This window comes from Labeo rohita, chromosome 4, assembly GCF_022985175.1.
Source record: "Labeo rohita strain BAU-BD-2019 chromosome 4, IGBB_LRoh.1.0, whole genome shotgun sequence".
NCBI classification, from domain to species: Eukaryota; Metazoa; Chordata; class Actinopteri; order Cypriniformes; family Cyprinidae; genus Labeo; species Labeo rohita.
In genome coordinates, this window is record NC_066872.1 from 44,786,542 (window position 1) to 44,926,300 (window position 139,759).

At 34.0% G+C, this 139,759-nt stretch overlaps 4 protein-coding genes across 6 annotated transcripts in view; 2 read left to right on the top strand and 2 right to left on the bottom strand.

Moving 5' to 3' along the window:
* LOC127163865 (cytidine monophosphate-N-acetylneuraminic acid hydroxylase-like) overlaps positions 1-2,505 on the bottom strand; it is an 8,552-nt gene extending 6,047 nt beyond the window's left edge. The window contains exons 1-2 of one of the 2 annotated variants that reach the window (XM_051107337.1): positions 2,335-2,505; positions 1,866-2,100 (exon numbers count right to left, since the gene is read on the bottom strand). In XM_051107337.1, the coding sequence (XP_050963294.1) occupies positions 1,866-2,071 (206 nt within the window). In that variant the 5' untranslated portion in view covers positions 2,072-2,100; positions 2,335-2,505. The remainder of the gene's footprint in view (positions 1-1,865; positions 2,101-2,334) is intronic. The other variant, XM_051107336.1, reaches the window with a different exon arrangement.
* Positions 2,506-5,467: 2,962 nt separating this feature from the next.
* On the bottom strand, positions 5,468-32,731 carry LOC127163864 (cytidine monophosphate-N-acetylneuraminic acid hydroxylase). The gene is made up of 15 exons (XM_051107334.1): positions 32,601-32,731; positions 32,129-32,346; positions 18,177-18,268; positions 17,654-17,766; positions 16,928-17,118; positions 16,762-16,842; positions 15,997-16,063; positions 15,842-15,923; positions 15,041-15,178; positions 14,779-14,914; positions 14,230-14,373; positions 12,996-13,170; positions 12,761-12,877; positions 12,573-12,688; positions 5,468-11,298 (listed from the first exon to the last, which is right to left on the bottom strand). Exons 2-15 carry the CDS (start codon positions 32,332-32,334, stop codon positions 11,178-11,180), a joined length of 1,779 nt encoding a protein of 592 aa, XP_050963291.1. The 5' UTR covers positions 32,335-32,346; positions 32,601-32,731; the 3' UTR covers positions 5,468-11,177.
* A 7,535-nt stretch (positions 32,732-40,266) lies between these two features.
* On the top strand, positions 40,267-49,813 carry ccdc107 (coiled-coil domain containing 107). Its single transcript, XM_051108584.1, has 6 exons — positions 40,267-40,485; positions 42,041-42,273; positions 43,196-43,268; positions 46,659-46,749; positions 46,971-47,080; positions 48,746-49,813. The coding sequence occupies exons 1-6, from the start codon at positions 40,350-40,352 to the stop codon at positions 49,081-49,083; spliced, it is 981 nt and encodes a 326-aa protein (XP_050964541.1). The 5' UTR covers positions 40,267-40,349; the 3' UTR covers positions 49,084-49,813.
* Positions 49,814-58,805: 8,992 nt separating this feature from the next.
* Positions 58,806-103,549, top strand: kcnc2 (potassium voltage-gated channel, Shaw-related subfamily, member 2). 2 transcript variants are annotated; one of them, XM_051108550.1, is made up of 5 exons: positions 58,806-59,762; positions 92,563-93,493; positions 96,590-96,760; positions 100,330-100,419; positions 102,857-102,970. In XM_051108550.1, the coding sequence occupies exons 1-4, from the start codon at positions 59,208-59,210 to the stop codon at positions 100,389-100,391; spliced, it is 1,719 nt and encodes a 572-aa protein (XP_050964507.1). In that variant the 5' UTR covers positions 58,806-59,207; the 3' UTR covers positions 100,392-100,419; positions 102,857-102,970. The 2 variants fall into 2 exon arrangements, with proteins under 2 accessions (XP_050964507.1, XP_050964506.1); XM_051108549.1 differs by lacking the exon at positions 100,330-100,419 and having other exon boundaries at positions 58,807-59,762; positions 102,857-103,549.
* Positions 103,550-139,759: the final 36,210 nt, after the last annotated feature.

Here is a 139,759-nt window from a genome sequence, read left to right on the forward strand (position 1 = left end):
GGTTTTGGAGGGCCCGACCCCAGAGGTCCCAATCTGGTGGTCCTGGAGGACCGAACTCCAGTAGTCCTGAATCCACTGGTCCTGGAGAAATTGATTTCAGTGGACCCAAGTCTGGTGGTGCTGGACGACTCGACTCCAGTGGTCCTGGAGGACCCAAGTGCAGTGATTTCAGGTCCGGTGGTCCTGGAGGAATTGACCCCAGTGGTTTCAAGGCTGGTGGTCCTGGGGGACCCAAAGGTGCCTGTTCTGCCTATCATGGCCACGGAGACCATTGCAAACCCTGAGCAGTTGTTTTCCCCCTATGGCGCTGTTCTTGCAACATGCTAGAAACATGCTAAAACATGTTAGTAACACTTAGCTAAGTGCTAAAGTATGCTATTAATGCAATGAAACAGGAAGTTACTCAGGCATGCAATTTCCAATCTGCCCCAAACTTAACATGTTTAATAAGAGTCCTGGCCTGAGCACATGCCTATGCCAATATTCAGTTACAGTCATAGCGCCACCTGCTGGCAACAGGAAGTGACATATTTAATACTGTTATGGATGCCTAGCAACATATTAAAAAGTATAAACAAGTGTTAAATAGGGTAGTAACATGCTAGAAACATGCTCAGACATGCTAGCATTACTTACTAAGTGCTAAAGCATGTCGTTAAAGCCATGAAAGAGGAAGTTGTTGTAATTCATGCAAACAATGTCCAATCTGCCCCAAACTTCACTTGTTCGATAAGAGTCCTGACCTGAACACATGTAACAGCCAATATTCTGTTACAATCATAGCGCCACCTGCTGGCAACAGGAAATGACTTGTTTTACACTAACTTAAACGTGCAATGTCCGATCTGCCCCAAACTTCACGTTCTGGCCTGAACATGTCTTAAGGCTAATATTCAGTTTCAATCATAGTGCCAACTGCTGGCAAAAGGATGTAACTTGTTCTACATTTAACATGTTTACATGTTTTACATTTACTTTAATGACTGACATATTCTTCCTATATTTACTATATTAAAAGCATACTGCCCACCGTTCTCTGTTTTCCTAAAGCCACCGGTCGGCGGTGAGCCCAGGTGACAGGGCCCTTTTATCGCGTCTCGCAGCTTTAATTTGTTTATGTTTTCTTTTATCATTTAATAAAGCCCATTGAACTTTGCATTTGAGTTCTCGCTCATTTCTTACCACAAAACCTGACACTTTTTTTTTTCCCTTACAACAAAACCTGACACACTTATTTTTTACTTGACCTTAATTGCAATAAGCAGCATAACTGTTTTCAACATAATTATCAGAAGTGTTTCTTCAGCAGCAAATCAGTATATTGATTAAGTAGAATAATTTCTGTTTGCATCATGTGACACTTAAGACTGGAGTATAAGAGATTTAATGAAGTTTAAAAGACTTCCTTCAAAAACATTAAAAAATCTATATGAAGAGTTCAGATACAAAACCAGCTAAAAGCCACCTTGGTCAAAATGAGATAATGATGCAGAGTGAATGTTTTTGAAGCATATTATACGTCCATCAAATACTTTTTCTTCAGACGCACTAAAATACCAGCCTTAGCTCAGTTAGAAGTGCCGGAACTTTGATAGAAACCTATTTGTAGGAGCCTGATAAAAATGCTTATTTTAAAGAAAAATGTCAGATGGATTTAGAGGCTTTTGCATCTGAACTCTTCATATAATCTATCATTTCATTAAACATTTACAAAGTCATAAAAAAAAAAAAAAAAAAAAAAAAGAGAAGTGAAATTCAGGGGTTATTTTATCATCAGAATCATCTGATAAACAACTCAAATTCAAATATTTTATTATCAGCGTTCTCTTGTTCTTTTCTGCTCATATGAATTTTGATTCACCCACCTGCCGTCCAAGTCCTCAATGTCTTTAATGAAAAGTCCTCCCTGGTGTTTGCACTGGTTCACACACGCTCGTATTTTGTCTTTGTCTTTGTAAATGATGTAACATTTGCCATCCTCCGGGTTTTTCTTAAAATTAATTCCATCTTTCAGTGCCTGGACGTCTTCAGCCTCCAGTCGCAGGACAGTCTTCGAGACTTGAGATGTCATTGTGCTTCAGATCTAGAGACGAGCAACTCCTAAGTTCATTCAGCACAGTCAGATCTTATGAAGTTCTTAGTTTCAGTTTAAAAGAACATTGTTCTATTTGCAGTCACAATTACAGCATTACAATGCATTGTTGATAGACAGGTGCAGCCAGAAATGTATTAAAAATGACTGGTAATTAAATAATCTTCAAATTATTACAAATAATTCTTAAATAACATGATTTCCTAATAATTTCACAGTTTAAAAGTAGAAAGTGGCATTACCGTTTTTGTGGCTGATTTTGGTTTTAAATGTGAGCAGGAAGAAGCTCATAGGAGTTTAGAGAATGTGTGTGAGCTGAAACACTTGTGAAGCCTGTGAACCCAGTGAAGATCTGCTGTTGTGATCAAGCGCTTTAAGATGAACCTGCAGGGCGTAGTCATTATTTCACACTGAAGAATGCAGCTTTTTGATTTTACTCTAGATTTTAAGGCAAAGTGGCTACACACATCTCAATTTTATATTAGCTTAAATGTATTGAGTATACTGTAAAGTAAAAGATTACTGAAGCATGCTTTACAAGAAAAAAGACTGCTTACTTGCTGTTTCTTTGTAGTTCATTTAAAATTTTAAAATAGTTTCTATAGATTCCAATATATTCAAGTCTTTGTTTTTGACTAAATGGTGTTAGTGTTTAAAGTTTATTTATTTTGCACATCTAAAATATCAGAAGCACAGGTAGGTAATTACTTGTCACCATGTAGTTTATATTAAATTTGCTCACAATACCTGTAGTCAACCACAACTCACAAAAACTGTTACTGGGGCAGTACCTTTACTGTAATGTACACTACTAAAACCTGTTACATTTAAGGTGCCTATATGGACCCTAAAGATGCATGTTGAATAGTTTCCGCCAAGTGACATTTTTCATAACTTTTTTCCGATAGTCTGAGTGCTACTCCACAGCACAAAGGAAACGACAAAAGTGTCAACACAGCAGAAACTTGATAGAATTATAAATATGTATAGAAGCCTGCTGAGAAAAAGTCACAATTGCGAGGTGTAAACGTGCAGCTCGACATCATCCACAGCCAGTTGATGTAAAGTGATGGATAAATAGATGGGGTGGAAGAAATGTTCAGTTTAATCACAAAATAATTTGATCATAAATACAGTAATGACTATCACTTCTTTTCTTTCAGCAGGCTTAAAGCTGTTAGGGAACAGAAATGTCTTAGTTTTGAATATGAACAAGATGTCTAAAAATACTAACAAAAAACATGGTTTGGAAACAAGCTGAGGTAATCAGTAACAGGCCAGATGAGGGAACTTGTACTGTGCTGAGACTATAAAACTTATTGTGCCGATGGAGAACAAGAAAAACCTTAGTTAAGAACATGAACAAGATTTCTACCACCATCTTTCGTAAGCTGAATTCAAATAGTAAGATAAGAGACGAGAAGATAAGATAAACCTTTATTGGTCCCATAATTGAGAAATTTCTGTGTTAAAGTCGACATATGTATTTTAACAGCAGTGATAGCGGTATCTTCTGCTTATGATAAGGCAAGATGTGAACCTTATTATTAGGATGGGCTTCTAATACACAGCTGATCAATACTCTGGCTTGTGTTTTTGGATGAACTGGTCTGTTAAGTTGTTGGGCTGTTTTGCTTCCGTAACATGTCTTCTTTCAGACTTGTGGAGAATAGACTGCTTTCTTAATTACACGTTATCTATTTGTCTGTACATTTCAGTTGCAGTACAAAGGGCGCTTAAATAAGAGGCACTTACGTGCAGTGAACTTTATAGATTTATTGCTTTCTATATTCTGAAGGTGTTTACAGAAGGGTTTGTTCATATGTAATTCTAGGAACTGCAAAAAAATCCAAATTTTATTTTATTTTGTTATCCTGTGGCTGAAACAAGCTTCCATACCAAAGACAAAATTAGTTACAATTATAACGTTCTCAAAATTCTGAGTTTATTGCATTTTTTTTTCCTGCCATGGAAACGTGACTTTTTCCCAGAGGTTTATATTGTACAATTCTGTGTTACAATTGCAAGAAATAAATATTAACTGTAAGAAGAAAACAAACTAACAAACAGGAAATGTTAGCTTTACATTTCTGGTTAGTCATTCCTGGTGAAGTTGGTTTTGTAGATGTGCATTAAACATCTGGTGTAGATCATAAAAATGTTTGATAAGAATGTTTTTTTTTTTTAATATATACTTTAACACATCATATCCGGGAAGCTGTTACAGTGTTCTGAAGTTTTAAGTAAATATCTTTATTAGTATCTTATCTTATCGTATCTTTTAATAAGGGTGCTTCTGCATACCTGTTGGACATTTGTAAATAGTAATGGGTCTGGAGGAAGAATAACAGGAAAATGTCAGGCAAAACGTCCTCATCTGTTTTTACTTTGGGCAACGTTCTTATTATCAGTGAGTGTCATAGTGTCAAGAATTTGCATTGTGCATATTTTTACACATTTATTTTACACAAATGCATTCACAGTAAATGCGTTTTAAGATCAACACACAACATTATGTCAGACATATTTCTGCAATGACAAAGGCAAGAGATTCACATTCACTACCAGTCTCTTCTGCTCACCAAGCCTGTTTATTTGATCCAAAGCATAGCAAAAACAGTACAATTCTGAAATATTTGTACTATTTAATAGAACTGTTTTCTATTTGAATATATTTTAAAATGTAATTTATTCCTGTGATTTCAAAGCTGAATTTTTAGCATCATTACTCCAGTCACAGTCCTTCAGAAATCATTCTAATATTCTGATTTGCTGCTCAAAAAATAGAATAGAGTAGAATTTTTCCAGGTTTCCATAGAAAGTTCAGGAGAACAGCATTTATCTATAATATAAATCTTCTGTAACATTATAAATGTCTTTGTCGTTTACTTTTGATCAATTTAAACTATCCTTGCTAATTATATATATAATATATAATATATATATATATATTATTTCAGATAAATGTTCATCTTTGGATCTTTCTATTCATTAAATAATCATTAAAACTGTTTTAAATATAGATAATAATAATAATAAATGTTTCTTCAGCAAATTAGCATAATTAGAATGATTTCTGAATGATCATGTGACACTGAGGACTGGATTAATGATGCTGAAAATTCAGATTTGATCACAGTAATAACATTTTATAATATATTCAAATACAAAGCAGTTATTTTAAATAGTAAAAATATTTCACAATATTACTGCTTTTGCTGTATTCAAATAAGAGACTTGTTTCAAAAACAAATTTTAATCTCAAAAAGTTTCCTTCTTTCACTGTTTCTTGGCAGCCTTTATCTATGTTGCTTCCTTCAATTCTTTATTCTTTTCTGTTTGTATAATGTATTGTTTAAATAAAAATTCCATTGCTCCATCTGTATGAGTGTGTTTATTTTGGAGATTGCAGAAACATTTCCTTCTAATGTTACCAAGCTAACAAGGCAAGGCCAGGAAAGGCAAGTTTGTTTATATAGCACATTTCATACACAAAGTGCTTTACGTAAAAGGAAGTAGAATAATCACAAAAACAATAATAAAAACAACAATCACAAAAAAAGTAGAATAATCATTTAAACAAGGAACATTCTTAAAGGGGTCATTGGATGCTAAGTTCACTTTTACATGTTGTTTGAACATTAATGTGTGTTGGCAGTGTATGTACAAATCTACCCTATAATGATAAAAATACATGGAGTGGTTTTTAATTAATCTGTAAAAATAATATCCCCTTTTTCAAATCGAGCCATTCTCAAATGCCTGTCGTTGTGCCGTCACACCCACAGAGGCCACTCTCACCATAGTTGATTGACATGAGCGTCTTAGCTCAGATCAGTTGTAACAGTCAGACCTCTTTGTTTCAATGCCGGAGCAGTGATGTAAGTTAGACATGAATATCTCTGATTGAGCGATTGAGGTGTTGTGTTGCTGGATGTAATAATGAACATAGCGGTCGTCATTTACTCCCGACATCTGAGCCGCTGAAGATGCAGTGGATTATGTTTGTTTGTGAAGGGAATGCGCCTCCCGATCTACATCAGTGCGTCTATGTTCGCACGAATCATTCATGATCCAGCTTCACTTACAGCAGAAGTGAGTATAAGGGTTTTTTTATGAATCTTTGTGATCGTCTTTACTAATAATGTGCTAGTTAGCAAGTTTAGCGGCTAAATGCGGCTAAAGTAAACAGGCTCGTCGCTCCACAGAGAGAAGAGAGGGGGCGGGGCGAGCAAAGCTCATTTGCATTTAAAGCAGCCTCGACCAGAATGGGATGATTTTTGCAGAGCTGATTTTGGCACGTAAAAAGGGTGTTGTTTTACACTACCATTGAGAATTTTTTTTTAACCAAAGTACATTTCATTAAGACCCTAAAGAATCATATCAACTTGTGGAAAATGGGCATCCGATGACCCCTTTAAAGGTATGAACTGTAACATTAATGGAATGTTCATTCAGAGTTATCTATAATGTTCTTAAAACGTTTGCACAAACATTATTTATACATTGTTTATGGATTGTTTTTCGCCTGAAATTTTATACTCTGTATAACGCGTCTCTGGTGACACCCCAACACCTTACAACACCAGCCTTGTTTTAAACGGCATACAAATGTCATCCTGTTTAGCTCATTTCTTCACCCTCTCATTATGCCTATATGAGCACGAGTCCAAATCAGTTGAATCTCACTACGTTTTTTCTTCACTCTTGCGTATGTTGTCAATATTGCATACACTACAGCGATCAAAAGTACAGAATCTCTCATAACTCCTAAACCATAGGTTGTAGAGACCTGAAACTTTGAGGGATGGTAGTACTCACACACCAACAACAACGTCACCAATGCTCATGCCAATCGTCCTGACGGGGGCGCTACAGCGATCAAAAGTACAAAATCTCTCGGAACTCCTAAACCGTAGGTTGTAGAGACTTGAAACTTGGAGGGATGGTAGTACTCACACCACCTACAACATCACCAAGGCTTGTGCCAATCGTCCTGACGGGGGCGCTACTGCGATCAAAAGTACAAAATACCAAATCAGTGCAGGAAGATTTTCTGGAGAGTGAATATCAATAATTATCAAAAAAATGAACTTTCGACCCTCCTCAAAGGGACACTAAAGCGTTCAAAAGGGGCAGGGACGCCTTTACTAAAACGGCTATAACTTTTGAACGGAATAGGATATCTCTGCCAAACTCACAACACGTATGTAAGAGCTGAATCTAAGGAAAAATAACAAAAAGGTGCAGATGTTGGCCACTTGGTGGCGCTATAAGAGGGAAAAACCAAAAATATGCATAACTATGCAACCGTTTGTCCTATCAACATGAAAATGGCTTGGTCTTGGTCTAATAAACAAGGTGAACCCTAAAGGTCTGTAAGAAATTTGAAAGAAATCAGCCACTGGAGGGCGATAATGCATTTTTCAAGGACGTAAACTATTTTATATTGTGTGTTTTTTCACACACATGCACGATCATTCGTATTATACGATAGCACTCATTTCAAACAACTTTGCGTCTAGAACAGCTGCTGTCAATCAAACCGTTTGTTAAATGTAAAAAATCCGAACTAGTCCTAGGTTTTTCACTCAGTCTGGAAAAAAAAGCACTGCAGTGCAATTCTCTGGACTCTCTAGGTCAATAGTTATCAAAAACAATTGAAATTTACCCCTTGGGAAGCTATTATGGGGTCTTTTAGAAATGGTGCCTGTCCATTTATACCCAAAAGCCTATAAAGCCTAAATAAAACTCAAAACTTCACGAAACCTGGCGAGCGCATGCGACGGTGATCCTAAACAAGCATGCAAAGTTTTAAGGAGATCGGAGCACAGGCGGCACTATAACAGTCATAAACGTGTAAAAAATCGTATTTCTATGGCACATTACCTGTATTTACCAAAAAATAGCTGCTATATTTTCAGTTTTTGATTGCTATTTTACACTCATCATCCCACCATGGTACTCCTTTTCTCTTTATATTAGCTTGACTTTTCGGAGTGGATACTAACGCTGCTGTTATTATTATTTTAAAATTTATTTTCTTGCCCATTTGCAATCAGACCCCTTGCATTCCATTGAAGGAGTAGCATTACTAAAATGAATAAAACCCACACATGCTGTCTGTTGACACTGAGTTTATCCTATTTTTAGCAGATGTATTGCTGCTTTAACAATAATCTGAATTCTTTCTACTGGAGCCTTTATCATGCCTACTATAAATGTCATCACTGTTTCCTCTTGTTGGTCTTCTCTTGGTCCCTTTTTTTATTTAGTCTCTTTTCTAAACCTCCTTTTCCCTTTCAGATCTTTTACCAGCTTCAAAATAAGAAATCTAATGTAGTTTTACTTCTTTTTTCATTGTGTCACATCCCCAAAAGGGCACTTTGGCCTCGCTTCAACCTTTCAAACTTCCCTTGTCACGTTTACAGCACTTTTAACTGAACGGTTTCGTGCCCTCAGGTTCTTCACTAGTTCTTGTATGTTCACAATAAGTAGAATTTCATACATCGTTCTCTAACTACACTGTAAAAAATAAAAAACACAATTTGTTGAGTCAGCTTAAAATAATTTGTTACCCTGCTGCCTTAAAATTTTAAGTTCAGTCAGCTAAAATAAGTTTATTCAACCTGAAATGTTAAGTTGTACTTAGTAACAACTTATATATTTGTGTTTGCTAAACTTAACAGATGGGTAAGTAACTCAGCTGCCTTAAAATTTTAAGTTGATTCAACTCAAATATCTAAGTTGTCACTTAGTATAATTTAACATTTCAAGTTGAATAAACTTTTTTGGAGTTGACTGAACTTAAAATTTTAAGGCAGCCAGGTTACAAATTATTTTAAGTTGATTCAACAAATTGTTTTTTACAGTGTACCAGTGCCGGCCCGTCCAACAGGCGGTACAGGCAGTCGCCTAGGGCCCCCCCTAAGGGCAGGTAAAATGTCAATTAAATTTTTAGGTGTGTTCTGCTTGACATCAAAGTACTGAGAGGGTCAGAGGCATAGCGTGATTACAATATATATATATATATACATATATAGACCATTTCGCTAGATGTAAACAACACTGGTCCAGAAGCACTTCCTGTTTCTTTGGGTTTTTTTTGTTTTTTTTTCACATACAAATACATCTTAAAGGTGCTAATGTAACATTTTCATCCAGTCAAATGTTATGTTGGTTGTATTTTTTTGTGATGTTTGTGTAAAGTTAAAAAAAAAAGAAACAGGAAATGTATCGGGACCAGTATGTTTACATCTGACGAAATGGTCTATACACATATACATATATATATATATATATATATATATATATATATATGTATATGTGTGTGTGTTTGTGTGTTTGTGTGTGTGCATTTGTTATATTGCTGCCGTAGAACTGTGGCATTTTTTTAAAACTATGTGCAAATGCTGCACGGCCAAGTAAAATAATAATTAATTTAAAAAAAAAACAGTGAGGTTGATAGCTAGTTGAAAAGACTGTATCACAACTGTATCAATTCTAACTTCAGCGCAAAACCTGCAGTGTTTTAATGTTTTAAACTGTTTTAATTCTTTCATTTGAATTTTCTTTTATCGAAAGACTATCAAAAGTAGCCATTCTTTCACTGAGAATACACGAAGCCTTAAATTAAACACCAAGGACATTGTGGATGAATCTGCCGACAGAAAGACCTGGAGAATTAGATTAAATTAAATTAATTACAACTTAAATGAGTGAGTGAGCATTTTTGCCAGTATTTTTAGAATAAAGTCAAAATGACGAGATTAAAGTTGTGCTGCTGCCCGCGATCACGTCAAGGATCAGACAAATTTGCACGTGTGTCCTGAAAAGCAAATGTTTTGGAAAGTGTTACTCTGCTTTTTCTGCCATCTAGTGGTTTAGAGGAAAATAATATCAAAGGCACCTTTTTTCCCTGGGCCACCTTTAGCCCTGTTGTACCCTTCATTTATTTTGATAAATATTCTATTAACAAGACAACAAAGGCCAAGAATGCTGCACTGGATATTTGGAGGTGAATATCAGCAGAAAAGATTAAATACTCCAAGGCACTCGTGTAGAAAAAAAGCCTTTAATTGACTGGGCCAAATCATTTAAACAATTGTTTAATTGTTTTAATGATTTAGCCCAGTCAATTAAAGGCTGTTTTTTCTACACGAGTATTTCATCTTTTCAGCTATTAAATAAATTCTGTTGTAGTACATTTATATACGATTTTATTGTCCAGTGGAGTTGAAAATCTAAAACTAAATGTGAAAATCCTTTTTGTCAACGAAAATGAGTTTTTTCCCATTACAAATCATATTATAATAAATTTGAGTGAAAATATGAGTACAACTCTGAAATCTTTTTCTTATTTATTTTTTAAACAACAGATTTTTAATGTGGTCCCAGACTTGTGACTCTCTTGATATTTTATTTTGATTGAAAAGTACACCATTTGTAAAAGCATTTATTTGCAAAAACAATTTTACACAATTTTTTTATGATTCAAGTAGTTGATTATAAAGTGATCAGTATTTCATTCCACTGTTTAATGACTCCCAAATACCAACAATCAAATAAATAAATAAATAATTATATTAATCCCAAACACATTTCATAAATAAGAAATTAACTACAGAAAATCAGATTGCAGGGAAAACAAACAATCATACTGTTTAGCCTCATTATAAAAAAAACACAGAATCAATTATTCCAGAGAAAGGTTCTATCACATCCCTGGACTATTTGAATTGGTTTTTCCCTCATGTGCCCATATATGGTTGTTCCTGTTCCTGTCCTCATTGTGTCATTATTAGTTAATCACCGTCACCTGTCTGTGTATCATTAGCCACCTTTTATAAGTTGTTTGAGTTCTGTGCTTTGTGTCTGGCCTTTCATCGCACGTGTTGTGACACATTCATAATCATGATTTATAACCTTTAGCTGTGCTCACAGAGTTCATGTAGTGTTTTTCTTTGTTAATAAATTATTAAAGCAGAAGAGCAGCACCAGATTCAAACCCCTTAGACTCTCAAAACCATGCAAATAGTGTTGTGTCCCAGAAAACAGCCGTGATATTTGTGTGCGTGTGTGTGTGTTAAGGCAGAGCGCAGCCGTTACTGGTCTCGATTGGCACGTCCGTTTCACGAGCAATCTGAAGGAAACAGTCCCAGTCTGGCGCTGACAGAGGCAGCTCTGTCTGAAAGTGATTCCAAAACCTGCCAGATATAACAGACCGAATACACACAAGTGTGACATCAATCTGCAAACAACAATTAAATATAATGGTAAATGGATAAAATGTGTTTTTCTCAGACCAGAAATGTTTGTCATCATGATGTTATCGTTAATTAAAACTATTACAAATATTTTGGGTTTATTAAAATAAAACTGAATTTAAATAAAAGGTCCCACATTTTATTAGGTGGCCTTATTGTGTACATACTAGTGTTGCACGATATACCGGTACTTAAAAAGTATCGCGATACCCTGCTTTTAAAAACTGTATGATTCCACATTTTAGTAGTACTGGTACTTTACTGTAGCTTGCGCTCCCGTGTCGTCTGCCGTTGCTAAGCAACCATGACCTGCACTCTCAATGAAGACGCAGAAGTTTCATCAAAGGACAAACGGATTTCCAGCACTAAAAATCACTTGCTGTAGCTCTGCTACTAAATTTTTTTTAAAAATGTACAGCTATGATCAGCTGTTTCTCCATCTTGGCTGAGCTTTCAATGTTGTTACTGGAAAGGATGGAGGTAATTGGTTGAATCTTGTCACATGACCCCGCGGTGCGCTTGCGGCATTCTGAAAAGTTGAGATGTTTTTATCTCGACCGCGTCGCTTCCGTACATTTGAAATAACGAACTTGAGCGCGCAAAAGACGCGATATGTGAACGGCCCCTAAGAATGCATTTTAATAAGAGCCGTATTTCTGCGTGTCTGCGTGCATGGGGATGAAATGCTTTGTTTTAATAGGTCAAATAACTATGATCTCCATTTGGATCATCTATTATCTATTATTCAGTTACTTTACCTGTTGTTTTATGTTATTTTCAGAGTATCGGTTCAGTAGTAGTGTTGTGATATTTTAGTCAGGTATCGTATCAAGATCATTTTGAAGATCATCCTACATCGCTGCAGAAGCACAGACACAGTCTTTGCAAAGTGAACATGCAAAGAAGATCAAACACCCTTAACAAAAAAGGATGATTTTGAAGTTGAGGTAGAACATGAGATGGGAGTTTCTCGACATACCCTGTCAAAGGAAAAGGAAAAGGAAAGGACATGACGTGTGGCCAAGTATGGTGACCCATTCTCGGAATTTGTGCTCTCCATTTGACCCGGAGCAGTGGGAAGCCATATTGCTATTGTTGGGTGAGTTGATCTAGAATAGTTTATGTATACCACTGTTAATGGTAAACTTTAGTTTATTTTAATTTTGTGTGTATTTTTGCATTTCATATTGTGAAGTTGTTCGTGTGTATTTTACTTGTGGTGGTAAACATCGGGATCTCGACTCATTCTGTTATTGAAGCCGATGTACAGGTCGTCCCACAGCCCGCCGTTCAAAACCACGTGTCTCATCACATTAACTCGGTTCTTGATCTGAAACACAAACGTTTCACTTATAAGTTTGTATTGGACTTCAAGATCTCATCTTGCTCAGTCTGTATGTACCTCCTCGTACGCGTGATCTCTCTCCGGACGCACGTCTGGGAAAGAAAGATCCAGAAAGTCCACCAGATACTCATAACCTCCTTTCAAAGGTTTAAAGTCATCATCCGTCTCAATGACCTGACAGGAAAACACTCGGTGTTAGAGTTTATTGCATCTGTTTATGGTTGTGTTCGTGCATGAAGCTGCTGTATGTGTGAAATCCACCAGCAGTTTGGCTGTAAAATATATGATTTACCCGAATGACCAGATTGTAGCCTTTAAATCCTGCCCAGTTATAATAGTACTGGATCCAGCTTTTGTATTTAAAGATTTCAGCTGAAACAGAAGCATTCAGTTCATCCAAATACAAGTCAAAGTCCCAGCTGTCCTTTAAGATCTTTGTGTCGTTGGGCGGTTCAGTGATGGCACTCCTATGGTTATGATAAACCAGAAAAGAAAATGATGTTGATGGAAATAATTCAACATAATTCTCACATGCAAAATGGTAATGAGCATGCTAATGTGAAATGAAAATTGAACAGATGCATGCTTAAACATACAAAATGCAAAAGGCTAAAAACAATGCAGAATATATATTTAAAAATGGCATAATTACGTCTTTCTTAATAAAATCAGAAATAAAACAATAAAAAAAACATTAAATGAAAGTAGTTTTAAAATGTAAACATTTTTTAGATGTTAAAAATGATTCATGAAAGTTATCATTAATAATAATTATACAGTTTTAAAAATCTTCATATTAATTATTGAATAATAACATTAACATTTTTATGTTTAATAAATAATAGTTAAATTACACTAATTTAAGTGTCAGGGTCGTGTGCGGGAAGGAGTAGCAGGGACGAGGAAATAATACAAACGTGCTTTAATATAAATAATCTAAACAGGGAACAGGAACAAGCAGAAACAGCAGGGAAAACACACACCAACACAACGAAAACTAACATAATATGACATTAAGAAAGGACAAAAACCACTGAACTGAAACAACTTTATATAGGGAAGTGTACCAATACAAAGACAGGTGTGGGAAATTAACCATGAACACTTAACAAGAAACGGAACAGGAAAGACCAAATAAGGACACAGGAGGGCAAAACCAACAAAACAGTCCACAGGGGTGTGACAATAAGAAGTTAAACTTCCAAGGCAACGTTTCTAATCTTCATTTAGTTTAATGAGAAGTACTAGAAAACTAAAACAAATAAAAATTATGTACAAATTACATAAACTTTAATAAAATTAAAATTAGAACAGAAAAAAAAAACATGCCAGTGATGCACTGATGTCATGTTAGTGTTTTTGGCATATGCTGTTCATGCAAATATTATTGCATTGCAGTGTTTTATTTTGTGTTTTAAATGCTTCTTTCTTTCTTTTTTTTCTTTTGTGCAAAGCCAGTTGAGAACATTTTAAACCTTTTAAATGCTTCATACTTATGGTAATGTAATAAAGCCGTATGAACATACCCATTGGATGGGTTTTTTAGCGCCAGGGCCAAATCCAGGACTGAACCGGGTAGAGGAGTCCAGGTTAGGATGTTGGGACAGCTCCTCCTTATCGATTTGTTCAGATCTGCTGCGCTGTTCTTGATGTTTGTCTCCTTTATGTACCTGTTAGTCATGTTCAAGTGTTCCTGTCATACATTTCATACTTTGATGGCCGTTATATACAGTACACTACAGTCAAGAAGAAGAAGAATTGAGATTTTTGGTTTAATTTATTTGATGAAAAATCATGTAATATTGTAAAGTGTAATTTATTTCTGTGATCAAAGCTGAATTTTCAGCAACATTATTTTCGTCTTCACTGTCACAGGATCCTTCAGAAATCTTTCTAATATGCTGATTTGCTGCTCAAGAAACATTTCTGATTATTATCAATTATGAAAGCAGTTGTGCTGCTTTATATTTTTGTGGAAATTGTGATATATTTTATTTTTCAGTATATATAGTAGTTAAATGTTGACTGGCTATGTGTTTCTGTGATAAGGCGATTATCGAAAGATGTGTGTTCACCTGTCAGAGGGATGAGCTTCGGTAAAATATCCAGCAAACGGGCAGTAGATCTTGGGCTGGAGTGATTTCACCAGCTGCGTCTTATAGTGTAGCAGCTTCTTCCTCTCAGTCTTGATGAAATCTGCCTTCCAGCTTTCTATCAGTTAAAAAAACATTGTTTGCATTATAGAATGCATTTTTCTGTCATTGTGCTGCTTCTCCTGCCTGTCCTGAATGATCGCCGGTCCCATAATGCACCTGTTTAAAGCAATGTGCGACTCACCGGTGTATTTGCCGTCGTGGAAGGCCATGGGGAAGCCGGAGGCGCCGCCGGCGAAGTCGCTCATCATCAAATCAACGCCGTGAGGAAGACGTCCATTGTTTGGTCTGGTGCAGTCCACCGTATTCAGGATCATGTGACCTTGGAAGGGTTTTTTTCATACAAACTTTTTAGTAATAATGAGAAATGTTTTTTGAGCAGCTAATCATCTGTTTTAAACTGTAATAATATTTCACAATTTACTGGTTTTTTTTACTGTATTACTGTATTTTTTATATTTAACACTGATTCAATAGTACGCAGCATTGTGAACGCGCATCCCAGAGCCTGTGCTACACGAGCTTTTGTGCTGAAAAAGTATACAAATGTTTATTTTCAGAAAAAAATTGCTAGATAAGACCCTTCTTCCTCGGCTCGGATCGTTTAGAGCCCTTTGAAGCTGCATTTAAACTATTTTTTGGAAATTCAAACCAATCAAGTCCATTATATGGAGAAAAATCCTGAAATGTTTTCCTCAAAAACCATAATTTCTTTACGACTGAAGACAGAAAGACATCTTGGATGACAAGGGGGGAGAGTAAATTATTTGTAAATTGTTGTTCTGGAAGTGGACTTCTCCTTTAATCATATGTTTGTAGCTAAAGGCAGAAAAATGCAACCAAACCGCTTTCTTTTTCCCGCTCTTATCATCTTATATTGTAATTGAACTAGTTGTTTGCACATTAACCTGTTTGTCCTTTTACAAACAGAGGCTGAACAGCAAAATGTCACGCAACACATCAGTCTACATGAGGAGCAAAATACCTTTATACTCCACGATCAAGCAGGTGTCCATTTCAGGATGAACTCCATCCATCAGAATCATAAATCGCAGATGCTCATCAACCTTTCAAATAGAAAAGCCAAAATCAAGAAAAATATAACACAAGAATAAGAGCGAAAGAAAAGAAAAAACATACATTCTGCCACACGCCGAACGGCACCACGTTAATGTTTGTTAAATTCACTCCACTTTTCTCAAGATACCTGCAACAAATGAAAACACAGACTGTAAATCTGAAAGTCAGATGCCATTTTTCACTATAAAGAAATTCCAAGGATGTTAAAGATTCTTCACAGAACCACAGATGACAACAAAGAAACTTTTAAGAGTGCACTGTTTTGATGAACCTCGTGAACCCTTCTTTGTGTTAGAGTTTAGGGTTCTTTATTGCCCCCTTTTTGTGTTTTAAATCTGTAACTGTCAAAGTTTCTTCATTATAGTTAATAGTGAGGTGACACTGCCAATGTTTCCCACCTTTTTGTCGTTCAAACCTGTAACTGGCAAAGTCACCTAATTTTAGTTATTAGTGAGGTGGCTTTGGCAGTTACAGATTTAAAAAACCAAAAAGCAATAATACTGAACCCTAAATTCTGGAGTTCAGCCATCCAACTGACCGTTGGATATGCCAGTTATGTAACTGACATACTACATGTTTTTCTATAACCATAATAACCATGATCCCAGAATAAGATTTAAATGACTGATTTTCTTGGAATTTACTAAATTTGAGGTATTATTAATTAATACTAATTAATTGGTCAGATTAACTAAAGAATAAATTGGAACTAAAATAGTTAGAAAGGATGATCAGTGCACTATTTAAGGTTTAATTCTGATTAATTGTACATCCTCATTTGTTCATTTTTAATGTTGTAAAATCTCCTCTAGACTTCAGTCTTACCAAAACACCGGCCGTGAGGTGTCTCCAACATAAATGGGAATATCTGGACGCCTCTTTGAAAGATGTTTCAACGTTGGGTAGCTAATAGGAAAAAAGTGCAAAGTTGAATTTAAAAAGTACGGTTTTGTGGCATAATGCAATACAATATGGCGGATCAGACACTAACCTCAGGTGATCTGAATGCATATGGCTGATGTAAATGAGATCGGCCTGACTGAGTCTGTCCATGGCGTCAGACGGAGGTTCGTGAAGGAGCCACCAGCCCCTCGCAAACGCTGGTCCCGTGAGCCACGGGTCAAACATCATCCGCTTGTTCCCCGCTTTCAGCTCCATACATGCGTGCGTGAGGTATGTCAACTGAAACCATGTAATTTGAAATAGAAATCTCACGTAAATCATATATGTCTCTTCTGACAATCTTTGCTGAATAAAAGTCTTACTTTCTTTCAAAGGAAAAATTTTTTCCAGGTTTCAATGTACACATTAAACAGCTGTCTTCTTATGAACAGGAAAGAAACTGTCAACAGTACCTGACACAGTGTATTCACAGGGGTGTGATTGTTTGAGAAGATATGTATAAAGTAATCATTCAACAATGCCATACATTGTTTCACGGTCCGTTCAAGCAATTTCTTAGATCAGAAACATGATAGTATATATGGTCTGTTCACCAAAAATTTAGTACATATTTAAACTAAAACAAGTCAAATAAACAAACAGCTCAAATCATTTAATCATTTAATAATGAACTTGAGTAGAAGCGCGTCATTTGTTCTGTAGATTGCTGTGTAGGAGCAATGATAGAGATATTAAGGAGATCTGATTTGGTTGAGGTGGTGGAAGCGCTATTTATTAGCAAATGACTGAATGATTTAGTCAGGGTCATTTCTACCGTAATTTCTCCGTCATGTAGCTCTTGTGCTTCTCTGGGCTCTGCGGTCCAGGGATCTGGAGGATTCAACTCCACCAGCTCTAAACTACCGTCAGTATCTGACAGCACTGCCTCTGCACACACAAACACAGTAAGACAATAACACAGCATTCGCTTCCAACAACCACATACAATTAATATCCATCTATTTTATGAATACATATTATGTATTAGCTACAATTAAAATAGCATCAAATATCCTTAAAATAAATGTTCCACAAGTTTTTTTTTTACAGTGTTGCCATACAAGAAACATTTTGTTTCCCCAAAGAAGCTTTCAGTGAATGTCTTAATTTTTTTTTTTTTTTTTTAAAGTACATTTTAGAATTCTAAAGAATCTTTTTTCACTATAACAAAACTTTTGTGCAATGGAGTTTCTTTGTTACAGGTTCTTTATAGAACCATCAGTGGCATCAACTTTTACTGTATTTTCAAGAGTGTATGAATATTTCACTGCACTTTTTTTAAATAACAGTGACATTACCGAGTTCATCTTGCATGAAGCTGTCTGGAGGGTTGACGTACTCCATAGTGGCCACGTTAAGTTTCCAGTAGTGTTTGGTGCAGCGCACTGTCCTGTTACACAAACACACAAGCTCACATATTTAATGATAAATATTTCTACAGTATTGAATTTAGATTTAATTAGATTTTTAATGTTTTGGAAATTTTCTTCTGCTTACCATTTATTTGATCAAAAATACAGTTAAAAACAGTAACATTGTTAAATGTTTTTACAATTTTAACATAGCAGTTTTCTAATCTATTTAGAATGTAAGTAATTCCTGTGAGGTAAAGCTGAATTTTCAGCTTCATTACTCCTGTCTTCAGAAATCAGTCTATGATAATTTGCTGCTCAAGAAACATTTCTGATTATCACATAAACCCTGATACATTTGTTTTGAGCATTTTTGATACATTTTGAAATAGAAATCTTTTGTAACATTATGAATGTCAAGGTTCTGTTACTTAAGTCTGGTTTATTCTTGGTTTTATGACAGTTCCCTGACATTCATGCATTTTCATCTTTTTGTGAGTCTACAATTGTGGGCAGACTCGAGCTGTGCACTCTCTAGTGTGAATGTTCCAGGTTTAGACCAGGATATATAAAAGTCCCAGAATTCGTGTTAGTTTGGTTTTTGCTTTGCTGTGAGCACGTTCACCCGCTTCCTTGTTAGCCCATAATTGATTTGTTTTCTCCACCCGTACTTCCTCATAACCCTTCTTGTTTGCTTCTTTATTTGTTCTACTTGTGTTCTCAGTCCTGTGTCGGATCATAGTTCCCTTTGTGTGTTGTCTGTGTGCCTTGTCTGTTTCCACAATGCCCTGTCCTGCCTTGTCCATATGCTGGTTGTGTTTTCCCACCATTTGGTAGTTTTTATTTGTTTATTTTTATTTATCATTAAAATAAAGTCAACTGAACTCTGTATTAGTGTTCTCGCTCATTTAAGTACAGTGTCCCCAAACCCAGTGGCTCCTGACTCCAGTGGTCTCAGATCCATCCAGTGGTCCTGGAGGACCAGAGTCTAGTGGTCCCAAGTCTTAGGGTGTTTTTTTAGACCTGTAGATCATTTGCTTTGTTCCGAAACAGGGACTTAACAGGGACTTAATCAAAGTGTGACTTCTGCATTCACTTCTGCCCAAACAAACCAAACCAAAAGGGACAATGAACTCTAGTGCGATTCAACCAAACTAAATGAGGCAGGTGTGAAATCACTCTCACGGTCCTGGGGGACCCGAATCTGGTTGTCCCAGAGGATCTGTGGAGACCATCACAAACCCTGCACAGGTCTTCCTGACAGAGTCCACTCCAGTCCAGGAACCACCAGAATATGCTGCAGTCTATGAGTCTCCAAAGTCAGTTCCAGCTCTGGAGGGCTCAGAATTCAGTCCCAAGTCCTCTTCAGCCCAGGGGCCTCCAGAGTCAGAGAATGACTGAAGTGACATGAAGTGAAGTGATGTGACATTTGGCCAAGTTTGGTGTGCTCTGCATTTTCCTATCCAAGTACACACACACTGTGGGTTTGTTGTCAGAGATGGTGTGAATTGCTTGCCACAGCAGTGTTTCTGCTGTCAATAAAATGTATTTTTTACTTTATCGCCTGATCTGAAAGCATTGTCTCAGTTTCTTAGCAGCCCAGAAACCACCTTGTGCAAGCATCAGCAAATGTTCCCTTTGTGTGTTGCATTTGAACTCACTCATGCCATAAAAAATTAAAAACATAAAACTGGACACAATTTTAATTAATTTTAATGCACCCTTGCTGAATACTGTAAATGTACTAATTTCTTACTTACCCCTTCATAATGTATTTGGCCTTGGCGGAATAGATCTGCTACGCTGCTGCAGCAGAGCAAGTACTGAGACTTGCTACTGCCAATACATCCACAACATGCCAGAACTCTGTGTTTATTTGTAAACGGTTATTCATTATTTCTGAAGCAGGCGATTAGGGATTGCCTTTTATTTTGTGAACTCTGTTTTCTCCTGTTTTTGGCCAGCTAGGGTCGAATGTAAACAGAACCACGTCCATTTGTATTATTGGTTTTATTTTGTATTTATGTTGGAACAAGGTTTTGTTTATAAAATATACTGCTTTTGTGTATATGTACAGAGGTTATGGGAAAATGTATTGTTTTGAAAAATAGTACATCCAAAGAAGCGGCGTAGTCTGGTCTATAAAAAGCGAGACCAGACTACGACATTTACCACTTGTTAACCAAGTCGAATGCGAGCCTGCAACAGTAGTGCCGTGAGCAACCCCCAGCAAAGCAAGTGAATTAAAGGTACCCTTTGTGTACATTTTGTATATATTTTTTCATCTTTATTTTCCAGTTTGTTGTTTCTTTGTCACTTTGTATTTTTTTTGTTTTGGTTAATACACTGTATATTTCTTAACACCATCATTTGTGGACTTTTGTATATATCTATGGTGCTGTATATAAACTACACGTTGCATGAGAATGCTATTGTGGGTAGAGCCATCATTTTTCACAACTTTTGTGGACATTCACACATCCCAAAGCACAGTATCACACACTCTGATGTACGTGGTTAATAGTCTACCACTTTAGCTTGATAGCAGCCTTTAGTCGTTTGTTGTAGTTCTCAACAAGTTCCAAACATGTCTCCTGAGGAGTCGCAGTCCATTCTTCCTTAGCAAATTTTTCAAGCTCCTCCAGATTTGTTGGTCTCCTGCATGGTCTTCAGTGAGCCCCACAGATTTTCTATTGGATTCAAGTCTGGGCTTTGTGCAGGCCAGTCAAGGATGTTCACTTTGCTCACTGGAGGTAGTTCTTCACCAGAAATGAGGTATGCTTTGGGTCGTTATCATGCTGGAAGACAAAACGTCAACCCAAACCAAGTTTTGTTCTTCCCGTAGTCTTCCTTTTTCATGATTCCTTTGACGCTTGGACTGAAACATCCCCACAGCATTATGTTCCCACTGCCATGTTTCACTCTGGGAACGGTGTTCCTTGGGTTGAGCACCTCTCCCTTCTTTCTCCAAACACAGGCAACATCTCTGTGGCCAAAGAACTTTACGTTTCTAGTATGCATCATTTTTCTCCAGGTTGTCCTTCAAACGTCAGTCTTGCTTGGAGGTGTCTCTTCTTCAGAAATGGAGTTTTTTTTTGGTCGGCAACCTCACAGTCCATTCCTGTGCGGGCCTTTAGTAATCGTCTTTGTTGAGACATCAGTCCCAAAACTTTCGCTTCCTGCCTCTGTTCTCCACAGTGTGGGTCTCTTCAAACTTCTTGATGATACTTCTCACGCCAATTCCTGACACTTGAAAAAGCTTAGATAAACGTTCAGCTTTTTCTGAGCGCCTACGTGAAGCGCAAGCACACACTTGTCAAACAGCGCCCGATTACTGGGCTAAGTTGTCTTCCGCGTCTGATTGATTTTGCATCTAATGGGCTGTCAAATGATTAATCGCGATTAATCGCATCCAAAATAAAAGTTTTTGTTTATATTTATTGTGTATATATAAATACACACACATACAGTAAATAATATTTATATATATTTACATGTATATGTTTATATTCATATAATTGATATTATATATGAATATTTTTCTTATATAAACAACATTTTTCTTAAATATACAGTAGTCAGCTTTTGAAGTGGATCAATACTTTTCATTAAAGTAATACCCGTTCTTGTCTTAGGACAACTTTGATGAACTTTTTTAAACCACTTCAAATGTTGACTACTGTATACATGCGTGTGTGTATATGTATATATACATAATAAATATACTCAGTATGCACATATAAAATTTTGTAAACAAAAACTTCTATTTTTGATGCAATTAACCTTCTGGTTGTGTTCAGATTCCTGTCACACTTATGGTATATTATCACCAAATATTGGATTCATTTTTTTTTTTTTGTAAGCTTGTTTTCTTTAATTTAGGACTGGTTTTGTGTTTCTATTTGCATCTATTTGCATCATAGGCCTAATTTATCCGAGAGTAGGTACCTCATTTTTTGAGTGAAAAAAATTTGTATGAATAATTTTCACAATATGAGATAAAAAAATGATAAAACTTTTCACGGTTTCTCACACTAGTGTGCTTCAGTGTTTAATCAGGAAGTTTGCTTTTAAATGCTTTTATTTCGTACAAAATTACAAAAAGTCACACTTGTGGTGTTCCCGGTCAAAAATGACCGGACTCCAAACAATTGCTTATAGATCTCTCATTATGGTATATTATCACCAAATATTGGATTCAATCTTTTTGTCAACTTGTTTTCTTTCATTTAGGACTGGTTTAGTGTTTCTATTTGCATCGGATTAATCGTAGGCCTCATTTTTCCGAAAGCAGGCAAAAGGCAAGTCACACTTGTCAAAAATGTCTGCCCATTGAAAGTGAATGGGGAAGAATGAAAGTAAGAGAAACAGCTAGTGTTCAGGAGCATGTTGTGCTTGCAGACATAAAGGCCTTGGACCAGTGCGTGTATGGATGCATGTATACTCACGCTATCTTACACACACACCAGTGGCGGCTACTGGTCTGTCAAATAGGGGAAGCTCATTTTCGGCCTACATCATAAAATTGTCTATTTATTTATTCACAAGAATGTGCCTTATTGTCATAAGTAAGTCACAATGCAAACAATCGTAAAAAAAAAAGCTTTAGTTTTATTATGCAAAATATGATGTATTTTTTCTTTTAGTCAGATGCTACTATATAGTATAAATATTTTGCAATTTAAATAAAGGTTATTATGGAGATTTATTTATTTATTTATTTCTAAAGTATTTTAATAGAAATATAAGGTTTCATTATGTTATGTTAAAATTTTTCAAGATTACTATATATATATATATATATATATATATATATATATATATTTATAGTCATCCTCCATGTTAATATTTAATGTAGTAATCTATATATATATATTCATTACTACATTAAATATTAACATGAATGAATGAATGAACGATCTAAAAAAAATATTAAACTCTGTAAAAGTGAAACAAGGAATGTGGTGTATAATTGTGTGAAATGTATGATGAAAATCAAGCAATTTCGCCAAGCAAATATAAAGAAATAGGTTGCAGCAGTTTTATTTCGATTGAACTTGAGAAATCCGCGATGGGACTGAGCGCGAATAGCTTCAGCGATTCCTTATAGTACAAAATCGCTGTCAGTCAAAAGGAGATGCAATCTTTCGACAGACCCTCCAATCATCACGCAGAAGCTCGGAGTCCAGGCCAGCCCACTCCTCATTTGCTCCTCATTCACCCCCAGAGACGCTGAGCGTCCGTGGGCGGGACATAATCGCAGCGTTTATCCAATGACCGTCTAGTTTCAAAGCACTGAAAAAAAACGTTCAAAGCAGCCGCATTGAAGTCAATGGACGCTGGGCTTCAACGGGGAAATGCACTGTGACGCTACGGGAATGTATGAGAAGAAAATCAAGTCAGCCGACCTGCTATATCTAACTGATTCTGAACGAACTCGTCTTTGAGATGAACGTTTTCTAACGCATTTTTAGTCAATAAAATGTTAATACAATAGTACATAATTTGACCATTAATTTTGTGACATTATAGGGGGAAGCTGAGCTTCCCTTGCAGTCTTAAAGAAATCGCCACTGACACACACACAAACTATTATGAGTATTACACCTATTTCATCCTACCCTGAACTACATGCAATATGCTTTTATGATAACTCTCTCTGTGATAAACCTCTCACACACTCACACACTCAAACTGCCTTGTTTTTAGCCTAAGTTTTGAGGCTTTCATGTTCAAATAAATGCTTTAGCACAGAGAGAGCTTCAGCTTTTTGTTCCATGATATTGTCTCTGTTTGACAGTGATATATTTAACTGAAATATAACAGTTTTGGTATGTTGTTCCATGAAATGTTATAATGTAAGTAATCTTAATGTGTTCTTTCTTGCATGTCACGATGGTCAGATTTAACAGGAACAGCATAACTGTTACTTTGTGCCCCTTTTCAGAAAATAAACTCGTTTCAAAATAAAGATGTTTTTTTATCTTCCCCATTCATTTTCAAGTGTGACTTTGTGCAATTTTGTACAAAATAAAAGCATTTGAAAGCAAACTTTCTGATTAAACATTAAAGCACACTAGTGTGAGAAACAGTGCAAATTTTAATACATTTTTATCTCATATTGTGAAAATTATTCATGAATGCTTTTTTCACTCAAAAAAATTAGGTGCCTACTTTCAGATAAATGAGGCTTACAATTAATCTGATGCAAATAGAAACACAAAACCAGTCCTAAATGAAAGAAAACAAGTTGACAAAAAGATTGAACTTGACAGTGAGTAAATGACGGTGTAAAAATAAAACACTATGACAGAATTGACAGACAGATGACAGAATTTTCAGTTTTGGGTGAACTTTTCTTTTAAAGTTAATAAAACAATAAAACAGAGAAAAATCACTCACTGCTCATGACTGATGAACTTTAATACAGTTGCTTTAAAAATATATAATTGATGTATATACTGTAGTGTATGCAACACATTCTCACTCCCAACTCGTCGCATATTGATGCTTGGTCAGAACCCTTTGGCATCACTTTTTGACGCACAGGGTCCTTCATTGCTTTAAATAAGAAAATCTTGGGGTCATGATGCTGATGCAAAAGGCACTGGGAATTTTATGGTCATGATTAAATTATATGTTGGGTAATAATATTGCCATTATTTTATATATGTTGGGGTGTGACTTTTCAATGCAAACAGCCACAACGGTGTTATTTGCATTACATTATTTACACATTTAGGTGCACATAACCCAACTCCTGCCCATAAACCTACCGTTTGTCAATAAAACACAAGCTGTAACAGGCAGATACAGTATTAAAAGTATTAATATTCCAAGTCTTCCAAGGCAAAACAACTGATTTGAGAGAGGAATAGACACGATCGCGGTTAAGCCTAGAAGGAATACAGCTCTAGCTACTCTAAATGTAACGTTATTTGTCACACTGTACAACAATAAAACTGTTTTTTTATTATAGGGCGAGTTATAAGTGTTTTTTGACGCAAATAACCCGAGTTTGCGTCCTCCTATTGCCGAAATTGTTCTTGAAGGGTGGCAACACCAAAGCAAGCCCCCATGCATAGTTTTAGGGGATTTATAGTCTGAGATACACAGCTGTGTTCACAACTATCGCATTGCCATTAGGTAATCATCTATACTGTTTAAAATGAAAAAAATAAAAAATAAAAATCAAGTCAATACACAACATAAAAAGCTTCAACAGGTTTTAAATATTTCTGAGCTTGTAAAACTAAAGAAGACATGAAGTTCTATTAAAATTACATAGGCTACTTAGATGGTATAAATCCCGCTTTAGTTCAAGTTTAAGAGCAGAAAAAACGTTTTACTTTCCTAACATTAGAAAGAAATACAATAATATCAAAGCACTGAAACAATGTTTGATTTTCTATTATTAACAGTGGTGGAAATGTCTGTAATCACCCAGAACACACTATTAACCATGTACTCTAGCAACACCCCAGCAACTGCATAGCAAGAGCCTAGCAACCACCCAGAATATCCTAGCAACCCTTTAGCAAACCTAGAACATCTGACCAAACAAGTTATATTTTTAAACAAGACTTTAAGACAAGCCAGCATACATTTGTCTTTCAAACTTTTCAATCTAGTTATCACATGTGTTCTTAAACGCTTACACACAATTCAAATACACAGTTGACTTTTCTGCCAGCGAACACTGGTGAGAACAATAACACTATAACAAAAAACAGATACAGATGTATAAGTCAGCAATTAACTTTTGGGAAAAAAATGATTTTCATTTTACTACTGTAAAGTAATCTTGCAGTAGATAAAAAGCACTAGTTCAAATAACAAAGAATTGTATATGTACTTGGTATGCCACAATACCACAATACAGTCCAGAAAAAAAAATACACTCCTGACACAATACTATATCTACTATACCTTGCCGCTGTCGCCTCTGGCTTGCTTAGTTGGGGACACTTTCTCTTAACACAATATTGCATTTTACTTTATTGTTTTTGATTAACTACCTTTACCTATAATGTGAGTGTTTAATGTTGCCTTTGGCATTGTTGATGTACTGTTTCCTATTTAATACTGTACAGCCGCCTTGTCACAATTCTGTATTGTTAAAGGCGGTATATAAATAAAGGTGACTTGACTTGACTTGACTATATCTCTAGGCAGTCATTTCTCAGTTCTGAAAAAATGCAGTACACATACTGTAAAAAAAATTTGACAGTCACATGTGAAGCTGTACAACATGTGCTAGTTTAGAGTAGTGAAATTTCCATAATCTGATGTACTGGTACTGTATACTGTAAATGTACTGTATGTGTAACTTATTTTAGCTGGCGCATTTTCCCCAAACCATTTATTCAGTTCTTAAAACAAAGACACATTTCTCAGAAAGTTTAACAGTGAGTTAAACTATGTTAAACATTAGCAAAACTGATGACACACCAATCAGAACCTCTGCATCCTTACAACGGAGAGAGCAGAGAGCTGAACGAATCAACATGGGAATTTATAAACTGCAATACGACTAGATTCTTACCTAACTCTGCTATCAGTTTCTGTGATCGGCATCTTCTTATTGATTTCACGTTATTGTTTCGTCAGATTTGGCAAAAAAGGCCCATATCCATGATCAGTGTTGGGGAGTAACTAGTTACATGTAACAGAATTACGTAATTTAATTACAAAATAAATGTAACTGTAATTAGTTACAGTTACTGAGAAAAAATGTGTAATTAAATTACAGTTACATTTGAAAATGTTAATGATTACAAAGGGGGTTACTTTTTTTTCACACACACCCACATACAGATTTAATTGACTTCTTTCCAAAATTGCATTGACTGCTCTAAAATGAGACCAATGTTTCAAGAGTTTAGGACACAGAATAGGACACATGGTTATTCTCAACTGATTTATTTCCTATTTGGGTTTATGCATATACTTTATTTTTTAAGATTATTTGTTTTTTTTCCAAGGCATTGTTAGATGCCAGTTTTTCCTGTCATAATTATGCAAACATTTTATTTCAAAACCAGTATTACAGCTATTAAACTATTTCTTGTTATGATTTCAAATCTATATTTGACCTCAGTATGATAGTAAATAAGTATTAGTTTACAGTATGAAGTAAATAAGAGGTGTTAAGTCTGAATTTGTGTGGTTCATTAACGAATTGTTTTTACATTCGTTCGTAAATCAGATAATAACTACTGCTTCTCGGCTAACCCGTCCTTCGAGAAATCTAATTCCGTCCGGATATGTCTGAGATTCATTGTGATCGAATTCTCCGACCACTCGCTCCACTTTCATCATGGACAGTGTTGGGAAGGTTACTTTGGAACTGTAATAGGTTACATATTACAAGTTACTCTATTTAAAATGTAATAAGTAGTGTAACTTTTCAGTTACTTTATTAAAGTAATGTAACTTATTACTTTTGATTACTTTTTGATTACTTTTCTAAGTTTCTAATATTTGCAACTGTAAATCATCTAAAAACATTAAACCAGGCAGAGTTAACCTTACAGTAGCACTCAACACTGATTACTGTCAGACTTTATCACTTTAATCTTATAATTAAGACTATAATAAGTAAGGAATAATATACATCTTTATTTTGCAATAACAACTGGCTGGATGTACCTTATCCCACTTATTACACAGCTGCTTGCCATAAAAGTAAATAATTAGACACAAAAGACTGATCTGAGTTGAAATATTTGAACACAAAACTTCCATGAAGAAATCAGTTGCTAGCAAGTGGCAGGTTGAATTAAGAGAATTAAGAAATTGGACACATAATATTGAATTGAGCTTTAATACTTTATTAGCTAAAAAAACGCAAAGCTTCCACCAAGAAAAACCATCATGCATATAGCGCCGGCTTATGACTGACCAATCAGAATCAAGCATTCCACAGAGCTGTGTAATACTTTAATTTAAAGCACAGCCGCACAAATTCAGACTTAACACCTCTTATTTACTTCATACTGTAAACTAATACTTATTTACTATCATACTGAGGTCAAATATAGATTTGAAATCAATTTCGTGTTTTTGACTCAAAAAGAACCGAATCTAATTTGTTAATGAAACCAACTACACTGGGCGCACTGCGTGCACGCGCAACTGTCGTGAACTGTTTACTGAAAGACGTGTTTTTGCCATTATTTTGCCTTAAACTGTCAGCGCAGCTGCTGAAAAGTAGCACATGAAACACTGCTTACATTTATATTTTATTCTGTGATAATTCAATTGCCACCCCGGTAGATCCGCCCCCTGCTTTTCACATCTTATTTTACATCGGAAAGGCATTTGTTTTCAATAAAAATAAAAAATGAAGGAAATAATCAAAAAGTTTGAATAAAGTATCGGGTGGGGTTAGGTGTATCTGAGCAGCAGATACGCTCAGATGCTTTACTTTGCTGTGTTTCGGGAGTGCAGCACCTGCGAATAACTAGTGAAAACACAAAATAGAGTTTAATTAACATGCAGTGGTGTAATGCAGGTTTACCCAAGTATACTGCGTATACGCACTTCTTTATCAGTCGGCTTTGCTTAGCCTACACCCACTTCTAACTCCCCTGTGATGCGCATCATACAGTAGTATCCTGTATTATTTGGCGTTATTTTAATGACAAATGTCCAGAGCGCGTTACTGTAGCGCGAAAGTAGATGAATACAATGCGGATTTTCTTTGCTCTTTGCACAAAACCGGACGCGCGCTCTCACATTCACGCTACTCTCGCCAAGAGAGATTGCGCGCACTTAAAACGTGTCTCTCCTATCTCTCAAAGTGTGTGTGCGCGCTCAAACTGTGTCCTATGCATTTGCAAATCTCTCCGTGCTCATTCGGTATAAAATAATTCTTTTTGCAACTTGAATAAACGTTTTTCAATCGTTATCATTATGCACTTAAAAAAAATATATATCAAAACAGATTTTTAGGGCCTTTCCTTTATGTTTTTTATTGTTATACTCTTGTTTTACACTGGTTATTGTACTTGGTTTACTACTTTATCTCTTTATGCATGTACAACAGTGATGCGCGGGTCAATGTATAAACAACCCGAACCCGACCGACGTTTTCAACTAACCCGCCCGCAACTCGGACCGCAAAAAAAAAAAAAGAAAATATTGTAGCCGACCCGCTTCCTGACCCGCATTTTTTTCAAATGGTGAGCTCGCTGACGTGGTGCGCTCAGAGGTGCGGCGGCGAGAGCAGGCAGTTCTTGAGGCGACCCATCATTTTCCATTTCAGCTGTCTAGATACTGATGAATGCCAGTTTTGTGGCTATCAAATGTGTAAATAGCATCACAAGAAGTACACATGACAAAGCCAGCACTTTGGTCATCATCTTTCATTATTTCGGCAAATGTCTCCCACACTTTGCTCTTTCTATTTGTGTATTTGCGGAGCTTCCACTCCCCAGTCTTCACCTTTTCTCTTGCCGCCTCCATCTCTACATGCAGACTGAGCTTGTGCGTCATCTTCGCGCCAGTAATTTAGCCAATAAAGTGTAGGCCTATGTATTTCATAGAAAATTGTGTCTGGTATTATATAAATTAAAAAGGTTTAATTGGCATCTTTATTTCAAACGACCCGACCGACCGCGACCCGAATATCATTAAAAATATTTTTGGATGACTCGTAATCACCGTAATCATTTTGGATCAACCCGCGCATCACTGATGTACAATCAAAGATGGATCTTTAATTCATTTCTAGTTTAATAATATTTAGCAATGTTAATCGAATGACCATTAGAAATTGGGTGCTTTGATGATGCTTACATATAAATAACCTCTGTCCAGCCGGTTGGTCAAACCCCTCTGAGCGATTTATCTAAAAAATCTCAGATTTATGAAAATAATTGCAATACATTCTCAGTTGGTATGCTGGCAATAATAAGTAACAATTCCTATATCAACATCAAATGCAACAATAGACGTAAATTATGAAAGATATCATCATAACACACTCTTTGGACATTTGTTGGTATTTTTTTTTAATCCAGTGTTTGTTTTCAGTTCTGATTTTAGCTTTTTTTTTCATGAAAACTCACTAAACTCTTCTTTAAAACAGTGAATATACAGTTATATGACAGTTAAAGGTAATTGCATTGTATGCAAATGCATTAAACCTACCTATAGAATATACTGTAGTGATGTTATGACAAATATGAGAATTTCATTAGTGTTATATTTGGTCTCCACATCTTAAGTATTTAGGAAATAGGTCATCTGACCCGTATAGAGTTTTTATCTCTCAGTCGTAGAAAAATCTGTTTGGTTGATAACTTCTGACAACGTTTAAAATAATTATTTTCTAGCGCATGAGCACGGAGTGATTTCCGAGTGCACAGGACACTTTGAGAGAGAGGAGAGACACGTTTTAAGTGCGCGCAATCTCTCTTGGCTATAGAGCAGCTTAAATCTAAAAGAGCGCGCGTCCGGTTTTGTGCGACAGCAAAGAAAATCCGGCACCACACTACAGAACATGGCATATACTCCAGTCATTTTTGGGGGGAGGAGGACCCACATTTATTTTCCTTCCGACCCCGATGGTGTCTTGTGACCGATTGCTTATGCTAATGTTTAGGACTATCTTTTGAATGAGATGTGAACGGAACGGGATCATTTTCAGCGATTAAACCTTTTGTTTAACTCTCTGCTTCACATAAAGATATCGTATGGCTTTAGGAGACTCGGAATGCAACACAGCTTGTTTGTAATGCTTTTATACTGCTTGTTTATGGTCGTTTTCTGCAATAAATGCCTGTGACTGTACTCATATTTGCCTGTTACGCGTTTTATATTGTTCAGATGTGGGTAAGTATATAAATAAGTATGTATAAGTAAATATAAGATTAAATAAAACTATTTATATATATTTTTTTTTTACAAATGCATGCGAACCATCAAATTAACGCAAGCAACTGAAATCAATATAGGACCCTGCGCGTCCAAAGGGTCCTGACCAAGCGTCAATATGTGACGAGTTGGGAGTGAGAAATTGTTGCTTATTTTAATATTTCTTCATTCAATTTCTTTAATGTTTGTCTACTGCTAAATACTGTACCTAAAAAATAAAGCACTGTTTGTTTTATTTGTATATTATGTGTAATTTTAATGTGTATCTTTGTTTTCATTTTCTAATAACGCATTTAAAAAATGACAAAGATTTTTTTATCTTCACCCACTTTGCCCTAAATGTCTGCCATTCCTTTTTATTTTATATTGTGTTATCTTGAAAGGCTTTTTTTCCAGTGGGAAAATTAGTAGTAAATAGTAAAGCCAGCATGACAAAGAATCATGATAAAATATAACTTGTGCTACAACTGTTTGGCCTGTGCTGCAAAACTTTTAACCTCTGTAGCACCAGTGCTATGTGCAATGTCATGGTGACCACACCATGGTGACCATTATTTCACTAGTTGTTTGCAAGGTATTAATCGTCATCTTACATTGCAATTTTATAGCTTAAATTAATATTTTGGTGAATTAGGTAAGTTAGGTTAGTTAGGTAAGTCATTGGACGATGACATATCGTTTCTTAAGGGGACTAATAATATTGACCTTAGCAGTTTTTTTGTTTTTTTTTAATTCTTTTATTGCAGACAAATTGAAATAAATAAGGCTTTCTCCATATGGAAAATATAATGAGAAATACTGTGTTAAAACTCCCTTGCTCTGTTAAACATCACTTGGGATAAAAAATAATACTGTAAATAATTTTGTCCTCAACTGTATCTGTGGCAGGAATATTTGCATGTGTACATTTGCCCTTTTCCCAAGTGAACTTGAGCTAGTTTTATTAACAGTGTCATTTGGTGAACAAACAGTTTTCATTTGTTATTTTTCCCTTATGTTAGATTAGATTCACCCACCTGCCGTCCAAGTCCTCAATGTCTTTAATGAAAAGTCCTCCCTGGTGTTTGCACTGGTTCACACACGCTCGTATTTTGTCTTCGCTTTTGTAAATGATGTAACATTTTCCATCCTCTTTGTTCTTCTTAAAATTAATTCCATCTTTCAATGCCTGGACGTCTTCAGCCTCCAGTCGCAGGACAGTCTTTGAGACTTGAGATGTCATTGTGCTTCAGATCTAGAGACAAATGACTCTTCAGTGTGGTCAGATCTTCAAATTTCTTAGAGAAGTGTTGTTCTATTTGCAATCTTAATTATACACTATTATAATAATGCATTGTTGAAAGAGAGGTGCAGCTAGAAATGTGGTTTAGAACTAGGTTCTTTATTCAAGAATAAATAAATTTGAAAATGGATACTAGAAACCCATTTTTTTCTGTCAAATAATCTTTAAATTATTCAATATTCAATATAATGTAATATAGACATTACCTTTATTATTATGAGCTGGTTTCTGAAGTAAATGTGAGCAGGAAGAGACTCCTGCTCCTGTATGAGTTTAGAGAGTGTGTGTGAGCAGCCCTCATGTGAAGCGTTATCAAATGCTTTCAGATGACCCTCACCCGACGGGGCGTAGCCATCACTTCACAATGAAAAGTCCTTACATACATCCTTATAAGAAACAAATGTTAGTTTTGTCATAGCTGCTCAGGTGAAGTACTTGTAAAAGCTTGACGTTTAAAACAGTTGAACTAAAAATGAACTATGGCCTTGTAACGGAGACAGTGAGAAGCGGATCCAAGTGCTAGCTTTATTGATAAACGTAGTCAAACAGGCAAGGTCAGCGACGGCAAACAGGAGCATAAAAGGTAATCCAAACACGGTAATCCAATAAACAAGAGAAGTGGTCAGTGCAGGCGGCAAGGTTCAAGAAACACAGTGACAGTCCAGGGTCGAAAACACACGAAGGCAAGGCTTGGAAATAAACAAGGAAACACAATGGAAATAACAGGCTAAACAACAATCAGCACACAGAGGGGTGAGTGGGAGCCTTAAATACTAAACATGAGGGAACACATGACCAAAACCAACCAATGGAAAGGGGACACATAGAACAGGGGAACCAATGAGAACATGACACATACAAACAAGAGTAAAGCATGGTGGGTTGAGTGAACACAGAGTCTGGACTGGAGTGCCCTTGAACTCCTGTAGAGGGCACTCCAGCTGGTGATTGTAACATAGCCCCCCCCCTAAGGAGCGGCTTCCAGACGCTCCAACAGCAAAACAGTCCTGGGGAGCGGTGGGAGGGCCAGGAGACTGAGGCAGAATCGGTAGGGAGGAAGCCTTCCAGGGCAGAGCAGGAGGCGGAGGAGGCGCAGGAGCCCTCCAGGGCGGAGCCGGAGGTGGAGCAGGAGGCGCAGGAGCCCTCCAGGGTGGAGCAGGAGGTGCCGGGGCCCTCCAGGGCAGAACAGGAGGCAGAACAGGAGGCGCCGGGGCCCTCCAGGGCTGAGCAGGAACCCGCATCATGAATTGGGACCTAGGAAGAACAGGGACAGAGGAGGCAGACAGAATAAAGGGAGAAGCAGAGAGTTTAAAGGGTAACGCCCCCTCCATAAGAGGTTCCACAGTTGGCGCGGACACCTCTGGAGGCATTGGCGCGGCTTCACCGACAGGGAAGGCCTCGAGCAGATTTGGGACCAGACGGGACCTCCGGGGCAGACTTGAGACCAGACGGGTCCTCCGGGGCAGACTTGAGACCAGACGGGAGCTCTGGAGCAGGCCTGAGATCAGACGGAAGCTCTGGAGCAGGCTTGAGACCAGACGTGGTCTCAGGGGCGGACTTGTGAACAGATTCATGGACTGACGAGGCCTCTGGAGCAGACTCGTGGACAGACAAGGCCTCTGGAGCAGACTCGTGGACAGGGGAGGCCTCTGGAGCAGACTCGTGGACAGACTCATGGACAGACGAGGCCTCTGGGATGCAGTGTGCAGCCCACACACTCAAAATGGCGATTGCAATCACAGGGAGCGCAGTAGGCAATGGGATGCCCACCGGGCTGGAAGGTGTGAAGTTTGGGAGCGTCAGCTCTGCGTGGCTTGGAAGCGAAGGCTCTGCGTGGCTCGGGAGCGTCGGCTCTGCGTGGCTCGGGAGCGTCGGCTCTGCGTCCTGTACTGACATCAGAGGAGTGTCTATCACACTGGCGATCAAGACATGCCGTGGCTCTGGTAGATCAGACGAGGCATGGCGTGGCTCTGGCAGATCAGACGAGACGTGACTTGGCTCTGGATGCTTGGGCGAGACGTGACTTGGCTCTGGGCGCTCGGGCGAGACGTGACTTGGCTCTGGGCGCTCGGGCGAGACGTGACTTGGCTCTGGGCGCTCGGGCGAGACGTGACCTGGCTCTGGGCGCTCGGGCGAGACGTGACCTGGGTTTAGTGGAACAGCTGTGACTTGACTTGGCCTTAGTGGAACAGCGGTAGCCTGACTTGGCTTGGCTGGAACAACTGTGACTTGACTTGGCTTTGAGGGAGCAGCTGTGACTTGACTTGACCTTGAGGGAACAGCGGTGACTTGACTTGACCTTGAGGGAACAGCTGTGGTTTGACTTGGCTTGTGGGGATCGGCTGTGACTTGACTTGATTCGTGAAGATCAGTAGTGAACTGCTTTGACTCATGGAGATCAGCGGTGACTTGATCTGACAAGTGAAGACCAGCGGTGACTGGAACTGACTTGTGAAGATCATTGATTTTACTTGACTCAGGAACTACGGCTGTTACCGAAGCTTGACTGGACTTGGAAGCTTGACTGGACTTGGAAGCTTGACTGGACTTGGAAGCTTGACTGGACTTGGAAGCTTGACTGGACTTGGAAGCTTGACTGGACTTGGAAGCTTGACTGGACTTGGAAGCTTGACTGGACTCTGGAGCAGCAGCTGAAGCTTGACTTGACTCTAGAATAACAGCAGCAACTTGACTTGGCTCATGAGGATCTGCTGTAGCCTGGCTTGGCTCATGGAGATCCGCTGTAACGGGACGTGACTCCTGAACAACAGCCGTAACGTGACCTGACTCGTGGAGAACAACAGCTGTGTCTTGACTTGACTTGAAAGCCTGACTTGACCCCAGGGTAGCTGCCACGGCGTGAAGGAGTGCCACTTTAGCTGCCCATACCGTCATTAAGGGTGGATCCAGCACGTGGGCCATCATGACCACAGGCGGCGTCCAAGTGCTGGCCGGGGGTTCTAGGATGGCAGCCCTCTTGTGGTACGGCTGGGAGACAGCGGCCATCTTGTGGACAGGCTCTGCCGTGACGGCCATCTTGTGCAGTGGCTCTGGTGTGACGGCCATCTTGCGCAGTGGCTCTGGCGTGACGGCCATCTTGCGCAGTGGCTCTGGCGTGACGGCCATCTTGCGCAGTGGCTCTGGCGTGGCGGCCATCTTGCGCAGTGGCTCTGGCGTGGCGGCCATCTTGCGCAGTGGCTCTGGCGTGGCGGCCATCTTGTGAGCAGACCCTGAAAGGGCGGCCATCTTGTGAGCAGACCCAGGAAGGGCGGCCATCTTGTGAGCAGACCCAGGAAGGGCGGCCATCTTGTGAGCTGGCTTGGAGATAGCAGCCATCTTGTGAGCTGGTTGTGGTGTGGCAGCCATCTTGACTGTACTTGGTTCAGGAAAGATGGTTGTAACTTGACTTGAGACAGGAACAACAGTTCTGGCTTGACTTGACACAGGAAACACAGCTTTAACTTGACTTGCCTTAGGAAGAGCAGCTCTGACTTGACTTGATGCAAGAAACACAGCTCCGGGTTGACTTGACACAGGAACAGCAGCTGTAGATTGACTTGACACAGGAACAGCAGCTGTAGATTGACTTGACACTGGAACAGCAGCTGTAGCTTGGCTTGACTCTGGGGTGGCAGCTGTGACTTTACTTGACTCAGGAAACACAGCTGCAACTTGACTGGACTCAGAAACTTGACTTAACTCAGGAAACACAGCTGCGACTTTATATGGCTCTTGTATGGCAGCTGTGACGTGACGGAGCTCTATTTTCGCCGCCATTTTATGAACGGGCTCCGCCGTCACCGCCATCTTGTGAGTGAGCACCGACGTGGCCGCCATTTTGCGAACGGGGTCAGTTGTAGCCGCCAATACACGGGCGGGTTGCACGGCCGGCGTTACCGCGATGACGCGTTGCTCCTCCGCGACACCCACAGTAAACGATGAGCCACTAATTTGCAGTGCAATGTCTATGTAATGTTCCAAAGTCCAATGAGGTTCATGAAGTGGCATTGAGAAGCGGAAAGGTTCAGAAAGCCCTCCACGGAAAAATATCATCAGACATAGATCGTCCATTGAAGTCTGATTAGCTAATTCAACAAAGTCCATAATGTACTCCTCAATTGACCGCTCACCTTGTTTGAGACGCATGATCTGTACTGCTGAATTCATACTGGAACCGGATGACTCCAGAATAGCTGCTGGATCCTTGTAGTGGCTGATTGTTCTGTAACGGAGACAGTGAGAAGCGGATCCAAGTGCTAGCTTTATTGATAAACGTAGTCAAACAGGCAAGGTCAGCGACGGCAAACAGGAGCATAAAAGGTAATCCAAACACGGTAATCCAATAAACAAGAGAAGTGGTCAGTGCAGGCGGCAAGGTTCAAGAAACACAGTGACAGTCCAGGGTCGAAAACACACGAAGGCAAGGCTTGGAAATAAACAAGGAAACACAATGGAAATAACAGGCTAAACAACAATCAGCACACAGAGGGGTGAGTGGGAGCCTTAAATACTAAACATGAGGGAACACATGACCAAAACCAACCAATGGAAAGGGGACACATAGAACAGGGGAACCAATGAGAACATGACACATACAAACAAGAGTAAAGCATGGTGGGTTGAGTGAACACAGAGTCTGGACTGGAGTGCCCTTGAACTCCTGTAGAGGGCACTCCAGCTGGTGATTGTAACAGGCCTTTAGAATAAGTATTTATTTTATTGCCATAACAACCTGGTTGTTTGGAATTTGCTCGGTGAGCTCGTCAACAATAATAACATATATCAAGAAAATACATACATAAATACATACACATACACCAATTCAACGATACATATAAATCCCATCAATTATTTAAGTGAAAAACAAATAAAGGTGGAATTTATAAAATGAGAAAACGTTCTCCTTCGATTCAGATAAGGATAAGACAAAGTCTACAGTCCACCTGCCCATTCATGTGAATAATATTTAATAACAGTGATAGCGGTGTCTTCTGCTTTAGATAAGGCAAGATGTGAGTTTTATTACGGCTGACCTTCAAATAATATAGAATGGATGTAGAAACGTGACATTGCAGGCAAAGCCGGTGTTTCCGCATGAACCGGTGTGTTTTTTTAATTACACATTATCTATTTGTCTGTATCACACAGAAAAAAAATGGTGCTTCAGCGGTTCTTCAGCGGTTCTTTGGTGTGATTGTGGTGCTATATAGCACCGTTAGTGTATAAAGAACCGGTCAAGCCCCTGTCTGGTTCTTCAGTGGTTCTTTGGGGTCGTTAAGGTGCTATATAGCACCACTGCCATACATACATAGAACCATTTGACAAAGGTGCCATATAGCACCTTTTAAAATAGGTGCTATATAGCACTAAAAGTGGTTCCCCTATGATTACGAGCCAAAGAAACCACTTTTAGTGCTATATAGCATCATTTGTTTTTAGAGTGTTCAGTTACTGTTTAATCTTTAAAGGGCGTTTAAATAAGCAGCACTGACTTACACCAGACTTAACAGTTTTATTGCTATCTGTATTCTGAAGGTTTTTACAGAAGGGTTTGTTCATATATCATTGTGAGAATTGCGACGGTACAAACCTAAATTACGAGAGAAAAATTCTTAATTAACTTTAAAAAATAAATATATATATATATATATATATATATATATATATATATTTTTTTTTTTTTAACCTGTGTATATAACAATGTAAATTATTTATTATTAACTTTTAATAAACTTTTAATTATTAACTTAATACATCCTTCCTTGGTGAATAAAAGTATTAATTTCTTAAAAAAAAAAAAAAAAAAAAAGAAACAATAAAAATGTACTGACCCCAAACTTTTGAACGGTACTGTATATAGATAGATGGATGGATGATAGTTATTATAAAACTAAAATAAAATAAAAGTAATTGAAATGCTGACTTTTTTTCTATGCAATTCTGAGGCATAAACTCAAAATGGTAAGAAAAAGAGTCTGAAATAAAATTATAACTTACTCACAATTCTCAGTTTGTCCTGCAATTTTTTTTTCCTGCCACAAAATAAAAAAATAAAAAAGGTAACTGTCACTATATCTCATAATTCTGAGTCAGAATTCCAATTAAAAAAAAAGTCTGAATTGTGAGATGCAAAGGATATTAAAGCACAGATGTGAATTTTTATTTTTGTTTTAGATCTGTGCTGTAGATCCTAAATACTTGTTTCTATGATCGACATATGCTTTGAATGATTTGGGAGGTGTTTCCTGTGCTCATGCCAAAAAAAGCATTATCATTTATGTTGTTGAATTGAGTAAATTCCTTAGATAACCCATCTGTTCTGGGAAGCTTGGCCTTCTGGGAGGGTGTTCCGATTTTTTAGGTACAGTAGATTGCTTATCACACACAAGATTTTTAAAGTGCATTTCTGCTTGCCTGACATTTGGAAATAGAAATGCACCTAGAGAAAGAATAACAGGAAAACAGCAGGCAAAAACGATTTTCTGTTATTGTTTTAAAGGGGTCATCGGATGCCCATTTTCCACAAGTTGATATGATTTTTTAGAGTCTTAATGAAAAGTCTATAATATACTTTGGTTAAAAATTCTCAGTGGTTGTGTAAAACAACACCCTTTTTACCTTGACAAAAGCTGGATCACGAACATAGACGCATTTATGTAGATCGGGAGGTGCATTCCCTTCACAAACAAATGTAATCCACTGCATCTTCAGCGGCTCAGATGTCGGGAGGAAATGACGACCACTACATACATTATTACATCCAGCAACACAACACCTCAATCGCTCAATCCGAGATATTCTTGTCTAACTCACATCCCTGCTCTGGCATCGAAACAAAGAGGTTGGACTGAAAATCTGGAATCTGAGGGTGCAAGAAAATCAAAATACTGAGAAAATTGCTTTTTTTTAGCAATGCATATTGCTAATCAAAAATTACGTTTTGATATATTTAAGGTAGGAAATTTACAAAAATATCTTCAAGAAACATGATCTTAATATCCTAATGATTTTTTGCATAAAAGAAAAATTGATCATTTTGACCCTTGCAATGTATTTTTGGCTATTTCTACAAATATACCTGTGCTACTTAAGACTGGTTTTGTGCTTCAGGGTCAAGGTTTCCCAAACTGGTGTTTGTGAAGGAACTGCAAGGTTTTTTGCAGTTAAATCATTTTAAGCTCACTCAAAATAAAAAACTTACTAAAAAAATAAGTATTTTATTTGTTTACCTGCATGTCATGTGGCCATAAACCAGCGTCAGAGAGCCAATGAAAATACAAATGCGATGCTTAAGGATTAAAATACTTATTTTAAAATCTCAGGGAAGCTTCATGTAAATATATTAAGTGAAAGAGGATCAGAAGACAACTTGAAGACTGTTTAGAAAGGACCATTTAAAAGATAAAAAAGAGGAATTAGGGAGAATGAATAAATAATGAATAATTTATTGCTATTGCGTAAATAATATCATGTAATCCATAAAAAAAAGTAGATTAAATGTAATTTAATCGAATTACAAGTACGTAATTTTTGTAATCTGATTCATAATTCTGCTCTCACTGAGCATATTTATTTATGTAGCATATTTAGCTTTATTTTAAAACAAATAGAAACAATGCTTAATTTATAAAGTTTTATTTTGAAACGTAAGTCAATAACAATTGACTGAAGCCAGAGCCAATGGTGAAAGTCTTTGCGTGACGAGACCCCGCCCCATTTCGGAGGTTCTGCCCACTTTTGGAGACCCCGCCCCCATTTGGAGATCTCCGGTCTGCAGTTATACATACTTGCATGAAAGGGATAAAACAAATAGCCGCGAGAAGTAATTCCACGCCAGTCCTGTAGAGGTCAGTGATGGCGCTCTCGCGAGATTTCTGTCGCACACGTAAACCGAAGAAGGCATTTTGTCAACAGTGGGGCTGATTGTCCTCATGTATTAATATCCTCGATCGGAGATGGTGCTGTCCTCCTCGCAGCAGCTTGTTATGGCGTTCACCGCGGTGCTGCTGGTGTTCGTGCTCTTTCCGCGGTTGTTCGGCGGCGGCAGCAGCAGAGACGGTCAACCGTTCGACCCGCGGCTCAGCAAGAGAGGTGCGGACTCGAGCGGACCAGCCTCGGCTGTGTTTGTTTGCTTACTTCTCTGTATATTATAGCGTGTTAATAGTGCTTATCATGTTTTTTAAGTTGATTGTGGGTCTTCAGTGGGTCTGTATGGGTTTTTGCTTGATTTCACCACGTCTCGGGTCTGTTGAGTTTACTCCAGTCATGTTTTGGTCATTGTTTGTCACGATATTTAACATTATTATATTCAAAATTATTTTAGAAGAAGTGCAGAAGCTGTCGTTGCTTTTATTCAGTAATGTGTAGTATAAACCAGCCTCTCTGGAGCCGTAACGTCTCTAAAATATCTTAAAAAGGTCTCAAATACACTACTAGTCAAAAGTATTTGAACCGTAAGATTTTTAATGCTCTTTAAAGAAGTCTCTTCTGCTCACTAAGTCTGCATTTATTTGATCTAAAGTGCAGCGAAAGCAGTAAAATTTTGAAATATTTTTGCTGTTTAAAATAACTGCTTTCCATTTTAATATATTTAAAAATGTTATTTATTCCTGTGATTTCAAACCTACATTTTTAGCATCATTACTCCAGTCACATGATCTTTCAGAAATCATTCTAATATTGATTTGCTGCTCAAAAACATTATTATTATTATTATTATTATTATTATTATCATGTTGAAATAACATTATCATGTTTTTGTAACATTGTAAATGTCTTTATCATCACTTTTGATCAATTTAAAGCATATTTGCTAAATGAAAGTATTCATTTCTATAATAATTATATAAATAATCTCTTAAAAAAAAATTATACTGACTACAACCTTTTGAATGGTATAGCATATAATGTTATAAAAGGTTTTTATTTCAGATAAATACTGATCTTTGAATCTTTCTATTCATTAAAGGATCCTGAAAAAATGTACTCAACTGTTGATAGTAATAATGATAAAAATAATTTGTTTCTTGAGCAAATCAACATGTTAGAATAATTTCTGAAGAATCTTGTGGCACTGAAGACTGGAGTAATGATGCTAAAAATTCAGCTTTGAAATCACAGGAATAAATTACATTTTAAAATATATTCAAAAACAAAAGTTGTTTTAAATACTACAAATATTTTTATAGTTTTGCTGTGCTTTGGATCAAATAAATGCAGGATTGGAGAGGAGAAGAGACTCTTTTTACATTAAAAAACATTAAAAATCTTAGTGTTCAAAAATGTTTGACTGGTAGTGTCAGCGCAAAAAGATTTACATTCATATTCATGATATTAAATTATGTATGCACTGCAAAAAATGAATATTTTCCTTTGCTTTTTGTCTTATTCTCCAATTCAAATATCTAAACTAAATCTAGAAAGATTTACTTGAGATGCAAAATGAAGATTTGAAGTCTTGTTTCACAAGAACATGAAGTAATGTAGATCTTTTGAACATGTGGACAACATATCGACATACCTATTCCTCATCTTTTCTTTACTTAATCTTTGAAAAGGTCTTAAAGTCTTAAATTTACCTTCATTAAATCTCTTTAGGAACCCTAGATGTGTATTTGAAGGATAATGGGTCTGTGTGGTTCTGCAGGTCCTGGTCCCGGTCTTGGTTCTGGCAGCGTGAAAAGTCAGCAGCAGTTCCACAGGAACGCGGGGCCTCAGATGTCCCAGAGTGTGGAGAACATGCAGCAGATGAAGAAACTCATGGAGCAGGAGCTGAAGAGTGACAAATACAAATCCAACAACAATAAGGGCTACGTCTTTACCCTCATGCCCATCTACGCCATTGGTGTCGGGCTCTTCGCTGCCTATAAGTTTCTAAAGGTGCTGACGTTTGTTATACCTTGGAAAAAGTTTTATGTAGCAATTACAAAAAAAGTTACAAAGAAATGGCAAGTAAAATATAAGTACCTGAAATAGTATTTTCTTGTAAAATGAACTAAGTAGAAGTAGATTGTTTTATTCTTAATTCTTAATATTAATTTTTACAGTTTAAAAACTTTTTTTTTTCTTTAGAATAAGCATATTAAAATGGTAGAGAAAGTAAAAAGTAAATGCTGAGAAATTAAAAAATGAGAAAGGTTGAGATTTTATATATCTATATCTATATCTATATATATATATATATATATATATATATAATCCAAAATATAGTGTAATGTATAATAAAATAAATAGAATTCAAAAATCTATTTTGTTTACAATTTTATTTTTTTTTTTTTTCTTACAATGTACATAAAAATCAAGTGAAATAGTATGTAATATGCAATGATAAATGTTTAAAACCATATTAAAAATAAAAGTAAAATTTGCTAGAAAATTTCACAAATAATTACAAAGAAATGGCTTTTAATTAAACACTTTTAATTAAACGTGAAGTTTTGAAGAAAGACTGAAATAGTATTTTCTTGTAAAATAATCTTTTTGTTTGCACCTTTAATTTTTACAGTTTACAGTGATATATATATATATATATATACACATATTTTTTTGTGATTGTGATTAAAAATAAAGGCACAATTCATAAAAAAAAAAAAGTGAATGGGCATAAAAATACACTTCATTATACAGTGTGAAAATTGATTTTTCATAGTTGTAAATAAATAATTAGACTATGTTTTTCAAAAAAAATACTATTATAATTATTTGTGAAATGAAAACCAAAGCCAATTTTTATCAGGACAAAAACACCTTCCGCTCTTCTGGTTTGCTGTGTTGAGTTGCTAATGTCTTTTTGTGTTCGCAGATAAAATCGGCAAGCGATTCTGAAGCTCAAAAAGCCAAAACAGCTCGAGGAGTGAAGAAATCAGAGGAGACAGGTGTGTGTTACTTGATTATATTGTGACCTCGAATTTAGGTTAGAATGACAATTATTATTGATCGTTTATTGGATAATTTGATATTCTAATGGTCCGTGTTGTGACATCATTGCATGTGGAAAACAAATGTTGTAGTCCAAAGGAGCCGTTCGTTGTAGATCTTGAAAAGGGATTTTTTAAAAACGAAATTTTGGAGTGGACTTTGAGATTTGTAACTTTGTAGATCTTTTTTATGCCCAAAGATACACACCACACACTGACTAAAATTCAAAAAGTGAAGAAGCGTAATAGCACCCTTTTAAAAGTAACTTTCCCCAATGCTGAATGAGCTCTAAAACATCAGTCGTTGTGCTCCTCTGCTATATCTAAGCTGCATTTTAGTTCTTTACTAACCTGAGCGTAGATTTGCTGTTATGGATTTAACGTAATCTATGAGTCAATAATCTCAAAGTAAGTAATTATGAGTCCGGTTAAGATGTATTATGCCAATTACATAGTCAAATCAGAGATATCAAATCAATACAAGACATCAAATTCTCAAATGTAAATCTAAGAGTAAAAGATGCATACCTGACTTTAGAAAAATGCTTAGTACAAGGTGTATGGACACTCTCCACACTACTCATCTGATTATAGAAGCGCCCTGATCTTCTTGCAGCATGTCCTTATTGAAGTACTCAGACCAAGACAATCTTTCTCCAAATGGAGACAGGAACTAACAATTGGAATTTGCATCGATCAAGTCCTAGGCGTGAGGGTTTACACTTTTTTTGTGCAGATGGTAATTTGCATGAAAGACACTGGAAAAATGGCACACCCTCTGCACTGAGCAAAATATCTCTAAACTCTTAGGATCTGGATTACCTTTTTGTTTACTTGTAAGATTGAGACCACTGTACCAGACGCACAGAGATGATTCAAATGATACCAAACATGACTGTAAAAATCACATGCGTCCATGTATATTAGAAAATGTCATTAAAGGAGAATCCACTTCCAGAACAGAAGTTCACATATATATACTCACCCCCTTGTCATCCAAGATGTTCATGTCTTTCTTTCTTCAGCTGTAAAGAAATTGTTTTTTGAAGAAAACATTTCAGGATTTTTCTCCATATAAAGGACTGATATGGTGCCCCGAGTTTGAACTTCCAAAATGCAGTTTAAATGCAGCTTCAAACGATCACAAATGTTGTAAACAATCCCAGCCGAGGAAGAAGGGCCTTATCTAGCGAAACAATTGGTTATTTTCATAAATATAATACAATTTAAATACTTTTTATTCTCAAACGCTCGTCTTGTCTTTCTCTCCTTGAACTCTGTGTATTCTGACTCAAGACAGTTAGGGTATGTCGAAAAACTCCAGTCGTATTTTCTCCCTCAACTTCAAAAATCATCCTACATCGCTGCAGAAGTACCGACGCAGTGTTTACAAAGTGAACATGCAAAGATCAAACACCCTTAACAAAAAAGGTAAAACAGTGATATGGGATGATTTTGGAGTTGAGGGAGAACATGAGATGGGAGTTTTTCGACATACACTAACTGTCATGAACCAGAACAAAAACAGTTCAGGCAGAGCGAGAGGTGTATATATATGTGTGTGTGTGTATATATATATATATATGTATATATATATATATATATGTGTGTGTGTATATATGTATATATATGTGTGTGTATATATGTATGTATGTATGTATCAGTGGCGATTTCTTTAAGACTGCAAGGGAAGCTCAGCTTCCCCTATAATGTCACAAAATTAATGGTCAAATTATGTACTATTGTATTAACATTTTATTGACTAAAAATGCGTTAGAAAACGTTCATCTCAAAGACGAGTTCGTTCAGAATCAGTTAGATATAGCAGGTCTGCTGACTTGCTATATCTAACTATCTAACTTCTCATACATTCCCGTAGCGTCACAGTGCATTTCCCCGTTGAAGCCCAGCGTCCATTGACTTCAATGCGGCTGCTTTGAACGTTTTTTTTCAGTGCTTTGAAACTAGACGGTCATTGGATAAACGCTGCGATTATGTCCCGCCCACGGACGCTCAGCGTCTCTGGGGGTGAATGAGGAGCAAATGAGGAGTGGGCTGGCCTGGACTCCGAGCTTCTGCGTGATGATTGGAGGGTCTGTCGAAAGATTGCATCTCCTTTTGACTGACAGCGATTTTGTACTATAAGGAATCGCTGGAGCTATTCGCGCTCAGTCCCATCGCGGATTTCTCAAGTTCAGTCGAAATAAAAACTGCTGCAACCTATTTCTTTATATTTGCTTGGCGAAATTGCTTGATTTTCATCATACATTTCACACAATTATACACCACATTCCTTGTTTCACTTTTACAGAGTTTAATATATTTTTAGATCGTTCATTCATTCATTCATGTTAATATTTAATGTAGTAATCATATATATATATATATAGATTACTACATTAAATATTAACATGGAGGATGACTATAAATTAATATATATATATATATATATATATATATATATATATATATATGTAATCTTGAAAAATTTTAACATAACATAACATAATGAAACCTTATATTTCTATTAAAATACTTTATAAATAAATAAATAAATAAATCTCCATAATAACCTTATTTAAATTGCAAAATATTTATACTATATAGTAGCATCTGACTAAAAGAAAAAATACATCATATTTTGCATAATAAAACTAAAGCTTTTTTTTTTACGATTGTTTGCATTGTGACTTACTTATGACAATAAGGCACATTCTTGTGAATAAATAAATAGACAATTTTATGATGTAGGCCGAAAATGAGCTTTCCCTATTTGACAGACCAGTAGCCGCCACTGGTATGTATGTGTGTATGTATGTGTGTATGTGTGTGTGTGTATGTATGTGTGTATGTGTGTATGTATGTATGTATGTATGTATGTATGTGTGTGTGTGTGTGTGTGTATGTATGTATGTGTATATATATATATATATATATATATATATATATATATATATATATATATATATATATATATATATATATATATATATATATATATATATATATATATATATAACTGATTGTTTCACTAGATAAGACCATTCTTCCTCGGCTGGGATCGTTTACAACCACATTTGTGATCGTTTGAAGCCGCATTTAAACTGCATTTTGGAAGTTCAAAATCAGGGCATCATATCAGTCCATTATATGGAGAAAAATGCTGAAATGTTTTCCTCAAAAAACAATTTCTTTACAGCTGAAGAAAGAAAGACATGAACATCTTGGATGAGTACATTATCTGTAAATTGTTGTTCTGGAAGTGGACTTCTCCTTTAAGTGTCTAAGGAAGGTTTTTAGAAACGCCACCTTTTATTTGATATTTTCAGCATTTGTGGTTTTCTACAGAGAATCAGCTGAATGAGTTGGAGCAGAGACTGGCTCAGACCGAGAAGATGCTCAACTCCATCCTGACCCAGCTGGACCCGCTTACCAACTGGTGAGAGCAGACATGCACATGAAAATGAAAAGTTGAATGCATGCAAACCTCTTCATTTTAAATAAGCGTGGTTTATTCAGTCGTGCAACAATGCACTTGGTTAAAGTACTTGTTTTTTTTTGGTTATGCAAAAGCAAAAATGGGGTTTGCGATATTAAAATGCACACCGGTGGCGAGCGGCTTGTGTGGTTCTGCTGTTTATTCTGGGTGTTGTTCTGCAGTGTGAAGTCTGTTGCCATGGAGCAGAAGAGCGAGATCATGTCGCAGCTGCAGTGCATTCGGCAGCTAATGAAGAAGAGGGGCATGGAGTGTCCAAACATCAGGATAGAAGGTAAACACATCTGCTCCCATACACACGCCCACGCAATTAACACAGCGCCGTGTGAGAACGTTAGTGTCGCTGCTGGTCGATAACAATAACACCAGCGCTCAGAGTCATGGAAACCAGTTTCACGTATAGTAACTGTGTAAAATGCATGCTTTTGAAAACATCCAATGATGATGAATTGAATTTTATGTCAATTAAGTACATTTTCTCTTACATTTCAGCACCAAAATATATTGTCTTTTTTATATTTTAGTTCAAAGTTGTTGTTGTTGTTGTTGTTTTTTTTTATTAAAATCAGCAATAAGGCAATTTAGAAGTGCAACAAAAGCTTAGATAATATACCCATTTATTATTTATCCACTTTTATTATTTATCTTTTTTTTAATAGATATATACATATCTGTTTTTAATTTTATTTAAATAATTTATTTAATTAAAATCAATAATTAGGCAATTTTAAAGTACAACAAATCCTTAGGTAATATATCTGTTTATTATTTATCACTTTTTTTAATTATAATTAATTAGGCAATTTAGACATACAACCTATCCTTAGATAATATATTTATTATTTTTGTATTTTATTTTTTTTAATTATGTATTGATTTTTATTATTTTTCCATGTTTATGTATTTTTGTAAATGGATTAATTTTATTTAAATTATTTATTTGAATAAAATCAGCAATTAGGCAATTTTAAAGTGCAGCTAATCCTTAGATAATATATCTGTTTATTATTTATCCACATCAGAAATGAGAAATGTATTATTTATAAAATCAGAAATTAGGAGTACAACAAATCTTTAGATAATATATCAGTTGTTTTTTAAATTTATATTAGTGATTGATTTTTAAATATTATCCATAATTATCTGTTTTTAAATTAAAATCTTTTTTTATTATAATGAATTAGGCAATTTAGACATATAACCCATAACCCCTTAGATAATATATTTATTGTTTATGTATTTTTATTCTTTATCAATTTTTATTATTATTTTTTTTATATCAATAAAAAAATCTATTTTTAAAAAAAAATAAAATTTGCAATTAGTCAGTTTAGTGTGCAGTTAGTTGCTATTTATCAAATTTCATTTGATGTTTTTTTTATTATTTGTCCAAATGTATGTATATCCATTTAAATAATTATTTGGCATTACAGTGCTGAGAATGAGAGTTTATTTTTAAAATGCATTTTTTTTGGATTTTAATATATTATTGTTGATCCTAACTGAAGGGATATTGTTTATATGTGAGTTTGCGTTCATGACGGTGATTAAGTACTAGTTATGTTGCGGTAATGCAAGCTTTAGTTTAAAATAATGCAGATGACTGCAGTCAGTAAAGCAGCTCACAGATCTTTGAAAATAGTACATTCTAAGCAAATTAGCAGGATAAACAAAGTAGCACTGAATCAGCCAATATCACATAGGTCACGCCACCCTTCACTGCAGTCGAGTTGAGCGGTGATGTGTTAATACATCATATTAAATTTGTGAAATTATGTGCATGTTGTAAAGTTTTGGATCCCTGAGTGACACTTGCTTTGCTATTTTATATTTCATTCATAATGCTCTAACCTTAACATTTTTAAGCAACTAGATGCGCTCTTGTACATATACGCATGTGTTTTAGTGTTTTAGCAAATCACGTGGTTATTTCTTTTAGAGCCAACATGTGAGCGCAATCTAGACAGACTCATTGAGACTTTGGCCGCAGCTGAGGAGCTTCCAGAAACTCGTCTGGAATCACAAACAAATGCAGAAACGCAGCCACGTGATCAGCGAGAGCTCAGGCCTGAGTCTGAGGGAGAGGAAGAGCCGGAGCAGGACGAGGGTGAGGAGAACAAACCTGCAGCAGAAGAGGAAGACGTGGGAAGCGAGAGTGACTCCAGTATGCCGTTCCTCGAGGACTCGGCTGACATCAGTGAAGATGATGCTACAGTCGCTCAAAAACTTCCAGAAGATCTGACGGCTGGATTAAGAAGACGTAACAGGCCTGAGTAACTGTGATGAGAATGGAACACAAATCTATTTATATATTTATTTATTTATTTCCTTGTAATGAAGCGGTTAGCACTACTCATCAGTTTCAATTGCAGTGTGTACATATTTCACTGCATTTGAAGTTAACATGAAATCAAAATCCATGCTGTTCACACTAAAAAATCTCTAAAAAAAAAAAAAAGTCTTTTATATTCACCAGTGCTGCTTTTATTTGATCAAAAATACAGTAGAAAATGTGAAATATTATTCCAATTCAAAATAGCTGTCTTCCATGTGTCTATATTTTAAAATGTAATTTATTTCTGTGATCAAAGCTGAATTTTCAGCATCATTACTCCAGTCTTCAGTGTCCTTCATATTTATGTGGAAACTGTTACACGTTTTATTTTTTTAGGATTCTTTGAATTAAAAAACAGGTTTCTTTACTGTCACTTTAGAACTATTTAATACATCCTTGCTAAATAATATTAATTAATTTATTTTTATTTTTATTTTTGTAAAATAAAACTGTATCAGGGTTTCCAAAAAAGATTAAATAGAAATTCAGCTTTATCATCAAAGGAATAAATTACGTTTTAAAATATATTCTAATAGAAAAGCTATTTTAAATTATAATAATATTCTATGATATTATTGGATTTTTAAATTATTCTGTGTTAATCAAATAATTAATCACTGACACTATTCCAAAGCAGAAAATGTTTGTCGTCTTACTTTTTTTTTTTTTTTTTTTTTTTTTAATCAAAATGTAATAACTTGCCACACTTGTAAAATGACTTTTCTGTTCGCTGACATTATCAAGGCCATGTGGGTGGGGAAGTAATATCAACAAATAGCTAATTCACCATTTAGTTACTTTAGGAATTCTTAGTCAGCTTTACTATAGTTCACTATAGCTTTAAGTAATGAAGGTTACATCAGTAATAGCAAATAATGACATATAGAAGTGAAACTGGATGTGAATGTTGACTTTTAAGTGTTTTCTGTATCTCTTTTAGTTTGAGTTGGTCATAATCACATGTATGTCAGTATGCACCTGCAGAAGCGGCTTCATTTTCATCTGTGATTCGGTGAGGCTACAGGAACGGCTTCAAGGCAGCTAGCAGTGTTTTGTGGATCCTGTTTCATTTGCATGTTCGCCGTGGCCTGCGGAGGAGGTTTTTTTACACCGCTGCATGTTTTTGGTATGACAATCATATGCTAAGAAGCTTTGCAGATGCGAGGACCTCAGATGGGATGTTTTTAGCTTTGAACTTTTTTTGAGCTTGAATCAAATACCAAACACCAAATGTGATCATTATGTTCATGCACGTTGTTGCTGTCTGTGCCAGATTTTTGATTTAATGTTTTTATAAATCTCAAGTTTCACGTTAACACATTTTTAAGTTACAGTTTACCTCTCGTATGATACGTTTTCGTCATTTTGAGAATATTAAAGGAAAAATATGAATGTTCCAAAGTAGTGTTGATTCTTAAATCAATGCTGTGTTTTGGGCATCATTTTAAAAACATGCAACTGGTCCTATTAGAAACACATTGTGTTGCATGTCCTTTGAATGATGTGATTTAGCATTTGGAGATGTGATTGGCATGTGATCAGACTGTGCTCATTTGTTTTTACCTTGTATGTGGTGTGGTTTAGATCAATATATTTGTTATGAACAACTGTTGAAAGCCTTAAATAAACTCTAAATTTAAAACGCATTCTGCGGTGGTGTTTATTATTAAACTTTGTATTACACTTCTAGGTTGTTAGTCTCAAACTGATCAGTTTGTGTTCTTGTATTTTTATCACGCAGTATCAGTTTTGGATCTTCCATGTTATTAGACTCACCTGTTTCTCTTCTTAATGCAAATGTCTACTCAGCCAATCAGGTCAATGCATGAACACAAGATGTGCAGTTGTTATTAAACCCAAAAGAAGTGCACTTTGTACGTAAAATGAAAGTGTGATTTGTGTCTGATCTTCTGGGATCTTCACCCTCAGAAGTCTCTCGAGCTTAGAGACGATGGTGTCAGAAACGGTGAGGTGTTGCATGCATGGACAGCAGCTGAGATCTTCTCATTAGTGTCAGGTAAGAAAAGCTAGAAAAAGCTGGAAATGAATCCTCTGAATGCTGTTTCTAACCTCATAGAATTTAAGTCTTTACAGTATTTATCCGTTTATTGATCCTCTGATGAATACTGCACATACAAATGGCTAGTTTGATTGGTTTCTATGCAGTATCTGGCAGTCAGGGTTCAAAAGTCATGTTTACAACTTGATAAAACGAGCAATATAGAGGGAGACCAATTTCAGACTAGATTTGCTACGTTTCTCATCAAATCTGAGAAACCTTAGGCACTTTCTGATTGCAGTTTGTTATTTTGCATTAGATTACAAACCACCAGTCTATTATTGTGGTTTGAGCTGTTATATGTGTTGTTGAGACAGTCTATTTACCTTATTAACGCGAATATTATTTAAATGTGTGACTTCCGGTTCATTCGACACTATTGGTAAATAATTATAAGAATAACAAAACTATTTGATCTACAAACCAGTGTGTTTATGATTATGACAATAAATTGAAATATAACTACCAGTTTGTAACATAAAGCAAATTAGCGGATTTTGTACAGGTAAAATAACTTGGAAGCGAATGACACCGGAAGTCAGGCAAGTTGCAAAAGGGCGCGACGCTCGTAACGTTACGTACGTTAAAAAAAGAGGGCTTATATCCCAGAAACGGGCGGGTTTTGGTCAAAATAAGTTGTAAGTCTAGTCTACTTTGCATTTTAAATGCAAATTAAGATTTTTATTTTAGTTAACTTGACGTGCTAAAATAATAAAAAAAAAACATATTTATAAATTAAATAAAAACTGAATTGCTATTTTTATTTTAGTTAACATTATGTACTAAATAATTAAAAAACAGATTCATAAATTAAACAAAAACTGAATTAATTTATTTAAAAAAAAACTTCTGAAAATGAAAAGAAGGGTAAAATAACGTAGCGAATGACACGGAAATCAGAGAAATTCAAACTGCAAAAGGGCGCGACGCTCGTAACGTTACATACGTTAAAAAAAGAGGGCTTATATCCCAGAAATGGGCGGTTTTTGGTCAAAATAAGTTGTAAGTCTAGTCTACTTTGCATTTTAAATACAAATTAAGATTTTTATTTTAGTTAACTTGACGTGCTAAAATAATTAAAAAAAAAAAACATATTTATAAATTAAATAAAAACTGAATTGCTATTTTTTATTTTAGTTAACATTATGCACTAAATAATTAAAAACCAGATTCATAAATTTAAACAAAAACTGAATTAATTTATTTACAAAAAATTTCTGAAAATGAAAAGAAGGGTAAAATAATGTAGCGAATGACACCGGAAATCCGAGAAATTCAAATTGCAAAAGGGCGCGACGCTCGTAACGTTACATACGTTAAAAAAAGAGGGCTTCTGTACCAGAAATGGGCGGTTTTTGGTCAAAATAAGTTGTACGTCTAGTCTGCTTTGCATTTTGAATGATCAAAAGTGTTAGTCAACTAATCAAGATACTAACTATGACTAACTTTAGCATAAAAATGAGTCTAGCAAACTAGCTTATTCGTTCAAACGTATCAAATGTATTGTGAAAGGATTTCCTAACACGTTTTCCTTAGGTAATCGATAACTACAACCTCAAACTTAGTCACCAAGTATCCTGAAGAGTGCACTTTCCTCCTGTCACCAACAGAGGACGCTACAGTATAGTGAGTGAAATCGTTTACCTCATCTTTTACCACAGTCGTGCGTTTCCTACTGTAACGTTACATCTCAGTCCCTGAGCACTGTGTAATGTATAACTTATTTAATGTTGTTTATATTTGAGTCTGACTGGCAGCATTAACATGGCATGTGGATTTCATGTGAATTAATGACAGAAGCGGTGAGATTTCACCTTCCAGACAGAGTCCATTGGGGCCGGACGTCCCAGAATAATCTGCTCCCATCAATTAGAGCCGCGTTCAGCTTTAATCAAGTGCGTTTACACACCTAATGGGATGTGCTAACCACATTTGCCCTCGTACCTGGGTCTGTCTCTTTCTGGGAATAGACTTTTAATTAATATGAGCAGACAGGGGTTTAATGAGACGCGAGACGGTTTTTCATTATAAGATGTCTTGTGATTATGTGATTGCTGCTAGAATTATTTAACGTTAGTTCTCGGTGAATCTCTGCTGTCTGTGCTTCAGGAGACCGATGCTGGTGACCAAACACTATAGCAATGTTGTTTATTGTGTCAAGGTAAACACTGTTCTTTACCATGGTATTCCTCACTTGTGATCCTCCGTGGTCAAAACAGACCAGAGACGATAACTAAAATTAAGGTCATAAATAAATAAACATGAACTGAAATTAAACAATAAATGATGTACTAAAATAACTAAAATAAAATAATACAAAACAGATTTCTAAATTAAATAAAAACTGAATTAATTCATTTAAAAAAAAGCTTCTAAAAATGAAAAAGCAAAAAACAAACCAAAATTACCCCATCAAAAACTGAAAAACAAAAACAGATTTTAATCAAAACTAATAAATAAATATGAATTAAATATGAACTGAAATTAAACAATGAATTAATCAGTATTTTAATTGGTTTAATTTGATGTACTAAAATAATAAAATAAAATAATAAAAACAGATGTATAAATTAAATATAAACAAAATTAATTTATTTAAAAAAACAAAACTCAAATTAAATCTGATTGTAATCAAAACTAATACATAAATAAATATATATATATATATTAAACATGAACTAAAATTAAATATTTAATTAATTAATTAATTTATTTATTTTTGTTTAACTTGGTGTACTAAAATAACTAAAATAAAATAATTAAAAAAACAGATTTATATATTAAATTACAAATAATTTTATTTAAAAAGCTTCTAAAAAATGAAAAAAAAATCAATTAAAATGGAAAAATGCAAACTGATTTTAATCAAAATTAATAAATAAATACATAAATAAATACATAAAAATAAATTAAATTAAATATGAACTGAAATTAAACAATAAATTAATGAATAAATTAGTCAATAATTTTATTTTAGTTTACTAAAATAGCTTACTACTAAAATAAAAATAACTAAAATAAAATAATTAAAAATTATTTTTATTTTAAAAACAAAAACTAATTTTAATCAAAACTAATCAATAAATAAATTTACATTTACTTATTTAGCAGACGCTTTTATCCAAAGCAACTTAAAATTGGGCTTACAAATAAATAAACAAATGAATAAATAAATAAATAAATAAATATAAATTATTTAATAAATAAACATAAACTAAAATTAAACAATAAATAAATTAATACATTAATTAATATTTTTACTTTAGTTTAACTTGATGTAAAATAAGTAAAACCCAATAAATTTACAATTACATTTACATCTACATTTACGTTTATTCATTTAGCGAAACGGAAAATGGGAATATAAAAATAAACATGACCTGAAATTAAACAATAAATAAATTAATTAATTAATTTTTATTATAGCTTAACTTGATGTACTAAAATAAAATAATTAAAAACCAGATTTATAAATTAAATAAAAACTGAATTAATTTATTACATAAACTTCTAAAAAAACAAAAAAAAAAAAAAAAGAAAAGACTCAAATTAAAATGGAAATATAAAAATACTGAAAGATACTAAAATGATCATTGTTTTTCCTCCTATCCAGAACGGACCTGCGACCCAGCAGTTAAGATCCAGTGCTCTATCTGAATGAGATCTACCCAGCCTAAAATAACCACAGACAGTTGTGGGAGGATGAATTACATGACTAACCTACAGCTGAATCAAGGTCAGTTTTGGATATGTGAGCTCTGCACTCTCTGAACACCAAAACCGTGTGGTGCATCAGTGACCAAAATATGCTGTATTTATGGACGTCTGAAAAGAAAAGCTTTGGTATCATTTTGCCGTGTTGCATTTTTAGACTATAGAGTGAAACTCGAAGCTGTAGATGAGTTTGTTTCTTCATGGGAACGGATTTGGAGAAATGTAGCTTCAGTTGCTCACCAATGGGTGCCGTCAGAATGAGAGTCCAAACAGCTGATAAAAACGTCACAGTAATCCACACCACTACCCAGTTCCAAGATGTATGCACTAAATGCATGACTATAGGGAAAGTGTTTGCTTTAGTTCTATTCTCAGAGGAAACTTCCACATTTATCTGTTGCCAAAGCAGCTCACGATACGGTAATTTTAGCTCTGGTTGAAAACACATCAAGCTATGAAGTCTAGGACTTGTTATATTCGAAAGTTGCACAGAAATGTGGGATAAAACGTTAAGACTCGTCACTTTAGTGGCTGTAGCAGCCTCTCTGTGGCTTTATGAATTATGAATGTCAGTCCCAGTCTTGCTACTATTTTTAATTTCGTATTTGCAAACAGGATTAAGATGCTGGCGTGTGGGAACGCATGTGCACCGCATGTGTCTTTAGACATGCAAACGTGTTTCTTCATCTTCATAGCTGCAACACTGAATGTGACAGTGCTGCTATTTTTGCACTTGGGTTTGTAACACAGGTGAATCTTTTTCGCTCTGATACAGTGTGAATATATTCGCAGAAAGCAAAAGATGGAAACAGCTCTGCGATTTGAAGCCAGAAGTAACGTGTATGTAGCTAATGGGACTTCAGGTATAAACTTAACATGAATCATTAGACTAATGAATCATTTCCTTTGGGATTTGATCCTACAACCTTTCAGGTCTTTAACTGCTAGGCTACAGCACCCGTTTGTGAGCGAATCAGTGGCTGGTTTCTGTTTTTGTGGGAAAGACCCCTGGATACTGTAATGAGCTCATGTGAGTCAGACATGATGAATCACTCCTTTAAGTTCAGTCCAGCAGTGATTCGCTCTCTGCCCCAGATAAACCAAACCCTGTTTTCCACAGTTTAAAAACACCATCCACCCTTAAATGGATATTTCTACTTTGCAGTATTACTTACTTTGATTATATCTTTGCCCATACACTATCGTTTTTATCCACCTTATTTAGCAACCCGAAAGTATGTGTGAGACTTCTGGTTGATTATCTGGTAAATAGAAGAAGATTGTTTATAATTACGTTTATAATTAAATAAAATATAATTGATAGAAAATACCCATTTGCAATGGCAAACAGCATAACAAAATGTTTTGTTCAGATAAAAATAATTTAAAGCTAATAACACCGGAAATCTCGCAAATTCACGTTACAAATGACGGCATCAACGTGGAAACTGCGTTACCTGTTGAATAAATAGGTTGGGGATTCGTTTTTCCTTACATGAAAATAATTCTCTCTTTGTCAGGTATGTATTTTATTAAAATATTAAAATATTCCATCATCACGGAGCGTAGCTTGATGTTAATCCGGTGATCGCTTTGATTGATTCAGCGAGTTCATTCAGTGAAAGATTCATTAGAGTGATTCAAACTGTAGCTCGAACGAACTGAATCTTCGTGAATCTTTTTGAATGACTCATTAAGGAGTCGCGTAAAATAGTCATTTGTTCGTTGCTGTACCCGTGCTGGTTGCATGTATTTGATTCACTAAAAAGAACCGGTTCATTAGAATCATTTGTTTGAATCAACAGTTCAATTGCGTTTTTCTTGCCACGATTTCCTTATCGCAGTTACTTTGTTCATCAGATATTAAGCAGCATAACAGGTGGATACTGCTACTTGTTGAATAAATAGGTTGGGGATTCGTTTTTTCCTTACATGAAGATTATTCTCTTTTTGTCAGGTATGTATTTTATTCATATATTTCTTAAAATGTTCCATCACGGTGCGTAGCGTGATGTTAACCCGGTAATCGCTTTAATTGATTCAGCGAGTTCATTTCATAGACTGTAAAAAAGGTTCATTCAGTGAAGGAATCATTAGAGTGATTCAAACTGTAGCTTGAGCGAACTGAGTTTGTGAATCTTTTGAAACGACTCATTAATAGGAGTCGCTCAAAATAGTTATTTGTTCTTGACAATACCCGTACTGGTTGCATGTATTTGATTCACTAAAAAGAACCGGTTCGTTAGAATCGTTTATTGGAATCAACAGCTCAATTGCCAATTTTGCAAAATTTTTTCATGCCACGATTTCCTTATCGCTTGGGTAAAATATGACCTATTTTGCAGTGTGGTTGTGAATTCGGTTTAGACATTTACGTTTACATTTAATAAGCTATGAATGAATGAATATATGTGACCCTGGATCACAAAACCAGTCATAAGTGTCAATTTTTCTAAATTGAGCTTTATACATCATTTGAAAGTTGAATAAATAAGCTTTCCATCAATGTATGGTTTGTTAGGATAGAACAATATTTGGCCGAAATGCAGCTATTTCAGTATGTGGAATCTGAGGGTGCAAAAAAATCAAAATATTGAGAAAATCGCCTTTAAAGTTTTCCAGATTAAGTTCTTTGCAAAGCATATTACTAATCAAAAATTAAGTTGTGATATATTTACAGTAGGAAAATTACAAAATATCTTCATGGAACATGATCTTTACTTGATTTCCTAATGATTTTGGCATAAAAGAAAAATCTATAATTTTGACCCATACAGTGTATTTTTGGCTATTGCTACAAATATACCCCAGTGACTTAGGACTGGTTTTGTGGTCCAGGGTCACAAATATTGACTGCTGGTACAGATTTCTAGACACATATAGGTCAGTAGAACAGCGTCGTCGTTCTTTATACAGACATCACTAATTAGCTATTTTTTTCACGTCTCAGATTAATTACTGTATATCGTAATTTGCTATGATTAGTTTGGGTAATTATGACCATAATAAGAGTATTTACAGTATCTGAACTATAATTAGGCACACATATTTTCAATACAAATGATCACTAGCTAAATAAGAAAGAATGATTATTAATTAATACATTATCTGTTTGTTTTCCTAGATTTTGTCTTATGCTGTCAGTTTTCTTTAATCCACAAGAAGTATGTTCACAATATAGGAAAAAAACCTATTTTGAGTCCTATCCACCTTTTTCTTCATCGCGGAGTTAAGCCTATGGGTGAGACTTCTGGTTTATTATCCGCTATAGAGAAATAATGAGAAGAATAACAACCTACAGTAAATGGTAAAAGTGTTTGCACTACAAACCACTGTGCTCATATTTAAGGTAATACATTAAAATAATATGGTAAGACACAATAATTTGCAATATCAAGCAGCAAAACAAGCTATTTTGTACAGCGAAAAATAGCTGGATGCGGATGAGACCAGAAGCCAGACCCATAATATTTACAAATGGCCATGCCCCTTCTTATGAAAAAAGGTGGATATAAGTGATTTTAAAGGATAAACAATCATATATCATCAGTTAATCATTAACACTTAATTTAAAAATGATTCATCACTAATGTGATATTTAAAATTCTTTATTTTAACGCTGTGTGCAATGTATGACAACCTGCTCCTTAGGCTAATTTTAGTCATGAATTAACACAGATGTAGGAAATATTTTGTGAATGAGCCTACAATACGAACTGGGGACTGGGATTGTTCCACTAGAGATATTCTTCAAAAATATTGTTCCGACCAATCCCCAAAAAGTACTTTATTACGGAATTCATTATATAAAGTATGGCTTTGTTAATAATAAATGAATACATTTCATAACATGAATTTTATTTAAATAAATCTGTCTGTGGAAATAAATGTGGTAAAAATGAAGTCGATCCAGCTTTTGTGACCCGATCATCATATGACATCATATTTATATGAATATATTAATGTCGAATGCTAGTGATGAGAAAGGGTGTGTCCTTGAGTGAGTGAGTGAGTAAGAGAGGGAGAGAGAGAGAAAGCGAGAGCTCGCTTGTTGCTCTGGAGCGCGAGCCGCAGGTGATGATGGATCGATAGAAGGAAGAGCTGCTGCTTTCGCGCCTTGTCTTTCACCTGTCCGCGCGCTCGGTTTGTCTTGCGTGCCGCGGATAAAGCGAAGCGTTCGTTCCACACTTCACTTCAATGAGGCTGTTCGTGAACTATTGGAGTACTCCAGCTTCGCCACAGCAGCACCGTAGAGTAACGTTACTCCCCTCGCGTCATGTCTCACTCTGAGAGATGGGCAAGTTCGACGAGCACGAGAGGGTAATCCTCAACGTCGGGGGCACGAGGCACGAAACCTACCGGACCACGCTGAAGACCTTGCCGGGCACGCGTCTGGCCCTTCTCGCTTCCGAGTCGGACCTCGAGTCGGTTTTGGACCAGCTGCAACAAGTCCCGGGCTTCATCGAGTACAACGCGCGCAGCAACGAGTACTTCTTCGACCGGCACCCGGGCGTCTTCGCCTACGTGCTGAACTACTACCGGACCGGGAAGCTGCACTGCCCGGCGGACGTGTGCGGACCGCTGTTCGAGGAGGAGCTGTCCTTCTGGGGCATCGATGAGACGGACGTGGAGCCGTGCTGCTGGATGACCTACCGACAGCACCGGGATGCCGAGGAAGCGCTGGAGGTGTTCGAGATGAACGTGGATAACGACGACGACGACGAGTACGGCAAGCGGCTGGGCATCGAGGACGTGGTGTCGCCGGACGGTACCGTCAGCAGGTGGAGGAAGTGGCAGCCGGTCATCTGGAACCTGTTCGAGGACCCGTACTCATCCAGAGCCGCCCGGGTAAGAGCGCAGCGCGGAGTCGCCAAACGGTTGCGCACGGTTACGCATCCAAAACTCGTGCATGCATGAGGAAAAGTCTGTTTTGTGTTTAAATTCACATGCATACCACTAAACGTCCTGGAGATGTGTTAGTACAGAGAGGAGAGAGTCTCCTCAAACAGTTTCAAGTGGTTAAAACTTACAAATAATGAGTGTTACTAAGTGCTCTTGCGTGCATCTAAACCAGTGCGTAATGGTTAGACACGTATTGGAGAGGCAGGTGTCGCATATTAGGATCAAATCAAGACCTTGCATGCGTGAGTGTTTTCATCTAAACGTGCGTAATGCATTGGTAACAGGTGTCCAAAATGGAAAACTTCTCCAGTGAAGGCATTTTTTATCCTTTGTGAAAACAGTCTTGGTTAAATTTGGCTTGATTGAGGGAGAGAAAAGAATCGCAGCCCTCCCACACTTATGTGACACAACTCAGAGGAACCGTAATGGAGGTTGTTTCGCGTTAGTCGCCATTCGAAGTGTTTTTAATTAAAGGATTGGTTGGAGAAGGCTGGTAACGTCAGTGGAAGAGAAAAAGATTAATTATTGAGGTTGTTGCAGGCAAATTCAGATGCACTGCAGAGATCAGCCAAATAAAAATTTAAAGACCCTTTTCTTTGTGCTGCTTTGGTTTCTGAGTAATGGCTTTTTTATTTTTTATTTTTTTCCTATTTTTGCTCTCATATGCATGCTAATGACAGAGAAATCTGTTAGCACTAGTACATGCTTTAAAAAAATTCTCATTTTTATTGTTGCTCGTATTTTTTGTACATTATTTACCATCAGATTTGAAATGACAGTTGTTTCACTGAAAAAAATGGTTGTATTTATAGAAACAAGGACAAGTTAATCCATTGAGAGATTGGCCTTTACATTTACAAGTTTAGCATTTCATCACTGGCTCAGCAATGGATGGCCTGCAGTGAATGGGTGCCATCAGAATGAGAGTCCAAACAGATTATAAAAACATCACAACAATCCACAAGTAATGCACAGCACTCCAGTCCCTCAGTTAATGTCTTGTGAAGCCAAAAGCTGCATGTTTGTAAGAAACAAATCTGTCATTAAGAAGTTTCCAACTCTAAACAATTGCTTTCTGCTATAATCTACAATAACTCCTCCTCCAATGGAAAAAGTTGTCTGAATCCTTAGAGAAATCTGCACAGATCAAACACCGCTTAAAAGCCAAAACAGTCCAAAACAAACATGGATTTTGATGAGAGAAATAAAAAATGGGCTTTTTCACCAGAGAAAGCATTATTATTATGGATTACAGATTCATATTTAACAGTTTTAAGTTAAAAATGTCTTAGTGATGGATTTGTTTCTTGCAAACAAGATCTTTTGGCTTCACATGACGTTAACTGATGGACTGGAGTGGTGTGGATTGTTGTGATGTCTTTATCAGTTGTTTGGACTCTCATTCTGACAGCACCCATTCACTGAAAAGGATCCATTGGTGAGCAAGTGATGTAATGTTGTGTTTCTACAAATCTGATGAAGAAACAAACTCGTCTACATCTTGTATAGCCTGAAGGTGATTTGAATTGTTTCTTTAATGGTGGTCTGTGGTCAGTGAGTGCACACGTCAGTTACGTGTTAATTGGTCCAGTGTTGGTTGATTGAATTGTTTTTACCTGCAGAGATGGACCAAAGGAGGGGGCGAGACGCTCTTGTTGATCTAATCAATAATTAATTGTTTCTAGAGGAAGAGTGTGCTATCTCCATTTTTAATGAGCAGAACCTCTGTGACCTTGGCACAAATGTGTTTTTAAATTGTGATTCTTGCAGCATTCTTTTAACACGTCTCATTAACCAGCACACATTTCCCAGAATTCACCTTGCAGCTCCTCGTTTGCATCATTGCGCTCCCATGATGTCTTCAGCCTGTTTTCATCCATCTGTTTATGCATGGGAGGGCGTTGAGGCTGTGATCAAGTTGACGTGTGTGTTTTGATGCCGCGCGTGCCGTTGCCACTTAAGAGGTTAACGCTGGCGCACGTCTGAAGATGCTGCGCCGAGACCGTTTCCATGGCGACCTTATCGCTCATCGGCCGCCCGTGTTCATTCAGAGCGGCGATTGATTTCAGGAATCCAGTGGAGCGCGAACCCTGCGCGTGCCGTGCGCGTCTGCTCCTTTCCTCTGGCGCCGTTTGAAATGAGTGTGTTTGCCACATTGTTGTGTGTGGATGATTCATGCGCTGAAGAATAACACGGTCATACAGAAAGTGTGTGTGTTTATGTGGACACGGATGATCTGAACGCTGATGCTGTCAGCCGGGGTCTTTCTGCTTAAACTTTGCTGTCAGTCATTTTCTTTAGATCAGTCGGCGAGTGCTGATTATCTCGTCGAGTTTCGTGTGTGTTGAGGCTGTGGGCGTCTTCGTGGGATGTTAGTGTCCGTGTTGTGCAATTACAGTAATGAAACATGATCTTTTGAGAACAAGCCTTTAGTTGCTGATGATGATGAAGTTTGTACCATAATGTGATTAAAATGAATTTCAAAGCAAGTCTCTTATTTTCAAAAATGCTGCATTTATTTGATCAAAAATTCAAAAAATCAAAAAAAAACAAGTTGTGAAATATTATTACAATTTAAAAGAACTGTTTCTATAGTGTGACACTAAAGACTGGATGTTGTGATGATGCTGAAAATTCAGCTTTGCGTCACAGGAATAAATTACTTTTTATAATATATTCACACAAAAAACAGCTATTTTAAATTGTAATAATATTTGTCAATTTTACTGTTTCTACTTGATTTTTCATCAAATAAATGTAGTATTGGTGAGCAGAAGAGACTTCTTTCAAAAACATAAAGAATCGTAATTATTCCAAACTTAAAAGAGTAGTTCACACAAAAAGGGCTTTTTTAAATTTTTATTTTTGAAGCCAAAATGAAGCAACATTTAAAACCCATTTTTGTACTGAAATAAGAGACACATCTGAATGAAACAGAATAATTAACTAGAAGACGTAGAAGCCTTACCCAGAAATGATCCAAACCTGCATGATGTTGTTTGTTCTTTGGGACACAAAGACGTTTTGAAGAACCTTAAGGTACAAACAACATTAAGAACAAGCTTTGAGTTGGTGGTGATGATGATTAGGGATGCACTGAAATGAAAATTCTGAGCTGAATCCATAAATTCCTGGTGCACTTGGCCGAAAACTGAAGCTGAAACCAAAAATGCTTTGTAATATTTATTTATTATTTTATTAAATAATATAAAGTAATTTTCTAAGACTTAATTGAACTCAATTTTAATGATACTGAATTAAAAAAAGCACAAGCCAATAAATTAACCACACTTTTGTTGAAAGCAACATAAGAAAATTGAACAGAAAATGTATCAATATTAAATATGATTATATTACTTTTATTTAGTTCTATGCAACACAATCAGATATAACTTTTTTTGCGGAAATAACATTTTCGGTGCATCCCTAATGATGATGTCATGGTGCATCTAAAATGTGTATATAAATGATTGCTTGGCTTTTTTTTTGTTTTGTTTTTGAAAACGATGTGAAACTGCATTTCCTGTCTGACTGAAACAAAATAATTAACTAGAAACTGTAGCGAGAGTCTTAAAGGAACAGTTCACCTAAAAATGATGTTTCAAACCTGCGTGACTTTTGCTCAGCAGCGCATTAGCATTTAAAGAGACATGCACGAAAACAGCGTGCTTCTGTTTCCACTCCAAATAGGCTTTTCAAAATGATATAATAAATGATCTGTGGGGTATTTTGAGCTAAAATGTCACAGACACATTCTGGGGACACCTGAGACTTGTATGTGACTCTGGACCACAAAACCAATCTTAAGTAGCATGGGTATATTTGTATCAATAGCCAACAATACATTGTGTGGGTTAAAATTTATTTTTCTTTTATGCCAAAAATCGTTAGGATATCAAGTAAAGATCATGTTGAGGAGACTGAATGTCATGTTCCCCTTCCAGAAAAACCGTCCTTGTCTCCTTTTTTTTTTTTTTTTTTGTTGCCTTAACCAGCATCAACCAGTTTTCTGATTGCGTAGTTTGTGTTTGCATGAACAAACATAAACAAACATGCATGCATGTGACGTACTGACCAGTGTTTTTAGTCCAAAGTCCAACATTAGCATCTTCCTCGAAGCGCACTGTTTATAGGCCCTGTGTGTCATTTTTAGTGCGAGACAGTAATTACAGATCTGTCTTTCTCGCCGCTGACGGGAGGACACTGCGAAGCGCTGTAGGTGTAAAGCGCCAGAGAGACGTGTTTGCTGGAGAAATTAAACCCAACGCAGGGTGCCGTGTTAAACAGACCGCCGACGCCGTGGTTCGGCGTACCGCTGGATGTGGCTTTCATGTCGAGCTTGTTTGAATCTCACACACACATGCATTAGCGAGCTCATTTCGGCCGGTCTGAAATGCACGACTGTCTTTTGTGTTGTGATAATTGCACGGCTGGCTTTTTCCTGTATCTGCACAAACTGCTTTCAAGTCCTCCGCTGAGCCGGTCTACGGCTTCAAAAGAGTAAGACGGGCCTAATGAAGCCGTTCAGACCACCAGGGCCAATTTCACACACACACACATGCATGCTGCTTTCACTAATTGCTGATTAAATAGCAAATCAAACTTTGTTTTTGTGGTGTTGTACAGATGCTAAATGCACGTACAGACTCCAGCCTGTATCACACATACTCGCCTACGTTTGCCTTTAGATGACACTGAAAACAAAGCCGCTCTAGTGATATTTAACAGTAATAGAGGAAAACTTCTTTTTTTTTTTTTTTTTTTTTTTTTACAGTAGATATGCTTTGACAGCACGTCAGCCTGCAAATGAAAGGACTGGAGTGTTTAAGTGTTTCAAGTTGTGAAAGAATGAGGCAGGAATAGGTGGTATTTCCAAATATTATTGCAGTATGAGTAATTTATAGCCATTTTATGGCATTTAGCAAAAGATTGACTTTTAACCGTAAGATAATGATGTTTTGCATACAGTCTCTATACAGTGTACCATGGTGTAGCAAAATCTCACATTTATGCTTTCATAGCTTTTTATATGCCATTATACGTTATTACACTGAGAAACGATGCATTTGCTCACTAAATTTATGCATTTTTTTTGTATAACTTATTTGGTAACCTCAACTTTTCAGAAAGCATTTATGAAAAATTCTGAAAATTGAATATTTAATTAAATATTTAAGTACTCAAAAGTTGATGCAGATCAGGATAAAAAATGACTGCTAGATGAAGCTGGTTTGCATTCACTGTCAGCTTTTTTTCCTCAAACAAGGGATGTTTTTCTGATGTCTACATTTCCATCCGTTCAGATCCATTTTTGTTTTATTCCAGCGTCTTTCATCTTTAAACACTTCCTCTCTGCTGTTGTCACTGTCAACTGTTTTCCCGCACGTATGTAACTTTGCTTTAGTTTATTCTTCAAAAACGGAGTAAAAATAGAGCTCTACGACGTGCCCGTCACGCTCGGCCTCATGGGAGGTTATGGAGAGGTCATTCTCGTGCCTCTGCAGCAATAACCGCTACAAGAAAGACTTTGAGCAGGAATGAGCGTGTACTTTCCTCAAACTCGCTTCAGGTGTACAAACAGCTAAAAAGGGATTCTGTCTTCATCAATCCACACACACACACGCTGTCTGATACAGCTCAAGGGCAGAGATGTGAAACACACACTTCTGTTATCAGTTCAGTGTCTCCACGTGTAGTGTGTCTCTCTTGATTTGTTATTTTTTTTAATCAGGATTATTGTCAGTCTCTTCTCTTTTCCTCTGGTAGCGCTGATTGATAGTTCTTTGACTTTAGTGTATCGTTAGGATGTTCTGGGTGGCTTTTGCTATTTAGGGCTACATGATTTATTGAAATATTGCAAACATACAAATTGCAATATGGATATTGAAGTGGTTTGCGATAACTGAATGATTTTAATACTTCAGAGAAGTTACGAAAAGTCAAAGTTTTAATATGATGCATAACACTTTTTTTTCAATATCATGTAGCCATAGTTGAGTGTATGTGGCATTACTTATGGTGTGTGGTTGCTGGTATGGTCTGTTTTTTAGTAGTTTATTATTATTATTATTATTATTATTATTAACATACAAAAAATTAAATTGCAGTTTAAAATGTACTTGCACCTAAAATGCAAGTAATGCATTTAAAATGCACCTGTTTTGTAGCACTGTATAATTTGACCAGAAATTGTGATTATATAATAATAATAATAAGAAGAAGAAGAAGAAGAATATTAATAATAGTAATAATAGTAGTAGTAGTAGTAGTAGTACAAGAATAATGATAATATAATAACAATAATAACATTGTTGTTATTAAACAACAATGATAGTAATAATTACAATAATAACAGTAGTGACAACAATAATAATGTTAACAACAATAATCATAATGAATGAAATAATAACATTGTTATTGGTATTATTAATAACAGTAATGATAATATTGTAAATACTACTACTAATAATAATAATAATAATAACAGTATTACTGTTTTTATTAAGACCAACAATGATAATAATTACAGTATTATTATTATTATTATTATTATTATCATTTTAACAACAGTGATAATATTAATGATAATAATAATAATAATAGTAATGTTATTATTATTAATAACACTTAATAATAATAAAAATAATAATAATTACAATAATGGTATTATTATTATTATTATTATTACTACTACTACAATAATAATGAAAACAATAATATTAACATTAACAACAACAACAACAACAATAATAATAATAATAATAATAATAATAATAAATAAAGCAAAATATTACTGTTGTAAAATGTTTTACTATGAAATAAATCAACTGAATATGTTATAAAAAGTAATATAATTTATTTTGCAGCCATATGGTGATTTGGGTTTTCTTTCAGTTAATCGTGCAGCTGTAGTTTCTATTGTGTTACTATGTGGTTGCTAAGGTGTTCTGCGTGGTTTCCTGTTGGTCCGAATCAAAATAGTTCACAAAGTGTTAGCAGAAAAAGCTGTAAGGATTCTTTTTCTTATTTTCCCCCTACTTTTCTTCCTTTTTATTTTCTGTGCCTTTCTATTTCACCTTTTTTTGTTTTTTGTTTTTGTTTTTCCTCCCTGTCTCCTTCCCTTCCTCTTTTTCTCTCTTATATTTTCGGCTGATGTTTTGGACGACGTGTCCTCTCTCTCTCTCTACAGTCTTCTGGATCATAATGTTTCTTCCTCTCCTTCTGAAACTCCAAACTGGGACAAACCCGATCCAGTCAGCGGGATCTGGACGTCTTATCCGAGTGACCCGCACGTCCTTTTCCGTCAGATGCTGAATCAACTCAGCTCGGCCTGTAAACGGCTCGTCTTTCACCCAGAAAGCTGCGAAACCACAGCAAACAGACTTTGATTTCACAGTTCCTTCTCAAAACCTTCACCTTGAAGAGTGTCTCCAGTGTCGGCCCACTTTATTTGCTGTCACTCAGCGAGCGTAATTAGAAAATATCAGCTTGTGCAGGACGAGGTTAAACGGTTTGACGCCGGATCTGTCATACGGTGTGCTTTACATGTAGACTGAGTCATAATGCTGACATTTACGGCCCTTCACTCTCCGGCGGTGTGTAAATACACTCCATTAAGTGAAGGCCTCTTCACCGCGCCGCTGTATGCCGCCAGCCGTAATTATCCTGTTGAGTCGAGTTGAGCCGGGCCGCTAGTCCAGGTTTAACTAGTGCTCTATTAGGAGTCACTTCAGCGAGCGGAGCGATCTCCTCATCTGAATGACTCTCAAAAGCCTGTTAGGAGCCCGTGTCTGTCTGTAGTGCGTCTATTAGTCGAGCTGTCTGTCTCGTGTCTGCGACGCTCTCGCCGACTTCATTCATAACTGCAGACTAAATTAAGACTGAAGTCAAACGCCAGTGAACTAGATAAAACTCAACGCTTTCTGTTGTTGACAAGAAAATGGCTTTTGCATTACAATGTACGTGAATAAACAGATTTCTTTCTGAGAAATATTGTCAGATTTAAATAATCAGTGTGAAATTGCTTGGATAATGAAAATGTGTGTGTATATATAACAGTAAAAATAAGAGAGATTGGAAACTTCAGATATAATTTTATTGTTATTGTTTATTATTGTTCATTATTATGATTATTACTAATAAAAATATTTAAAAAAATATCTTTGGAATTTTTCACAGTAATATAGATTATTTGAGGAAAATATTATAATAATTATTATTATTATTATTATTATTATTAATAATAATAATAATAAAATATTAAACAGAATAAGAAGTATTGCTGTTGTAAGATATCAGTACAATAATAATAATAATAATTATTATTATTATTATTATTGCTATTACTACTACTACTACTGATTATTATTATTATTAAAATATTAAGCAAAATAATAATTATTACTGTTGTAAGATACCATAATAATAATAATAATAATAATAATATAATTATTAGTATTACTTCACTGTAAAAGAGTACTTAAGAAACTTATTATTATTATTATTATTATTATTATTAAATCAAACTATTAAGCAAAATAATTACTAGTATTGTAATATATCATGGTAAAATAAAAAGAGAATTTAAGAAAAATAATACACTAATGCTTCTAATTTACAGCTGTTTTGTGATTTTTGATTTATTATTAATAATTCAATCATTCATTCATTCATTAATGAATTAATTTATTTACTTTTTTAATATCTTATTTTTTTGTAACTTATAAAAATCACTTTTTACCATGCATGAAGCTGTTTTTGCCACTGTACCTTTAAATATGTAAATGACTTCTCTTGTGATTGGCTGAACTCACACATAGCAGGCTGTCTTGAATATGTAAATGTAGGTAATGAGCTCATTACTAACATGATATTTGAAATAAGATAGTTCAGTCAATACACAAGGAGGCTTTGTAAATGTAGTACATTAAATTTGTATTTCCAAAGGAAAGAAAAATCCAGTTTTTCTCCATGCAACTGCTTAAATTCTTGCATACATTATTTTAATAAAATAATTTGTTCATTTGGAGACCTTTACAGTCAGCGATATTATTATTATTATTATTATTATTATTATTATTATTATTATTATTATTATTACAATTGAACATGAAGCATTTCATGTTTGCGCTGCGTGTCAGATGACATTTTCGAGCGGCTGCTGTTGAGTAATAATAATTACAGTGATTTGTGAGGAAATGAAGGTATAGTGTGCGCTGTAGTAATGATGAGGCGTGGAGTCTAGACTGTGATTTTCTGTGATGTCGCTGTGGGAGTGAGTGTTGGCCTGCTCTCTTTCCATCTGTATGACCGTCAGATTTGGCGTCAGACGCTCACAGACACCACAGCTCCTGCAGATACCTCGAATAATATGTGTGATATCTGGGTCAGTCTGGTTTGTGTGTGTGGAAATGCATTTGCATTGAGCTCTGTTGTGAAACCTAGTGCCTAGACAGCATGAGTACAATCCAGACACAAAGGTCACCAGCAGTGTTGTGATTGTTCTTATGATTATGGGCCTTGTTTTTGGCCAAACTTTAATGCAGCATCACTTTTATCCTTCACAACAAAGGCAGTCCCATAATGCACTGCAAAATGCTTTTGGAAAGATGCACCGGTGTGAAAATGAATGTACTTAAATACAAATGGAAAATACATCAGTATGAATACTTAAATGAAAAGTAGTAATAGTCGTTTTATATTTGTGTTAGCTAATTTTTTATTTAGGTATTTATTTATTTATTTACATGTAATTCATTTAATTATTTTTGTTATTTTGTAGTTGTTTTAGTTAATTTACTTATTTATTTATTTTTAAGATTTTATTTTAGTGATGTGAAACAATTAATCGCATCCGAAATAAAAGATTTTGTTTACAAAATATATGTGTGTGTACTGTGTATATTTATTATGTATATATAAATACACACATATGCTTGGATCTATTCAAGAAAAATGTTATGTTTATCAATTAAATACATTTATATATAATATTCTAATTATATCAATCAAAATATATACATGTAAATACATACATGTAAAAATATATACATGTAAAAACTTTTATTTTGTATGTGATTAATCGTGATTAATCATTGCACAGCAGTTTTTTTTTTTAGTTATTGTTTACTTAGTTATTTTTGTGGTTTTTATTTAAGATATTTGTTGTTTATTTATTTAGTTGATTTTATTTATTTTTGTTTATTTAGTAGTTATTTAGTTAGCTTTCATTTATTTTAGTTGATTATTGATTTTAATTTAGTTGCAAATTATTTAGTTATTTTTGTTTAATTTATTTTAGTTGTTTATTTTTATTTATTTACTTATTTATTTTTATTTATTTAGTTTGTCAGTTGTTGTTATTTAGTTATTAGTTGTTTCTATAGTTGTTTAGTTGTTGTGTATCTAATTTTTTATTTTGGAGTTACATATATTTTTTTATTTTATTTCAGTCGAGTCAAGTCTAACTAAATACAAATGGAAAATAAAAATACTCAAATCCTTAAATACCTAAAAGGAAAGTAGTAGTATGATTAAATGTAATTTAAAGAAATATATATTATGCATGCTAATGTCAGACTTCATACTATTTGTGTCACATGAGATGCTGTCTATCTACAGCGTTTCATATCAGACTCTATGAAGGTCCATTTCAGACACTCTCCGGGTTTATTACAGAGCTCCAGTATCACTGTATCGATGTTTACTTACTCAATGTAATCCTGTAAGATCACTTTACATTTCTGTTTACTAGCAGAGCTTTGCTGAAGCTGGTTCAGGTTATTTTTAGCTCTAGATATGATATTTTGGTATTTCTTTATTTGATTTGAAATGCGCATTTTCAGCATCATTTCAACAAAACCGATTCAAAATGCTTAATGCGAGAAGTAAATTGCACACCGAATGAACACAAGGGAGATATTTAATCATTTTTATTTATGTGCACCATTACAATCTACTTAGGGAACTTAATGAGCAAATAAAACGCACACAATGTTCCTTAATTTTTAAATCATTGTAAATGCATCATGAATATGTGTTATAAATGACCCAGAGCTGGCATTTGAGGTCAGTTTGTGTTGGGCAGTAATAACTGAGAGCTGCTATTAACACAGACTAAGTGTTTCTGAAACGCTCCTCTTATAAAGCTGCAAACCTAACACTGTGTTACTGTCTTCTGACACGTCGTCTCGCCTCTAAACTAATAACGGCCCAAAAATAGACGCAGTATAAATGTGATTCATAACTGGGCTGATTTTGTCTGCCACTTTGACTTTATAGCGGCGTCTAATGAGGCCTGGGTGCAATATTGCATATTCACAATATGTTCGCCGTGATTTTGCATTGTAAATATCATGATGATTTATTTGCCCATTAGGTTTTCTAAAGACTGACTGTTTATACGATCTTCTCGTGATGTGTGAGTCTGAAAGCGTTATGATGTAAACGACTTCAGCTAGTGCTTGTTAGGTTGATTCATTTCTGTGACTTAATTTAAATTGTCCATCTTTTTTCTGCGTCATCACAAAACAGAATGCTGATGTATTCCTATTTGTGGGGCTTTATATTCATAATATTATAGTAAAAATATATGTAAGTTAGTTTTTAATGGTAATTTTAAATTATGAATGACTAATTACTAATAAAATAATGAATTTAAACCAATAAAAATATAAAAAAAAAACTATTAAACGTCGCAAAAAAACTATCAAACGTCACAAATATTAAGAAAGACTAATTAAATAAAACATTAATTCGATGTAGTATTTTATAGTATTTATTTTATTTACAGCTTTGAAAAATCTTTTTTTACAGTTTAACTAATAAACTAATGATACTGTTTTGAGGAATTTTTGAAGTTATAAGTTGCTTGCATATTTCAGTATTTTTATTTTAAGTGTATTTAAAAAATATATAAATTATATATAAACTAATTATGTAGGAATGTATATAAATGTGTGTATATATATATATATATTATATTATAAAATAATTGAATAAATATATAAAATTATATTTAGTAACACTTTAGAAACACCTTGAATATTTACATTTTTATTTTTCTATTTTGAATGTTTATGTATATAAATACAAAATAATAATAATAGATATATCCATGTTTGCGTGTCATATTTGTATATATCTTTTTTTAAATATCTGCTATCTATTAAATATCTAATATTTATCTAATTTCATGCTTGTTTTATAATTATTTAATTTTATATATTTATAAAACTATATATAACTTTTTTTGGGTATTTTATTGTATTATTAGTCAAGTACTGAAACTACTTAAATATAAATCATTAAATGGAAAGTATTAATATAGCTGAATGTAATTAAATATATCTGTGTGTTTGTGTATGTATGTATAAGTGGGATTCACTAGTGTTATTCTTCCTGTTTATTTAGTGAAAAACAGTGTGGAAAACATTCCTTGATTATATGTACTGGCTTTTTCTGTATTTTACTTCTTACAGTAAATATTGTGAGTTTATTTTGGGCTGTTTGTTTGAACTGATTCTTCCTCTGAAAATCTTCAGAGCAAAAGCATAAATACTGAGCTGTTGAATAGGGTGTAAAAGCTGACATTCGTGCTGCTGTTTCTCCTAGCGCTGCTTCTGTATGTTTAGTCTTTGAATTTCAGACTCAAAGATGATTTTGTTAGGATGAAATGAATGATTATTTCCTTTTCTCCCAGATAACTTTGCTTTAAGTGACAGAATGAGATCGCATTGATTTATCATTTATCTCTCTCTGTCTGTCTGTGTGTTTGCTGGCAGTTCGCCTGCTGGCACACGTTCTTCATGATCCTACACACACACACACACACACAGACTGTAAGTGACGTGATCAGGTTTCTGGTCTCAATGGGCTCCAGCTGTGAAGGTGTTTGTGGAGGGGGTGACAGAGGTCTGTCAGAGTCTGGGTTGAAGGGTCAGTCAGAAATCGCTGCCAATCAGCTGTAATACTGGTACACACACACACGGCCACACACTCTGTCTCAGCGTGATACACACACATACACACACACACACACACACACACCTGCTGCTTTCAGCGCTGCCTGCTTTCTGGCACTTTCATGTGTGATGACCGATTTTGTTTAGAGGAAAACTATCATGGGTTGGATCTTGTGTGTTACAACTGTATATAGTTAGAGCTGCCCTATATAGCTAAAATAGCTTCCTTTATTTATTTAAAAACAAATTAATATTATTTTTATATTTACATCTGTTTCATATTCTACTATTTTACTATTTAAATTGTAATTATCTTGATTTTTGGCGGGATGTTTATATATATATATATATATATAGATAGATATATAGATATATAGATATATAGATATATAGATATATATAGATATAATTTTTTTTAGATTTTTTTTTTTTGTGTGTGTTGTTTTTTTTTAAAAAAACTTATAAAATCAAATAACATTAACATTAATAATATGAAATATTAATATAATATAATATATTTAATATATAATAAAATTTATATATATAATTTTATATTATATTATATTATATTATTATGTATTTCATATTGTACGATTTTCTTATATTTTATCTGTCTATATATTTGTATGTTTATTTTCTATTATCTTGTTTTTTTAAGGGATGTTTTGGGGATGTTTTTGGATATTTGTATTTTTTATTATTTCTATTATTATTTTATTATGTGTATGTATGCATGTATTGTGTGTATGTGTGTGTGTGTTCTTTTTTGAAATAAATAATAATATTAAATAAAATGAAGTAATACAATTATATTAATATAATGTATAACATTTAATATATAATAAATGTATAATAAATAATATATGCTATATATATATATATATATATATATATATATATGTGTGTGTGTGTGTGTGTGTGTGTATTACATCCTTACATCTTACGTTTTATCTATATGTATTTCTGGAAATAGCCTTTTTTGGATATTATATTGTATTATATTATATTTTTTTGAGTCTGTGAAATGTAATGTTGTAAAATCTCAGCTATATATCATAAATATTACATTGTGCTGTACAGTAGTTTCTGAATTGTGTTGTAAATTGTAATCTAACATGCTAATTATGCTGTCATAGAGCAGTTTATGCGTTTATGATGTGATATGTTTTACAGCAGCGGTTGTTAAAGCGATTTCACAAGATGGATGTTGAAATGTTGTGATGCTATAAATGAATCGTACGGACCACGTTTATGATGCTTTTAGTCCGTTTTGGATCTTGACACCTGTAATCGCAATAATCCTTCATAATAAGGGAAAACGGCATCATCGTTCTGCGTTTGAGTTTCACAGAAGAGCAGAAGTCATGATGAGGGTGAATAAATGATGACAGAAATGTATTTTCGGTTGATCTTTAGCGAACGCTGTCTCTGAAAGCATGTTTGATCTCGTGGCTGGCAGACGGATAGTCTTACGCTCCTCGCTGCTGACCTTGAGTGGGTTTGCGGCGGTTCGGGTGGATTCGTCTCATGAGGGATTTGAGCGTGTGTGTGGTTTGATTACGGGGTGAAACTCAGACGGCCGGGGCATCAGTGAGTCAAAACTTCAGTGAGCGAAGCCCTCAGGAATCAGTCTGACTGTCTGACTGCTGTTCTTCTCCTCTTTCTGTCAGACCGACCCGTGTTTCTTTCTACCGCTTTGTTTTTCTGATGGATCCGATCACCTTTAAAGCCATAGAACGCTTATATTGTGTAGAGCTGCTTCATAAGTACATAAGTCTTCATGAATAACATTTGGTGTAGAAACTGTTTTCACTCAGAATTTTACGCTCAGTAAATTCTACTAATTAAATATTGAATTAAAACGAATTCATTAAATAAATAAAGACTAGTAAATAATGGCAGACGTAAAATTAAACAATTTTGATGTAGTATTTTATAGTATACTTTGTTTTATTTACAGCTTTGAATTTTTTTTTATTATACAGTATAACTAATGAACTTTGACACTTTTTTGGCTAATTTTAAAATTACAATATACTTAAATATTTAAACAAAATTGTTTATTTTAAGTGCATTTAAAAAATAATAATTTAAATGATAGATAATTATATAATAATATCTAATTGTATAATCATAAAAAACATTATTGTAAATATATATAAATATATATACATATTTTTTTATTAATACTTAAAATGTGTGTGTATACATATATGTATATATATGCACTAGAATGACTAGATTATAGTTGTAATTAATTATTTAATTAATTAATTATTAATATATTTATTATATTTATGGATTATAATTCTTAAATATAAAATTATAATACATTTAAATATTTTATTTATTCTTTTATTTATATATTTTACTTGCTCAAAAATAACTAAATGTAGATATATAAAACGTGCATTTATTATGATAACTTTATGAAATATTTCTTTTTATATTGTCTAATAATATTTTAATAAGAAGTAAAATTATGGTTTGTATTTACGTATTTATTTATTTATTATATTTATTATGTTTATGTATTGTAATAAATATTCTTAAATAATTAGCAAATTATAATACATTTAAATATTTTATTTATTCTTTCATTTATATATTTTACATGTTCATTATATTTATTTTTATTTATTTAGATTTTTTTATTAATGTGTAAATTCTGTCTTTTACTGTCCAAACGTGCATGAATTTTCTTTTCTTTCAGAAAACAAAAGATATTTTTAAGAAAATCAAACAACATTGGACCCCACTGACTTGCATCGTACTGACAAAAAAACAAAACAGATATATTCTCAAAAAAATTTTTTATGTTTGACTTTTGCTTTGTGGGAATGTAGTATTATGGGAAGCAGAAGCTATCTAAATCACTATTACGTCTCCTATTGGTTCACACTTTGACCCAACAATTTATATTCACCCTATAATGTTTCTCCAGCACGTTTTCTCCTTCACACTCGACTGCGCTCTCTTTCTCACACACACACACATATATCCATTAGGAACTCCGTCTGGAGCTGGACTGAAAAAATGACGGCAGATTTTGTCTCGGCGGTTTCGCTCATCCCATCATCCATCTCTCCCAGCTCTCTTAATAATGAAGCAGAGACTGAGCAGCCGTCCCATCTATATCCATTTAGCCAAATTACCCCCAATCCCACACTAAAACAGCAGCATTCATGATTCATAAGCTCCATCTCGCCCGCGGTGCTCCGCTGATGTAGAGGCTTCGGTTGTAGAGATTGTGTCATTGCAATTAATAACTTTTTCTGTCATTCTTCGGGCCTTGATAGTTTCGAAGATCAAATTCATGCAAAGACGCAGCCGTTTTTTATAGTAAAAATGCTTATATGTGATCATCCAACTATGCACTCCTTAAAGTTTCAAACAGGTAATTTTAATGAATTATATCTTAGATAAACATTGAAATAAAACACAGTATTTTATAGTAAATGTGTGATATAATTGATTATAATTAAATTATAATAAATGCTTATAAATTATGAGAAAACTAATCTATTTAAATTTGAAAAATTCTTATATTTATATATTTTAAATTTTCAAAAATAATTTAATTTATATGCATGTATACACACAATTATAATACATGTATGCTGGATTATTTTATTATAATATATTCATACTTATTTAAATTAAAATATTATTTATTATAATAAATATTCTTAAATAACTATTTAAATATTTATTTATTTATATTTAAATATTTTTATTTATTTATATTTAAATATTATTATTTAAATATTTTATTTGTATATTTTAAATAATATAATTGTACATTTTATATAAGTGTAATTGTACATTTATTATAAAATATAATTGTACATTTATTATAATAACTGAAATAAAATATATTTTTATAATGTATTTGGTATAATAAATATATTATATAATATTATTAATTATATTATATACATATAAATATATTTCATATATTTTATGTATATACAATTATAAAAAATGTATGCTAGATTATTATTTTATTATAATGTCTTTATACTTATATATATTTAAAATATAATGTAATTTATTAATACATATTCTTAAATAATTATACAATTGTGATATTTTTAAATAAATTATTGATATATTTTAAATGTTCAAAAATAATATAATTGTACATTTATAGGTATATAAATATATTTAAAATAACTTTATGAAATATTTGTTTTAATTATTTATTTAATATAATATTATAATAAATAATTATAAAATGTAAATGTTTTTTGTATTCTTACATATATACAATTCTAATAAATTCATGCTACATTATTATTTTTATTAGAATGTATTTATACTTATATATTTTAATAATAATAATAATAATAATAATAATAATAAATATTCTTAAATAATTATACAATTATAATGTATTTAAATATTTTATTTAGATATTTTAAATGTTCAAAAATAATGATTGTAAATATATAATATCTTTATATATAATTTTTTCCCCCAAAAAAATTATATAATGGATTAAATTATAGGTATCTAAATTATTTATTACACATTTATTTATTTACCAAATATGTGATGCCCATGATAATAGAAATGTGTACGACAGACCAAATCTACCAATGACCCAGTGTGTGTGTTTGTGTGAGTGTGTGAAAGTTGCCTGAAGCTCAGCATGTGTTAGTCTGAGTGTAACTTTCCCGTCCAGCATCAGGACAGTAACTGTGTGTGTGTGTGTGTGTTTGTGTTTGTGTTTGTGTGCACACACGTTTACACACATCAGAAGGTCAAATCTGAGGCGTCGTTGCCGCGGGAACAAACGGCACCCGCCGTCACACCTGTCCTCGTCTACCCGGCCTATCGCTATGACAACTTACGTAATGCGGTCACCATAGCAACAGCTGAATCCCTAGCCTTGGCTCCTTGTGAGGACCAAAACTGAAAGAAAGATGATGACAATGCAGCCGATAGCAACTAAAAGATTCATACGCATCGCAACTCCAGATCCTGAACGCGCCATCGCACCTTTGGATTCCAGAGCTATTAATAGCAGCGCAGATGCGACTCTTACTATTTCAGGATGTGTTGTGTGTGTGTTTTTGTAAAGGAATGACACACTTTGTGCTTCTTTCTGCCATTTTAAAGAAATACGACAGCGCCTCCTTTCATCATCGTCTGTATGCCCAGACTAATTATAGTTAAATACACATCGTCTGTTGTTTTCCAACATAGACGTCACATCACTTCATGCTTTCAATGCAAATGCTGTCCGGAAAATAAACTGAAATGGGAATTGAGCTTTTTATCCTAAAAGTGCCTCTAATGATTTATTCAAAACCATGAGTTTAGTTTTATACTATTCCTGTTATGCTCACAATTAGTGATTGACTGTAAGTATTAGTCTAGAAACACACTCAAAACTGCAAAAAAAAATTTTTTTTTTTCTCCCTTGTATTTATGTATTGGTTTCTAGTACAAATATCTAAAGATTCTTATATCCATGTACATTTACTTAAAGTAAAATGACATATGATATTAAGTCTTGTTTTCTGAAAAAATGAAAAATCAAAATGAAGTAAGTTTATGCTTAAAACAAGAAAAATTATCTGACAAATGGGTCTTAAAAATTAACTTAATTCAAAAGGAAAACAAGTATTTTTCTTGTTAATGACTTTAATATTTAGATTCAAACATTTAACGTATTATTATTATTATTATTATTATTATTATATTTTAGAGTACATTAAAAATAAATATATAAAATCTAAATATAATAAATATAAGATATTAAGTCTTGTTTTCTGAAAAAAAAAAAATATTTAAGTGAGTTTATGCTTAAAAAATCTGACAAATGGGTCTGAAAAATGAACTTAATTCAAAGGGAAAATGGGTATTTTTGTTTTGAATGATTTTAATATGTAAATTATTTTTTTTTAAATAAATTAAAAAATTTTAATGTTAAACTGTATTATTATTATTATTATTATTATTATTAAAATTAATATGTACATTTTATATTATTTTTAAATATATTTAAACTATTATTATTATTATTATTATATTTAAGAATATATTTAAATATATAAAATATAACAAATATAATATATTACGTCTTTTTTTCTGGGGAAAAAGTTGAAATTAAGTGAGTTTATGCTTAAAAGAACAAATTTCTGACAAATGGGTCTGAAAAAATAACTCTTCTTATTAAAAAAAATTAAAACAATTTTAATGTTAAAATGTATTATTATTATTATTATTATTATTATTATTATTATTATTATTATTAACAAAATGTGTATCTTTTATATTATTTTTATATTAGTTAAATAGATTTAAACGTAACATTTATTATTATTATTTAGAATACATTTAAATGAATATATAAAATATAAATATAATAAATATAAGATATTAAGTCTTGGTTTTTGAAAAAATATTAAAAGTAAGTGAGTTTATGCTCAAAACAAGAACAAATATCTGACTTTATGCAAAAGGAATACAAAATACATCATTATTTTTTGTTAATGAAATGAATATGTACATCTTATATTTATTTTAAATAAATTTAAATGTGTTTATTTGTACATTTGTTATTATATTTTTTTAAATTATTAAACTTATTAGTAGTAGTAGCAAAAATTTTATATTATTTTAAATTGATTAAAAAATATATATTTTTTATTATTAGAATATATTTAAAGTGTTTATATATATATATATATAAAACTTAATTTTGATGCACTCCTCAGAAAACTTAATATCTTATATCATCTGTTTTTGTTTTTGTTTTTTTGCAACTTATTCAAGTACACAAATGCAAATATTTACATCAGTTTGTGCAACAGACATTACCACTAACTCATGCATGTAAATGATAATATTTTCTCTCTTGCATTGCAGACTGTTGAAATGGTTAAACATGTTCAGTGAATAGTTTTTGATCTGGCACATATAAATCACTGAGACTCAGTGTGAGAGTGTGATGTCAGTGCATTTAAAGTGTTTGGGCTGAACTTGCGCTGAATTATTGAGACGTGAGGAGAGGCGTGGAAGTGTCTGATAGTCTATTTTTACGTGGGCCGCTGGCAGTGCGCCGAGATGAGCCGGCTTCCCCGAGCGCGAGCCGGACAGCCTGTCAGTAAATCTCTCCTTGCGCGTGCAGGGTTTGTGTGTCGCTCGCGTTCGGTTTCAGCTCGTCTCCATCTGTTGTTATTTCCATGCTTTCCGCTGTCACACACACACACAGAATGACCTTTCATTGTTCAGATGTGCGTGTGTGTCTGAGGGAAACCCCTGCGTTCGCTGCCAAACGCGCGCTTGTTTTTCCCTGCCATCTTCCCCAACTCTCATCCCGCTCGTCTTCTCGCTCGCCCTCCTTCTGGTGGAGAGAGAGAGAGACGTGTGCGGTTACCATGGTTCCCTGATATGAGAAGAAAACACAATGACAGTCTTTGTGAAATACACACAACCTCTTTATAACCTACAGAGACACACGGAGGCTGTGAGACCTGGTGAGCTCACTATGTAGGCAACATTTATGATGGCACAGGTGAAGAATGTTCCCCAAAATAGACACTTTCAGGCTGTCTTAGAAAACACACCAGTTTAGCCCAAATCTAAAACGTTTAACTTATGCTACAAGCTCCATGGGAAAAAATTGTTTTTCCCCAAAATTTCAATTTTCCATTTTTTTTTTTTTTTTTTTTTTTTTTTTTTTTTTTTTTAATTTTCTGGATTCCATTTTTTTTTTTTTTTTTTTTTTTTTTTCTGTTTAATTTTTTTTTTTTTTTTAATTCTGTTTTAATTTTTTACATTAAATTCTAGAACTAAAACATCTAATTGAAATCATGAAATTTATACAGTTTAACAACAATTTATTAAAAGATTGACGAAAACATTTTTTAGGGCCAATATTTTAGAGCCATTTCAGTTTTATTTTATTAGTATTTATGTTATTCAGTTTTTATTTCTTGCAGTATAAAAACATGTCTAATTAATTGAAATCATGAAACTCAAAAAATATTTGTTAGGCCTTTATGAAATCAATTTTTTCCTAAATTATTTATTTATTTATTTATTTACTTATTCATTCATTCATTCATTCATTCATTGAATCATTATATATTTCCTAATATGGAATATAATATTAATAATAAATATTAATAATATCAAAGAAATTACAATAATTAATAATATATTATTATTATTATTATTAAATAATAATAATTATAATAATAATAATAATTATTATTATTATTATTATTATTATTATAACAGTAATATTTATGTATTTAGCTAGGGAAAATGTAATAATAATAATAATAATGATAATAATTTTTTTTTGGTTTGTTTTTATTAATGCATTTTTCTTTTACTTTTTTAAAATGCACATTCCTGAATGTATGGTATTTTATATTTCATATAATTATATCTTTTATATTATTATCAAAATACAAATTTATTATAAAAAAAACTGCGGCAGAAAACTTTAACATGTTGATTACTTGGACTTTGTAATATTTTATATATAAATAGTGTATTAAAAATATAAAACTTAACAAATAATAATGGATATAAATACATTTAAAAAAATTAAAAAACTGTTATCTTAGCATCATGCTGAAGTCAATGTAAGGATGCTCCCTTATAAGACAACAAGGCACAATGACAACAATTCCAAATGTTTTTGAACGGAGCCGCTCCTTCTCTGTAAAGTGAACATAAAATCAATTTTAAAACCATTTTAATTTCTTAAAATTAATGAGACATTCCTGTTCTCATGTTGGATAATTCATCAGTGCACATTAAAAATGAATGTCAATCAGCGTCAAAATATCAGTTTGTAATGAATGTGCATATGTGTTTGCACAAGCGGCTTCTCTCGCCGTGTCTCTGATGAGCGTGTGTAACATGCAAGAAACCACAGCTATGCAAATCAATTAGTGATCACGTTAATTACTCCCCGATCACAGCGGGCTTAAATCAGCCAATCAAGCGTCCTCTGAACGTTTATACAGCATCTCCTCCTGGACTCTGCAAATGTTGATTAATGCGAGGGAAAGTAGACACTTTCTGTCTGATGATGCTCATACCAAACGCCTGTGTGCTGAAGGACAGGATGCAAATCAAGGGGTTTTGTTGCCAAATCTGCATTTTTATTGATTTTTATGTATGTGTATAAATGTGTTTATTAGTTTATTGCTCTTTTGTAGGTCGCTTTCGATTAATAAATGACATTTTATTTAGGCATTGGCTGTTAAGTCCATGTGTGTTTGCTTAAAGGCCGTCTGTATTGTAGCGCTGCTGCTAATGGGGTTTGTGTTTATGTTGTTCAGTAAGGCTCTTTGTGCGACATTTCATAGCAGGCGTGTCTGTCATTAGCGCAGGAATCCTGCAGTGAGACACACACATGATCAGGACATCTGTCATTACCTGCGGCGTCGCGGCGGGGCTGTGTGTGTTTGTGTGATCCGACCGTACAGTAGGAAGCACCAGGCCCGTGACGTCAGCGACACGCCGATTACGAGTAGGAGTGATAAACAGATGGCTGATGCCACCGCGGGACACAAAGATCATATCAGACTCGCTCAAAGACACGTTTAACAGAGAGACGACAGAATCTGTCACACATACAGGAGATTCTCTGGATCGGTGTCTGTTTGTGTGTGGTGTCAGAAGAAGTGATTTAATGGAAAGCGTGAAATAATAGATGACATGACATGCAGTTGTGTTGCTTTTCTGGCTTTGTGCAAATATATAAACAGTATAATCTGATTTTATTAATGAATCAATCAAACACTCAAGACAAGTTGGTGAATTTAATCAGTGTTTTTGATTGATTCATTAACTTAATTACAGTGTGACTCACGTATTGACTGGATGCTGCAGTGTGTCAAGATGGAAAGTAGTTTATTGTAATGATTTATTTTAAACGAACATTGATGTTCGCTAGTCATTTAAAAAGATTGAAGTCCTGAGGGTTTACTAAAGATTGACAGTTTAAGAAGCTTAATGTTTTAAGTATTTTTGGGATTTAAAAAGTTTGAAAAATTTGAATTTTAACAAGTTTAAGTATTTTTTAATTAAAATATTTTTTAAAAACTTTAAGCTTGAAGTTTTAAGTATTTTATAATTAAAGTAGTTTGAAATGCAAAGTTTGTATGCTTTTTAAAGATTGAATTAGTTTAAAAAGCTTAAATATTTTAAATTTAAGTGCTTATAAAATTCAAATACATTTAAAAGCTTGAAGTTTAAACGTTAACTATTTTTAATTTAAAGTAGTTTAAAGAGAGCTTTACGTTTGAAGGTTTTAAGTATTTTTTGGATTAAAATAGTTTAAAAGTTCAAGTGTTTTTAGATTATGTATTTTTTTTTAAAAAAAGCTTGAAGTTTAAAAGTTTTAAGTAGTTTAAGATTAAAATATTTTAAAATGCTTTAAGTTTAAAAGTTTGTACATATTTTTAGATTAAATGTTTTTTTAAAAAAGGCTTGAAGTTTAAAAGTTTTAAGTATTTTAAGATTAAAGTAGTTTAACAAGCTTAAAGGTTGTATGTTTTTTAAAGCTTGAAGTTTTAAGGTTTTTAAGCATTTTTAGATTAAAGTAGTGTAAAAAGTGTTGTGTAAAAGTTAAGTATTTTCTATTTAAGTAGTTTAAAAAGCTTAAAGTTTAAAGGTTTAAAGTATTTTTCAGATTGACAATTTAAAACGTTTCAAGTTTAAAATGTAAGTGTTTTTAGATTAAAGTATTTTTAAAAGGCTTAAAGCTCTTGAAATACTCAAAAGTTTTAAAAATTTAGGTTTGAAGGTTGTACATATTTTAAAAAGGTTAAAGTAGTTTTAGAAGCTTGAAGTTTTAAAGTTTAAGTATTTCAGATATTTAAGTAGATTTATCATCTTATCAATACTTCAGGTTTTGAAGAATTTTTAAGATTAAAGTAGTTTCAGGAGTTTTAGGTTTAAAGATTTTAAGTATTTCTAAGGTTGAAATAGTTTAAAAAGCTTCAAGTTTAAAAGTTTTTAAGCATTTTTAGATTAAAGTCATTTTAAAAGCTTGGTGTTAAAAGTTAAGTATTTTTAGATTGAAGTAGTTGAAAAAGCTTGAAGTTTGAAAGTTTTCAATTTTTTTTTAGATTGACAGTTTTAAAAAATTGTGAGTTTAAAATAAGTGTTTTTAGATTAAAGTATTTTTAAAAAGGTTACATTTTGAAACTTAAATATTTTAAGTTTTAGAAGCTTAAAGTGTTTAAGTTTTTCAAAGATTTAAGCAGATTTAACTGCTTCAAGTGTAAAGGTTTTGAAGTATTTTTAAGATTAAAGTAGTTAGGAATTTTAGGTTTAAAGGTTTAAAAGTTGGAAGTAGTTAAAAAAAACATTTTAAGGATTGTATGATTAGCTCTAAGTTTGAAGGTTGTGTGTGTTTAAAAAGACTGAAGTGGTTTAAGAAGCGTGAAGTTTTAAGGTTTTAAGTATTCTAAAGATTAAAGTAGACTTAAGAGCTTTAAGTTTAAAAGTTTGAGTATTTTTGGATTAAAGTTTTTTTTTTTTTTAAGCTTGAAGTTGTGTAAGATGAGAGAGTGTGTGAGTGATGAGTTCAGTCAATGTAATATTATGACATGATCATATTTTTGCTTGTTTCAATCAGCAATGGTTATTTTGCATTTTTAATCTATTTTAGTGTCTCTTTTGACAATTTTATCATATTTCTTCTGGTTTCATTCATCACACATCACTCTTTATATTGTGGGATAGAGTATTTTAGGCAGTGTGGTCTAATTGTATACCACACATTTTGGCTAATGTCATCCAGGTAAATGGGCATTACGGGTAGTTCGCCATTCTCATCGTACCGTATGCGTTTGTTTGCGTGTGAAACCCAAGTGCCTTAGTTTGCAGTTTCTCTCCTTTCTGCCCGTCGGCGCAATCACACAATCATGATCTCAGCATGACGGTGATGAACTCTGTGTGCGAGGAAGAAATGAATTTAAAGATGCTCTAGTTTCAAAGAGAGCCCTGAAAACTTGATGTGATGTTGTGATGTGACTGTAATGGAGTTCAGATCCCTCCGGTCCGACTGTCAGAAGCCCATCGCGCTTTACTGAGAGAGCATGAAATGAATTAAACAGCAGAGAAGAAGAGGCCACCATTTATAATGCACAAAATGCAAAACCAGATTGCTTAGATATTAACACACTCACGCAGGCTCTGTTCCAAAACACAGTGAGCTGCCTACAAAAACAGCATTTTATGGCATCAAAATAGACTGTTTTCTCCAATATATGTCAGTGTTGTCTGCACAAAAGCAGCTTACTCTAAATATACAGTAATTCACTGAGCACAAAATAATAATGAATGCTGAAAACACACAATTTTTTTCCTATTTTTTTTGCACTAGACATTTTTATGCTTTTTAAAGCAACTTGTTGCCTTTGCAACATCCTGTTTTTGGCACTCGACCTGCAGTCCCATAATGCATTGGAATAAGTTCTGTAAACAAATGCTGGAATGAGGAATAATGTGAGTGTACTGAATAAATCAAGTATTTTTTATATACACGTCAAATTTTTTTATCATCTGAAACGTGTGACCCTGGACCACAAAAGCAGTTACAGGGGTTCATTTTTTGAAACTGAGATTTAAATCACTTAAAAGCAGATAAATAAGCTTTCCATTGATTGTATGGTTTAGGATGGGACAGTATTTGGCTGAGATACAACTATTTGAAAATCTGGAATCTGAGGGTGCAAAAAAATCTAAATATTGAGAAAATCACCTTTAAAGTTGTCCAAATGAAGTTCTTAGCAATGCATATTACTAATCAGAAATTACGTTTTGACATTTTTACAGTTGGAAATGTACAAAATATCTTGATGGAACATGGAACATGATTCTTAACTATCTAGATACTATCTATAGTTTGTTATTCGTATAGTTTTTCATTAAAAAATTTAAACCTTTGAGATTTACAAGTCTTCATGTGAGCGGCACTATTAATGTGTCATGTGGAGTTGTTCTCCATGTAAAGCCTTCTAAAATTGTCTCTTATGAGCTTTTATTCCTGTTAGGATGCTGCCTTAGAAGGCTGCCGCCGGTGCCGCTCACTCATTTTGGAGCAGATCCACAGACACAGGTTGTGTGTGTGTGTGTGTGTGACCTACATAAGCACTTGCGTGCCGGGAGCGAGTGTGAGTGTGGATGGTGTGAAATGATCCTGCTCTGCTGCTGTAGAGGGACGAGGACACACCTGTAGACACACACGCGTCTAGAGAAGTCAAGCCATTAGCGCTTCTGATATGCTCCCACCATGTGGTATTCATGGTTTTCCCGCCACAGGGCCGTCGCACAAACCCTCATAAGAGCGTGAACTACTCAAAATGCATTAGTCAGATAATAACAAACTAGCTGTCAGCGAGTGTGCGTGTGACTGTCAGTGATAATATTTGAGTGACGGTGAATCACAGCGCTGAAGCCTCGCAAATAAAGCCATGACAGCGCTTGATTCTGATCTGAAGTCACTACATGACACACTTCATCTGTATTCAGAGCTGTTTATGTGCAGGTCTAGTACACAGTTCACTAGTCTACTGCGTGGTATGTTTATTTTAAATAGTATTGTTCTTGTCAGATGACCTCATTATGTACATTTTAGTATGCAGATTTTCTGAGCGCATGGATTAAACACTAAATTTGGCTATTCAATTATTTATTTATAAAGTAAGTGGGCACCACTCATGTTAGACATATAAAGTTTGTTTCGTAGTATATTATGTTTTACATTTTTAAATAACAGTAGGCAGTCTCTGTTTGCAAAAATTCAGCATATTATGCACATTATAAACACTATATACTGCAGTAAGAATAAGAATAGTGTGCTAGTAGTGCAGTCTAGGCTTGGTAACAATAGGATTATATTACAGTATCCAAAATTACAAGTGAATTGAAAGCACAGTAACCACTGAATAAATAATGCAAACACTTTGCACCGTTTATTAGCATTGTTTATTTTTGTTGTCCATTTTATTAATGGAATTAAGCTGTTTTTCTCATATTTAACTCTTATGTCATGCAGTCATCATGTACAGTCTCTTGCTAAAAAATATGTATATAACCCTTAATTTTATGCATGTCTACAAAAAGTATGTGTGTGTGTGTGTGTATGTATGTGTATATATGTATTTCTATATATATGATTAAATGCATTACAGAAACGTTCATTTTAACAAATATTTATTAGTCATGCATGCATATATAGAGCATTATTTATTTAATTTAAATAATGCATGACAAAAACTTTAATTGTAACAAATAATGATTTGTTTTTTTTTATTTTTAGTCACGTAATAAAGGTTATTTATATATATATATATATATATAAATAATATATATAAAAAAACAAATCATATATATATATATATATATATATATATATATATATATACAGTAGTCAACATTTGAAGTGGATCAAAACCTTTCATCAAAGTTGTCCTAAAACCAAAACAATACCCGTTCTTGTCTTAGGACAACTTTGATTAATTTTTTTGATCCACTTCAAATGTTGACTACTGTAAATATATGTGTATATATATATATACAGTAGTCAACATTTGAAGTGGATCAAAAAAAAAAAAAAAAATATATATATATATATATATATATATATACATATGCATCTCATTGATGTACTTCATTTATTAAATGCATTACAAAAACTAATTGTAATACTTTTTTTTTTTTTTTTTTTTTTTTTTTTTTTAGTAATGCATGCATATAAGGTTTCTATTCATTCATTTATTTGTTTATTTATTTAGTTTTGTTCATTTCACAAAGGAATTTAGCTGTTTTAGCTGTAGATGAGCAACAGTTGTTATACTGTGATATAAAACATCTACCGTGTTGCTGTTCTGGCTGAGCTGGAGCTGAGTGTTAATTCTGGCCCTTGATTATAATTCTCAGATGATCTGTGAGAGGTCAGGTTTGGGTGGTTTACAGGGACACAAATTTGTGTAATGACATTGGTATTACAGAGGTATTACAACGTGAAGGTGGTTTATGAATACACTTTTTTTCCCCGTAAACCACTGATACCAGTGTGTGAGTGTGAGTTCCGATAATCACACTCTCAGGACTCTGACACACCAGGGTCTTGTTGCCTTGGAGCTTTTCCTGACACTGTTGCCTGGGAGACGGTGGCGTGTGTGCCGTATGTTTGATCCGGTGCTCCAGAGAGACTCATCATGACAGCTGACCGTCAGTCCGTCGCACACACAAACACACAACTTCTGGAGAACACACAAAACTTTTTTACATTATTAGCATCAGAAGCTGTCAGAAAGACGGTGCTATGCATGACACACACACACACAGGGAGTGCACAAAGAGTGCACGTTTGATCTGTTTCCCACAGACTTAAATCAGGAGGAGTTTAAAACCTTCTGATCAGCAGAGAAAGCCATACTGATCACTGCCGCTCTTCAAAAGAGCTCAACTCCTTCAAACTGATTCTGTCTTGCAGGAGGTTTCCAAAATGATGATCTGTACAACGGTGTCTTTTGTGAACTAAATAGTGATGCTTCTGGGCAGATGTGCTGCTGTCTGCTGTCTGCATGGGTAGCTGCTTTGTAAGGCAGCATCCTGAATAAAATAAAGCCTCAAAAGTGAATGATTAAATGAAATGCTGCTCATGGTGTAGCAACTAAACTACTAAACAAAGTATTTTTTAATTGGATTTCTATCTGGCATCTCCAGTGGAAATGTTCACAGAGACTTGTTGCAGTGCATCCTGGGATTGTCTTGCCAGTAAAAGGACACATATATTGATTTTATGAAACAAACCTTGTTTTAGCCCAGGCCTGTGAAGACATTTCTGGGTCGTGTTTCAGCCAAAAATGTAATTCTATAAATAAATTATATATCAGAAATGTATAAATGTTTATACATGTGTATATATATGTATATATATATATATATATATATATATATATATATATATATATATATAGTAATGTATTATTGCATTGTATTGCAATTGTGATATTAGCGATATCGTAATGCATGCATGTCATTTATTATATTTTTGAATATCTATTTAATAATTAATAATATTTAATATTTTGTATGCATGATATTTTGTATGTTATAGGTTTGTTTATTTTGTTATATTAACCATATATTATGTAAACATTTTTATTTTAAATTTTTTAATTAAATTATTTATTATATTATAATTAATTGTAATATTGATAAATTATTATTAAAATATCTAATAATATTATATAATCATAATATTATAATAATCATGTATATGTATACGTATACAGTCTTTTTTTTCAGTCTTATACATAGTGTTCTCAAACCTATAACATCATGCATATTAATATTTTAATTTTTGATGCATATTTTATGTTATTAGATAAAGCAATATTTAACATTTTGTAAATGTGTGTAATAAATTATATGCATGGTGGATTGCACAAAACATTGTTTTTTAAAACATAATTTGGCAAAAAAAAAAAAAAATCCTTAATTAAATATATGCATGCATATCATTTAATTATTACATCAAACTAAAAAATTGTATTTATTTATTTATAGTGGTGAAATGGGAGTCTTGGAAGTGAAGTAACAAGGTTACTTGTGACTTTTTATCTCATAATTTGATGTTATTTTAATGTTATTACAAAAACCTACTTTAAATTGTTGTTTATTTGTCACAAGCATGAACGTGTCCTGTTGTAGGTGAGCAGCTCACTAGGTTTAGACTCAAGAGTAAATGAAGCATTATTAGTGTACAAATGAAATGCATTCTCTGTGCTTCAGGCTGCTTGTTTGGTTAATGAAGTCACAGGTCCAGAGCGAGGTTACACCGCCGAACCCTACATTACCCACAGCAGACTTCTGACGCTCGCGGTGGATGACAAGATCATTAGATACTGCTTACACGCGTCCCGCACGTGCTTCAGACCAAACAAAGAGCCTGTTACAGAGCATTTAGAGCTTGTTTTCATTCGTCCTGATGGTTTCTGCTGGCTTTGTGGTGATTACAGCCCTCCAGATGAGTTAAAGCCTCATTAGGATGCTAAAACAAAGACGAGAGACAGGCTCCTTTGAGACGCTGTCTAGAGGGGACAGGCCGTCCCGCGATCATGTCTTTTCACATTCACCAGTGCCACTATTGCCTTTAGCAAAACTCTGACTGATGATGTTACTCTAGAGCTTTGTAGCAGTTGCACATCATGGGTCTCATGTATTACATATATATAATTTTATTTCATTTTTATACATAATCAATTTAAATTTTATATATATATATATATATATATATATATATATATATATATATATATTTCATAATAGCAAATATATTTTGTATAGAAAAGACATATATAAATATATTATAATTTTTGAATATTTAAATGTTAATAAATTACATATTTCTACATTTCTGATTATATGGTTGGGCTATATATTATAATATAAAATAAAAAAGGTTAAAGTCTATGTAATAGAATTGTTTATATGAACAATAAGTAAACCTATAACACAATGCATATGTAAATATATATTTTTAATGTGTTATTAAATTCTTAAATTCTCCTTATTCACCTGTATTTTCTAATATATAATATGTTTTTGGCTCTATTTTCTAGCTGAATTTTCTGGCTTTATTCTTTAGGTTGCAGATCTTGCCGTTGATCCGCGAGTGCAGTAACTAGTGTAACTGTGTTTAATGTGGAGTGTGTTGTGTGTGTTTGAGTGACGGCCCATGGTTCCGTTTTGATGTGTGTTTTCTGAATAATGCCGTGGACGTGAAGGTGATGTGTTGACGGCGAGCTCGTGTGGGCTGAACGCAGCTGCTGTGAGATCTGACTCACTCATTTGACAGTGTTTGTTGACATTAAATATTACACGTTGATGACCGGCCAAGACTGTTCTGCTTTAATGTGCTTTGCATTATCATGATAACAGTGCTAGAGGAACTTCATAAAAGTGCAATGCTATTTTTGTTGCACAGTCGAGCAATAAATCTGAGCTAAGGCTGTAAATACACCTTCCCAAAAAGCCCTTCCTCTCTCACATGTGAAGAATCCAAATGAACTGATTCACTAAAATGGGTGAATCATTCTCATGAGTCACTTAAAAAAAGACTGACTGAATCATTCATTCCCAGATTTCCCTCAGTGGCATTTTACACATATTATATGAAATCAAACAAATACATAAAATGTATGTATAATTTGTCTGATTTCAAATAATTCACATTTTACATAAATAATAGTGTTATTTATACACAAAAATGAACAAATGTAATATAATGCATATATAAATATTACCATTTTAAAATATTTGATAATTGTACTAAATAAATATTGAAAAAAATATTTAAATAAAATATTTATTTAAGAACATTTATTTTTATTATTATATATATTATTTTCTAAAATAAAATATCTCAAATATATTTTTGAACATATTTTCTGGCTATATATTAGAAAATATTTCATATTTTGTATGTATAATTTGTGTGATTTCAAAGAATACAATATACACATATAATATAATTATTTATAGAAATATAAACAAAGCTATAACATAATGCATACATAAATATTTTAATTTTAAAATATTTAAATGTGTTATTAAATAATTAAGCACTTAAAAACCTCTGATTATATTTTCTTGCTATATTTTATATTTTGTAATATAAAATATTTTTGACTATTTTCTGGCTATATTTTTGTCTATATTTTAGAATACAAAATAAATAAAATATATTTTATATTTTATATGATTGATTGTCTGATTTCAAATAATTATATTTAGATATATTAGAATTGTTTATACAAATATAAACAAACCTATAACACCTATGCATACATAAATACAATTTTGTAAATATTTAAATATATTATTTAATTAAATATTTATGGTTAAAAATATGAGAAGATAAAAATATAAAATTTATAATCTAAAATATAGAAAATATTTTTTGGCTATATTCTGGCTGTATAGTTACCTGTTTTTTATAATGCAAAAAAAATATATATTTTATATATAATTTAAAATATCACATATAATAGAGTTTATTTATATAAATATAAACAAACCTATAACAATGCATATAAAAAAAAGCATATAACATAATGCATATAAAAATATAATTTTGTAATTATGTATGATCATTGTTTTTATGATTGTTCTACTTCCTTTTTTGTGATTGTTTTTATTATTGTTTTTATGATTATTTTACTTCCTTTTATGTAAAGCACTTTGAATTACCTCTGTGTATGAAATGTGCTATATAAATAAACTTGCCTTGCCTTGCCTTGCCTAAATATTTATATATATATGTATATATATATATATATAAAAAAATTTTAAATAAATTTTCAAATAATTAAAATGCTCCATACTGTATAACAGAATTGTAATATAAAAAAAAATCAAATCTATAACATAATTCATATATAAGTATATCATTTTAAAACATTTAAATATATTATTAAATATTTGAAAATCTGATTATATTTTATATAAAAACATACCGTTCGTCCCAACTACCTATAGTTTCTTAGTATATTAAAACACAACTCTGTTTGCCAGTGCTTTCATAGACAAAAGTGACACCTTCACTTAACTGTGTCCATAAAAACACTGCATTTTTATCACCCACCAAATAAAAACAAGGACAAATGCACATTGAATAGCTGAATAAAGACTAATGTCACTAATGGCCACCAGCACCATTCAAGCTATTAAAAAGCTTTCCGACTACTCGCTAACCCCGTCTCTCTGTTTCTTTCTCTTCCCAGTTCATCGCGTTCGCCTCGTTGTTCTTCATCCTGGTTTCCATCACGACCTTCTGCCTGGAGACGCACGAGGCCTTCAACACGGTCATCAACAAGACGGATCCGTTCCGCAACGACTCGCTGACGGACTTCAGCCAGCAGTACGAGATCGAGACGGACCCGGCGCTCACCTACGTGGAGGGCGTCTGCGTGCTGTGGTTCACCTTCGAGTTCCTGGTGCGCGTCACCTTCAGTCCGGACAAGCTGGAGTTCGTCAAGAGCATCCTGAACATCATAGACTTCGTGGCTATTTTGCCCTTTTACCTGGAGGTGGGCTTGAGCGGACTTTCCTCCAAAGCGGCCAAAGACGTGCTGGGGTTCTTGCGTGTGGTTCGCTTCGTGCGCATCTTGAGGATCTTCAAGCTGACGCGCCACTTCGTGGGCCTGCGGGTGTTGGGACACACGCTACGCGCGAGCACAAACGAGTTCCTGCTGCTCATTATCTTCCTAGCGCTGGGCGTCCTCATCTTCGCCACTATGATCTACTACGCCGAGCGGATCGGAGCCAGTCCCAACGACCCGACGGCCAGCCACCACACCATGTTCAAGAACATCCCCATCGGCTTCTGGTGGGCCGTCGTCACCATGACCACTCTGGGATACGGAGACATGTACCCGCAGACGTGGTCCGGCATGGTGGTGGGCGCGCTCTGCGCCCTCGCCGGCGTGTTGACGATAGCCATGCCGGTGCCCGTCATCGTCAATAACTTTGGCATGTATTACTCGCTAGCCATGGCCAAACAGAAGCTCCCGAAGAAGAGGAAGAAACACATCCCTCAGGCTGTGCAGACCGGCTCGCCGTCCTACTGCAAGACGGACCTGAGCACGGCCTGCAACAGCACGCAGGGAGAGCTGTGTTTGGGACAGAGCCGAGGACTGGAGCGACACCGCTCAGGTGAGAGACGTTTGTGCATTTCACGCGATAAAAGACATTGCTTTTTGGGTGTTCATGTACTCTGGATGCTTTGTGTAGAGCAGGGTTTCAAAGTGGGGTTTGATGAAAACCTCAAAATGTGCAAAATATCGTATAAAAGGTGATAAAGTTGTCATAAACATTTCATTTAGGCTTTTATTTATATGAAAACACATACATAGAGCATAGACAAACACAGGAGCTTCTGATATTATAATAATACAAATACATATTCAATATAAAGATGGAAATTGAGAATGAATTGTATGTTTAATAATATGTGATGATAGAACTATAATATGTAATACAATATAATGTAAATATAAATTAAATATAAATATGAAAAAGGAAAATGAAGAAATGCTGCCTTGACAATTGAAAATAATGTAACAACTGAAATAAAATAAACTGAAATACTACTAAAACTAAAACTGGAAAAAAAGAAATTAATTATTTAATAATAATAATAATAATTGTTTTTTATTTTATTTTATTTTATTTTATTTTATTTTATTTTATTTTATTTTTGAAAATAAATTAAAGCCTAAAGAAATATTGTTACTTTTTAAAAAATTCTAATTAGAATTCTAATACTGCTAAAAAATAATAATAGTATAGTATTTATTTATTTAGTTATAAATTTGCAGCTAACTGAAATAAATTTAGGTTAAAATACTAAAGTTGCTAAAAAAAAAAAAACAATCAAAAAAAAGAGAAAAACAAAAAAGAAATAAAAAGAAATTAAAGTCAAAAAGAATTGAAATTATTAGTATTAGTATTAGTGAATATATAGTATTAGTATAGTATTAATGAATACTATAATAATACAAAAATATTATTAAAATAACATGAAAACTTTGAAATGTTAAAAAAAAAGTTGTTAAAAGGTCCTAAAGGTGTCATTTACAGATTTAATTTATGCTTTTATTCTCAAAGCAATCATATCTCTTCCCATGTTTTTGATTAAGTCACTCTATTCATGGCGATTCATTTTACAATGGCTTTATTACTTTTTTTTTTTTTTTTTTTTTTTTTTTTTTTTTTTTTTTGGATCTTTTAAGTTTTGGTTACCTGGACTTTCAGGCTCTCAGGATTCTTTAAAATATCTGAATTTGTGTTTCAATGATTAACCAAGTCTTTTGGGTTTGGAACATGACAGAGGTTTCATTTTTGAGTGTACTATCACTTTAAAAGCAATTGTGATTTAGTGGTTCACATTTCTGTAGTTTAAGTTGTAAATACTGTAAGTCGCTTTAGATAAGTGTCTGCCAAATGCATGTCAATGTAAATTTGTGCTGCTGAGCTTAAAAAAATGCTTACAAATTACAAAGAAAAGTACAATGAAAGTCCATGCTGCTTGTGCGCTATATTCCACTAGTCATATAACAGCTTTTGTGTGAGAAACAGACAGAAATGAGTAAGTTATTACATATTGTAATGCACTGTAGTGTATCAGCCACATGACACATATTAACCAATGGCATGAGCCGTCAACGATGTCATTGTTTTTGAATTGAGACAAGTGGGAAAGAGAGTTTGAACAACATAAATATGGCAATTTTCATGTTGGCTGAACTATACCTACTATCTATTGCACAGAGTTATGAATTCAGGATTTGTATTTCCTGAAGCTGATGTTTCTTGGAGAATCTGAGGATGAGAGGGTGCAGATCTAGCGCAGATCGCCTGTTGCCACGGAGATAAGGGTGCGATGCGTTCAGCCTGGAGACGGGCTGCGTTTCAGTCTGACATAATCACGAGTGGAGACAATAGTGGGAATGTGAAACTGCGTTTTTTCGGAGCAATGCTGGTCAGATTTTGGCAGGCTGTGCGTGCTGCTCATTTACACGTGATGCACTATTGCCGTTCGACAGTTTTCAGGGTGAATGATCCGAGTATTGAACAGTGGGGAAAATCTCTAGAAAATTAGGCCTTAAATTAGCTGTCCAGCTGTTTTTGAACACAAAAATGCCTGTGTGTCAGAAATGCATCCAATCTGTTTCCGATGTATCTGAAATTTGTCTAAAATATTATAAATATTATTTATTATATATTAATATATTATAGAATTATTATATTATTTAAAAAAAAACTAATAACAATTACAAAAGCACAGAATAAACTGAACTTTTATTATTTATTTTATTACTGAAACTTAAACTGAAAAAAAAAAATTAAAACAAAAATCAATATTAAATATTAATTAAATATTATTATGTTATTAAAAAACTAATAAAAATTAAAAGACAAAATCAATATTAGAATATTATTAAAAAAACATTATTAATTATTAAAAAATTATTATTAATATTATTGTTATTATTGTTGTTATTGTTATTATATTTTCATTTTTATTATTAAAAAAACTGCCTTGGCAATTAAATTAAATAACTAACTTAAGGTTAATTTGAGTAATAAAATTACTAAATCTAAAACTGAAATAAAAATAAATTAAAGCCAAAAATGATTACAAAATGACTGAACTTACGATGCAACCTGAAAATATAAAAATAAAAGCTAATAAAAATTATGAATAAATTCTATAATAGTATATACATATTAAAATAACACTGTTCGTGATCGATTGAGAAGTGCAAAAATGCTAATTTAAATGCATATTTTATTTACAGTAACACACTGTGATGGATGTTACAAATGGATGGATCATACAAATGACAAAAAAAGTTCTAAAATGAGTATTGTCATGAGATATTATACATTTAAAGCTGTTTCTTTCATATCCCAGCTCTTTTCCAAAACCTAGTGATGCATAATTTCCATTTGACTTCTGAGTGAAACATATTTTCTGTCTCCTCCCTCACAGAAGTCTGTCTGTGTTGTTATGTTTTCATTAATACATTATTCAGGATCTTTTAAAGCTGTTTTCCTCGTGGGGATCATTAGTTTCGTCCCACTCTCCTTGTTCGGGACACACGGTTACATCTCTGCTTCCGTTGACTCGCTCGTTCGACCCAGTTTCGCTCCTATTTCGGTCCTGTGATTGACCTCTCACCTCTTGTCTCTAGCCGGTCTACGTCCCAAATAAAGCAGCTGTTGTTTCTCACCGTTTCCCACCAGTGCTGTCTGGCGACTGCAGCGCAGGAAGTGACATCACCATGTCTCCGGAGGAGCGGATACCCATGCGGCACTCCAGCACGCGCGAACAGGACCGTCACACCGAAGGAACCTGCTTCCTGTTGGCCGCCAGCGACTACACCTGCACAGCAGACGCAGCCATTCGCAAAACAGGTACCTGATCGACCAATCACAGCACTTCGTTCATCGCATCAGCATATATACAGCCAATCAAAACCCATCTGAACCCGTTTCATCCTTTATTATTAAATATCTGCCATCCATTCATCCATTAACATCGACATTCACTCATGGACGGAAATGAAGGCTTTAACTGTTCACACCAAAAAAAAAAAAAAAAAAAAAACTCTGAGGTTTATGTTGGTCATTGCCAGTGCTAGTCTGTTCAGAATTCATTACTGCTTTTTTTTCTCTTTTTCTTTCTTTTTTTTTTTTTCCACATTTTTTTTACATAAATTACTACCATGATGCATAATTTTTCACAATTTAAATTGTTAATATATATATATATATATATTGTTAAAATTTAAATAAACATTGTATTACAATAATCAATGTAGATTTTTTTTACATAAATTGCTACCATAATGCATAATAACTTTACAATTTAAATTGTGAATATATATATATATATATATAGTTTTACAATCGTGAAAATGACAGTTTTTTTTTAATGTACATTTTTTTTACAATAATTGCTACTATTATGGACAACTTTAAATACTGTATTACTATTATATATTACTATATTACTAATATTATATTACAGTAATTTTTGCAAATTTATTTTTACATAAATTACTACCATAATGCATACTTTTCATAATTTAAATTTTAAATATATATTGTATTACAGTAATTGAATGTAGTTTTTTTTTTTTTGTTTGTTTTTTTACATTAATTACTACTATTATGCACAGTTTCACAGCTTAAATATATTATATTATAGTACTGGGATTTTTTTACATAAATGAGTACCATAATGGATAATTGTTTCACAATTAAATTTTAAAAATATATTATATTACTGTAATAACAAACAAGATTTTTTAACATTAATGACTACCATAATACATATTTATTTCACAATTTCAATTTTAAATGTATATTGTGTTACAGTAATGAGAATAAGATTTTTTCAAAACATAAATTACTACGTAATGCATAATTACTTTACAATTAAAATTTTAAATATGAATCGTATTACAGTAATCAAAATTTATTTTTTTACATGAATTACTATCATGATGCATAATTAAAATTTTAAATAGGTTTTAAAATTAGTTTGTTTTTTGTTTTTTTAACCAGGATGCATAATTAAATAAAATTTAAAAATCTTCTCCTTACTCTTCTCCTGTTATTTTGCTTTCCTAACCATGCATCCTTGCATTTTACGATTTGCATGTTGCATTGCTTTCGCTGTTGTGACTGAACTATTAACCAGTGTGACCCGTAACCAGGCAGATGTTGAGTCGGCGCCTGAGGCCACACGGCCGTACTGTTTGACAGACACAAACGCTAGGCTAATAACCCTACTGGGAGGTTAAACGTGCGGCAGCCGCCCGCCGGGGCCGTGTTTGTAAGGTCAAGCTCTGTCACAGCCTGCCTTCCCTCAACACAAGCAGAGCAAAGGGCCATTAGAAGGTTACAAACAAAACGTAAAACCTACTTATTATTGCTCTATGGCTGTATATGTCAAGCTATAATAATATGTATTACAGGGCCTATATACTTTTTAAAATAAACATAAATTAATTAATTATTAATTAATTATTATAATATAATTAACAATATATTTGATTCAATTATATATAGACTCAGAAATGAGATGCTTTGTGGGAGTTTTGTACAGTTCTAGTTGGCATTTCCATCCAGACTGGCTTTTTTTGAAATATTTGTGTTGAATTTAATTCATACCTTTTCGATCATCATCATCATCATCATCATCATCATCATCATCCCCATGATCATCTTCATCATAATTGGACTGTGTTTTAGTCTTCTGAGACAGTCGTTATCATAGTAATTTGTTTAGAAAAAGGATATGCTTTGATCATTAAGCAGTTTCTCACAATCACCGAACACATGATTTATACACAAACCGCGTTCAGCCATCAAAATAAAACACCAAAACAAGCCAAAATTGTCTCTAATGAATCTTCCAGACGTTATTCTGATCATTCTGATGGCTGGACGCAGTGAATGTGACGTGGTGTGTTTGTGTGTTTGCGTACGCATGTCTCATGTCTCATGTCTCACATGTCTTGTGTTTGTGCTCTTCATGTTGCGTTTCTCTCTCTCACGTCTTAAGGCTCTCTGCGTATCTCTCCAGTGACCTCGTCCTACAGCTCGCCAAACCACTCCCCTGTCCCGCCCATCTGCTGAGGCTACGCCCACTAACGCCCAAAGACCCTGCCTACTGTGGGCAGGGCTATATGTTATCTAGCAGTTATGATGTACTGTACATACTTATATATAGAGTGCTATTAGAAAGTATATCGAAAGTAAAAATTGTGGTGAATCGCACAAAATCATAATACAAAAATTATATTTTGCATAATGAAAATTAAGTCTGTTTTTAGGACTTTTGTTTTGCATTGTGACATTTCAATTTAAATCAATTATTAATACTGTAAAAAGGTGTTTTCTTGGTAATTATTCCCATTATTCTTAGTGATTATTCTTTCTAGAATATCATTTTAGTATATTATAAAAGATATTCAATTCCATAAATTACTTCACAATTTAAATTAGAAATATGTATTGTATTATAGTAATGAAAATTAGATTTTACATTTTTGCATCAGTTATTATCATAATGCATAATAACTTTATCATCTAAATTTTTAAAAAATACATTTAAAAAAGGAATTAAAATGTAATTTTTAAATAAAAAAGGTGTATTTTAAAATGTAAATTGCCACCATAATGCATAATTTCATTTTTTAATTCTTATTTATATAACATATTAATTTATTTATTTATGTTACAGTAAAGAGGGTTTTTTTTTTTTACAATACCTAACTTTAATTTCAATTTGAATATATTACAGAATGAGACTTTTATTTTACATAAATTACTACTATGATGCATAATTATTTCATAATTTAAATCTGAAATGTATATTGTATTACAGTAATGAAAATGAGGCTTTTTCCCACATTACTACCAGTTATTTCACAATTTTAATTTTAAATATTTATTGTATTACAGTAATATATTTTTTTTACATAAATGACTACCATGATGCATTAAATTTAAAGTATGTGTATAATAAATAACAGTAGTATTATTATATAATATTATTAAATCAAGTTATTTTTATTATTAGAACGTACGTTTTATTTATGTGTAAAAAATTTGGAAGGAAACTATGTTTAATTGTCATGACAATAATGTCACAATGCAAAAAATATTAATGGATCTAAAAACTGGCTTCATTTTCTTTATTGTGAGCTCTCCCCATTTAATGTGATTTTCTTTAATTAACCATTTATTCAGGAAGAGTTCAGGTATCTAATTTGACCATAAGCGCGATCAGAAGCAGATGTGATTAGCGAAGGACAAGCTGGCGTGTCTGTGAACTTTCTGTCTGTCTGTATACTTTAAGTGTTGCATGGGCCGCTCTGTCTGCGTCTGCGAGTGAAGGACTGCTGGTTTGCGTTGGACGCATGTTTTGTGTCTGTACTGAAGCGGCATCGTTGCACTGGTTGTACACACAGATAACTGCTCAGAGGTTGTGTTCACGAGGTTCACGCGAGCAGAGGGGAACGTTCGGTCTTAAAGGGAGACGAGACTTGCGAGACTCACAGGTAACATACGCTCTCGTGCTGTGTGATGTCACTGGGGAGAGAGAATGACTCTGATTGGCCAAACCTGATCTGATCGCTCTCAGATGCTGCTGATTCTTAAGGACTATTTATAGAAAACACTTCAAGTCAACATGAAACGCTTTTATGCAGCTACTGCATTTGATTATTTCTCAAATTACAGCTCACTTTAAATCTCACCACATTTACTCCTAAAAACACCTTCCTGGTCTAACTGTGCAAAATAAGTACGTGTTTTACTTACAGAAATCAATGTTTCTTAATATCATTCAGATACTATTATAGTTTAATTAGTATTTTTTAGCTTTATTTTTATTTTAGTACATTTTTTCATTTTTAGTATTTCTTTTAGAAATGTCTAAAAGAAGTTGTATTAATTTTATTTCAGTTTAAATGTAGGTTTTATTTCAGTTTTCAGTTTAATTAAGTTTCATTGAGATAATATTATACTTTTTATTCATATTTTGAATTATTATTTTTTTATTTATTTTCCATTTTAATTTTAGTTTTTGGAGTATTTTTGTTTTTGTCATTTTTATTTTATTTAATATATTTATATAGTTTTTATTATTTCCATTTAGCTTTTACTTTATAGATACAGAAATAATAGTTTTTATTAATTGGTTCTTATTTAGTCTTTTCTATTTTAATTTTTATTTATTTATTTATTTTTTGATATGTCTACATAGTTTTAACAGGTTTATAATTGGGGTATAATTTTTTTTCTTCCAAATGTCAGAAAAAAAACATTTAATTATATTTTGCAAAAAATTAAACCTATAGAAACTTGAATGTTGAATGTAGAAATCAATGCATAAAATTAATTTCTGTATTTCTACGTTTCTAAATTCTTCTCAAAATCAAAAGAATAAATGATGAAAATAAATTTTGCCTACAGAAAATGAAAGCAGACATTACTTACATGTACCTAATTAGAGTCAGCTGTTTAAATTAAATAATTAAATACATTTTTATGAACTGTGCACAGGAATGTGTGTTTAGGAGTTTGGATCTCATGTTGATTTGATCTCATTCTGTTGATGTAAACTGTAGATGCATCAATGAGTCATATATTTATTTTCATGCTTGCAGAAACATTCATAGTCATAACTAATTGAACACATGGTCTGCTTGAAAGTATTCCATCGTTCATTATTAACTGCAGACGGACAGCTCACGTCACCCGAGTCATTCATCTGCATCCTCTGACTTGTGTGTAATTCACATGTGCCGTGTGTGTTTGCAGCTCATGATGTAATTCGGAGATTGTCCTGAGCATCATGTGAGTGAATCTGGAAGGGACGGTTGCTAAGCAACTGCTGTAGGGAGATTTTGTGTCACGCATCCTCGGCATAAACTTCATTTAGCACTTTGTGTCCACACCCTGTGTGCAGTGTGTTACCTGAACAGACACGCAACCGCACACGCTGTTTGCTCACTGTGCACGTCCTGTAAGCGTGGCTGTAAATCACTGATAATCTGTAAAATATATGTGTGCGTGTGTGTGTTTAGAGAAATATGATGTTAAGGTGAATCTCGCAAAGAAATATCCATGTCACATTTCGTCCCAAAATTTAAAAGACAAAATAGAAATTTGCATTGTCATAAGCATATTTTCTTTGAAGTCGAAGTTTACTGTAATGCATTAAATCTGTTTTTTGTTACTTTCTGGACACACTGATTCAAAACTCAGTATAAAAATACTGTCAAAATAATCTCAATGCAAATTTAATTTCCTTTTTATTCATGCTATTTTGCCCAGACATTTGCTTGACAGCATTTATTGGATTTACCTGTTAAAGAGTCATTATGTTAATGACAAGTAAGCACATTATTTATGTTTTTTTATTTATGTAAATTAAATATAAAAAATACTGTCAAAATACATTATATAAATGCAGTTTCTCCTTTTACTCATGTAAAATATTTATTTTTTTAGAGTGAAAGATGCAATATTTTATCTTTTTTCTTTAATATCAAATGGCAAATACTGAGGCTTTTGTGTGATTATATGAACACAATACTGATAAATGAATGCATAAAAAATGAATTATATTTTGCATAATGCAAAATTAACCTATTATGTTAATGACAATAAGGCACATTTGCCTAAACGTAGAAATTAACTGTAATGCATAAAATCTTAATGCACAATGATTTTATTGTATTTATTTTATTAACATATATTCAGTACAAAAAAATTGCCAAAATTCACATGCAGATCTTAATAGACCTGGTTACTTTCCCTTTTTATTCATGCAAAATATAAATATTTATTTTTATTTTCGGCTGAAATTTGACCCAGATATTATTCATGAGATTCACCTGTTAAGACGTGCAATATATAATGTCTAAAACTGTTTATTTTTTGAAGAAGATCAAGAAATGGCAATTGTTGACGCTTTTGTGACGTTTGCAGCTACTGTATCACCTCTGGCTGACGTACAGTTTATATCGGCCAGAGACGGGGAAGGCGGGGCCAGCAGAGACTCAGATGGATTTGATGAATTGGATTGGACAGTCTGGAATAGAATAAGCCTGTGATCGGACGGTTCCGAAAGCGGACGCTCACTTGCGGATCGATCGGACTGCTCACGACCTGTGGAGTTTCCCGTTTTTTCTGTGTGGATACAGACTGCAGCCAGTTTCCTGTTTAAAAACGAGTCGGCTCTCCGTTTAAATGTCGCATCTGTATAAAGGACACACATCCACCTGTGGCTTCCCCTCTGTGTCAGGTAGCAAATCAAACACCCCCTCGAACCCCCTTCCAAGGCCTCTGTCGTTGCAATAAGTGTATTAAGATGTGTAGAGGCACAAGTGTTTAAAAATGAAGTATTAGTGTATCGACTATACTAAACTACAGAGTAGAGAGAGAGTAAACATGATAAGTTTAATAAATGTGACCTTCAGTCATTTATGCTTTTATTTGCTCTAGTATCTCTGGTGGATTCATTGTTGTCTGTGTGTGTGAGTGTTTGTATGTGGGATGCTGATCTCAAATGGGACACTTAAAGGAATAGTTCAGCCAAAAATGAACATTTACTCCCCCATCCAAGGTGTAGATGAGTTTGTCTCATCACCAGGCTTGGCGAAGTGCAGCATTGCATCACTTGCTCACCAATGGATGTGAATGGGTGCCGTCAGAACGAGAGTCCGAACAGCTGATAAAAACATCACAATAATCCACAAGTAATCAATACCACTCCAGTCAAACATTTAACATCTTGTGTGTTTGTAAGAAACAAATCCATCAGTTTAAACTTTTTAAAGTCTTCTATTCATAATATGGCTTTTTCCAGTGAAAAAGTGGTCTGGTCTGAATCAGGAGAGACTGTTTCAAGTACCATTTACAAGCCAAAACAGCTCTAAATAAATATGTGGGTGGGTTTTGATGTGAGAGACAACAGAAGATGGACTTCTTCACCAGAGGAAGCTAAAAGTACTCATATTTTAGCTGGAAGCAGCTGTTTGAAGTTAAATTTGTTTTCTTACAAACACAGTTTTTGGCTTCTGTTAATTGAGTGGTGTGCTTGTGGTTTATTGTGATGTTTTTATCAGTTGTTTGGACTCTCATTCTGACAGCACCCATTCACATCCATTGGTGAGCAAGTGATGCAATGCTGCATTTCTTCAAATCTGATGAAGAAACAAACTCATCTACATCTTGGATGGCCTGAGGGAATGGACATTTTAAGCAAATCTTTTGGCTGACCTCGTTAAATGGCTTAAAAGCTTCTTTTACATTTTTAAAAAACCACTATGCTTTCGTTTGCACAGCTGTGTTGACCCCAACTTTGTCCCCCAAAAAAAACAAGCTGCATATCAAGCTAAAATATTTGAAGGAACTTTCACATTTAAACCTAAAATGTGTATTTTTAATGTGTACATCTCCTATAAAGGTAATTTTGTCAGATTTTTACTGTAAATGAGCAGATACGAAGCCACAAAACCTCGTCGTTTGAATGTCACGCGGTCTTTGAATGTGTGTTGATTTCTCGCAGTTCTCTTTCTCATCCCCGTTTCCTGGAAAATTCGCCCAGTGCAACAATCAGATGTGATGTGCAATAATGATGTGAAACAAAGCTGCACCGATTCACACTGTGATTTCAGTTCAGTCCGTGACAGACGCCGCTGCAGAGCCTCTGAAAACGCGCGCGGCACGGACACCTTCGCTCTAATTAGAACCTTTCTTTTCCTTCAGCCATGGAGAGATTAGAGCTGTCACATCAGAGTGTGTGTGTGTGTGTGTGTGTGTGTGTATGTGTGTGTGCGCATCTCATGAAACCTGCCAAGAACATGTCCAGGTCACATTTCACTGCCAAATCAAAAGAAAACTAATAAATTAATTTTTGCATAAAGAAAATGAAGTCTAACAAAAATGGTCACTTAGTGGTGTATATATAAAAAATAGGCATCATTTTCTGTATGCAAAATATAATTTTTTGAAGTTTGGGTTAAATGTGAGCTGGATGTGTTCTTGACAGGTCGTGTGTGTGTGTGTGTAGGTGTGTTTTTCCACCACCCACAGAACTTAAGAGGATAGTATTCTTCATGTTAATATTATCTGCTGCTTTAAGAAGTCAGGGCACCATTTCAAATCTATATGACAAAAATGTAAAGGTATATATATATTTTTGAACTTAGAACTTGTATTTTTGTGTCTCTTGAAGAGTCTCGTTGTCAGTCCCACGGTGTATCTGTATGTCCACTCTGTGCAGACTGTGAATCTGGAGTGTTTTTATGTTTCAGTGATTGGAGTTTTGAACATGTATTGTGGAGTCGTTTGTCGGCCTTTTGTAGTGCATGCAAAGACCCATGGTCAAAATGTAAAGACTGCGTCTGAAGAATATGTACAGTTCAATGCAATGTGAGACAGTCGGATAAACATATTAACCTTGTACAAAAAAACAAACAGCTTTCTTTTCTTTCTGTTTAAAACACTGCATCGCCTGGACTGCCCAGAGGAGAATGATATTTCTCAGATGCTGCTTTTCATTTAACTTTGACTCAGATGTTTCTCTGTAAGCTTGTTTCTGCCACGGAATGAAAAAATTAAAAGGTAAACAGAACTTTCTATCTCACAATTCTGCTATTTTTCACTATTCAACTATTTTTCAGAATTATGAGATGTCAGGTCAGAAGTTTAAAAAAGTTTCTGACTTTACGTCTCACAATTCTGACTTTAAATCTTGCAATTCTGAGTTTATATATTGCAATTGACTTTACAACTTTAAATTCTGACTTTAGACCTCGCAATTTTGAGTTTGCAGCTCACAATTCAGATTTTACATCTCGCATTTTCTACTTTACATCTCACAGTTCTGACTTTACTTGTTGCAATTCAAAGTTTATATATCGCAATTGACTTTACAACTTGCAATTCTGACTTAACATCTCTCAATTCAGTTTATAAATTGCAGTTGACTTTACATCTCACAATTCCAACTTTAAATCTTGCAATTCTGAATTTATACTGTATATTGCAATTGACTTCACACCTCGCAATTTTGAGTTTGCAACTCACAATTCCACTTTTACATCTCGCAGTTCTGAATTTACATCTTGCAATTCAAAGTTTATATATCGCAGTTGACTTTACAAATTGCAATTCTGAATTTGCATCTCACAATTCAGAGTTTACAACTCGCAATTCTGACTTTACATATCGCATTTGACTATATCACAATTTTGAGTTTACAAATCGCAATTCTGACTTGACATCTCGCAATTTTTGATTTATATTTTGCAATTGACTTTACACCTTGCAGTTCTGAGTTTATATATCTCAGTTGACTTTACGTCTCGCAGTTCTGTGTTTATATCTCGAGTTTGTTTTGCAATTCTGGCTTTTTTCTCTGAATTCTGACTTTATCAATAAATTCTGAAAAAAAGACTGAATTTGAGACAAACTCAGAATTGCAAGAAAAATAGTTATAATTGTGAATTAAAATGTTGCAATTTTTTTATTTTTTTATTCCTGTGGAAACAAGCTTCCATATGTTTCTCCTAAAATTGATGAGAAATGAAAATGGACACAAATGAGTTTTGAAGATAACAGCTCAGATCATTTAATGTTTGAGTTCATAGTGAGATCGAGCACTGTTCGAGACACTGATCTCTTCTGAAACTCCCGAGGAGAGATATGTGCGATTTCACGGGTCCTTTTCTTCTCTGAAACATCTGAGAACTTCAGCAAAAGTCATTTGCTATGCTTTTAACCTCATTGCTTTCTTGAGACACATTTGAGAAACGAAACATACCTACATTTCTTTCTTTCAGTTATTCCTATTGTTGTGTCTCTATTCAGATGATGATTTCAGTGCTCGTCGTCTTCTCTTCCCTCAGCCTTGATGTAGGTCTCTATATGTAGGTCTTCTTCTGTCCTGTCACTACGGACACCGTTGCCATGGTGGGGAAACAAAACAGCAGGGGGTGAGTTTGTTTTTTGGGCCGCAGACCTCCCATGAGCGACTGTATCCATAACGACCAGGGAGTTGCCGTATCCATAACAACTCAGTCTCTGCACAAACCCGCTTCTGAGAAGACTGAAGTGAAGAGCATGAATATTGCATCACAGTCTCTCTCTGCTCTTCTCTGTATGAACCACTGTGTGATCTACAGCTCCACACACACACTCAGGCGTGTTTGAAGAGAGCACAGCTTCTAGACAAGATCAAGACTTATTTGTTTACAGTCTGAAACCAGCATCTCTTGCATACTAAGCGTGCAATGATTGCATTTTCAACTGTTGCATGCGAAACATAATTTTGATTGGAAATATTGTGCGTCTTGTTGCTGATAAATGGAGAGTTGATGATACTAGAACTTTTTTTTTCCATTTTCAAAAATGTTATCCATCCCTTTATGCAGTACATTTAGAATGTAAAATTTCTTGATTTTAGTTTAGTATAAAAAAAAAATAAATTAATAATCACTATATAAAATGGGCAGTATAAAATGATTTTTTTAGTATTTTCCAGTAAGGTTAACAGAACGTTAATTAATTCAGTGTTATCTAAAACTTTTTTTTTTTTTTTTTTTTTTTAACGTTACCACTTGTTTTAGAACGTTCCAAAGAACATTCAAAAGTAACATTCCCATAATGTTTACAAAATTTGAATTTTCAAATGGAACATTCTATTAACGTTTACATAACAAAAGTGTTTTTAAAACATTCAAAAATAGCGTTTTCATAACTTAGTGGGAACGGTAGCAAAATGGTAGAACCTAGTTTTGTTATCAGGGACTGTAATATTGCTTTTATGCAACAGTTCAGTAAACAAGTTGTAGACACAATAAAACTCTAGTCAAACCAAAAACATCTGTAGCACATTTCAGAGCAACACACCACTGTGTTTTGTTCATGAATTAATCCATGCATTTGAACGGATGGGTTGCGTGAATAATTCACTGACTCCAGCATAAAGACAGTCAGTTGTTTTGTGTTCTGAATGAATCAATCAATTGAATCAGTGAACAGGTTGTGAGAGGTGTTATGAGGACAATCTGACTGAATGCAGACAGCAAATTTGTGTGTTTGTGTGTGTATGTTGGTGTAGTATTTCTAATTAAGTTTAAGCAGCACACTCAAAACACAGCTCACTTACCCTCCAGTGAAGTCTCATGTTTTTGAGTGAATCAGTTAAGTGAATGATTCACTGACTCCTGCATAAAGATGTTCACTTGTTTCATTCCTGAATGACTCACTAATAACGTCACTTGTCACCACCTAGTGGTTCATTGATGTAACTGCTTTCTTTCCTGTGTTGACATACTGAGTATTTTATTAGACAAGCAAAATGTGTATACTTAAATATCCAAGAAGGTTTTTAAATGAATTAAGGTTTTTGACAACTTTTCGGAGTGCAAAAGTATATAGATGAGCTTGATGCTAATATACGTGGACAGAATGTGTATTGTCAGGAGGAATTAGAGCTGTTTGTGTTGTGATACTAATTCAATCTGTTTTGAGAGGAGCTGTAGGAGCAATCTGATTGAATGCAGATGGCGAATAAGTGCATGAACGTCATTTTTAATGAAGTTCAAACAGCACTTTCAAAATACAGCTCAATTACCCTCTAAATACAGGCAAATCTCTTATGTATTTGAGCAAATCAGTTGAGTGGATGATTCACTGACTCCTGCATAGATGGTTACTTTTTTGTTCCTGAAAGAATCGAATCAATTGAATCGACTGAATGAATGGTTAAAATGACTCCTAATAATGACAGTCCATCATAGTGGTGCATCAATGGAACAATTTCTTTCCTGCATTGAAATATTAAGCATTTTATTAGACAAAAATCATTGTATCGTCATGAATATTGCCCTTTGTCATCTTTTAAAATCAATTAACATTTGTTTTTGTGTCCAAATACAGTCAAATCTCTCATATTTTTGAGCAAATCAGTTGAGTGGACAATTCACGTTTTTGTTACTGAATCAATTGAATGAAGGCTTAAATGACACCCTAATAACGACAGTCACTTGTTGCCACCTAGTGGTGCATTTATGTAACAGCTTCTTTCCTGCATTCAATTATTGACCATTTTATTACAAAAAATTCATTGTATTGTCATGAATATTGCTCTGCCATCTTTTAAAATGAATTAAAGTTTGTTTTGTCAACTTTTAGGAGTGAAAAAGTATATAGATGAGCTTGATGTGGAGGAATTAGAGCTGTTTGTGTCCAAATGCAGTCAAATCTGTCATGTTCTTGAGCAAATCAGTTGAGTGGATGATTCACTGGCTCACTTTTTTTTGTTCCTGAATGAGTTGAATCAATTGACTGAATGGTTAAATGACTCCCTAATAATGACAGTCACTTGTCACCACCTAGAGGTGCATTGATGTAACAACTTCTTTCCTGCATTGACATATTGAGCTTTTTATTAGACAAAAAGCGTTGTATCGTCATGAATATCATTCTGACATCTTTTTAAACGAATTAAATTCGTTTTGTCAACTTTTAGGAGTGCACAAGCATACAGATATAGAGTTCATGGCTAATAGACATGGACAGAAAGGCAGAATTTTGATACAAATGTCAGGAGGAATTAGAGCTGCTTGTGTTTTGATACTGATTCAGTCTGTTGCCAGAGGTGCTGTAAGGACAGTCTGACTGAATGCAGACGGCGAATGAGCGTGTGAACTGTTTCTAATGAAGTTTAACCAGCACACTCAAAACACAGCTCAATTACCCTCCAAATACAGCCGGCTGAGCGCAGCGCTGTGCGTGCATGTATGTGTGTGGGAGGTTGTACTATTGCGGTTTGATTGCTCACAAATGGAAATCAGATATGCATGACTCAAATGATACTTCAGCACCGCTGTGAATTGTTCTGCAATATGTCAATGGATGTCAAATTGATGCGGTTATTCAGCAGCACAGACCTGACTCGACGTACAGCTGCTTCCCTACAGGCGACGCGGATCTGAAACTTTAATATAACTATAGGAACACTTTAATATTTCTCTGCGACATGAAGATTTTTAATGTTTCAGTCTTGCTGCAGGGTGACAGAGGTTTTTATGCTCCAAAAAAGTTTTTTGTTTGTCTAGTTTAAGTTTCTCAGTCTGGTTTGTGACAGTGATGTAGTATATTTAGTGAAGTCTAGACCAGTCAAATGTATTTATATAGCGCTTTTCATGAGAAACATTCAAGTGAAGTGTTACTGAAAGGTTTGTAATGACATTAAAGGAATAGTTCACCCTCAGGCCATCCAAGATTTAGAGTTTGTTTCTTCATCAGCTGTCATCAGATTTGGAGAAATGTAGCATTACATCATTTGCTCACAAATGGATACCATCATAAATGTGTTTCTAGTGAGTCTGTTTAAGCTGTTTAAGTCTGTTTAACAATTTTAATTTATTTGAGTACATTCATTATTTATATATAGCTGTTTTCCATTCTCATTTAAATTTTTGGAAAAGGTTTTGTAATATTTGTGTTTTTGTTTTTAGTAGTTATTTTTCTTAGAAATATGTATATAAAAGTATATAGTTTTTGTAAATTTTTATTCCAGTTTTAGATTGTTATTTCAGTATTTTATTTATTTTTTATATTTTCTGTTTTCAATTTAATTTTAAGGTTTTAGTAATTTTCTTGTGTTTATATCATTTTAGTAGCTATTTTTCTTTTAATATGTCTATATAGTCTGTATTTTTTTTCTGTTATCCATTTCCATTTTAGTTTTTGTTGTAATATTTGTCTTTTTAGTATTTATTTTTCTTTTAAATATGTCTGTGTAGTTTTTATTTTAGTTTTAGTTTAATCAAGTTAAACTAAATTAAAATGAGAGATGTTGTCTTGGTTTAAATGCTGAAATTAAAAATAGTAATAAACTAATAAAACTCATAGTAAATGTTTTTTTTATTTTTGGTAATTGGTAATTATTAATTGTAATAATATTAATTCTAATCATATAATAATTGTTATGGTTTTTGTTTTAGTTTTAGTAAAATACGGTTACATTTATAGTTTTTGCAAGTCATCTTATCATTTGCAGTTAAATCTGCATTATTTACTGCATTATTTTAGTGTTACCGTGATGGTGTTTTGGAGGAAAGCTCATATTTTAGCCAGAAGTGACTTTTTGAAGTTAAAAACATCTTAATAATGTATTTTTTTCCTACAAAGACACATCTTTTGGCTTCTCAAGATGTTAACTGATGGACTGGAGTGGTGTGGATTAGCTGTGGGTTATTGTGATGTTTTTATCAGCTGTTTGGACTCTCATTCTGACGGCACCCATTCACATCCATTGGTGAGCAAGTGATGCAATGCTGCATTTCTCCAAATCTGATGAAGACACAAACTCATCTACATCTTGGATGGCCTGAGGATGAGTACATTTTAAGCACATTTTAGGTTAACTATGAAAAATTAACCCTTTAACAGAAATATTTCAGACATAAAACACAAAGCAGTAATAAATGGTAAACTCTCACCCACGGCCACATTTGGATCCATGTGCTGTAACGGCAACCTGAATCTGTTGCTATGAGACGGACTGCTTCATTAAAGGAAGCAACGTAGTGATGAAGGCAGATTGTGTGTGTGTGTGTGTGTGTGTGTGTGTGTGTGTGTGTCAAGGTCAGCACACACATTCATACTGTCACCGTGCGGCGATATCTCGTCTGCATGATTGCATTATATTACATCATGTGTGCTTTATCAAACAGAATCTTATATGTTGCATCTTAAGCAGTTTTCAGTATACGTGAGTGAACAGAATAACCAGAAACATAAACACGTGTGATATTTTGCTGCGAATGGAAAGGTTTCTCCCTGTGATTCATGCCGTCGTCGCCGCCGCCGTGTCTTTTATAACGTGACACTTTTATAGGCACTTTAATTACTGTAATCAAACAGTCGTTGAAATGGATCTGTTCTTACGGTCGCTCACTTTCACAAATGTTTTGAAATGCTTCAGGGGTTTCTGCTTTCAGTCGGCAAACTTTAACTCACATCCACGATGACGGCGAGCGCTGCCAGACGTGCTGCGTGAAATGAACAAGAAATAATTGCCTTCGTCTGACCTATAAAGAAATGGAATTAATGTAATAAAACACATTAAACACAGTAGAAATATTTCCATGCATTTTGTATGGCAAAACACTTTAATGTGATTTTGTTTTTCTATTGATCTTCTGGTGCTGGTGAGATTGTTGTCTAGCGCAGACGTCTAGTAAAGGTTAGTTAACTAAATAAACTTGATTTAAAAAAATGTATTAAATTAAAAATAAATACATTTAAATAAGTAAATAAATAAATCTATTTCATTACAATTTAATCAGTTCAATTTAAATAAATTAAACAAATAAGTTAAATTTAAATGGTGTGTTTAAAATAAATAAGTTTAAAATAAATACAATAATTTAAATAAATAATAAATGTTTATTAAAAACAATCAGTTCAATTTAAATAAATTAATTAAATAGTGTTTGTTTAAATGTGTTTGATTTAAAATTAAATTATTTTAAATAAATGAATAATAAATCTATGTAATTTAAATAAATAATATACAATTTAAATAAATAAATAATCAAAACCTGATTTGAATAAATATATTGCATTAAAGAAATACATCTGATTTAATAAACTGATTAAAATATATACCATTTGATTAAATAAATACAAATAAAAATTTTATTCAAATAAATCAGAAATTGATTAAATAATAAATATATATGAACATTTGATTCAAATAAATCAATAATTCATTAAAATAATCAAAAATAAATTGATTTAATTAAAATAGGAAATACATCTGATTTAATACACTGAATAAATAAATAAAATGTATTAATATTTTGTGTAAATAAATTAGTAACACATCTAACACAGCTAAATATTTCCAATTAATGTTTTACACATTTATAATCATAATTTTACATAAAAATGTATAGGTGCATTTTAAAGGTTGCTATGTGGGTCTCTCACATGAGGATGATCATATTTGGTGATCTGTGGCATCTAAAAAATTGAAAACCCCTGGTCTAGCGTGCAGGTAACAGCAATTACGGCCAACGAGGTGAAGTTAAGGTGATTTTATGTGAACCATGGTATAATTTCACAGTGTGACTGGTGTGAAAATGAGAGTCGTTACTCCATTAGTGCAGACATCAGGTAAACGCTTCACGACCGAAATACGACAGTATCCAACTGAGAGGATTAGTGTGGCTCTTATTAACCCTCACATGCTTGAAACATCCATTACTGTCCGCTGTTAACTCTTTACGCAGATGTAATTAAACGGAATCTGTCTGGTCAGTAAAGACTGTGGGAATTGAAAAGTGCACAGGTGATCTAGGATGAATCAGACACAGTTTCTATGTTCTTCTTAAAGGCTATTTCAAGTAAAGATGGGAAAGATGCATTTAGTGGATTCTAACTTCTTTGATAAATGACTTTTAAAGGCTTAATCTGAGATTCCCGGATGATACAGAAGAGAGGAGAGTGTAGAGGTCATTATGTGGCACCAGCGGTCAGCTCAGAGCAATCTGATCCAACATCAAGAACATTAAACCCACATCTCAGATCAGACAGAGCTCTTCCCGGCATACACGCCACACTTACAAAAATGTGTTCCACTGATGTCACGTGGACTATTTTAACATTGTCCATACTACTTTTTTGGGCCTTGAATGAGTCTGTGGCTGTCTGTGCAGGGTCAGAAAAGCCTAGAATTTCATCAAAAATATCTCAATTTAAGGTTTTGTGTGATTGGAACGACATGAGGGCGAGTCATTATTGACAGAATTTAATGTCTGGGTGATCTATCCCTGTTATGAAAAAGTTATTGCTGAATGTTTTCTGTTTTTTAAATGTTTTAAAAATGTTTTTTTCTTGGTTATATGCAAACATTAAGGGAACATTCCAATGTAACATTTTACAAACATTTTGGAAACCTTAGAAACAAGTAGTAACATTTAAAAAAATGTTAGAGGTGCTAACGACTTTGGAACCATTATTAGTTTAACTGTTAGTTTGTCTAACTTTTAAACCATCCAGCTACAATGTTTCCAAAAGAAAGTTCCATAAACAATGTATAACTAATGTTTTTTTACATTTCAGAAAAAAGAAATGTTTAGTGAACAATGTTTGTATGCTAATGTTTTGAGAACTTTATTAGTTTGTCTAACATAAAAAAAAAAACACATTAGCCGAACATCCAACCAAACCTTTTCAGGAAACAGTGTTCCATGGGTGATGTATAAATAATGATTTTGTGCATTTTGAGAGCATTATTAGTTTGTATAATCACGATGTATAAATCACATTTTTGTGCTAATGTTTTGAGAACATTATCAGTCTAACAATTAAAAGTTAGTCGAGTGTCCAACTAAAACACTTTAGAAAAAATGTTTTATGACGGTGTATAAAAATAACAGTGACATTGTATAACAGTGTATAAAATTACGTTTTTGTACATTTTGAGAACATCGTTAGTTCGTCTAACTTTTAAAAAAACAAACAAACATTAGACGAATGTCCAACTAAAGTGTTTCAGAAAGAAGTTCTATGAATGATGTATAAAATAACTTTGTGAGGTCAAAATCCAACTAAAACATTTTAGGAAGAATCATTTGAAAAATATACATGAATAATGTGTATATAACGTTTTTATGCTAACTTTTTGCCAACATTATTAGTTTGTCTAACATTTAAAAAAAAAAATAAATAAATAAAAACCTTAGAGGAACATCCAAAAATTTAGAGAACATTATTAAAGACCAGATAACCATTAATATTACTGGAAGAACATGTGTTTATAACTTTGAGGAAACTTTAACCAGAACATTAGCCAAAGGCCAAAGCCCTGGGAACGTTCCCTATTAGCTGAGACCATGTAAAGAGACATCAGGTCTTGAATCTGTCCTTCATTTCATGGATTTCACAGAGTGTTTCCCAGACAGAGAATCAGAGGCATCTGATCATCTGCTAAACCGTCTAGAGCAGCGAACAGTGGCCACATTAGCGATCGGCCATCTGTCTGTCAGCTGACCGCTGCAGGCCATCAGACGAGCCTCGTCTCGCTCTCCGACTGTAACAAACCGCCTGAAAAGCAACATACTGTAGCGTCAATCTGCTAATGTGTTAATGGCAACATGTTTGATGATCACAACTATTAAAAAAAAACTGAGTTAATGAATAAATTAGCCATTCTGATGATCTTTCTTCATGTTTTGCTGATATAGAAGAGTCTGATTATTTTGTTGCACGTATTTAGTGAAGTCGTTAACTTTGCCGTCCCTGATAATAATAATATTTGTAGTCCTGCCATATTGTATGTCTTAGAGTTGCAGATTAAAGTCTTGTCGTTCGCCCTAATGCGTGGCGTGCTGTCAGACGGATGTTTTCTCGTCGGCGTCAGCAGGTGCTGTGAGGTGCTGCTCTGATGTGTGTTTTAAAATAAGCCGCTTTATACGCAGGGTGAGTCAGACACAGACACGCTCGCCAGACGCTTTACCTCCAGTCCTTCGGGAGCTTTACTCTCACTCAGACACACAGCCATAAAAAATTTAAAAAAGAAAAACGGGCAGACACTTTCTGGTTGTAAGTGGAGAATCGCAGCTGTGAGTGATGATGAGCAGACGGACGGATAAATTTAGCAGCCCAGTGACTGAAGTAACCATCGACTTGAGATTGTGTTTTTAGAACCGTTTTTGATTTATATTTTTAAAAAATCTATAAAATAAATTTAAATAACAATTAATACATAATTAAATAAATGAAACATAAATCATAATATTTAAATATTAAAATACACATTCAAAAGCACAACTGAATTACAAAAATCTGAACTAAAATTCAAATAAAAACTGAAAAATAGAAAAAATTCTAAATATTCTAAATTCTAAAAATCAAAATAAATTTAAAATATTGCATAAAACTACAAATAAATAAAACTATATATATATATATATATACATATATTTATGTTACGTTCAGTGCCATTTTTACCCCTGGTACACATTTTCTCATTAAATAAATGCTGGTTTAATGCTGAATAACTCAAGCACATGTGCTTGTGTTCCTGTGAATCCAGCTGTGAGAGTATGGTTGGTGTTTGTGAGTCGTAAGACACTGAAGTCTTTCAAAAACCATCTCCTCCGGCTCTTACAGGTGACACCTCGTGTTTTATGGTGCGATTAGTCTGTGCTTCTCCTCCAGGTCCATTAGTTTTGGGAGGTACCGTCCCGGTTTATGACAAATCACTCGGCCCGTTCATCCATATCCTCCCGAGACCCAGCAAAATAAAACGACTTTCCTTTACATCATTTAAGTGTTTACTGCATAAGAAACATACACATTTTTTAAATAAATATTTTTATTCAGCATAGGCACTTTAAGTGACAGTATATAATTTCTGATAATTGTTGAGCAGCAAATCAGCATATTAGAATGATTTCTGAAGGATCATGTGACACTGAAGACTGGAGTAATGATGCTGAAAATTCACATTTGTTCAGATAAATAAATTACATTTGAACATATATTGACATAGAAAACTATTGTTTTAAATTATAATTTTATTTCACAATTTTTACTGTATTTTTGATCAAATAAATGCAGCCAATTATAGCAATACACCAGTGACCGGTGACCCAGTGGAGAGGTTTTTTGTCTTTGTTGCTTGACAGTAACAGTGAATAATTGCATATCCATCACAATACTAACATTTGACAGAGATCAGTGGACATTTTATTGATTGCAAATGAGCAGCAATGACAAAAGAAAGACAATGAATTGACTGATCTTCACTGCTAATTGAGCTGAAACGTCTCCTTTCATGTGAAAAGTCAGCTGACCTATTGACTCACAGACCCATTTCAAGGTCATCCATGAGGAATTTCCGAGCTGCGTCCTTCCTCTTCACACGTATGTTGTATTTTGTGAAAGTTTGAGCTGTTATAAAGATATTTGTCCTCCGTCCTGCTCAGCCTTCTCGGTAAATGACTTTAATTAGCTTTGTTCAGCTGCTTTATAAACTGGATTCGTTAGTTTTATCAGCGTTTTAGTTTTATTATTCCACCTGCAATTATACAGCGGGCCGCACGCCTGACCTCACTGTCTCGTCAGAGGACAAGCGGGTCATGATGGAGAGCAGGTGTAAGTCTCGAGCTGATTTATGTGCTGTGTTTGGCATCCCATGTGTGGAGACTTTGAAGTGTCATTAAACCTCCATTTCAGCACGGGTCAAAACCATGCTCCAGTTAGTATCAAAACTCATAGCAGTTACATCCTTGAATGTGATTGAGTTGTGTTTCAAGAGCGATGCTTTAAAACCTGACCACACTGGAAATGTTCACTATTTGTTACGTCGATACACCAGTAAGTGGCAACAGGTGAGTTGAATCACTCACAAATGATTTGTTTAAACACACTGATTCATTCAGGAACAAAGCGAGTGGCTGTTCTTATGAGTGAGTCATTGAATCGTTCATTCAACTGATTTGTTCAAAAACGCTGGTTCCTTCAGGAACAAAGCAAGTGGCTGTTTTTATGATTGAGTCTTTGAATCACTCACAAATGAATAGTTCAGTCATGCTGATTCATTCAGGAACAAAGCAAGTGGCTGTCTTTATAATTGAGTCAATGAATCATTCATTCAACCAATTTGTTAAAAACAGTGGTTCCTTCAGGAATAAAGCAAGTGAGTGTCTTTTATAAAAAGAATCATTGATTCACTCACAAACAATTAGTTCAAACACATTGATTCATTCAGGAACAAAGCGAGTGGCTGTCTTTATGAGTGAGTCATTAAATCGTTCATTCAACTGATTTGTTCAAAAAGGAGCAAAGCAAGTGAGTGTCTTTGTCAGTGAATCGTTGAATTACTCACAAATGATTAGTTCAATCACGCTGATTCATTCAGGAATAAAGCAAGTGGCTGTCTTGATGAGTGACTCATTGAATTGTTCATTCAACCGATTTGTTAAAAAGACTTGTTTCTTCAGGAACAAAGCAAGTGAGTGTATGTATGAATGAATCATTGAATCACTTACAAATGAATAGTTCAATCATGCTGATTCATTTAGGAATGAAGCAAGTGATGGTCTGTATTAGTGAACTGTTGAATCATTTATGCAAATGATTTGTTCCAAAACACTGAGTCATTCAGGAACAAAGCAAGTCTTGTTGAGTGAGTCATTGGGTCATTAATTCCACCAAATTTGGCCAAAAACTCTGATTCGTTTAAAAAACGAAGCAAGAAACTGTCTTTATTTATTGTTCAAACATGTTGATTCATTCGAAAATGAAGCAGGTTACTTTTTGTGAGTAACTTAAATCATTCACAAACGATTTGTTAAAACAAGTGAATTCATTCAGGAGCAAAGCAAGTGACTGTCTTTATTACTGAATCACTGAATCGTTTAGACAAACAAGTTGTTTAAAAACACTGAGTCCACCTTTTTGTTTAAAAACACTGATTCATTTGAAAAAAAACAAAGCAAGAAACTGTCTTTAGTAGTGACTCATTGAATTATTCACAAATTATCCGTTCAAACATGCTGATTCATTCAAGAATGCAGCAAGTAGCTGTCTGTATGAGTGAGTCATTGAATCATTCATGCAATTGTTTTTGTTCAGATGCTCAGAACTAAACAAATGAATTCCGTAATTCAGATAACTTCTGATAAATGCATATATTAAATTCACAGGATCTAAATCACTGTCTACAGTTTACACCGCGTAAGGAGCATCTGCCATCCTATACACTTACTGTAGTGTATCCTGTCTACTTCAGTCTGATTTCAGCTGCTCGGCGTATGTGTTCAGTGGTCCAGAAGAGAGAGATTGCATCATTTGTAGTGCTGTCGACAGCGGGATCTTTGACCAGCCAACAGAAGTGTGTCTAATCGTAGCTCGAGAGTTTCTGAAAGCGTTTCCCTTTTTCACAGTCACAGGAAATCCAGCACTAAGTGGCATTTTAGATCCGATCTGAGCACAATCACCCGGAGCGGTGAGAGACAGAGAGATGGAAGTTGAATAGCAGCTTCAGGCTAATAGACGCTCGACCAGATGAGCAGCAGAGCCAGAATCTCCAGCAGACGTGCACCAACTGAGAGTCTGTATTATTATATCTGAAAATAAATAGCCATTGAATTTAATAGTTTGGGTTATGTTATTAATTTTATAGTTTTGAGCCAACTGAGACTGTTCCCTACATAGTTTAGAGGAAGGGACTGCAAAATGAATTAGTGTGTTATGTTTTCTGCAGTGCAGAAAATGTGGATGAAATCATGGAATCCAATCATAAAAAATGGAATTTACAGTATAATGCAAAATTTGGCAAATATTGGATTTTAAAAAATCAAAAGTAGACCTGTAGGCCTTTTCATAGAGCTCTACTATTGTAAACATGTTATTAAATGAAGTTGTTCAAGTTTTATGAATTCAGTGAATTAGACATTCCATTGCTTTTTAATTATTAAAATTGAATTAAACGATTATAGAGCTCTAAAAATTTAATTTATCTTCAACTTCTAATTAATAATTGTTAAATTTTATACATTAAATTATTTTAATTAATTAGACATGTTTTTTGATTACTAGTCCAGAAAAATGAAATGAAGATAAAAAAATAAAGAAATCCAGAAAAATTTAAACAAGTTCCAATGGCATCTAAAACTAATTTGATCATTATTATAATTAATGAAGGGGTCCTTGAAGGTTTTCCTTCATTGTAAAGACCCAAAAAGTTTAGTTTCCCTGATTTACAGCGTCATGAGAGATTTTTGTACCTGGAATTTCAAATTAATCAACTGAACTGAGGAAACAGAATATATATATATATATATATATATATATATATATATATATATATATATATATATATATATATATATATATACAAATCAGTTGAATGAATAATTCAATGACTCATGCAAAGACGCTATACATACACTATACATATGAAATACGCTAACAGGCAGACAACAGAATGAAAGACACTATGTTTGTGTTCACAGCATGAGTCTTGATGCTTGTTCTTGCCTTGTATTTTGGGATTTGTAAATGTCAGGGGTAATTTTGGGTATTGTGAGTGACCTTTTACTAAATTGGATGTTCTGCAAAATGATCCAGGCATTCAGACGTGCAATGTCTTCTTCAAGCGATCTGACATGATCTTATCTTGAGAAAGACGATAAATTTGGAGTCTTCTGCGAGCCGGATGTGCGGCCCTGAGCTAAAAGTGTGTGTGGCGTCCCGGGTCGGTTAGCGCGCGTTCCGGCCACCGGCTGTGAGGAAATGTTCCCGTGCTGCCTGTAAGAATTTCACATCAGCTGTCTCGCTGATTCTTAAAGAACGCATGTGATGCTGCTGAATATTCCCTGACGTGAGGCGCTTTATGCATATGCATGAGAATAAAGACAATTAGACATGCTCATATTGGTGCATATTTAAATATAACGCTGACACTGTAAACACACTTTTACGTAGGTCAGTTTTGCATGCAGCTGCTGAATCAAGTGGCACAGGAAAAGTCTGATTTTTGTTTAAGTTTTCATTTTAGACACTCACAACCAGTTTTTGCAGCTTTGTTCACTAGCTGCTCTGAAAGATTCAGTAATTCATTAGACTGATTCAAAACAATAATTCTTTAGAATGATTCCATAAAAGAACTGCTTATTTGTTTATGAATCAGTCTGCACTAATTACGATTTTTTTGATGTTTTCTCACCAAGGCAGCATTTATTTGATGAAAAGGAAAGTAAAACAGTAATATTGTGAAAGATTTCTGTTTTTACTGTATATTTTAGCAAATCAGCATCAATTAGAATGATTTCTTAAGGATCATGTGACACTAAAGACTGGATTAATGATGCTGAAAATTCAGCTTTAATCACAGGAATAAATTACATTTTACAATATATTCAAACAGAAATTAATTATTTTAATTTGTAATAATATTTCATAATTGTACAGTTTTTACTGTATTTCAATATATGTATATTACTATATATCAAATAAATGCTGCCTTGGTGAGCAGAAGAGATTTTTTCAAAAACATTAAAAATCACAACTATTCCAAACTTTTGACCGATACTATATATTTTAGATTTGTACGTTTACAGTCTGAATTGAGTGTAAAGAAAGAACATACAAGAAAATACAATATAATGAAAGAAAGAAACAAACAAGCAAACAAAGAAAGATGATTCATAAACAAATGATTCTTACAAGTGGTTCTTTTAAGGAATCATTCAAATAGACTCATCATTCTAATGAATCACTAACTGAATTATTCAGTGCGGCTAGTGAATGAATCTACAAAAACGGATTGCTGTGGTCTGGATAAGGCTTAAAATTGTCATGTGATTCAGCCTTAAAATTGGGCCGGAATAAGGATGTTTCGGATCTTTAGTGCACCGTTTTGATCTTAAAACGCATCGGTTTTGCAACAGAGATCACGTCATCATGCTGTAATGGCTGTTGAAGAAAAAAGTAGAACTCAGTTCTGCTCTCTGTCAAAATGAGAGAGAGTGTTTTATAAGAGCCAGACTGAGACTGAAATTTTCATGAAGCTTCTTAAATACTTTAGCTGGATGTTGGAGGTGAGAGAAGCAAGACTCAAAGAAAGAAACACAGCAGGCTTTTTTCATTTTCAGACTGCAAATGTGTGTTCGTCGTTTCCGGCAGAATTCTCGAGGAGACGTCCGCGAGATCTTTACACGAGAGCGGCCCCATCCATCACGCTCGCCGCTGTCTGCTTTCTGACACCGCGTGAAAACAAAAAGAGCCGTAGAACGTGCACTTCACTGACCCGATTCTACAGCTGGAAGTGAAGTGGCTTTAGACAGAAACAGTGGAGAGATGATTCTTTTATCTGCTGTCGACATTAAAACGGACTGATGTATCGCCAGGCCGGTATTTGCCCATTTTGAGATTATCAGCATTGGTTTTGCCCATTTGGACGATTAACAGAAGCATTTTCTGTGTCACATCCAAAGTCTACCAAGAGCTTTGTCAATGGATAATCCACAATTTGCATGAATAAAGTAAAGCCTGTTTTAAGATTTTGTGCATTTTGAGAAAAATAGCCATCATTTTCTTTTTGTGCAAAATATAACTTCATTTAATTTTGAAATATGGTGCAGACATGTAAAAAAAAATTAGTGTAGGATTTACTTTGAAACAATTTTCACTCAGAACAAAGAAATGATAAAGTAGAAGGACTGAAATAAATATTTAAAAAATATTTTGATTAATATTTATTATGTGCATTTAGATGTTAAACATAGAGCATTTTATTTTATTTTTACTGTGTGTGGTTCATTTTTATTTCAGATTGTGCAAATCATTAATGGCAGTGGATTTCTAGTTCCAAGCATGCAATGGAAGAGTAAATTAAGTGTTGTTTTATGCGTTTTTGAACAAAACTGAAAAAAACTGTTTCATGTTCTGGTAGTTCAGAAGATGTGATTTTGAGTCTTTGAGGTTAAGGATGTTTATTGAAGTTGAATGTTAAATGTGGCAGCAGACGTATAGAGTGATGTCACCGTCAGATGATGGATAGCACACTGATTAGGACGGGTCGCACTTTCGATGAGGTCAGACTCAGAGGTGCGTCACTCATTGACATGCATTTGTAAAGGCAGTTATGAAGAATTGCGCGTCCGTCTTTAACACACACACATTTATCAGTTCTGAAGGGTTTTTGATGAGGAGAAAACGGTGCCAGTGAAAATAGCATCACCGACGGCCTCAACAGCGCAAGAGTCAGAAAATAACATCAGGTCAAGAAAATACAGTCAGATATAGAGGCATCACGATAGCTTCTGAACAGCCTTTATAGATCTAGTTTTAAATGATTACAAATTTGGCATCATATTTATTTTATTTTATTTTGTTATGTCTGTACAGTAAAATGGATCTTATTTTAATTGACCACAAATATATCCCTTTTTATCATAATTTTTGCATTTTGTCTGTCATATTTTATATGTGAATGTATGTATAATTGATATGTATAATTCAGTCCTCACGGAGGTCAGTATGTGTCTGTGTTTTGTTACTGCCATCGTCTCCTCCACTGATGGCATCTTAACGGGCAGCATTTTCAGCTCTGCCATACGGAGGAGCCGTGCCTGAGGAGGACGCCATCTGCCCGGCCTCCTCTCTCGCTGTCATTAACACCTTCTTTTTATAGCGGAGAGAATCGGGGGCGGACGAGTTTAATGCTCTGAAACCGCTGTTGCACGACGTTTCTCTGTGCAAACACAGTGATGCAGTCACACGCTTCCAGCTTCTGTTTGTTCCTCGATGCCATTTCCAGAATCAGTCCATGAGTGTATCTCCTTATGCTGCTACTGTGACTGCTTCCTTCCTTTGTGTTTTGTGAAGTGAGTCAAGCATCACAATTGCTAGTACTCACAGTTAGTTAGTGTTGATGATATGATCAGACTCCTAACACAAGCATGGTGTGATCAGACTTATCATTTTTTTTATCTGGTGGAAGATAAAACAGACACCCCTAACATCTGCACAGCAACACCCTAGAAACTGAATAGCAATTGCATAGCAACCACAAAGCAACACCTGCAAGCAGGGAAAACGGCAGCATGCAAAAAATCTATTAGAACCAGTGACAACTGCAAAGCAATACCCTAGCAACCACATAGCAACTACATAGCAACACCCCCAAACAGAGAGAATGGCAGTGTGCGAAAAAAACTTTCAGAACCCCTAGCAGCTGCGTAGAAATACCCTAGCAACTGCATAGCAACACTAGCAGAAAGAATGGCTGCATGCCAAAAACGTTCTTAGAACCCTTAACAACTGCATAGCAACCACATAGCAACATCCTAGCAGGAGTAAGCCAGCATGCCAAAAAAAACTCTCAGAAACCCTAACAACTGCATAGCAACCACATAGTAACACCTAGTAGGAGTATGCCAAAACAATTCTCAAAACCCCTAACAGCTGCAGAGCAACACCCTAGCAGGAGTATTGCAGCATGCCAGACAAATTCTCAGAATCCTTGACAGCTGCGTGGCAACACCCTAGCAACACCGTAGCAGAGTATGGCAGCATGCCAAAAAAAAAACTCTCAGAACCCCTAATAAATGCACAGCAACACCCTAGCAACCACATAGCAACACCCTTGTAGGAGTATGCCAAAACAATTCTCAGAACCCCTAACAGCTGCATAGCAACACCCTAGCAACTATAAGGCAGTCCTCTGGCATCATGGTGTTGAGTTTTCATTAAAAAGCTCAATTACACTGATACTTTAATTAGGTTTTATCAAGAAGTCTGATTAGCTGTGCTGTCGCTTGTGAACGCAGCGTTGTGTCAGGACAGTGCTGGGAGGACGGTTTGTGTCAGGCTTTATTAGGGTGATGGGGAAAGCCCAGAAAACACACCTCTGAGAGAGGAACAAACTGCTGGCAGATGGGATGCGGGTCAGTGTACGAGCCCAGCGATCGTTTGTTTTCTCACCACGTAGAGCCGTGACCAATCCTATTAATGCATGTGAGATAAGACAGTATGGATAACCACAACACACACACTTCAGCACAATTAATTCTCATATCTCAGATAACACACTCTTTGGGTTTGCACGCACCACAGGGTTACTTTGGTTAGACCATACATGTATCATACAGTTTTGCGCCAAAGTTCGATTTGTTTTTTAGAGTTAGTTTTTGCCTAAATGCCTCTTCATATGTGAATGATGACTGTTATGTGTTTAAATGCATTTAATTGTCCGTTCAGAACAAAGCATTTTTGCAGTTGAGTCTCAGTAAATAATTTGAATGGATTACAAAAAGAAATATTCATGAAAGCGGTGATGTATATGAACGTCGGAGGCCGAAGGGAGAGATTACATTGCTTGAGGAGAATATCGCTAAACAGATGGCAGAATCAGTGATAAATAAACACGCTCTTTATGCAGCGATGCACACACACCTGTCTGCACACACACACTCAATCAGAAAATAGCAGATGCTTTATGCTGGTGTTCAGAATCTCGGCTGTTTTCCCACACGAGTAGCAGCATTGATTCCCATTTCAGTTCTGATTCACAAGCTCTCAATTTGGAAGATGGAAATGTTTTGAAAACGGGAAAAAGTTCATGGCAGCATGCCAACCAAGTACTCAAAATCTATAGCAACACCATAGCAACTACATAGCAGCAACCCCAAGCAGAAGGATGACAGCGTGCCAAAAAGTTCTCAGAATCCTTTAACAACTGCATAGCAACACCCTAGCAACCACATAGCAATGCACTAGTAGGAAACGGGTACAAAAATGACACACTCTGACCTTCAATAATCAATTTCAGATCATGATTATTGTAGTTTAACAGAGATTTGTTTCTTTTTAGCACCCCAGTGCTAGTGCAGAGAGCCTTAAATGAGGGATGAGATGAGTGTGAGGTGTTTCTGTGTGTGTGTGTGTGGTCTGTGGATGACCTGTTTTCTGGTATGTCTGTCAGGTCTAAGTCATCTGTCTCTGACAGCCTGCGAGACTATTTCCATCCGCACAGATCTATCGTAGTTCCAGCGCTCAGACACACGGGTGACTTTCAGTCTGACTGCGTGTCAAACCAACTGAGGCCTTTCTGCCTGTATTTGCATTTGTTCATTTGGGGATAAAACACCTGTAAACACTGCTCTCGAGGGCTGCAAATTACAGAGCAAATATTTAACTCTCCGGAGGAGGTTGCTCAGACTTATCAGAGTTCTCAGTTATGCTTTATTTATGTATCCAGCTCAGTTTCACCGTCGTCTCAGATGCTTTTCCGAAATTCCTGAAATAGTCTAAAGGAGTCAATACCTGACATCCAGTCGGGTTATAAAATGAATGTAGAGCAGCTCAGATCATTTGAGTTCATATTAGGATCTTAGAGACTTAATAAATCTGAGCACCGTCTGAGACATCCGTATCTAGCAATGCCCTTGTAGGAGTATGACAGTATGCCAAAAGGTTCTCAGAACTCTTGACAACTGCAAAGCAACATCCAAGAAACCACTGAGTAACGTCCAATGGCAAAGGGAATGGCAACATTTCAAAATGTTCTTATTATCCTTTAACAACTGCAACTTGCTAATATGGTCGCTAAGGTGTTGCTATGCAGTTGTCAGTAATTCTAAGACATGGTGTCATACTCTTGCTAAGGTGTTGCTAACCTTAGCAACCACATAGCAACTGCATAGCAACACCCTAGCAGGAAAATGGCAGCATGCCAAAAAAAATCTCAGGACCCCTGACATCTCCCTAGCAACACCTTGGCAAGAGTATGACACCATGTCTTAGAATTACTGACAACTGCATTGCAACACCTTAGCAACCATATGAGCAATATCCTAGCAGGAAAATGGCAGCATGCCAGTAAGCTGTCAGAGCCCCTAACAACTACATAGCAATGTCCCCTTGCAGGAAGTATGCCAGCATGTCAAAAAGCCTAGCAAGACCCTAGCAACCACATAGCAACTGCATAGCAACACCCTAGCAGAGAAATGGCAGCATGCCAAAAAGAAATCTCAGAACCCCTGACAGCTGCCTAGCAACACCCTAGCAATGGCATAGCAACTGCATAGCATACTCCTGGTATGACAGCATGCCAAGAACGCCCTAGCGGGAAAATGATAGCATGCCAAAAAGCTCTCACAACCCTAACAACTGCATAGCAACCACATAGCAACAGCATAGCAACACCCTAGCCAGAAAATGGTAACATGCCAAAAAAAATCTCAGAATGTCTGGCAGCTGCCTAGCAACACCCTAGTAACCACATAGCAACACCCTAATGGCAGCAGGACAAGAATGATTCAGAACTTCAGTCTTTCTCCCGGTGATTTATGTTCATTATCAGTATCTGAGCATTCATATTAAATTTGTTTTCAATAATGTCAAAACAATGAGCACCAAAATCTCCATAAAGGGAATCATCTGCAGGCCTGTGTGACATTCAGATGCCTAAAACTCATTCTGCAGACTGATGATGCTTTAAACTCCATTTGACTAGAATACATCAGATTCAGCTGCGTCCTTCTCACACACACACACACACACACACACTCCTCAGAGCGCTATGCCAACCAGGGGAAGCCTGAGAGCAGAAGTATGTACGTACGGGTTGAGTTTAGTTCTGGGGTTACAGTCTTTTCAAAGCAGCCCATGGAATGAAGAATGAACTAGCAGCGTCTCAAGGCTTCACTATTGTACTTAGTAAGCCAAGTGGCCTGGTTACTATGGAGATATGAAGATAAAAAGGGATGGAAGCGATGGAGCACCTGTTAGTGAAGCTCAAATGAGAAAACCTCAATAAAGCGCCGACTCCAGATAGAGTTTCTCCAGCTGTTTCGATTAGATGTAATGATAGAACCGGAGAGTTTTTCCTGACGCTGTTCTCTTCTGTATCCTCACATATATCTCATATATCCGATGATAATTGGTTTTGAATTGACTCATTGGCTGCTGCACTGTCATCGTCTCACATATAATGAAAAAGTCAAGTTTGCACTTGTTCTGGAAGGTCACACTGGTCCTGAATCAGCTGTTAGGATCACACTGTCATTAAGATCAAACAGATCAATCACTCAATCACCATTATTATTTATTCATATGCTGGACACTATATGAATCTTCACTATTTGCAATCATTTATTTGGAAGTCTTTTAAAATTAAGCAGTTTTGTTATTATTATTGTTATTTTATAAGTAAAAAGTGCTTATTATGTGGCTATTAAAGAGATATTCACCCAAAAATTAAAATTCTGTTATTAATTATTCAAACCTGTAAGACCTTCGTTCATCTTTGGAACACAAATTAATATATTTTTAATGAAATCAGAGAGCTTTCTGACCCTGAATAAACAGCAACGCAACTACCACGTTCAAGGGCCAGAAAGGTAGTAAGGACATCGATAAAATAGTCCATGTGACATCAGTGGTTCAACCGTCATATTATGAAGGTACAAGAATACTTTTTGTGCAATTTTATTTTATTTTATTTTATTTTTTATTGGAATTCTAATTTTTAATCTCACAATTCTTTTTTATTTTATTTTATTTTTTCTTGGAATTCTAAATTTACATCTCCCAATTCTGTTTATTTCATTAATTGTATTATTTTGTTTATTTATTTATTTATTTTTGAAATTCTGAGTTTATATCTTGCAGTTCTGATTTATTTTCTTGGAATTCTGAGCTAACATCTTGCAGTTAATATCTCGCAAATCTGATTACGTATTTTTTTATTTTGTTTTATTTGTTCCTGGAATTTTGAGTTTACATCTCGCAATTCTGTTTTATTTTACTTTAATTTATTTAATTCTGACTTATTTTCTTGGAATTCTACGTTTACATCTCGCAGTTCTGTTTAATTTAATTGTATTTTTTTGTTTATTTATTTATTTATTTTGGAATTTTGAGTTTATAGCCTGCCATTCTGATATGTTTTCTTGGAATTCTGAGTTTACATCTCACAATTCTTTTTTTTGTTTCTACCACAGAATAGATAAGAGATAATTGCAGGTTTTAGTCTCACAGCGAATAATTTTCTTGCAGTTCCAAGCTTTTGTCCCACAATTCAGACTTTTTTTCTGAATTTTCAGTGTTTATATCTTGCAATTCTGAGTTTACATCTTGCTTTTTTCTTTCCAGAATTGTGAGAAAAAAATTCTGAATTATGAGATATAAACTCAGCATTGCAAGAATAAAAGAACTGTGAGAGTAAAAGTTGCAATTACCTTATTTTTTTTTATTTTTTTTTTTTACACATCCAGTATTTCCCTTTGTACACCATAAAAAAGTATTTTTCAGAGTTAATAAATAAATAAAACAAAGATTCTGTCTTTAAAAAAATCTACATTTAATTTAGTGTTACTTCCTGATTCTTTGTAATTATTTGTAAAATTTACTAGCAATTTCTGAGTAAAAATTTTTCATAGTAAATCCTACGCCTTTCTTCAGTGTATGTTATATTGGTGGATTTTAATGAACATGACTGAATAGTGTGTCTTGCTCATTTATTTGCATGTTCTTGCAATAGGATATGAGAATTGATTCAGAGCAAATACATACTGTAAATATCAATACATATACACTGAATGTGTATGTTAGATATGTTGAATATTAATAGAAAAATCATCTGGTGCTCACTGTGAGAACTACAATAACCCGACATGTTATTTCTCAGTGCACATGCTGTATATCTGAGGCGTTCTGTGTCCTGTATGCGTATGGAATGAGAAATGAGTGTTATTTTGATGAAAGCGCAGGTGTGGAGGTCTGCGTGAGCTGACTGTCAATATTTATTCCAGGGGTTAAAGGTCAGCGCGCTACAGCTGAAAACGGCGTTCCACACAAACCCTCATTACTATGCAGCTGAAAATGTATTTATGCTGTTGTGTTTGTGCCTCATGGATTAATCATGAGCGAGTGCTTAAAAATGAGCATTTCAAAGCATCCTTTGACTGACGGGGCGTTTTGGTAGTTTGGTTATTCATTGTCGTCCAGAACCTCAGACAAAATGAGTTGTGAACCTTGAGTATGAGATGTGTTGAGAGTCGGCAGTAATACATTCACATGCACTCAGAGTTACAGCGCCGTCTGAGAGTTTGCTGATTGATAAACAAATGCGTGTGTTTTGAATGAAGAATCGAGTTTGAGGCCACAGTAACGGCTTGACCTTGAACCAGACACTACAGTTTATTCTGTCACACTGATTGTGATGGAAAGCTTCATTATATTTGAACAATACCATGTCTAAAAATGTTGTTATAAAGCTGTTTGTATATTGCATTTATTCAGTGCATTTATTGGATTTTATTGGCATTCAACATTATAAAATGTGTTATACAGAATTCTACACTCTTACACTTAAAGCACCATCCGATTAGCCAAAATGTTTAATACACATTCATTGTTGTTGTTGTTGTTATTATAATTTAAATATTTTAGTTAGTAGTTTCCCCAACAAAACATCAACAAACATATAGCATATTTTAATTTAAAAACCAAAATGATTAAAAATAAAATATTTTTTACTTTTGAATTTATGTTTTTGGTTTTTCATATATTTATAAAGTACAGACTGTAAAAGATGTGATGAAGTTTGGCAAGTGTTTATGGCAATAATTTGGCAATGTATGAGGTTTTTTCTTTTTTCATTTTTTAAAAAATTTGTTAGTGTTTTCCCAATAAAACACAGCACATAAAATACATAATAATAATAATAATAATAATATAAAAATTAAAAACATAAAATTTTCAAAATAAATATTTTTTTACTTATGAATTAATATTTTTATTTTTTTTGTATGTTTATAGTTTCATATATTTACGAAGTATGGGCGATATATCTACACATTACATAACTTTATATAGCATTACTAATGTTTGTGAAGTGATGTTAGTACAAAAAAATTGTTACTCAGATTTATTATTAATTACTCTATTATTAGTTACTCTTTTTGAATATTAAAATGAATGTCTTAAAATATATTTTTGATATATAATATTTGTAGTATAGTTTTCCCAGCAAAATAAAGAACGTCAAACAAAACTGTTGTAATTTAATTAAAAAATAATAAATTAATAAAATTAAATTAAAAAATTAAAAATAATTAGATAAAAAAATACTTATACATTTATATTTTTGCTTTTCCATATATTTACAAAGTACATTCAAACATTACATACACTATTGCATTAATGATGCATCATTGTTGAAGATTGAACTGAATTATAGTAGGTTATATAGTAGGTGTGTGTGTGTGAATGCACATGCGTATCGCATTAAAACTCAATGAACGTGTGGCAGCTATAAGTCGGCCTCCATAGGGACGCAGTCAGTCAAAGCTAAAAAAAGCTGCATGTGTGTTACTTTACATAATTTGTCACTTTGGATTTTCCACTCCTCGCTCTGAGAGCCAGCGCTCTGCATTATTGAGGACTTTTTAAGACTTGTTTAATGTGGGATAGCTGAGCATTACTCCAGCAGCTGATATGGGCCACGGAGGAACCTGCAGATGACTGTCACTTCTGCAAATATTAGCTCATGAAATCTCTGGCGGAGACTGGAGTCTCTGAACGACACGCTGATGATCATTAGATAATCAGGAGTTTGATTTGTCTGCCGTGCTTCTGATTTATGCAAACAAAATACAGTCTGTTTACAGCAAATATGACCAGCTCAACTGTTTTCAACACTGATAATGATCAGAAATGTTTCTTCAGCAGCAAATCAGCATATTAGAATGATTTCTGAAGGATCATGTGATACTGAAGACTGGAGTAATGATGCTGAAAATTCAGCTTTGATCACAGAAATAAATTACATTTTACAATATATTCACATAGAAAACAACTATTTTAAATTATAATAATTTTTCACAATTTTACTGTGTTTTTGATCAGATAAGTGCTGCCTTGCTGAGCAGAAGAGCCTTCTTGCAAAACATATTGTAAGCATTATTTAGTATGTATAGCATGTAGTATAGAGTATATAGTATTATTTTTTGCTCCAAACAGCTTCTTGAGCGGCGGGTGCAGCGTACTGTACGCTCACAGACTCGCGGGATCCTGCAGTGTTTCGCTCGACTAGATCACAGAGAATTAATCTGTCATTTCAGCTCACAAGCGTTTCACTAATGAACCAATTAATGTTTAACACATGAGCCGTGCAGATTACGGGCAATTTATTTGAGAAATGAAACCTCGATTCCAGTCACACACACACACAAAGAGGGATCAAATCCTCAGTATTCAGAAGCGTTTTTGAGCCGGATTTTGCTCGGACCTCGTAAGCCTGAGATCATCGCTCCCGTCTCTCGCTCCTTATCCTCTCTTTCACTCTCCATGCAGCGAGAAGCATTTGAGTCAAAAGTTCACTCGCTGAAGAGCATGAATACATCCAATATATATTATATTTGAGTCTGTTTACAACTGTTTAAGCAGATTTCCGATATATATATATATATTTCCATTCTCATTTTAATTTTACTTAAAAGTTTTATAATATTTGTTTTTAGAATTTGTAGTAGTTTTTTTTTTTCTTTATTATTTTTTATATAAATATCTATATCTTTTTTAGTTTTAGTTATTTTAGTACATACATTTTATACATTTTTTGGGTTCTTTTTTATATTTTCAATTTTAAATCTAATTTTAGTTAGTTTCATGCGTTAATATCATTTTATGTTTTTTTTTTCCTTTTAAATGTCTGTGTATATTTTTTCTGTTATTTTAGTACATCAAGGTAATATACTTTTTGTACATATTTTGAATTCGTTTTATATATTTTCATTTCTGTTTTTGTTGTAATATTTGTTTTTATCATTTTTAGTAGTGATTTTTCTTATAAATATATCAGTAGTTTTTATTAATTTAATTTCAGATTTAGCTTCAGTTACTTTAGGTCAAGATAATATAATTTTTATTAATATTTTGAATTTATATTTTCCATTTTCAGCTTGTTGAACAATTTTCTTGTGTTTATGTCATTTTAATAGCTATTTTTCTTTTTTATGTCTATATGGTTTTATTTTTTATTTTTTTATATATTATCCATTTCCATTTTAGTTTTAGGTAAAGTTGTCATAATGTTTGTCTTTTTATCATTTTACTAGTTAGTTTTCTTTTAAATATGTCAGTGCAGTTTTTATTGCAGTTTTAGTTTCTGTTATTTTAGTACAAATTAATTTTGAAAAATTTTGCATTGGCAACTACAAATAAAAATTGTGGAAATGAAAAAAAAAGTTTTAATATTTTATTTTAATTTCAAATAATGGGTAATTATTAATTGTAATTGTATCAATTCTAATAATAAAATAATTGTTATGGTTTTTGTTTTAGTTAAATACTGTTACATTCATAGTTTTTGGAAGTCATTTTATAATTTACATTTAAAATCTGCATTATATACTGCATTATTTTAGTGTTACCGTGCACTAGAGAAATGGTTATTATGGACTCGTAAGCAACGGATGGAGGTTAAAAATGACTTAACAATGGATTTGTTTCTTACAAACACCCATATTTTAGCTTCTCAAGATGTTAATTGATAGACTGAAGTGGTGTGGTTTACTTGTGGATTATTGTGGTGTCTTTATCAGCTGTTTGGACTCTCATTCTGACGGCACCCATTCGCATCCATTGGTGAGCAAGCGATGCAATGCTACATTTCTCTAAACCTGATGAAGAAACGAACTCATCTACATCTTGAGTGCATTTCAGCAAATGTTGATTTTTGGCTGAACTATTTCTTTAAGAGCGTGAGAAGGGTGTTAATCCAGGCGTAAATGCGATCGTGTGGAAATCACAGATGTGATGCATGATGAAAGGTATGTTTATATACTGACTGTGAAATGCAACAAGCAGCTTTTGGGTTCCGCTTCCTCCAGAAACGCTTTCAAACATCTTCAAGGTATATCTCAACACGTTGTTGCCATAGGAACCACATATATATCTCCCATAGAGCTGCTGTGATACGCTTCAGTGTTTAAACACGTACGTGTGCCCAATCCTCAAACACGTATTTATCATTTCTGTTCCCTTTTAATTATCCCACTTTTCTCCAGTGGAGTTTGGAGTACGCAAGCGGTCCGTAAGCCGCCCGGAGACTCGGCGCGCCTCAGCCCGGCTCAGAAGAACAAAACCACTTCAGAGATTTTAATTTGGGATAAAAGCGCATCACACAGACGGCAGATCCTCCGGGCCAGAGCCGGACGCGTGATGTCAGAAATGAGTTTTCTCTCCGGCGGAAATCCATCACGCGTCTGCTCTCGCTTGATAAGCGATGGAGGAAAACCCCCCTCGCTCCCTCGACAGGGCTAAAAATAGCAGGCTATTAAAAGAACAGAAAAGGAAAGAGAGAATGGGGCTTCCTCTCCTCGCTCAACAATTACCAGCGTTTAAAGGAATAGCTCACACAAAAATGAACATTTACTCATCCTCAAACCATCCGAGACATAGTTGAGTTAGTTTCTTCGTCAGATTTGGAGAAATGTACATCACTTGCTCACCAATGGATCCTCTGCAGTGAATAGGTGCCGTCAGAATGAGAGTTCAAACAGCTGATTTTATTTGGTAAATAGTCGATTTATAATTAGTTTTTTTTTTTAACTTGTTAACCTTTTTTACCAGTACTTTTCAACGTTGAATGAAATAAAATTGTCAGTAATTTTTATTTATTTTTATTAAGCCATTTAGATTACCTTCCAATTATATTGCAGTGTTGTTTTAGTTTTATTTATATAATAATACAATTTTTATTACTCTTATTTTTATATTTTTATTTTTAATTCCATTTTTGTTTTTATTTATTTATTTATTTATTTATTTATTTATTTTTCATTTATATTTCAAATGGAACTCTTCAATTAGCTTTCGGAAATCAGTGTTATTTTAGTATTATTTATATAGTAAAACATTTTTTTTTACTTTATATTTCATTTTTAAAAAATATATATTTAGACAGTAAAAAAAGATTTAGACAGTAAAAGGCATAGTTCTATAACATTTTCAATATTTATGAAATTATACAAAATGTAATAAAATTGGTAATATAAAAGGTTTAAAATAGACAATAAACTCCATATAAAACATAATTTTATAACCTTTTCAATAGTTATATATAACAAAAATAATAAACAAAAAGGTTTATATATTTTTATATATTTATATTTCTTTTTTAGTAGTTTTATTTGCTCTTATCCGTTTTGTTTTTGCATCACTATTTAGGTTTAATGTTTTTTTATTTTTGTTTTTATTTTCGCTCACTTTTAATTTTTAAGTTAGTAAATTAAGTGCATTAAACTTAACCTTATAAGTTACAACATTTCTGATATACATTTTGTTCACTTTTTTTAAAATTCCAACAAAAAAAAAAAAAATTTAATAGTTTTAGTTAATGATAATTACCCTGGTTCAAGATGTGCTCAAATGTCTAACCCAAAGTATGGAGAATAATAATAGTGACACCATAAATAAGTGTTTTCAAATAGTTTTTTATCTGAAAATGTATTTATTTCATAAATAATTTATTAGATTTTTGAATTTAACTCTTCTTATTGTTTTCATGAACTTTTTGATTATGCTATTTTGGATTAACTTTTTCAGTTAGGATCATCTTTTCTTTAAGGAATACATTAGAATTTGGTCAAAATAAGGCATCTTAGAAGCATAAGTTCCTGTCGTTCTGACACTGCTGACACACCAAACACGGACAATGAAGCTAAAATGTGTCAGATATGCGTGTATGCGTTCGTCCTTCTCTTCTTATCCTTCGTGAAGGTCTGCTCTCTCTGGACTCGCTGGGCGTCTCATTCATCTCTGTTGAGGAATACTATTTGTATGCAAATGATCTGAGCTCGCAGGCTGAATCGGCCATATAATGGGCTTCCATCTATCATCACAGGGGCAAAACTTTCCAGCGCATGCTTTGAGAGTATATGATGATCGGTTTATCAAACGCTCCCCTGATACCGGCTGACATTGTGAACAGAGGAAGAGGGTTTTATCACAGCAAACGTTCCTTTGCTTACAGATATCACACTTCAGTCTGAGAAACTGAGATTATCGCTCATTCGGCTCACGTCGTGCTTTATTAAAACAACACTGTGTGAGCATCATGAATCACATGAAGAGTGTGAGGCCGTGTGTTACAGTGATTTCAACCACGATTCAAGGCTGTTTTTAGGCACAAAACAAAATAAAATCACCAAAAAGTTGCTGAAAGTGTTTTGGGTGGTTGCCAGAACATTGATATTTAGTTGCTAAGATGTTTTGAGTGAAATTACTTTTTGGTTAATTCAACGTCTGATTGTTTTGAGGATGTTGCAAAAGCCTTGATTTTTCAAGAAAAAAAGATTTAAAACAGACAGTAAAAGGCAACATTCTATAACATTTTCAATATTTATAAAGCAATAATATTTAATTAAATAAAACTGTTAATATGAAAGGTTTAAAACAGACAATAAACTTCATATAAACAGCATAATTCTATAACCCTTTCAATATTTATTAAATAATATAAAATATAACAAAATAGTTCATATAAAACGTTTAAAACAGACAACAAACTACATATAAACAGCATAATTGTATGATCTTTTCAGTATTTATTAAACAATAAAAAATATAATAACCATAATATAAAATGTTTAAAAAAGAACCAAATTTAAAACAGAGAATAAACTTTATGTAAAAGGCATCAATCTTTAACCATTGTAATCTTTTATTTATTATAAAATATAATAATAGATTTAAATAATATAAAATGGTACTATGTTGTTTTACACGTTTAAAAAAAATAATTTGAAACTCTTATTTTCTTCATTTGGTACACAACTTTAATAATTTATTTATTTATGTATGTATGTATGTATTTTATTCATTCATTCATTCTTTCCTGGGTTAATAGTGCAAGTTTGCAAAACAAGTGAAAGAAAACAAGTTATGAATAATATAGAACTTAAAAATAACATTTATCTTTTGATTGTTTTGTTTTGTTTTGTTTTGTTTATTTATTTATTTATTTATTTATTTATTTTTATTTTTGTTTTTTTTTTCTATGTTAAAAACTTTTGTTTTGGAATGTTTGTGGGAAAATAAGAAGTGCCTGCAAATTATTTTTGCCAACATTTTGAAAAAGCAATTCATTTGCCATTAAATATATTTTTAATATTCATATAATTTAAGTATGCATTCAGGTGATTTTCATTGGGGGAAAAATATGTATTTTCATTTATTTTTGATAATATTTTAATTTGTCATTCAGATATGTAATTTGTAAAGTAAAATAATAAAATAATAACAAGAACAAAAGTCAAGTTCTCTTTTAAGATTAGTAATAATGTCAATATGTAAATACCATCAGATTTTCGTAGAGAAAAATAAACTGGACTGAATTCCAAACTTTTTATCAATATTTTAAAAATAACCCATTTAGTTCTCGAGTTACTCTAAATATCTTGGCACATTAATATAAAAGTGCATTTATCAGATATTGCAGTGACATCACACAAGGCTCATCCAATCAGATATCAGAGCTGTAACAGCCATCTGTTTGATAGATTCTGAGTTTGGAAATATTCAAACATGTTCTGAAGCAGATGTGAGTGGCGTTTTGCTCATGCAGAAGCGGCTGCCATGAAACTAGAAATTATTTACGGGCCAAACTTTGATGCTCAACTCGACAATGAGCAATGAAATATTCTGAATTGTGAATGTTGGAGTGTAAGTTTCATTCACTGTAGCGTGAGCACTGAGTATATCGTCACGTATGGCGGTTTGCGTGTGTTTCCTGCCATGTTTCTTGACGTGTGTAGCCGGCGTCACTCGCGCGCATCACTCCTCTCGACTCGCAGCCGTTTGATCCTGAGGAAATAAGGAGAGGCATGTTGTATCCAAGCAACAGGACGGTTGCCAGGTGACAGACACTGAGGTCCTGAGAGCAGAAAGGGCGTGTTTGGTGTTTCTTAGGAGGCGAAAGACAAATGGAATCGCCAGTCAAAGCGCAGACAAGAGAGTGTGAATCTGATCTCACCTCTGGGATCAGATCCAACATTTATTAACGGGAAACGCACTGGAATGATTTCATGAGATCACTGGCGAAGTTTGGCTTCAGACTCAGAGAAGATGCAGCAAACATCATCAGTGGCAAGCATCGATCACTCAGCGTGAGGAAGAGTGAACGCAGATAATGAGCGCTCTTACAGCTTCCCATGATGCTCTGCTGTGATCTGACTTCAGCCACACACACAACATCACATTTGCTATTGAGTTTGACATCATTAGTGCTGGGAATGCTACAATGATTGGTTTAGAGACAAGTATTGAAAGAGTTTCTGTTGAAGTCGCCAGTTTGTAAGCACATTTTCAATTAAAGTTTTGAATTATACAGCATTTAATACTAATGGTAATGTTTATTTCAATAATTTAGGCAAGACACTTAAATTTTACACTTCAACTAATAGATATTACCATATTTTCCACTGTAAATGAACACATTTCTTTTGTATTACAAGTTTTCTGAAATTCTGAAAACAAATTTGCATACATTTCAAGAGATTTATCTAAACATTGGATACAGTCAGGTTCAAAGTTATTGTTTGATTTTGTTCACATATTAGGGTTAAATGTTTTTACTGAAGGGATTTTTGACATCTCTTTTTACCACTCTGTAAATTGTGTTATACTGTCAACAGTCATAAAAAATGCATTTTAACCAAGTTTTTAGAAATAAAATGTAGAATATATATGAAGTAAACAATATATGAACAAACCCTACAGTAAAGTCCTTCAGAATATAGATAGGAATAAAACTCTAAGTTTTGGTGAATGTAAGTGTTGCTGAAGTGGAGAAACAAATTCAGGAAGCAAAATAGCCCAAAGCTGATCCGTGCATGAAAAAACTGTGCTTATAATCTATTTTTAGTTATTACTAATAGCCATAAATATATGCAAATGCAAACCATTGTTATAAAGCAGACACAATGATACACTTCCTTCTGCAAGTTTGATTTGGTGTGTTGTACTGCCCCCTGGTGGTCAGTGCTGTGCTTCTTCTCAGTGTTCAGCATTGCTTGAATAATTAATTAACTCATAATCATGAGGTAATTATCTTTGGTTGCTGTTTTTGTTATTTCAACTCAGTTTACACAAGAACATTTTGCTCCAATATGTCATTTATTAGGCTGCAGTTCGCTCTTATCAAACTTGTTTCTTAGGCCGCATGTAATTGGGTAGATGACGTGCAATATTTGTTCTTTTGAAAAATGATTTTGTCACACCACAGGAACAAAAAATATGGGATTGAATTAACTTGTAATTTCTATGCATCTGTAACTAAATGTCAAAAAATAACCTCCATCCCAGAAGAGAAATGCCAAAATGTCAATGTTTTCATAAATATCTAAGAATAGCATACAATTCTGTTGTTCATAGTTGAATTTCAGTTCATTTTAGTTTTTTATTTTTCAGCTAGCTGCCAAGGTAAGATTTCTAAATTTCTTTTATTTTAGTTTAACTTGATGTACTAATATAAATAAAATATATATATATATATATATATATATGTATATATATATATAAAAATGGAAATGAAAATAAAATGGAATAAAACTAAAATTTAAATAAAATGGAAAAAAATAAAAACTAATTCAAAATATTAATAAAAACTACAATAATATCACAGTAATACTAAAATAACACTGGGTTGGTAAACAGAAACTACAACTAAACAGACGGGAGTTTTACTTTTAATTTTTTTTAATGATTTTTTTGCCATGCTACAAAAATAGAGTTGGCACTGATGGCAGGGGATGTAATGGTGTACATATCACAAAATACACAATATTCTGTCTTTTTTTTAAAAAATACAAACATTTTACTAAACTGATATCAATACCCAATATATCAAATGCAAATATCAAAACTAGTTTCAGTACAACATCCGTAATTGTGAAATACTCGCATAGGAATGTAACCTCTCTCTCTCTCACACACACACACACATACACACCTGAAAGATCCCAACATTCGTTCAGTTCCTCAGATTTGGCAAATGATCTTGATTTTTTACACTTATTTCATTAGCACTCATTTGTTTCTAAACCTACCGGGTGTTGTTTTGTACATGTGAATGTTCCTATATTTGCACACTCTCTCAAAAAAGGTAGAAAATAACATGATAATAATGCAACTCGAGCATACCATAAACTTTACAATAGAAACTTTACATAATCCGGATGTCTAGAACAGTCCGTCTGCTCCACACGCCGTAAACAGATTTGTCTTTTTCGTTTGGAAACCCTTATGAACATTCAAGCGCGTGCAGACGAGCGATACAAT

Excerpts from the sequence above, each read along its gene's own strand:
- LOC127163864 (XM_051107334.1), bottom strand. The coding sequence starts at position 32,334 with ATGACATCTCAAGTCTCAAAGACTGTCCTGCGACTGGAGGCTGAAGAC. Across the intron at positions 17,119-17,653 it reads TACATGACGGAGAAATTACG|TTGACATACCTCACGCACGC; the intron begins GTAGAAATGACC and ends ACATGGTTTCAG. Across the intron at positions 12,689-12,760 it reads GAGATCACGCGTACGAGGAG|ATCAAGAACCGAGTTAATGT; the intron begins GTACATACAGAC and ends TTTGTGTTTCAG.
- ccdc107 (XM_051108584.1), top strand. The coding sequence starts at position 40,350 with ATGGTGCTGTCCTCCTCGCAGCAGCTTGTTATGGCGTTCACCGCGGTG. Across the intron at positions 40,486-42,040 it reads CCCGCGGCTCAGCAAGAGAG|GTCCTGGTCCCGGTCTTGGT; the intron begins GTGCGGACTCGA and ends GTGGTTCTGCAG. Across the intron at positions 46,750-46,970 it reads CTGGACCCGCTTACCAACTG|TGTGAAGTCTGTTGCCATGG; the intron begins GTGAGAGCAGAC and ends GTTGTTCTGCAG.
- kcnc2 (XM_051108549.1), top strand. The coding sequence starts at position 59,208 with ATGGGCAAGTTCGACGAGCACGAGAGGGTAATCCTCAACGTCGGGGGC. Across the intron at positions 93,494-96,589 it reads ACTGGAGCGACACCGCTCAG|TGCTGTCTGGCGACTGCAGC; the intron begins GTGAGAGACGTT and ends GTTTCCCACCAG. Across the intron at positions 96,761-102,856 it reads CGCAGCCATTCGCAAAACAG|CTACTGTATCACCTCTGGCT; the intron begins GTACCTGATCGA and ends TGACGTTTGCAG.